General features: G+C 37.9%; 1 protein-coding gene and 2 pseudogenes across 1 annotated transcript; 1 reads left to right on the top strand and 2 right to left on the bottom strand.

The window, feature by feature from the left end:
• Nucleotides 1-4,441, bottom strand: part of LOC119511438 — a 5,516-nt pseudogene extending 1,075 nt beyond the window's left edge.
• A 67,242-nt stretch (nt 4,442-71,683) lies between these two features.
• On the bottom strand, nt 71,684-138,763 carry LOC119511628 (annotated as a pseudogene).
• Nucleotides 136,773-140,047, top strand: LOC119511627 (52 kDa repressor of the inhibitor of the protein kinase-like). Its single transcript, XM_037806134.1, has 2 exons — nt 136,773-136,989; nt 137,085-140,047. The coding sequence occupies exons 1-2, from the start codon at nt 136,780-136,782 to the stop codon at nt 139,161-139,163; spliced, it is 2,289 nt and encodes a 762-aa protein (XP_037662062.1). The 5' UTR covers nt 136,773-136,779; the 3' UTR covers nt 139,164-140,047.
• Nucleotides 140,048-144,179: the final 4,132 nt, after the last annotated feature.

Genomic DNA, 144,179 nt, shown 5'->3' with positions numbered 1-144,179 from the left:
CTGCATTCTCCACCAACTCCTCAAGGGATCTCTGCATATATTTTTCATTGTTTTTTAATTAACTCTTTTTTCAATCAACTATATCAAAAAAATTAAAAAAAAACATAAAAGAAAACATTTCAAACAAACCATAACAAGGGAGTCCAACATGTTCCTACTCTACCCCAAGAAAATAAACTAATAGGGCAACATTTCTGTGAACTTGTTCCTATCATACCCATCAGACATTAACAAACCATAGTCATTCCTAGGCATTCCCAGAAAGTCTAGGTGTTTGTGAATTTTCTGTCTCTGATGGTTATTGACTTCTAATTGTATTCCATTGTGGTCAGAGGAAGTACTTTGAATAATTTCAATTTTTTAAAATCAATTCAGGCTTGTTTTATGTCCCAGTATATGGTCTATTGTGGAGAAACTTCTGTGATCACTAGACAAGAATGTGTATCCTGGTGATTTGGGGTGTAATGTTCTATATATGTCTGTTAAATCAAATTCATTTATCCAATTGTTTAGGTTTTCAATTTCCTTATTGGTCTTCTGTCTGGCTGATCTATCTATAGGAGAGAATGATGTATCAAAATCTCCCACAATTATTGTGGAAACATTCATTGCTTCCTTTAGTTTTGCCAGTGTTTTTCTCATGTATTTTGTGGCACCTTGATTGGGTGCATAAACATTTATGATTGTTATTTCTTCTTGTTGAATTGGCCCTTTTATTAGTATGTAGTGTCTCTCTCTCTTTGTCTCTCATAACATCCTTGCAGTTAAAGACTATTTTATCTGCAATTAATATTGCTACTCCTGCTTTCTTTTGGCTGTAGCTTGCATGAAATATATTTTCCATCCTATCACTTTCAATTTCTTTGTGTCCTTGTGTCTAAGATGAGTCTCTTGTATGCAACATATTGATAGTTCATTTTTTGATCCATTCTGTCAATATATATCTTTTAATTGGGGAGTTTAATCCATTTACATTCAATGCTATTACTCTGAAGGCATTTCTTGAATCAGCCATCCTATCCTTTGGATTATGTTTGTCAGAAACATTTTTCCCCTCTCTCTCTTATTGTCCTTTAATGAACCAATATTGAATCTCTTTAGTACTGAACCTTTCTCCATATCTCTCTCTCCTTTCTTTGTTTCTCTGTCAGTAGGGCTCCATTCGGTATCTGAAGTAGGGCAGGTCTTTTATTAGCAAAATCTCTCAGCATTTGTCTGTGAAAAATTTAAGTTCTCCCTCAAATTTGAAGGAGAGCTTTGCTGGATAAAGTATTCTTGGTTGGAAATTTTTCTCTCTTAGAATTTTAAATGTGTCATGCCACTGTCTTCTCACCTCTATGGGGGCCACTGAGTAGTCACTACTCAGTCTTATGTTGTTTCCATTGTAAGTGGTGAATTGCTATTCTCTTGTTGCTTTCAGAAATTGCTCCTCCTCAGTATTTGACAGTCTGATCAGAATATGTCTTGGAGTGGTTTTATTTGGACTTATTCTATTTGGAGTTCACTGGGCATTTATGTTTTGTGTATTTATATTGTGTAGAAGGTTTGGGAAGTTTTCCCCCAAAATTTCTTTGAATACTTTCTAGACCTTTAACCTTCTCTTCCCTTTCTGGGACACCAATGAGTCTTATATTTGGATGTTTTATTTTATCTATCATATCCCTGAATTCCATTTTGATTTTTTTCAATTTTTTCTCCATTCTTTCTTTTGTTTTTTCATTTTCCATTCTGTGGTCCTCTAGGTCACTGATTCATTGTTCAGTTTCCTCTTGTCTTGTACTATCAGTATCTAGAATCTTTTCAATTTGGGCAACGGTTTCTTTTCTTTCCCCAAGATCACCTATTTTTTTAATTTACTCTTGCAATTTCTTCTTTATGCTCTTCTAGGGTCTTCTTCATGTCCTTTATATCCTGTGCCATGCTCTCATTGTTTGTCTTTAGTTCTTTGGTTAATTGATCTAAGTACTGTGTCTTCTCTGATCTTTTGATTTGGGTGCTTGGGTTTGGGTTACCAATATCATCTCGTTTTTTCATACACTTTAAAATTTTCTGTTGTTTTTGGCCTCTTGACATTGGGTTTACCTGATGCTGTTCTTTTAAGATATGTAATATTATTCAGACTAACCTCTAATTTGTCAGATCTATAGCTTGGTGGAGTACACTTTAACTAACCAGCAGATGGCTTCCACAAGCCACCTATTCTCCTCAAATCAGTTCTCTCCAACTTTGTCTTTGTGGTTTGTAGGGGTCTGATTCTTGCGGGGTCCAATTGGTGCACCATTTGGGTGTGTTGTTGGTGATGTCTGCCCTGAATATGGGGTATGTTTCTGAGCAGTTATGGAGGGAGAGCAGCTATAATAATCAAATCTCCCAGGTGTTCCTGGATATTTAAGGCTGTTGCAAGAGTCTAAACCTTCATTTCAGTCTCAGCACAGATTGTCTCTTCCACTGACACACAAGTCCTTGGTATTGGCATATGGTCCCTGGGATTTCTGAGTGGGTCACTCTTCCAAGCCATGTCCTTCTAGGGCCTCTGCTGAGGGAAGGTTGTGCTACATCACAAGTGCACACCATCCCTCAAGGGAAGTTCTCTGCCACTGGGCCATGTAGGTGCATTCCCATCCTGCTGTAAGGATGACTGCATGGGGCATGTTAATTTCTCCTTTTCACACAGCTCCACCTTGCCAGCTCTGGGAAAATTAGCTATGGGTGCATGAAAATCTATTGTCCATGCCCAATATAGTGGTGAATGTGAGTGTTTCTGGAAACACTTCCTGTCACACTGGGTGTTTGGCACAACTCTGGGCTGTGGCTCTGGCACCAGGCAGGAGCATTCTCAGCCCACTGGGAAGATGCCTGCAAGGGGTGTGGTTATTTTCCCCTTTTGGCTTACCTCTGTCACCTTGCTCCTAGACAATTATCAGAAGGTGCATGAAAGGCTATCTTCCATGCCAGATATTGAGGCATTTGTACAGCCTGTTCCTGCAATATTTCACTGTGCAGTTCTTGCTACTATATCTGCAGCCACTGTTTGGTTTTTTGTAAAAGAACTAGTCCACCTCCAAATGCCAACCCATGGTTTCCCCACACTTCAGCATGGCTGCCAGATATTCAGCAGGCTTACTCACTTATTTCAGAATGCAGACTCCCAGTTTCAGCAAGTGTATTGTCCCTGTGGATTTAGCAGACCTTGTCCCACTGGTGCGTCACTGGAACTGGTGTTCTAGGACACTTTCTGGCATTTATCTAGTATTTTTCATGGATGTGTTCTTTTTTTCCCTGTTTCTCCTAGTCACCACCTTAGGTTCTCCCCCAATGCAAGCATTTTTTTTTGCCAGAAATCCATAGAAACCTCATGTACCATTTCACACTGGCTGTAATCAAATTGCCCAAGAATAGTCCCATTAGACTCACTGGGTTTATTTTTTTCTATATCATCTTCCATTTTTCCAGGTTTCCAGCACACAATGGCATTTTTACAAGAAAAATGCTGGTGAAGCCTCCAAAATGGCATAGCTACTCTTGGATAGTATCAAATCACCTAACCATTGCACACAATCAACATAATTCCTGTGTATGTTTTTGGTAGAAATGTCAGGAAAGTGGACTTTCTGATAAATACATGGCCTATTAGTTTTGTTTGGGTTATAATCGTAAGATTCCTTAATTGCATTCATCATTCTCTTTGAATTGATCCTCCAAAGTTGAAGTAAGTGATCCATACCACAAGACATTATTTTTTTCATCCAAAAGATCACAATCAGCACTTAGAACTTCAACTCTGTGCCCTTCTACACCTCCAAATATTGCCATCAAGGTGTCCATTTGGATATTCCATAATTGTAAACCATGATCTTTACTTACAAAAAGAAGAAAGTTAGGGTTTCTTGGGTGGAACTTCAGCTCATTGATAGCATTTCCATGGCCCACATAGTGTTTTATACACTGCATTGTATGGGAATAATTATCCTAATTATGCCTTTAGATCCATCCACAGCCAGCAGAGGATGGCTGGTATTGCTATCATTTGTCCATGCACAAGTGTAAAAGCTTTCATCAGCATCATCATCCACATAGGATTGCAACAACCAGACTTCTCCTTGTGAGTGACATTCATATGAGGTAATTCTGTTACTACCAACAGTTGCAAACATTAATGGATCTCCTTCTTTACTTCTTTACTGTGAACTCCAAACAGTGGTTGGTTATGATCTTCCTTAAGACTATTTACACACTTGAAAGAATATTTGCATTGCTTTGACTTCCATTTTCCCTTCCCCCAACTTTTCCTTCCAGGTGCATTTGGCATATTCATTGGTGTATCAGGGCATTCAGTGTTTATACAAATTTCTATACTGACAGCATCATCATTTTCATCTCCTGAGAAGTTGGGGTTGCTGTTCTCATTGCTGCTCAGCTTCTGCTTCTTGGCCATAGGCATTTCTGCTCCCACCAACCCCAATCTGCCTTTGAACCCCTTTGAGGAATTTTTAATTTATGTTTCTCTGCTCTATATCTCTCTGTGGTCAATTTTCATGACATCAGTCTCTCTATTGTTATTATTTTGTGATAGTCCATTGTTTGTTTGATTTCCTTTAGTTATGTGAACATATTTTGGACCATTTTAAAGTACCAGTATATCCTGAGATTGGTCCTCCTCATCTATGGTTCCTAATCCTTTAATTTTCCACTTTGCCCCAGTTTTCACTTGCTTTTTTTGTATTTTTTATTGCTTTATGGCAACATGGAGACTTTGGTATTTTGATATATCTGAACTGGTGTTCAGACTTTGAGTGCCAGAAGCTGAAAAAAAAGAAGGGAAAGGAAAAAGAAAACACACTTCCCAATCTTTACAGACTGACCTATGTGAGTGATATCCTTAGAGCTTATCCATGCAATGATCTCATAGAATTGCTTGAGTCCAGAAGGCTTCCTTGATACTTCCTATGCACATGTCATTTCTTAGTCCTGTGAATGTGACCCTAAGAATTACACTTTTTTCATGGATACAAATATCCCATCTTCCATAGGAAAGTTTCTTTACATTTCTGGACACTACAATATATATCTTTCAGACATCAATCTCTTGCCCCAGGCAGACACCCAATTGGTCTCCCACAGCATTCTATAGGACAGCTCTGTGAGCTGCCTCATATACACAGGGCAAGTTCTGTGTCCATCAGTCCACCACCAGATATATTGGGTCAGATACACATACTCCCAGTATATGCATGAGTGTTACTCTGTTTCCTCCAGAGCCAGGACCAGAGAGCTGTTTGGGGATCAAAGGCTGACTCTGTGCCAAGCCAAAGAGAGCATGGGGAGAAGCCAGCCAAGGCTTCATGATGTCCTACCATTTTTAAGTAGACTTTATCTTGATTTGGAAATTTCTCTGTTAATGCAGTCCTTTAACTGTTCTTTAGTGCATTTAGAAAGACTTGTATGCCAGTTCTTGATGGTTGTCCAAAGCTTGTGTGGGAAGATGGAACCCTGAAACTTCCCAATGTGCCATCTTGATTGAGGCTAGGCATCAACAGTCAAGAATAGGTATATCTTATTAGGTAGAAATAAAGAGTTGTTTTATTGTTGTACAAGAACTCAAATTTGTGCAGATGGGTGAATATTAAAGTTGAGTAGTCAAAGGGGTCAACTGTGCCAGTTAATGTATTTTTGCCTCTCTGCTTCAAATTCACCCTGTTTTTTGTTCTGTGAAAATGTATATGGGACATGGAAATATTTTTCCTATTCTAACTGGCACTGAAGACTTACCAGTAGGGGACACTGGAAAGACGTTTTCATAAGGAAAAAGATTTTGCTTCCTGTTTCCAGTGTACCCACTCAAAAGGTTCTTGCAGCATGTTAGCTATCTCCATCACCTGAGTCTAGCAGCACTCAAGCTTCTCCAGTTTCTGACAACCTTTGATGGCCAGCAGAGTCCACTGGGCAGCAACTTCTCTAAAAATGATCCTTGAATGATTTAGTAGCACAGTGCCTCTAGCCCCTAAATCATTCAGAGCATCTTCATTTTCCAGTGATTGCAGTGCAATGAAACCAGCAAGTGGCCAATAAATTTTCTCTGGTACTCTCTCAGGTAGTTTTGAAGCAGAGCGCCTCTGGTGAGACTCTTTCCTGAGAACAACTTTCTCTAGCAGCTTAGAAGGTGGATTTCTGGTAAGTTGCAGAGGGAAAATTTCTAACAATTTCCACCATTAAATGGCATGTATTCTTATCATCTCCAATAAGGACAATGCCTTGTATTAGTCATACATTTGTTATAATTCATAAATAACATTCATATACTTGCACTAATAACTCCAGTGCATCCAGTCCATCATCAACAAGATTCACTGAGTTACACAATTCTGTTTATCTTATAAATTTCATCTGAGTAAAATACGTGAAAACTTTCCCTTTAATCCACATTCACATGCATAATTCAGTGCTATTCATTGCATTCACAATAATGTGCTAAAATCAACACCATCTACATTCAATGATTTACAACCAACCTAAATTGAAATTCTGTGCAAATTAAGCATTCACTCCCCATTCTCTAACACTAATCCATCCCCTGGTAGTTATATTCTGGATTCTAAGTCTATGAAGTTTCTAATTATAATTCCTGAGATCATACAATACTTGCCCTTCAGTGCCTGGCTTATTTCACTCAGCATAATGTCTTAAATTTCATGTATTTGTTTTGTATATCAGGACTTCAATCTATTCTAAAGCTGAATAATATTCCACTGTATGCATATACCACATTTTGTTTATCCATTCTTCAGTTGATGGACTATTGACTGCTTCCATTTTTGGCAATTATGGATAATGCCACTATGAATATTAATGAGCAAGTATCTGTTTGAGTCTATGCTTTTAGTTCTTCTGAGTATACACCTAGTATTGGGATTAAAACAACATATGGAAATTCTATGCTTATCTTCCTGAGGAACTGATTAATGGTCTTCCACAGGGGCTGCAAAGTTTTACATTCCCACCAGCAAGGAACTAGTGTTCTTATTTTTCCACATTCTCTCCAAAACTTGTAATTTTATTCTTCTTTAATAGTATCTCATCTAGTGTGTGTGTAATCATATCTAATTTTGATTTTGATTCCTATTTCCCTAATAAATAGTGATATTGAGTAAGTTTCATGTAATTTTCAGCCATTTGTATTTCCTGTTTGAAGAAATATCTATTCATGTGTATTGCCAATTCTTAAATGGGACTCTTTGTGTTTTTATTGCTGAGTTGTAGGATTTCTTTGCATATCCGAAATATTAAGCCCTTGTTGGATATGTGGTTTCCTGTTATTTTCTCCCATTGATGATGGGATATTCTCAATTCATGATAAAGTTCTTTGATGAGCAATAATCTTTAATTTTGATGAGGACACAAAAGCCTCTTTTTCCTTTTGTTGCTTGTGCTTTGGGTTTAAACCTACTGATCATTTTCCAAAATGTGATACTGAAAATTATTTCCTACATTGTCTTCCATGTGTATTAGAGTCCTGGCCTTATAGTTAAGTCTTTGATCCATATTGAGTTAATTTTTCTATATGGTGAGAGATTGGGGGTATTCATTAATTCTTTTTGCATTGTATATCCATTTCCCAAATACTATTAGTTGAAGAGACTATTATTTCCCAGTTGAATGGAATTGGAAGCCTTGTCAAAAATCATTTGATGGGTGACATCAACAATATCATGATTTAAACAGCTGCTGAACACATGTCTCTAAATATTCAGCAAAAAGTGGGGACAACCCTGAGTTATTCAGAATTCTGTAGGAGGGTATAGATGAGAGAAGGACCCTAGAGGTGCTGAATTGAACAAGAAGAGAAATATCAGGTAGGAGGATGCCATTCTGAACCATCAGGTCCTCTCCAACCCCCTCACTTGGTCTCATGCAGCATTGAAGGAACACAGAAGCAGAATTTAGGATTCCTCTCACATCCCACTGGGGAAACAGAGTACAAAATTGTTCACAGCAGTGAGACAGATCCCCATGATTTGGTGACTGGGGGATGGGGTGGAGATTTCAAGGCTTAGATCTGCAAGGGATGAAGAGTCTAAGGAACATGGGCAGAGACTGTTTCCAGCCCTGGATCTGAAAGCCCTTCTCCCAACCTTGAGGAACAAAGTTTTCAGCAGCCTGATACTTGCTGGGGGGATGGCTAAAAATGGGCAGCTGAGGGAATTCTTTGTCACAAACAGAATGGGGGACAGCCCTATATTGAGTCAGACTTTACCCAGCAAATTTAGGGTGAATGAAACCCACAGCTCAGCCCTGTGCAGTCAGACAAATGCACCAGGAGGCAATTCAGCCCCACCCAGCCAGACTCAGCTGGTATCTGAGAGGTAATTAAGCCCCACCCAACCAGATTCAGATAGGATCTGAGAGGTAATTCAGCCACATCCAGCCAGATTCAGCTGGGCTCCATGAGGTAATTCAGGCTCACCTGGACAGACACAGCCTCAGACCCAGAAGATAAATGCCTTCTGAAAACTATTATGTCACCAAACAGCACCATCTGCTGGGCAAATGTGAAAGAGCAAGGGAATTTTAGCACCTCTCAGAACCTCTCCAGACCTTAACACAGGCCCAGTGGAGTTGGCTTGCAACCCCTACAGTGGAAACCATCCCTGTTTAAGCTGAGAAATACAGATGACACATCAGATAAAGCAGTGCACTAAATTAAAACAGGGCTTGCTGGCCAGTAAAAAATAAAACACCACTAGGAGATAGGAGACTCATTTTACCCACACGGAGAGAACTTCCTATTGTGCCCAGTGCCTAACCCCCAGAGGCAGGCTGATGTGGGCACCTGGTTATATGGGGAGACTGGGGTGGGGGGATAGCTAATGTGACAACTGGCCAGCAAGACAGACAGATAGGCAGGGCAAGAACCAGAAGAACAAAACTAAAAATTTCTCAGCAGTTAAACAAAGCTATGTTAGAGGTCTAGAATAAGTTGAACTGAATGCCAAAGAACAGCAAGAGAAGTAAACTGCAGAAATAAAGAAGAAAATGAGACAATACTATGAGCAACTACATAATACCCTGCTACACATCTTAGATGAAATGGGCAACTTCCTAGAAAAGCATGAACAACCAACAATGACTTGAAACAAACAGGTGATTTCAACAAAGCAATCACAGGTAAAAAGATGGAGTCACTCATCAGAAAGTCCCCCAAAAAAAGAAAAGACCAGAGACAGATGGTTTCACATGTGATTTCTACCAAGCATTCAAGAAAGAATTAGTACCAATCCTGCTCAAACACTTCAAAAAATTGAGGAGGAGGGAAAACTGTCTGACTCATTTTATGAAGCCAAATTCACCCTAATACAAAGTCAGACAAAGATATTGCAAGAAAAGGAAATTATAGATAAATCACTTTAACAAATATAGATGCAAAAATCCTCAACAAAATACCTGCTAATTGAATCCAGCAGCACATTAAAAGAATTATACATCATGACCAAGTAAGATTTATTCCATGTGTGCAAGTCTGGTTCAATTCAAGAAAATCAATTAATGTATTATGCCACACCAGTAAATCAAAATGGAAAAACCATATGATCATCTCAATTGAGGCAGAAAAGGCACTTGACAAAATTCAATATCCTTTCTTGATAAAAACACATAAAAATAGGAATAGAAGGGACCTTCCTTATTATCATTATGGCAATATATGAAAACCCCACAGATGAATTGTGCTCAATAGAAAAACACTGGAAGCTTTTCTTCTAAGATCAGGAACAAGACAACATTCCCACTGTCACCATTGCTATTCACCATTGTGCTGGAATTTCTAGATAGATCAATTAGGCAAGAAAAAAATATAAACTTCATCCAAATTGGAGAAGAAGAAATGAAACTTTTGCTGTTTGCAGATGACATGATCCTATATGTAGAAAACCCTGAAAAATCTACACCAAAGCCACTAGAACTAATAAATGAATACACAAAAGTGGCAGGGTGCAAGACAAACATGCACATATCAGTAGTGTATATATGCACTAGTAAGGAGCAATCTGAGGAGGAAATCAAGAATTCCATTCACATTAGCAACCAGATGAATCAAATATTTATGAATAAATTTACCCAAGAACACAAAAGACCTATACATGGAAAAGTAAAAGAAATTGCTAAAAGTAACCACAGAGGACCTAAATGAATGGAAGAACATACTGTGATCATGGATTGGAAGACTAAATATAGTTAAGATGTCATTTCTACTTAAATTCATTTCTATATTCAATGTAATACCAGTGAAAATCCCTCCCAAAAGCATATTAAAAACTACAGCAGTCAAAACACCATGGTACTGGCATAAAGATAGACATACCGACCAAGGGAATTGAATTGAGTGTTCAGAAATAGACCATCTCATCTATGCATAATTGATCTTTGATAAGGCAGTCAAGTCAACACAATTGCGTCAGAGCAGTCCATTCAATAAATGGTGTTTGGAGAACTGTATATCCATATCCAAAAGAATGAAATATGATGCCTATTTCACATGTTATACAAAAATTAACTCAAGGTGGATCAAAGACCTAAACAATAGAGCTAAGACCATAAAAAAATTAGAACAGAATTTGGGGATATTGGTTAAATATCTTGTGATTGTAGGTGGTTTCCAAGACCTTACACCCAAAATGAAAACAGTAAAAAAGAAATGGATCGATAGAATTTCCTCAAAATTGAATACTTTTGTGCATTAAAGGAATTTGCCAGAAAAGTAAAAAGGCAGCATACACAATGGGAGACAATATTTGGAACCCATATATCAGGTAAGAGTTTAATATCCAGAATACATAAAGAGATCTTACAACTCAACAACAAAAAGACAAACAACCCAATTAAAAACATGGGCAAAAGACATGGACAGACACTTTTCTGAAGAGGAAATACAAATGGCTAAAAAAAGACTTGAAAGATTCTCAACTTCACTGGTTTGTAGGGAAATGCAAATCAAAACCACAATGAGATATCATCACACACCTAATAGAAAGACCAATAGAAAAAAAAAATTACAAGTGTTGGAGAGTATGTGGAGAAAGAGGCATTCTTAATCACTCTTGTTGGGGATGTAGAATGTTGCAAACACTCTGGAAGGCCATATGGAGGTTGCTCAGCAAGCTAAGCATAGAATTGCCTTGTGATCCAGTAATACCATTACTAGGTATATATTTGGAGGAAGTGAAGGCAGGGACACGGCCAGAAATTTTCACACCACTGTTTATACTGGCATTCTTCACAGTTGCTAAAGGTTGGAAATAGCCCAAATGTCCATCAATTGATGACTAGATAAACAAACTGTGATATATACATATTATGTATACATATGCAGCTATCAGACAGAATAAAATCACAAAGCCTATACCAATGTGGATTAACCTTGAGGATGCTGTGTTGAGAAAAATTAGCCAGCCACAAAAGGACAAATACTGTATGGTCCCACTAATATGAACTAACATTAATGAGCAATCTTTGAGAGCCAAAGTTGAGAACACAGGTTATGAGGTGATATAAAGAGTATGCTGGCTGGACATTTGATGCTGAAGGAGCATAGAATGCTCAATAGCATTGACTGTATACACCCAGAAATAGATAGCATAATACTGTGTGATGGTAGCACAATATTGTAAGTACACTGAACAAAGATGAGTGTAAGGACAAAAGAAGATGGTTAGGGACATGTAGAACACAAGAAGGACATATAGAAGGAAAAGACTTGGGATGTATAAATTTGGGAAAGAGAGTGGTCAATGTTGGTGATTAAATGTGAAAAAATAAGAACGTTTTTACATGAGTGAGAACAAATGAATGTCAAATTTGCAAAGTGTTTAGAATTGGATGGTTTTGGAGAAAAAATACAATCAATGCAGACTAGAGTCTATAGTTAAAAGTAGCATTCTAATATGCCTTCACTGATTGTAGCAAAGGCATGGAGAAAAAATACAATCAATGCAGACTAGAGTCTATAGTTAAAAGTAGCATTCTAATACGCCTTCACTGATTGTAGCAAAGGCAATATACCAATGCTAAATGTCTACAAAAAGTGTATATAAGGCATGGGTATGGGATTTTTGGTGGTGGCATTTTATTTATGTATTTTATTTTTATCCCTTTCATCATTTTTTCTTTTATTATTATTTTCTTTTTTCCCCTTTTCCTCTTTTTTTCTGGAAGAAGTGGAAATGTCCACATAGGACTGTAGGGCTGTACATATAAATATGTGATTATACTGGGAACCACTGTTTGTTTACTTGGGATTGAACATTTAAAAAATAAAGAGTGGGAAACAAGTACTGGAGAAAATGTGGACAGAGGGATGTACCTTTCACTGCTGTTGGGGAAGTAGAATGGGCAACCCATCTGGAGGGCAGTGTGGTGGTTCCACAGGAACCTAGATATGGGGTTATCATATGGTCCTACAATTACACTATCAGTTATATATTTGGAAGAACTGAGAACAGGGGCACAAATGGACATTTGCACACTGGTTTTATGGAGGAAGTGTTCATAATTCACAATGAATGGTGGTGGCTTAAGTAACATGGACTGATGAACAGAATGGTGGACTATGGTGTATATTTACAATGGATTAGTGAGTGGCAGCAAGAAGAAATGATGTTCTGAGATATGCAAACAAGGTAAGTGAATCTTGAGGACAGTATGTTGCATGAAATAAGCCAGAAATGAAATGACAGACATTATAATATCTCACTAATATGGACTAACTATAATGTGCAAAGTCTTAAAATTTAATCTGAGAGCACAGGTTATCAGGGGAAGGCTTAAGGTAATGACACATAGATTGTAAGCTGTTACATCAGTTGAATCTATTCCTGAGTTGTAAAAGTTATTTCTAGACTCTGAGATGCTGAGCTACTGTGTATATTCTGGTTTTTCCCTGGAACTTCAGGTTCTGTGAAACACCTGACTCAGAGTTAGAGTTTGATATCTATGAATGTCAATATTATGCCCTACAGCAAGTGTTAAAGGTGGTGAAAAACAGATCCAACTTCAAATAGAGATATGAACAAAATGTCCTTGGTTAGGATTAAGGTATATAAGTCTAAAGGGTAAAGGAGGTTACTGACTGTTTTAAACATTCAACTTCCATGTAAAACCAAATTAGAGATATTTATATGGTGGAAAATATTTATTTTCTGTAGCACACTATAAAAATTAACTTGTATGGTAAGTTTATTCAAAGACCATAATTATATGGAACCTTGAATAGGGAGCAAGATCTCTTCTGTTTGTACAATTAGTGTGAAGCCCCAATACATCCCAGAGTAATCTGGACATAGGTTAAAAAAAGTATTTGAAAATCTCCCTTGAGGGACAGGGGAAAATGTGGAAATATTAAATTTACCCACCTGGGGAATGCCTTACTTTCAAACAAATATTAGGGACTACCAATTTAGTAGGCAGAACCCTCAATCTTGGGATTTGTCCTTATGCAGCCTGTTACTGCAAAGAAGAGACTAAGCCTAGTTATAATTTTGTCTAAAATCAGCCTCAGAGAACCTCTTATTTTTCTCAGATTTGGCCTCTCTTTCTAAGCCCACATGGCAGGTGGACTTGCTTCCTTCTTTGTGTCATGGAACATGACTCCCAAGGGTATAAATCTCCATGGAAGCATGGTACATGACTCTCAAGGATGAATCTGGACCTGGCATAATGGGGTTGAGAAAGACTTCCTGAACAAAAATGGAATAGAAATGAAACAAAGTAAAGATTCAGGGACTGAAAGATTTCAAATGGAGTCAAGAGGGCATCCTGAAGGTTATTCTTTTGCGTTATAAAGATATACCATTTTAGTTTTTGGTGTATTAGAATAGCTAAAAGGAAATACCTGACACTGTTGAACTGCAACTCTGTAGCCTTGATTCTTGAAGATGAGTATATAACTATACAGTTTATATGATGTGACCATGTGATTGTGAAAACCTTATGGCTCATGCTCCCTTTATTCACTGTATGGATATATAAGTAGAAAATGGAGACAAAAATGAATGAATAATAGAGTGACATGGGTGATGGGTTATTTTGGATATTCTTTTTTACTTCTACTTTTGTTTTTCTTTTTTGGAGTAATGACAATATTCAAATATTCATTGCGGTGATGAATGCACAATTGTATGCTGATGCTGTGAACAATTATTTTACAGTTTGGATGATTCTATGCCATGTGATTATATCTCAATAACATTTCAAGGAAATCATCAATTGGTCATAGATGTGAGTGTCTAATTTTGAACACTATTTTCATTTTTATTGGTCTATATATCTATCCTTGTTCCAGTAGCATGTTGTTTATTCACTGTAGCTTTGTCACAACTTTATAGTCAGGAGCTGTGTGTTTTCCAATCTCATTCTTCTTTTTGCAGATGTTTTTGGCTATTGTGGCACTTAAACTTTGCAAGTAAATTTTACCCTTGTATTTTCCTTTTCTTAAAATAGGCTGTTGGAGTTTTGATTTGGAGTCAATTTAATTTGTAAATCATTTTGGATGGAATAGACAGAATAGGAATATTTAGTCATCTAATCCATGAGCATGGTATGTCCTTCCATTCATTTAGGTTTTCATTGATATCTTATATGAATGATTTGTACTTTATGTATAAGCCATTATATCCTTTGCTAAATATATTCCAAGTTAATTGGTTACTTAGTTGCTATTGTAAATTGAATTTTTTCTCAATTTCACCCTCAGAAGTTCATTACTAATAAATAGAAACACAACTAATTTGGGGATATTTCTCTTGTATCCTGCCACAATTCTGAGTTTTATCTTTAGGTCTAGTACCTTTGTTTCTTATTTTGTATAATTTTATTTATATAGAGAGTCATGTCATCTGTCAATGGTGAAAGCTTTATTCCTTCCTTTCCAATTAGGAAGCCTTTTATTTCTTTTTCTTGTCCAATTACTCTAGCAAGAACTTCCACTACAGTGTTGAGTAACAGTGGTAAGATTGAGTAACCTTCTCTTGTTCCAGGTCTTTGAAGGAAAAATGTGTTTAACTTTGAGAATGATGTTAGCAGCGGGTTTTTCTTATTTTCCCTTTAAAATATTGAGGAAAGTTCATTCTATTCCTATTTTTCTTAGTGTATTTTCTTCAAGAAAGGATACTGGATGTAGTCAATGCATTTTCTATAGCCATTGAGATTATCATGCATTTCCCCCTTCATTTTGGTACTATTTTGCATTATGTTAATTTATTTTCTTATGTTGAAGCATTCTTGCATACCTGGGATAAATCACACTTTATCATATATTAGGGGTTTATGGAATCAATTTGCTGATATATTGTTGAGAATTGTTGCATCTATATCCCAAAGAGAAATTTTCCAGTAATTTTCTTTCCTTAAAACATTTTTTATCTGGCTTTTATATCAGGTTGATGTTCACATCATAGATTGAGTTATGCTGTGATCTTTCCTCTTCAATATTTTAGAAGATTTTAGGCAGGATTAGTACTAATTATTTCTGAAATGATTGATAGAATTCACCTGTAAAGCCATCTGCTGCTTGGCTTCTCTTAAATGGGTTTCTTTGAAAATGGGTTAAATCTATTTACTTATAATTTTTCTGTTAAATCATTGATTTCTTTTAGAACTGGTTCAGCTCATTCATGCATTTCTATGAATTTGTGCATATTATCTAGGTTTTTTTATTTGTAGCATACAGTTATTCAAGAATCTTCATATTATCCATTTGATTTCTGTGAGACCAGTAGCAATGTCCTCTATCTCTTTTGATTTCATTTATTTGCATATTATCTCTTTTTTCTTTGTCTGTATATGTAAGGTTTGTCAATTTTATTATTTTCAAAGAATCAGCTTTTGGTTTTGTTAATGCTCTCTATTGTTTTTAATACTCTATTTCATTAGTTCTGCTTTGTCTTTGTTATATCATTCCTTCTCTTGATTTGGGCTTAATTTTCTATTATTTTTCTAGTTTCTGCAGCTGTGAAGTTGATTATTTACTTTTAACTCTTTCTTCTTTTTAATGTCAACAATTAATGCTATATATTTCTGCCTCAGTCCTGCCTTTGCTGCATTATATATGTTGTGTCATGTTTTCTTTTTGTTTATCTGTAGCTGTATGGACCTCAGAGAAACATGTTCTTAATTTTAATCTATTCCTGTGGGTATGAAACCATTATAAGTAGGACATTTTCATGATGTTAATTCAGTTAAGGTAACTCTCCTCAACCAAGATGGCCTTAATCCTATTATTGGAATATTTTTGAAATGGATTGAATTCAAAGAGAGGATAAAGCCATTGAAACAGAGGGTGAAATCATGAAAAATTGAAGAAAATGAAAAGACAAGCAGGCACCACCATATGTTGGCAATGTGACAGAAGAGACAGGATCACAAGCAGCCAGCCACAGAATGCTGGGTTTGGGAAGAAACATCACCTTGTTGCTGCCTAGATTTGGACATTTTCCTTGTTTCAAAACTTAGAGTTATATAAAAAGTTCTCAGCAAATCCATTCCAGTGTATTTGCATAAGCAGCCTGGGAATCTGAAACAGATATTTGTACCAGGAGACTGGGGTTCTCCTATTGCAAATACCAAAAATCTGGAAACATCCTTGGAATTGTATAATTAGTAGAGGCTGGATGAATTGTTTGTGTTGGTCAGGAAAGGCAAAGAATGCACTGAAAAGACTGTTTATAGTAATATGGATATTAAAGGTACTTCTGTTGAGGACTTTGAAGAAAATGACCAATGTAAAATTGAAAACTGGGGGAAAGGGCATCCTTGATTGAAAGTGGCAGAGAACTTGGCAAAATCCAATTCTGATGTTGGATGGAATGCAGAATTTGATAGTGATGAACTTGAATATTTAGCTCATATTTCCAAGGTTAAAATAGAAAGTGCAGCTTGGTTTCTCCTTGCCACTTAGAGTAAAATGTGAAGGTTAGCAGATAATCTGAGAACTGAACTGGGAACACACTCACACATGCTCACAAAACAGAAATTGATGGTTTGGAAAATTCTGACCTTCCAGAAACAAATCCCCTGAGAATACCATTCAATGCAAGGGTTTAACTGAATATAGAACCAGAATCAGTCATTTTATTGCAAATCAGGAGTGGATAGACTTATTCAGAATGTGAAAATCCTGCTGTCTGATGTTTTGGACCTCTCTGTACTTGATGCACAACTAATAAATTTTCTTGTGAGGTCCCATTTTGTGAATGGAGGAATTGCTAGTTTGGACTAAAAGGAACAGAAAATGGATGGCTTGAAGACAAAATTACGTCAAGGGCATGACCATAGAAGCTGCAGTCTGGACTGAAGACATCCTTTTGTACTAAGAAAGTGAGTCTACCTCTGTATGTGGAAAGTGTGAATCTGCCCTAGCCTTAGGAGAAGGTGGGCCTTCCTATTCGTTACTCAGAAAGAGTGCTGTCACTCCAAAGTTCTCAGAGTGTGGGGCCTATGCCCTGGGGATTTTGAAGAATCTGGTTGCCACTCCAATGCTTGATAAGGGTGGAATCTATGCCCAGGGATTGCAGATTCTGGTCAACACTTCAATGGTCTGAGTAGAGCTTGGTACCTAACATTTGAGGAGAGCCTGTCCACCATCCCAATGCTGGAAAATGGTGAAACATTTACCACAGTGTTTGAGGAGAACATTGCTGCTGCACAGTCACTTAAATGTGAAGGGACTGCCTCTTCTTCAGCCCAAGAGGACAGTATATGACTCCATAGATGCCTGTCAACATTTTAAATCTAATGCAGTATGTCTTGCAGGTTTTCAGAGATGTTTGCAACCTGTAACCTCTGCTCTCATCCCACTTTCTCCCTATGGCAATGGAAATTTTCAATGTATGCCTACCCTTCCTTTGTATATTAGCAGCAGATGAATAGTTCTCTAGATTTTACATGTCCACAGATGGAGGGGGATTGTGCCACAGGATAGGCCACACCCATAATCTGTTTTGATAAGACTTTCTTTTAATCATTGATTCTGGAAGGACTTAAGGCTTCTGGGATCTTGTGATGAATGAAACTACTTTACATATAGAAAGTGTGTTTTGTGGTTCCAAAGAATGGAGTCCAAAGAAGTATTTACCCTAGGGAAATGTTCTCAAGCTTAAATCCATTCCTGTGTTTGTGATCCCATTGAAAGTAGGGTATTTTCATGAGGGTAATTCAATTAATCTATGACCCACTATTCAGAATTGCTCTTAATGTTATTACTAGGGACCTTTTTAAACATAATGAATTCAGGCAAAGATAGGAGAAAGCCATGGAGGCAAGAAACTGAACTCATCAAAACATAGAAGGGAAGGGTGAGACCTGCCAATGCTGATGTGTGCCTTGACATGTGACAGAGGAACCAGGACCACTGTTAGCCATCCTCATATGCCAGTATTTTGGAGGAAAGAATTGCCTGTGTGATGCCTTGATTTGTCCATTTTTCTTGCCTCAAAACCATGAAACAATAAATTCCTATTTTTTTAAGCCAAAGAATCTAATAGTATTTACATAAGCAGCCTAGGAAAAGAAAGTATTGGTGTTATCATTTTCATTCATCTCAAGATATGTACTTATTTCTCATGTAATATCTTTTTTGACCCATTGACTGTTAACATTTTTTTAAATCTAACTTTTACTTATTTTTTGATTTTCCATTTATCTTCCTGTTATTGATTTCCAGTTTCATTCCATTTTGGTTAGATGAAGCTTTCCATAATTACAATCATTCTTTTTTATTAGTGGAGTTGTTTTGTTACCAAAATGTGGTCTATACTGGAGAACACTCCATGTGCACTTGAGAAGAATGTGTATCCTGCTGATTTGGGGTGCAATATTCTGTATATGTCTGTTAGATCTGGTTCATTTATCATATTTTCGAGTTCTCTCCTTATTGATCTTTTGCCTAGATGTTCTATCTATTGAGGAAATTGGTGTATTTAAATCTCTAGCTATTGTGATAGAAGTGTCGACTTCTCCCTTCTGTTTTGCATGTGTTTGTCACATTTAATTTGAGGCTCAATTGATAGGTGCATGTATATTTATGATTGTCAATCTATCTTTGTGTATTGATCCTTTTGTTAATAAATAGTGCACTTTGTCTATTTTAGAAAGCTTTTAACTTAAAGTCTATTTTTCCCAATATTACTAGAGCTATGTTTTGGTTAATATTTGCATAGATTTTCCTTTTACATCCTTTCACTTTCAACCTATTTGTGTCTTTGCATCTAAGTTGAGTCAATTGTAAAAAACAGAGTTGGGGCATGTGTATATCTATCTATCTATCTATCTATCTATCTATCTATCTATCTATCTCTCTATCTATATATTAATGACAACTTTCCAAGTGCAATTTAACAAGTAGTTAGAAAGCAGTAAAATCTATTCTGCTAATATGTGTATTTTTGTTAGGCAGTATAGTCAATTAATATTCAATGTGATTACTGTAAAGACAGAAGTTACTAGAGCCATTTTGTCCTTTTTTAATGTCATATCTTTTGTCTCTCTTTTCCTTTATTGTAACATTTTCTGTAACATTGACCTTTTGTGATGTATACAAAATATCACTTTTGCATTTCTGTTTTTATATATAGTTATTAATACTCTGTTTATGGTTATTTGATATCACTACATCTATGAACTCAAAATTTGAAAAGATATCATCTTAGCTTCAATAGAATGCATGTTCTCTGTGCCCATACACCTCAATTTCCCCTCTTTATGTTTGTTGTCTCACATTAAGTTATATTTTGTGTGTCCATTATCAGGAAATAGATTTTCTCACTTTATGGTTTTCTGATTTTTACAGGAAATAAAGCATAGTGTTACATTTGAGACTCCAATATTGTTGGGATTTGTATTCACCCTTTTCCTCACCTTAACTTATGATCTCACTTCCTCACAGTACTCCAAGCATCTCTCTAGTCTTGTGCTTTCAACCTGAAAATTTACTGTTAACAAGTCTTTTAGAGTAAGTCTTTTGTGACAAACTCTCCCTTACTTTTGTAGCGCAGTGAATTAGGGTTCTGCAGGGAAACAGAATCAACAACAGGCATCTTTAAATGCATGATTTTATAACAATGTCTCACAGAACTGTGAGGATGCATGAGTCCAAATTCCATAGGACAGGCAGTGAACTGGAAACTCTGATGAAGTTGTTCAATGTACTCTTCAGACAGCAAAATGGCAAATCTGATGAAGATGTTTAATGAACACCTGAGGCAGTGAACTGCCAACTCTGATGAAAGTGTTTGATGAACTCCTCAGGAACACTTCACTGGCTAGCCAAAGAAGTGAAGGATCTCTATCTTTTTCACTTAAAAGTCTTCAACTTATTGGATTAAATCCAGCTGATTGAATTCTCTCTTTGCAGAAGATGAAAGACTGATGTAATCAATCACAGCTTCAGCCAATTGTCTGATGATTTAATAAACTAGCCTTCTGGTTTATTAAACAGCCATAAATGTCCTTGCAGTAATGGTTAAGCCTGTGCTTGCTTGACCAAACACCTGGACACCATCTCCTGGCTAAGTTGTCACATGAACCTAACCATCGCTGTCCACATCTCATCAACTTGACAGCTATACACATCACCTTAAACCATACATTGTCTCAAAGTAGAGAACAATAACAGACATATATTTTATCTAACCATACTCAGCTGTCCTACATACAACCAGAAACACACTAAATCTCTCCAGAATAGGGTGCAAGTTCTTGGGTGATGTTAATTCTTAAACTTGATTCCCTTTAACTTAAATATTGTGAAATGAACAATACAGATTATGTCATATGATAAGGTGATAAGATAGAGGAGAAAACAAGGATATTTGCTTTACAGAAAAATGCAAACATACTCATAACAAAACAAGGAGGAAATATTAATGCTATCATAGTCCTTGTTTCTGTAACTGGTCATTTGGTCATAGTTCATATTTATCAATACCTACTTCCCATACCCATTCAATGTTCCCTTTATCCTCAGCAAGCACTTCAGCAGGCTGTGGTTCTTTGCCTGGTGGAGTGACCCAAACCTTCATTTCTGATGCTTTTTTTGCAATTAGTAGTCCTGCATGGATTGGTTTTTTGCAGCTTCCATTGACTTTAATGACAGGGCATGGTAGTACTAAGAGATGCCCTAGGGGATCTCCTGTATTCCAGAAAAAACTCTTCTCTACCTCCATTGTGTAGTTGCAGTGCTATTTCTCCTTAATAGCCAAGATCAATCACCCCAGCCAGTACAGTAATCCCCTTCCTTGCCTGCTGATTCAGAGGCATAAGAAACCAAAAGTGGTGAAGTGGCAGTCTTAACTTCCAGTTCAATGGAATTATTGTTGTGTTTCCTGGTAGAAGCACTCTTCCTTTTGGAACCAAAGCTCATAGACCAACAAAGCTTAAGATTGCAGGGACGGGAAGCACAAATTTTCCTAGTGGATCACTAGGAGTAATACTGAGTGGTGGCACTCCTCTTTCTACCCCTTGATTCCTGGACCCATGAATCCTGGTGTTCTGATTTCCTAATGCTGCTGTTTGCAAAACACTAGGATATGGATTGGCTTTTATAAAGGGGGTTTATTTGGTTACAAAGTTACAGTCTGGATGACTCCATCTCCAATCCTGTCTTGTACTGAAATGACAGTCGCATTCCATGTTTGGGTAAATCCTCACACAGGGCTGTAGCTTCTAGGTTTTCACTTTCTGGAAATCTGGAATGTTACAAATGGTCAGTTTCTTGTTTCTTCATACCCAAATGTTCATTTCTCAGCTTATCTCTCTCCTGTCAAATTTTACTATAAGCTGCAAGGAGAAGTCAGTCTACATCCATGGCATGTAGTCTGCAAATCTCCTCAGCTAAGTATCCCAGTGCATTGCTTTCAAATTCTGCCTTCCATCCAACACAAGGAATCAAGTTTCTCAAATTCTCTGCCACATTAAAACAAGGATTGCCTTTCTTCTAGTTTGGAATGACATTCATCATTTCTATTCAAGGCCTCATCAGAAGAGTTTTTAGGGTCCATATTTCTATTAAGAGTCTCTTCAAAGCAGACTAGGCCTTTTCTACCAAGCTCCTCACAATTTCTCCAGAATTCTCATCATATCCATGTAAAAAGCCATTCCAGCATGTTTGGTATTTGCAAACTCAGCAGTAGCAAAACCTCACTTCTCTGGTATCAAAATCTGTTTCAGATTGCTAATGCTGCCATTTGTAAAACACCAGGAAATGGTTTGGATTTTATAAAGTGGGCTTATATAGTTGCAAATTTACAGTCTGAAGGCCATGAAAATGTCCATGTGAAGGCATCAAAGGCCAATGGCAACCAGAAAACCTCTGTTAGCTGGAGAGGCAAATGGCTGGCATCAGCTCCAATCTCAGTGCTGTGCATTCTTCAAAGTGTCAATTTTGGCTGCAGCACCTCCATCTACCTCTGGACACTTTTATAGGACTCCAGTGATTCAATTAAGACCCATTCTGAATGGATGGGTAACACTTCCATGGAAATTATCCATAGTTTTCACAGTTGATTGATTCACATCTCCATGGAAACAAAGTATTCCAACCTAATCAACTCTAATATGTCTGCCACTGCAAGATTGCAACAAAGAACATGTCTTTTTGGGGGAACATAATATACCCAAACTGGCACACCTGGCCATGGGAGAAAGAGCACCCTAGGGTGAATGCTGATTCAAAGGATACACAGCCTTCTAGAGGACACTGCCCCATCCCTGAAAGTTCTTCCCACCTAGTTGGCACTATAACTGAGTATTCAACAGGCAATTCCAATGTTCTATCAACCTAGCTGCCTTTGGATGTTGGGAAACATGGGGAGACCAGAGATTTCCATGAGCAAGTACCCATTCCCTTCCTTCATTTGTTGTGAAGTGGGCTCCTTGGTCAGAAGCAATTGTGTACAGATTGCCATGATGGTGGATAAGGTATTCTGTAAGTCCAAGGATGGTAATTTTGGCAGAATCATTGCATGCAGTGAAGGCAAACCCATATCTGGAGTATGTGTCTATTCCAGTGTGAACAAGTTGCTGCCATGTACATGATGGAAGTGTTCCAATATAATCAACCTGCCACCAGGTATCATTTAAGGGAATGATGCCATATTGCAGACTGAGTGTGGGTCTCTGCTGCTGGCAGATTGAGCACTTAGCAGTGGCTGTGGCCAGATCAGCCTTCATGAGTGAAAATCCATGTTGCTGAGCTCATGCATAATCTCCATCCCTACTACCATGACCACTTTGTTCATGAGCCCATTGGGCAATAACAGGAGTAACTGGTTAGATGCTGATTGGTGTCCAAAAAATGGGTCATCTTATCCACTTGATTATTAAAATATCCCTCTGCTGAAGTCACCCTGTGGTAAGCATTCACAAGGGACACAAATATCTTCATGTTTTTGACCACTCAGAAAGGTCTATAAACATACATCTTCTCCAGTGTTCTTTGTTACCAATTTTCCAATCACATTCCTTCTCTGACCATCCAGCCAAAGCATTAGCAAAAGCCCATGAGTCAGTATACAAATGCACCTCTGACCAGTTCTCCTTCCAAGCAAAATGAACAACCAGTTGCACTGCTTGAAGTTCCACCCACTTGGAGTATTTCCCCTCACTACTTTCTTTCAGGGACATCCCAGAATGGGGTTGCAGTCCTGCAGCTGTTCACTTTCAGGTGGTGCCTGTAAATCATGGAGAACCATCCGTAACCAGGCCCAAGTTTTCTCTTCCTCAGTCATCTGACTTTAAGGAACTCCCCAAGATGCCATAGTTGTGGGCTTGGAAAGAGAAGATAAGATGGAAAGAGTGGGGACCATAGGCATTTGAGCCACTTCCTCATGTAACTTGTGTCTTCCGGACTGACTTGAGCTCTATCTCTTATAGACCATTTCCATTTTATGGAGGAATTCTGCTGTGCATACCCAACTTTATGACTTTGCGGGTCAGACAATACCCAGCTCATGATAGGTACATCGGTTGCCATGGCTAGTTGGTGGCCCATGGTTAAGCATTCTGTCTCTACTAGGGCCCAATAGCAGACCTAAAATTTCTCAAATGGAAATAAGTTATCTGCTGGGGATAGTAAGGCTTTAATCCAAAATCCTAAGGGTTTGTATTGTGATTCTCCTATAGGAGCCTGCCAAAGACTCCAAACAGCATTTCTATTCATGACTATTACTTCCAGAACCGTTGGATCAGCTGGATCACATGGTCCAAGTGTCAGTGCAGCTTACACAACAGCCTGGTCCTGTTGCAGAGCCTAATGTCATTCTGGTCCCCACCCAAATCTAGAAGCTTTTCTGGTCACTCACTAAATGGGTCAGAGTAGCACAGCCCAAATGAAGAACATGTTGTCTCCAAAATGCGAATAGGCCAAATAAGTGTTGTGCCTCTTTTTTGGTTGTAGGAGGGGCCAGATGCAACAGCTTATCCTTCATCTTAGAAGGGATAGTTCAACATGCCCCACACCACTGGACACCTAGAAATTTTACAGAGGTAGAAAGCCCCTCTATTTTTGTTGAATTTATCTCCCATCCTCTGACATGCAAATACCTTACCAACAAATCTAGAGTAGTCACTACTTCTTGCTTACTAGGTCCAATCAAATTGATATCATCCATATAATGGAACAGTGTTATGTCCTGTGGGGAGAAAAATGAACAAGATCCCTGCAGAGAATATTAAGACATAGGGCTTGAGAGTTGATACACCCCTGAGGTAGCACAGTGAATGTTTACTTCTGGCCTTGCCAGATGATTGCAAACTGTTTCTGGTGGTCCTTACTAACAGCCATTGAGAAAAAAGTATTTGCTCAGTCAATAGCTACAGAACAGGTACCAGGGGATGTGTTGATTTGGTCAAGAAATGATACCACATCTGGAACAGCAGCTGCAATTGAATTCACCACCTGATTAAGCTTACAATAATCCACTGTCATCTTCCAAGACCAATCTGTTTTATGCACAGGCCAAATGGAGAGTTAAAGGGGATGTGATGGGTGGGAATAACCACCCCTGCATTCTTTAAGTCATTTATAGTGGCATTAATCTTTGAAATCCCTCCAGGAATCTGGTTTTGCTTCTGGTTTATTCTTTTGCTAGGCAGGGGCAGTTCTAGTGACTTCCACTTGGCCTTTCATACCATAACACCCCTCCTCCATGAGTCAGGGAACCAATGTGAGGATTCTGCCAGTTGGCTGAGTATGTATATTCCAATTATGCATTCTGCAACTAGGGAAATAACCACAGAATTGGTCTGGGGACACACTGGACACAGTGTGAGATGGACCTGAGCTAAAACTCCATCAATCACCTGACCTCTATAAGCCCCAACTCTATTGTACCAGAGTCACACTTTGCATCTCCTGGAATTAATGTCACTTCTGAACATGTGTCTAACCATTCACAATATGTGTGATCATTCCCTTTTCCCCAATACACAATTACCCTGGTAAATGGCCATAGGTCCCCATGGGGAAGGCTGGGAGGAAGATTGCACTTATTTCACAGCGTAATAGGACCCTTGCAAAAACTACCTGGCCTTCCTCTCATTGATGAGACTCTGGGACTGTAAACTGTGTCACATCTGGGAATTGATTAAGGAACCATGACTCTCTGTTTTTGTAATTCAAGGTATACTTTTGTTAACTTGACATAGAATACTGCTGCTTATACAGATCAAATAAGAATTTAGTAGACTGCCCATCTATTTTACTTACAGATACTCCATGATCCACTAACCAATGCCATAAGTCTCTTCAAGTCATATTATTTTCACTGCTGCTTTGAGCCTGTTTTCCATTATGGTAGCCATGCCCACCTTGTCTTTTGCAATGAATGGCAGCCACTTGGCTTCTGCTGACTCTGGATTTGATTATCCCTATTGTGCTTAAGGATTCCAGCTCAGTGACAGCAGTTCCTACCGTCATATCTGACCTACAGAGAAGAGCAACTACAGAGCTCTTTGGGGATGATGGAGATAGTTTCACAAATTTATTCCTCACAATACTGGTAAAAGGTGTGTCCTCTGGACATTCCAGGGGTGTGTGAACAGGTCTTCCATGATAAATCCACTCTAACATTCCAATCCCTCTAAGTCTTTGAATCCCCTCCTCCACATTGTACCAGGGCAGTTCTGGCATTTCAACCTTTGGTAATGGTGGCCACATTTTGATCCATGTTTCAGCCAACCACCCAGACTGTTAATGTCCTTTCTAACCCCTCAAGCTACAACATTGAATGCAGAATCTCTGCTTAGTGGGCCCATATCTGTAAATTCAGCCTGATCCAACCTTATATTCCTTCCACCATTATCCTGCACTCATAATATCCATTCCCACACATATTCCCCTGGTTTCTGTCCGTATAAGTTGTAAAACTCATACAGTTCTTTTGGAATGTAGTGTACTTCTTCATGGGTCACACTTTGTATCTCACCCTTCAGGGTTTGTTGGGACTTTAGTCTAGTTATAGGTCTTGAAGCAAAGACAGGTTGTGGTAGTGGGTCATGAAAAGAGTTAGAATTATCCATCAAGCCATTTACCTCAGGACATTCTGTTGCATTTTCATCTCTTAAAACAGGATTAATCTCTCCAGAAAGAGGAGTGAGGGCTACTTCCTCAGAGGAGGTGATTGCAGGATTAGCAGGCAATGAAGAGTTAATCTCTTTAGGTAGGTGTTGGATGGCAGGCTCCTTAGGGCAGACTGGAGGTGGAGAAGCTGTTTCCTCAGGACAGCCCTCTACAGGTAAATCTAACAAAGACTTAGCAGAATCCAGGTTTCCAATTTCCTCACTGCCATTATTATCAATCCATATGTCCCATTCCAAGTTTCAGGATCCCATTCTTTTCCAATAAATGCCTTTACTTTAACAGCAGACACCCTGAGAGGTTGAGATTTTAGTTTACTATTGTAAATCTGGTACTTGCCCAATGAGAGTCTGCATCTGGTTTTCAGAAACCTCAAGTCTGCAGGCACAGGAAATAATATTTTCTTTCAGGGCACACATAGAAACCCTTACATCTGTCATACAGCATTTAAGTTTTGAATTTGAAGCCTTTAGCTCATCCATTTCTCTTATAACTTTATCCAACATATCTAAGAGCAGCCAGCCAACCTCATTATACCTCTTAATTCTGCAACACTCTGTGAAGGTGTCAAAAACACTATCACCCAGAGCCTTGCTTCATACAACAGTATGATTAGGAGAATCAAACAGTGCTGTTTTGTATATCTCCTTTGCCAACTCATGCCATGGACTATCAGTACCCTCTTGATTATTGGAAATAGAGTCATTAGTGCCTTTGAATCTAATCAGAGTAGAAAGCAAATTGTAAAAGCCCATTTTAAGATTCTGTTTCTCAAGAACCACCCCACTTCTGCAACCAAGTTGTATCACTTAGGGTTCTCTAGGGAAACAGAATCAATGAGAGGTATCTATGACTATAAAATTTATAAAAGTGTCTCATACAACTGTGGGTATGCATAATTCCAAATTCTGTAGGGCAGTCAGCAAACTGGCAACTCCAAGGAAGATGTCTGATGAATTACTCAGGAAATGAACTGGCAACTTTGATGAACCCCTCAGGAAATGAACTGGGATCTTTGAGGAACTCCTCAGGAAACAAACCAACAACTTTGATGAACTCCTCAGGAAATGATTTGCTGGGCAGCCAAAGAAGTGAAGATCCTCTACCTGTCTCACTTGTAAGTCATCAAGTGATTAATTGGATTAAATCCAGCCAATTGCATTCTCTCATTGTGGAAGACACACCCTTTGGTGAGTCATCATTCACAGCTGCAGCCAGTTGACTGATAATTTAATAAACCAGCCTGTTGGTTTATTAGCCAGCCACAAATGTCCTCACAGAAATTGTTAGGCCAATGTTTGCTTGACCAGACAGCTGGTTACTATCACATGAACCTAACCATCACACTTGATAAACAGAATCAACAGGAGATATCTGAAAATACAAGGTTTTTTAAAAAGTGTCTCTCACAACTTTGGGGATGCAAGAGTCCAAATTCCATAGCACAGGCAATGAACTGGCAACTCTGGTGATCATATTCAAAGAACTCCTCAGGCAGTGAACTGGCAAGTCCAATGAAAGTGTTCAATGAACTCCTCAGGAAATGCTTCACTGGTTAGCTGAAGAAGTGAAGGTCCCTTCTCTTTCTCACTTAGGAGTCTTCAACTGATTGGATTAAATCCAGTTGATTGAATTCTCTCATTGCAGAAGACAAGCCATTCATTGATGTAATCCATCACAGATGCAGTCAATTGACTGATGATTTAATAAACCAGCTTTCTGGTTTATTAACCAGCCAAAAATGCACTTGCACTAATGGTTTCTCTTTCAGTGCATTAAATATGTCATACCACTGTCTTGTAGACCACATTATTTCTAAGGCAAAATTGGCCCTTAAATTCTTATCACAGATTCCTTTTACATGATGAATATCTTTTTCATTTGCTTCTTTCAGAATTCTGCCCTTTACTCTTTGACATTTGGGATTTTGAATGGTATGTGCCTCAGTGCATATCTATTCTGCCTGTAGTAAATTGCACTTCTTGTATGTGCATATTCTCTTCTTTAATAAGAGTTGGGAAAATTTCATCCATTCTTCCTCATTCTACCCCTTTCTGCTTTTCTTCTCCTTCTGGGACACCCATGATGTGTGTGTTTGAATAGTCATGCTGTGACTAAATTCTATGAGACACTGATCAAATTCTCTTTCTAGTCTAGCCTTTGCCTTTTCTTCTGACTGTATTATTAAAATAGGTCTCTTTTCTACTTCAATTTTTATTTATTTGCCTGTTGAAATCTGCTGTTGTATTCCTCTGGTATATTTATTTTTGGCTTAAACAATGAGTGTTCTCCTGTGGTTTCAGAAACTTGAAGCCTTTCTTCCTCTCTGGGGGGCTAACTTTCTGCTTGGCTGGCAATCCCACTGTTCCTTTGCTTCCACATCACATGGTACTGTTCTTTCCTTTATCTTCTGGATTCTAGTTAACTTCTGCTTTCTGGCTCTTCTCTGTGACTTTCTTTTTACATGGACTCCAGTAATAGAATTATTAAACTTGATTCAGTTTTCCACACCCTAACTAAAGATAACATCTTCACCAAGTGCTATTTATGATGGGTTCATACACATCAGGAATGGAATTGTGATTATGAACATGTTTTTTCTTCTGGGGTGCATAAATTAACCTACATAAAGATATTCTAAAATGATTATAAAATAAATGGTGCTTGTGTAATTGGTCACTTGGAAGCAAATCAAGTTATATTCCTATCAAAACCAATTACAATATAAATTGAAGTTGAAGGAAAGATAAAAATAGAAAACTTCTGGGGAAAGTATAGATTAACTCTCTGAGCATAAAAAGAGATTAAAATTCAAAAGGGAAAAATCAAATGATCATCTCAATAGATGCTGAAAAAGCATCTGACAAAATCCAACATCCGTTTTTGATAAAAACACTTCAAAAGGTAGGAATTGAAGGAAACTTCCTCAACATGATAAAGAGCATATATGAAAAACCCACAGCCAGCATAGTACTCAATGGTGAGAGACTGAAAGCCTTCCCTCTAAGATCAGGAACAAGACAAGGATGCCCGCTGTCACCACTGTTATTCGACATTGTGCTGGAAGTGCTAGCCAGGGCAATCCGGCAAGACAAAGAAATAAAAGGCATCCAAATTGGAAAAGAAGAAGTAAAACTGTCATTATTTGCAGATGATATGATCTTTTATCTGGAAAACCCTGAGAAATCGACGATACAGCTACTAGAGCTAATAAACAAATTTAGCAAAGTAGCAGGATACAAGATTAATGCACATAAGTCAGTAATGTTTCTATATGCTAGAAATGAACAAACTGAAGAGACACTCAAGAAAAAGATATCATTTTCAATAGCAACTAAAAAAATCAAGTACCTAGGAATAAACTTAACCAAAGATGTAAAAGACCTATACAAAGAAAACTACATAACTCTACTAAAAGAAATAGAAGGGGACCTTAAAAGATGGAAAAATATTCCATGTTCATGGATAGGAAGGCTGAATGTCATTAAGATGTCAATTCTACCCAAACTCATCTACAGATTCAATGCAATCCCAATCAAAATTCCAACAACCTACTTTGCAGACTTGGAAAAGCTAGTTATCAAATTTATTTGGAAAGGGAAGATGCCTCGAATTGCTTAAGACACTCTAAAAAAGAAAAACAAAGTGGGAGGACTTACACTCCCTGACTTTGAAGCTTATTATAAAGCCACAGTTGCCAAAACAGCATGGTACTGGCACAAAGATAGACATATAGATCAATGGAATCGAATTCAGAATTCGGAGATAGACCCTCAGATCTATGGCTGACTGATCTTTGATAAGGCCCCCAAAGTCACTGAACTGAGTCATAATGGTCTTTTCAACAAATGGGGCTGGGAGAGTTGGATATCCATATCCAAAAGAATGAAAGAGGACCCCTACCTCACCCCCTACACAAAAATTAACTCAAAATGGACCAAAGATCTCTATATAAAAGAAAGTACCATAAAACTCCTAGAAGATAATGTAGGAAAGCATCTTCAAGACCTTGTAATAGGCAGCCACTTCCTAGACTTTACACCCAAAGCACAAGCAACAAAAGAAAAAATAGATACATGGGAACTCCTCAAGCTTAGAAGTTTCTGCACCTCAAAGGAATTTCTCAAAAAGGTAAAGAGGCAGTCAACTCAATGGGAAAAAATTTTTGGAAACCATGTATCTGACAAAAGACTGATATCTTGCATATATAAAGAAATCCTACAACTCAATGACAATAGTACAGACAGCCCAATTATAAAATGGGCAAAAGATATGAAAAGACAGTTCTCTGAAGAGGAAATACAAATGGCCAAGAAATACATGAAAAAATGTTCAGCTTCACTAGCTATTAGAGAGATGCAAATTAAGACCACAATGAGATACCATCTAACACCTATTAGAGTGGCTGCCATTAAACAAACAGGAAACTACAAATGCTAGAGGGGATGTGGAGAAATTGGAACTCTTATTCATTGTTGGTGGGACTGTATAATGGTTCAGCCACTCTGGAAGTCAGTCTGGCAGTTCCTTAGAAAACTAGAAATAGAGTTACCATTCGATCCAGTGATTGCACTTCTCGCTATATACCCAGAAGATCGGAAAGGAGTGACACAAACAGATATCTACACGCCAATGTTCATAGCAGCATTATTCACAATTGCCAGGAGATGGAAACAACCCAAATGTCCTTCAACAGATAAGTGGATAAATAAAATGTGGTATATACACGTGATGGAATACTACACAGCAGTAAGAAGGAACGACCTCGTGAAACATATGACAACATGGATGAACCTTGAAGACATAATGCTGACCGAAATAAGCCAGGCACAGAAAGAGAAATATTATATGCTAGCACTAATGTGAACTTTGAAAAATGTAAAACGAATGGTCTATAATGTAGAATGTAGGGGAACTAGCAATAGAGAGCAATTAAGGAAGGGGGAACAGTAATCCAAGAAGAACAGATATGCTATTTAACGTTCTGGGGATGCCCAGGAATGACTATGGTCTGTTAATTTCTGATGGATATAGTAGGAACAAGTTCACAGAAATGTTGCTATATTATGTAACTTTCTTGGGGTAAAGTAGGAACATGTTGGAAGTTAAGCAGTTATCTTAGGTTAGTTGTCTTTTTCTTACTCCCTGGTTATGGTCTCTTTGAAATGTTCTTTTATTGTATGTTTTTCTTTTTTGTTGTTTATTTTTTTTTTAATTTTTTTTTCCATACAGTTGATTTAAAAAGAAAAAAAGGTTAAAAAAAAAAAAAAAAAAAAAAACAAGGAAAAAAATATATAGTGCCCCCTTGAGGAGCCTGTGGAGAATGCAGGGGTATTCGCCTACCCCACCTCCATGGTTGCTAACATGACCACAGACATAGGGGACTGGTGGTTTGACGGGTTGAGCCCTCTACCATAGGTTTTACCCTTGGGAAGACGGTTGCTGCAAAGGAGAGGCTAGGCCTCCCTATGGTTGTGCCTAAGAGCCTCCTCCTGAATGCCTCTTTGTTGCTCAGATGTGGCCCTCTCTCTCTGGCTAAGCCAACTTGAAAGGTGAAATCACTGCCCTCCCCCCTACGTGGGATCAGACACCCAGGGGAGTGAATCTCCCTGGCAACGTGGAATATGACTCCCGGGGAGGAATGTAGACCTGGCATTGTGGGACGGAGAACATCTTCTTGACCAAAAGGGAATGTGAAAGGAAATGAAATAAGCTTCAGTAGCAGAGAGATTCCAAAAGGAGCCAGAGGTCACTCTGGTGGGCACTCTTACGCACAATTTAGACAACCCTTTTTAGGTTCTAAAGAATTGGGGTAGCTGGTGGTGGATACCTGAAACTATCAAACTACAACCCAGAACCCATTAATCTCGAAGACAATTGTATAAAAATGTAGCTTATGAGGGGTGACAATGGGATTGGGAAAACCATAAGGACCACACTCCACTTTGTCTAGTTTATGGATGGATGAGTAGAAAAATAGGGGAAGGAAACAAACAAACAAACAGACAAAGGTACCCAGTGTTCTTTTTTACTTCAATTGCTCTTTTTCACTTTAATTATTATTATTATTATTTTTGTGTGTGTGCTAATGAAGGTGTCAGGGATTGATTTAGGTGATGAATGTACAACTATGTAATGGTACTGTGAACAATCGAATGTACGATTTGTTTTGTATGACTGCGTGGTATGTGAATATATCGCAATAAAATGAAGATTAAAAAAAAGAACTATAAAAGTATGAAACTGGGAGCATAAATGATTCATTCAAGTCCATTGTGACATGCATGTCAAAAACATAAAGAAAATTACTGACAAATGAAAATCTAATGAAAATATTTAGAACATTTTAATATTATAGAATATAGCAATGTAGATGTAGAAAACATTGTTGTGAAAAAGAATAAAACCTGCTAAGAAGTTAAATAAAAGGATGCGAACCAATGATTCAACCTTCAGAAATACAAATCACTTATAAATATGAAAAGATGCTCAACTTCACTAAGAATCAATGAGAGTGAAGTTAAATAACCAGGAAAACTAGTTCCTGATAATCAATATGACAAATAAATTACAAATGCCAAGAGTTGATGAGGATGTATTAAAATATGGCAACAGTGAATTGCCAATGGAAGGTGACTTGTCCAATTAAGTGTTTTACCATTTTGTTTGGTTTGTTTTAGGGCTGCATCCACCAGAGACAGAAAATTCCTTGCTTAGGGATCATCCTTCCAAAGGTAGGAGTTTAATTCAAAAGCAACCCTTAATCCTTCAGGTTTAACCATCATTATTCCCATGTTCAACTTGGGTTAGTATAATGTGATGCCTAAGGGAGTGTCTTCACTTTAGATAGACCTGGTTTGAACCCTACTTCTGCCTCAGTAACTTTGAGCTCAATACCTAATTTCTGTAAGCTCTTCCTTCCTAATCTGTAACAAAAGAAAAATGATACTAATCACACAAAAGAGTTACAAAATTAAATGAGACAATATGTATTAAAACCTTAAATAGTGTTAACCAGAAGGAATGTTCTCATTTTTATTAAATGATTTTGAAGTCCTTTTCCAGATGAGACACTTTCTTTAATTCATTATAATTGTATTTTTTGGGTCATGACTCCAATGTATATTTAACCATCTGCCCTATCATTTGTCACTTAATTCAAGAAATATTATCTAAGCATGATAACACACAGGATCTGTAATAGACATTGCAGTTACAAAGAGAGATGACATAGAGTCTTGAAATACAAAAAAAATATTAGGATGAGTAGAGAAATTCAGAAAGTAGATGTGACTGCAAGAAAGTGACCCCAATTAAGGGGAGGATCTTTTATTTGATTAATTCTTTTAATATCAGAATAAATCTTTATAAATGAGTTCCCAGGGCAATATTTCAAAAATCAGTATACATCCCAAAAATTCAGGGGATAAATATAAAATGCATACAATGAAATTCACTTTGATATATTTGAATTGTGGTTAAAAAGGAAAATTAAATTTGTTTATATGTTAATTGGATAAAATTTAAAATATCAATAATACTTTACAACACAAGCATGGATTCCTAATGTAAAACATGGACTCAAGCTCAAAGTTCTATTATAATTCACAATTTTTAACCCATTACCACATTAAGGACAGGTGTTAATAACAGGGTGGGTATATGGGAACTATTTATTTTCTGCATGATTTTTTTGTAAACTTATAATATTTCTAGTACTAAAAGAGTGAAAAGAAAACCTAAATAGTAGGAGAAATTATTTGGAAACCATATACCTGATAATATCCAGATATATAAAGAATTCTTACAAATCGACAACAAAAAGACACCAACCTAATTAAAAAGGGGCAAATGCCTTGAATAGATATTTCTCAAAAGAAACATGCAAATGACCAACAAGAATATGAAAAGATGATCAACATCATTGGTCACTAGGGATGAATTTCAGATAAATGCTGCAACATTTATGAGCCTTGAGTATATTAGGCTAAGTGAAAGAAGCCAGACACACATCAAATATTGTATGATTTCATTTATATGCTGTAACCAGAATATACAAATCTATATAGACAGAAAGCAGATTGGTTGTTGCCAGGGTCTTTAGAGAGGGGAGAATGGGGATGACTGCTTCATGGGTCTGGGATTTCCTTTTGGGATGATGAAAATGTTTTGGAACTAGATGGAGGTGGTGGTTGCATCATATTGTGAATATACTAAATGACAATGAATTGTTCACTTTAAAATGCTTACTTTTATTTTATGTGAATGTCACCTCAAAAATTGCTTGGAAAAAATGAAGTTCTGATACAAGCTCCTATGTAGTTAACCTTGAAGACATATTACTGAGTGAAATAATACATGTACAAAAGAGAAACATTGTATGTCCCTGTTCAAGTGAAATACCTAGAAGGAGCAAAATTCATTGAGAAAGAGAGTAGATTGCATTTTACCAAGAAACTGGGGCAATGGGAATGGAAAATTATTAACTACAGAGTTTCTATTTGAGGTGTTGAAAACTTCAGGTAATGCATGCTGAGAAAACAACATTGTGAATGTATTTCTTCCCAGTAAATTGTACTCTTAGAAGTGATTAACATGCAAAATTCTGAGTGGTATTTATGTTTCAAAAATTTAATGTTTAAAATATATATGAATATTACATTTATTTTTAGTCTTTGCAAAGATAAATTTTAATGGGTCTATTAACTAAATTGAGCATAATTCATGGATGTGGGGTAAATTAAATGAGATATTCACTATTAGGGACATGGTACATAAACATCTCTAAATATGTTTCTTACAACCAGCTATCATTTTATAAATAAGGGAATAAATTACAAGTCTGAACTTGTGCTACCATCATAATATCCCTAATTGCTTGGAATAGTGTTATCAAGTAAAGAGGGGTAGCATCCATGGTTTTATGTCAAATGAACACAATTCTCCATTTTGTTGAAGAGAAGAATGGCACTTTTGTGATGGAAACTACTAGGACGTAACCTAAGCTCATGTCAGGCCTTTTGAGAACAAACAGACCTAGTCAATATGGATCCCATAGTGATAAATTTTGGAGAAAATTTTAGGTCAATTGATGGCATAATTTGTTAACAGGTTAGAAGTATGAAAGACAGGAAAGTTCATCCAAGAGGATAAATAAAATGTGGATTCCCCTGACTTTCAGGCTGGTGTTGGGGATCAGAGAATCAGTTAGAAAAAAATTTATTATTTTTAGGCCAATGTCTCACAGGGAGATGATTGTTCAGGGGTTGGAGTAACAAGAGGGAACTGTGCCTAATGAGCAGATTTAGGGAAGGTGTGTATATCTCCTCTGCTGCAGTTCCTTAAGTTGTGTAACCTTGGGTTGGACAGCACATGGTTTTTCCTTTTTGGGTTCTCTTGCTGGTAAGGGGACTGATGCCTGATTTTTTCCTGCTGTCTTTTGTGTAGCTAGAGCTTCCTTCTCCATTTTCAATCACCCAGGGAGGTATTCACACTTCCACCCAAGGATTTTTCTGTCACAGATTCCATCCAGGTGAGATGTGAGCCCATGCTATCCTGCAGGAAGGATTCAGGGTGAGTGAAAGCAAGTACCTTTAGTTGAGTTTACCTGAGAGCCACTCCAGCCTAGCCAAGACTGCAAAGATCTCTGCTCTTGTTTTCTAATCTGCTTGATGAATGAATGTTTTTTTAAATTATGTTAAAAAAGAAGTGTCCAGGTGAGTCAGAAGTGCAGGGTTGATTGTGGATAATTAAAAGTTGTAAATGGAAGCCAATTTATAAGAGAGAATGGCAGGGAAAAAGCAGTTCAAGGAAGAGTACAATTGTCTAAGGAGCTTTGTACTTAAATAGGAATAGGAAAATGAGGTATTAGAAGTGGCAGAATATGCAGTGAATGAGGGCATTTCTTTTTTTTAATTAAATTCAGTTTTATTGAAATACATTTCCACACCATACAGTCATCCATGGTATACAATTAACTGTCCACAGTATAACAGTTATGCGTTCATCACCACAATCTATCTCTGAACATTTTCCTTACATCAGAAAGAATCAGAAAAAGAATAAAAAATAAAAGTGAAAAAAGAACAACCAAATCATCCCCCATCCCACCCCATTTGTCCTTTAGTTTTTATCCCCATTTTTCTACTCATCCATACACTAGATAAAGGGGTTGTTATCCACAAGGTCTTCACAATCACACTGTCACCCCTTGTAATCTACATTATTATATAATTGTCTTCAGGAGTCCAGACTGCTGGGTTGGAGTTTGGTAGTTTCAGGTATTTACTTCTAGCTATTCCAATACATTAAAACCTAAGAGGTGTTATCTATATACTGCATAAGAATGTCCACCAGAGTGACCTCTCGACTCCATTTGAAATCTCTCAGCTTTGTAATGTAACATTAAGGGCCAAATATTTATCCAGGAGTAGTTGCCAGAGTTCCCACCTAGGAGAGATTTGGGCTTCATATACATATGAAATCTACTTAACTAATATAGAATCTCTTCATTATTTACAGACTACCAAAACTGCAGCTGGCATTTGAACCCCTTGTTCCAGGAAGTTTGCTATGGCTGTATACTTTGTGGCTAAATCAATTCCTTACTCTCATGCCAGATCAGGGATAAATTTAATGTTTTTTTAAAAAAATATTTTTCCAGCATTTTATATGTCAGATCAATGTGGTGTCTCTTCCATGATGGAATGGTACATTGTAATCCACTTGTCACCAGGTATCTGACAGAGGATCCCCAATGTATGTTGTGATATTTGAGTTCAGAGTTGTTCTCTGTGATCAGGAGTGGGGCACACAATGGTGAATTAAATGATTTCTGCCTTGATGAGTGTAAGGTTGTGTTCCTCAGCCCATGCTAATCTCCTTCTCTGTCATTGGAGCCACTGTGACTATAAGTCCATTGGACAATGACAGGGAGTTGGGGATAATGACTGGTTGCCATCCACAGAATGTTGGACTTCCATATTATCGTAAAGTTGCTCTTCTGTAGTTCCTCACATCAATGGAAATCAAAAATATACTAAAGATTTGCAAGAGCAGATTTGGTGGGCAGAAAAAAATCATCAGACTAGAAAACAAAAAAATGAAATCACTCTGTAGAACAGATAGAAAAAATGAAAAATATTGAGCAAAAGGACATGTTGGGGCAACATGAAAAGTACCAATAAATGCACTGTGGGGATCCTAGGAGTGGAAGAGATAGTTAAAGGGACAGAAAGTCTATTTGAAGAAATAATGACTGAAAACTTCCCAACTATAATGAAAGACCTGAATGTGCAAATCAGGGAAGGTCATGAAACTCCAGAGTAGAGTCATTCCAAGGCATACCATGTTCAGTCTGTTGAATGCAAAGATATAGAGAGAATTCTGAATGAATTAAGGAAAAAGAAACTTGTCTCATGCAAGGTAGTTTCAATAACACTAAGTTCCAATTTCCCATCAGAAATGTTGGAGGTGAAAGAAAGTGTGGTGACATATTTACATTCAAGAAAGAGAAAAATTGCCAGCCTATAATTCTATCATACAAAACTGTCCTTGATGTAAATGAGAGATATGATCCTTGGGAAAATTGTGAAATAGGAATCTTCAAAATTCCTGTGGGAGGTAGGAAATACTCCCTCCAAGAAAAGCTAGTGGACAGTCAGAAAGTGTCTGTAATAACTCTCCTTGGGTCTGGAGGCCAGGGGAGCACTGCAAAACACCCAGAGAAGAGCAGGAGATAAGGCAGAGAAACTGGTAAAGGATTGTGAGTAACTTGCTGCCAGAAACCAAACCCTACTCTCAAAGTTGCTATGTTGGATCCAGTTCCTGGCTGGTTCTTCCTACAAAGAGGGATGCGGAAGCACTCTTTTCCAAGAATGGGGTTGATGATATATAGCTGAGTACTCTTCATGGCTTTAGATCAACAATTTTATATCACTGAGTTCCAGCTCTGGACTGCTGTTTTAGTCCACCAGGGCAGGGGCAACTGCACCATTGTTTCAACTGTGCTTCTGACAGGGTTGAAGGTGGCAGAGGTTTAAAGATACAGGGCCTCCATAGGGCTGAGGAGAACAGATTGCTGAAGTTCACTATCTGCTGGACAGACCAGGAAAGCATAGCTTCATGGAATCATAGAAAAAGTTACTGTCTTTTTTTGGCCCTTTCCCCAAGGCTCTTTGGAGTAGGTCTGTTCCCCATAAGTGTATCTCTGGAACATCTTTGGCTAGGAAACATGATTTGGGAAAGCATTGTCTAGGTTGAACATCCTCTGCTATTTGCCCTCCAGGCAAAAAACAAATAAAGGTAATTAAAGGAGAGTTTAAAAAAAAACATAGCTGTAAGACAAAAACATACAGAACAGACCAAGTCTCTTTCTCCTTCATGGTGGCACACTTTGTTGTAGGCTGGTCTAGGGTGGCTTTGACTAGTACAACTGGACTCTCCTCTACATGTACTTTCATCCTCCAGCAGCCTAGTTTGAACTTTTTCATATGGTTGAGAAGAATTTTGGTCTCCATCATTAACCTCCCAGGGAGGAATTCAGAATTCCACAGGGAGTCCTTACTCACTGAAATGGCTTACAACTGAATGGAACAGCTCATTAGATGATGCAAAAAATGGTCAAAGAGAATGGAAGCCAAAACTTTTATCTGAGGTTATCTTACATCCTGTTCAGCTTAGTCTAGAACAGGGAGATTTCCATGCTTACTTTCTTGCTTAATGAATATATTAATATTTTATTATGTTAAATTTAAAGTATCCATTGGATGGAAAAATGCGTGGATCATTGTTGAAAATCAGTGAAGGGAATGGATAACTAATTAGAGGAGGCAATGAGAAGGAGAAAGCAGTTCTAGGAAAATAAGAGTATGTGTAAAAGGAATTTTTCCATTAAAAGAATTAAAGGGTATTATGAGTTGAGGAATATAGAGTAAAGACAGGGTATTACTTTCCTACCTCACAGATTGGCTATATTTGAGCAACATTCTGTATTGATGAGAAAGATCCAGATAATAGATACTCATATTACCTTGAAACAGAGTTCAGGCACTTTTGGTATGCTGACATGTCCTTTCATGTTGTCAATTCACATAAAATAAATTTTATTTAATAGGCAATTAGGGAAATATTAAAGCCCAATGTTGGCATAATTACAGTACAAGTAAGGCTGAATATATGTGTGTGTTTGCTAGTCATTTACATGTACTACTTATCTCTCTGCTTGTTTATTGTGATCTGAGTGCTTTTATTATTGATTTTGCTTGTATGTGTTAAAAGGAAAATCAGTTTTTTTCCCATTAACTTGTCTCTTTGCCACTTATTTTTTTCTGTATATATCCATTGGAAATGTTCCAAATTAATTAATTTTTCCTGGTCAAAATTATTGGTGCTACATATTTGGATTCCCCCATTATGTTTCAAAAATGGAAGGTTTTTCTTCATCCTTTGGCTTAACAAATAACATTTTTATGTATTGCCGTCTTGTGCTCTTGTTCCTTTTTGACATTTGGGGGTATATCATTTTTTTAAAAGTAGCATCAACTCTGCATCCTTTGGAAGATCTTATTTTTCATTCAAATTAAAAAAGCCTTTAACTTTATCATCAGCATATTTGAGTCAATATGTATTTATACAATATAAAAATAAACTTGTGTGCAAAATATAAATTATACATAGGTTTAAAATGCCTGTTTGTTTGAAAAGTAGTCATGTTCTTTCTCTACTTTGGGGTAGTCACACCAACCATATGGAACCAGGAAATGAAGCATAAATTTCAGAATTTCTTCTGTAATTTTCAGAGGCATCAGAATTGCAGTCTTTCCTCTTTAGTCTCTTCCTGTCCATGTACATGGTTATCATCTTAGGGAAACTGCTCATTGACCCCACCACCATCACTGACTGCCACCTCCACATGCCCATATATTTCTTCCTCTCCAACCTGTCCTTTATGGACAGTATCCTCCATTACTTTCCCAAAGATGCTGGTGAACATCCAGACACAGAACAGAGTCATAGCCTATGGAGGCTGCCTATTTCAGATGTGTTTTTCTTATTGTTCTTAGGGTTGGATTACTTCCACCTGACAGCAATGGCCTATGACTGGTTTGTGGCCTTCTGTCACCCCTTGCACTACACAATCACCACAAAACCTCTGCTCTGTGTCCTGCTGGATCTGGGGTCCTGGACTATAAGTGTGCAATATGGTTTGTAACAAAACTTACTGGTGTTGTGATTGTCTGTGTATACTTGGAAATCCCCCACTATTTCTGTGAATATTACCTGGTGATACAACTTGCCTGTTCTAAGAACTTCCACAATAATATAGATATCTGTTTCGTAGCTGGGCTCCTGGATGGATGGCCATTCATTGACATCATTTTCTCCTATTCTAAGATCATTCCTTCCATACAGTGGAGATGAAATCTCATCAGCTCTGAGGATCCTAAGGCATTTTGTACATTCGCAGCTCACCTCACAGTTGTATTCTTATTTTACTGTAGAAGTATTGGTATTTATGTCAGTTGTATTGCTATGCATAGTGCACATGCAAGTGCACCAGTCTCAGTGATGTACACCATGGTCACACCCATGCTGAACCACTTCATCTACAACCCGAGGAACAAAGACATAAAGGAGGCTCTAAATTTTTCCTTGGTGGAAAGCCATAAAATTTTCATTGGACCTGGGGCAGAAAAAGTGCAGTGATTTCAAGACTCAAATTCTCAGAGATAGAATTTATGATTCTTTGAAATTTCATGGAACTTAAATATACTGTCAGAGAGGATCTGATATATGTTGAAGTAAAACTTTAAATCATGCATGCTATTACTAAAGGAGAGAATTGATTTTATGATTTTCATCACCTCATGTAGTAAGAATTCTTTCTTTCGATGTGCAAAATATTTTATGCCTTGGGATGCAAGACTAGTTGGCATGTTCTGTGTACATGGAAAATACATAAAACTCTTTCCATTCTTCTAAGCAAAATATCTGCCCTTTCTCTAAAGTTTTTCAAAAACATTAAAGTTTTCTTTAGTGCACAATATATTTGCTGATGCTTTTATCCAAATTTTATATACTTATTTTTAAAACTATTTAATCCTCATTATGAAAATGGCATTCAAGATCTTGAAATCCAGCCCAGAGATTCTTCTGGGAATAGAATGTTGTGAGTTAGGGCACAAGTTAACCCTGAACATACATTTATGTCCATTCAATATAAACCACTTGCTCAAAAGTGGTTTATTTATTCAATGCACTTTTTATTTATTAATTTAATTTATTAATTTAATAATTCATTAACTTAATTATTAATCAATAATCATATAACTATAATTATTAATTATTAATTATTAAATTATTGATTTAATTTATTAACTTATTTATTCATTTAATGCACTTATCTGAAATCAACTGGAATAACAATGTGATCAAGAACACTGTCTTCAGATATATGTAGGAAACCTCAAAATAATCAGCAACTGATTATCCACAACTCTGTCCACATTGATTATTTTAGTGATTTACTTGAATTTGTTGAATTCACAAATTTTATGCATATAAATTGAGAAATGGACCAGATATCATGTTCTATATTCTGCCAATGGATAATAAATATGACCCTTTCCATTCCTCTAAACAAATATCTGCCCTTTCTCTACATTCCACATAAAGGCACTTGAGTGAAAAACCTGTGTATTTTCTCTGTCATTCAATTTTATCACCTATATTTACAAAACTCCCTCTAAATCTCATGAATGAAGCATGACTTACACAAGAGTTTGAATGAACGCCCAAAATGCTTTCTGAAACCCACAAGCGTTGGAGTGGATGTGGAGCAACAGGAACACTTTTTTACTGCTAGCAGGAATGTAAAATGGCACAGATGCCATGGAAGAGAGTTTGGCAGTTTATCAGAGACCTATTGCCCTATTATTCAGCAATCATACTACACAGTATATACCCAGAATATCAGAAAGCAGGGACATGAACAGACCATGAACACCAATGTTCTTAGTGGTCTTACACACAATTGCCAAGAGATGGAAGCAACACAGGTTTCCATCAACAGAAGAATGAATAAACAAAATGTGGTGTACAGATACAATGGAATATTATTCAACAGTAAGAAGGAATGAAGTCCTTAATTATGTCACAACATGGATGAACTTTGAGGACTTTATATTGAATGAAATTAGTTAGACACAAAATGACAAATAGTATATGATTTCACTAATATTAACTATAATATGCAAATTCATAGTCATAAAATCTAGAACATAGGCTAATAGGGCATAGAATTGGGGTAGAGAATGAGAAGCATTTGTTTAATATGTGGGGATGACTTTCTAGGTTGAACTTAAGCATTGGAAACAGAGGTGATGATAGCATTTCATTGTGAGAATAATAGTGCTGAATTTTCTGTGAATGTGTCAGAAGGGGAAGTTTAGAGTCATGTGTGCCACAGAAGGAAAGCAAAAGATGAAATCATGGGAATGTAAAACACAAGGAAACTTGTGGTTGATGATGACAGTAATTTACCATTCAAAATAGAAAAAAGTTTTTCATGAACTGGAACAAATATATGAAACTGTTACAAAGAGTGAATAATAGAGGGGTTTGTTGGAGAAAATGTACCTATTTCAAAACTATGGATTACAATTAACCATAATAGGTTAGTTTTCTGTCATCAATAGTAACAAATGTACCACACCAATTCTAAGGGTCAAAAATAGGGGTGGATATGGGGTATGGGAGGTTTGGGGTCTAATTTTAGATTTTTATCTTATTATTAGCAGTATAGAGAAGCAAAAATGTCCTAAAATTGATTCTGATGATGACTGCAAATCTATGTGATGATGATGGACTGTATAGATTTTATAGTGTGGGAATTTATCTCAATATAATCTAATATAAAACCCCTCCTGGATTGTTAGATTCAGGGCCATGAGATATTCCTGCATAAACATGATTTTCCCTACAACAGCTTCTCATTTCTTGCAAGGGAACCTCAGTGGTAGTCATTTATAAATACATTTATCTGAAATAAACTTGAATAACAGAGCAATCATGAAGGCTTTACTCAAGTGTCTGAGGGAATGCCAAATAAGAAGCATCCAATAATACTTAATGTCCTCAGTACTTTTCACATTGCTTACTGTTTCAGTTAATAACTGCTGCATAACAAACTGTCTCAAAAGTAAGGGGTTTATGAAATGATTTATTACTGCAGCCAAGACTGTGGTGTGGAAATATTTTGATCCCTGCAGTGCCACTCACTGCAGTGCAGTCAGATGATTGTCAGCTATGAAGTCTCTGCTGGTATAAGGTGGACTTGAGTGAGACAGTAACATTTTCTCCACATTTCCTCTTGTCCTACAACAGGCTAGCCTGGAGTGGTTCACAAGGCTGGGGCAAAGTACAAGGGATAGCAGCAGAAACACCCTAAGGCCTCTTGAGGCACACTGTCACTTGCATCTTTTCTCTTAGCCAGAGTAAACACTTTCAGTCCAGCCTAGAATCAACGATGGATAAATAGATTTCCCCATTTGATAGGGGGAACTGCACAGTCAAATTGAAAACACATGGATTTAGAGTAAGGTGGGAAAATGGGACCATCTCTGCAAACAGTCTACCACAAGAAATAATTTTAATAATTCAGTTCAATAAAGTTTTATTGTGATCCTTCAAAACAGAAACCATGAAGGAGAATGGCTTCCACTTTGCCTGTGGCAGCACTGCAAAATTCTTGGAGGAGGGATTAAGAGTCAAACTCTGCATTTCATAAGCAGCCATGGAATTTCTACTCCAGATCCCCAAAGCTTCATCAAATATAAATATACTCTCCCTGTCCCTCACCTGGAGATAAGCATTTTTATACCAAGAAGAAATAAACTTTTTCATTCTAAACACCACGTCCAGTGCAGGGACATTGTGATGATTATATTTATGTGTCAGCTTGACCAGGTGATGATGCCTGTGACTCTGGTCAAGCAAGCAGTGGACTAAATGACACTGTAAGAACATTTGTGGCTGATTAATAAACTACAAGGCATCTGTGACTGATAGCATCAATGAAGAGCATGTCTTCCACAATCCGAGAATTCAATCAACTGGATTTAATCAAATCATTTGAGGCTTTCAAGGGAGAAGGGAGAGAAACTTTTCTCCTTAGTTAGCCAGCATCTCCTCTGGAGTTCATTGAGCACCTTCATCAGAGTTGCCATCTCACTTCCTACCCTATGGTATTTGGACTTGTGCATCATGCCCTTTGGAACTTGGACTCATGCATCCCCACAGTTGCATGAGCCACTTTTATAAAATCTTATATTTGCAGATATCTCTTGTTGGTTCTGTTTCCATAGAGAACCCTAATACCAACCTCTTGTCTGTCTCAATAATTAATGGAAAAGGGGAACTCTTGCTTCACTGATGAAATCTAGATGACCCAGTGGAGCCTAGGATGTTCTGGAGGAAGCAATGTGGAAGAAAGGACTGGTTTAACTGTGCTAAATCAGGAGACAGAAGAAAATATGATGGGTGAGGCACCCATATAGGAAATTCTCCAATGGTTAATCATGGAGTGTCACTTGGGTTTTATTCTTATTCATTCTGTCACATACTGTTCCCACTTACCACAGTTACTCTCAGTTTCTGTATGTCCTCTGTTTCAATACCTGGGCCTCACTTTTCCAGGTTTGCTTTACCATAGTCACCCTTTTATCATGTATTATTCTTCACTATTTTCCAAAATGAACATGCAATCTAATTATCTTAGAACCAATGGATGGTTATACATACCATGTAATATTACTGATCTGTAAAAAATGAAGTTTTTCTATAAATGCTCCACATTAGTGAACATTGACAATATCATGAATAAAATGATCCAGACAGGAAAGGACAAATTTTGTATGATCTGGCTTCTATAAAAAATATAGAGCAAGGAAATTTATAGAAATAAATAGTAGATTACAGGACAGTAAGGGTCAGGTGTAAGAAGAATGGAGAGATAGTGCTTAAAGATTCAAAGATTCTGTTTGAGGTGATGAAAGAATTTAAATAAAAGATGTTGGTAATGGTAAACCAATACAACAAATATAATTATTACCACTGAATCACATATTTGAAAGTGGTAAAAATGCAAAATATTGAGTTTTATTTACATTATTATTATAAATTCTTTTTAAAAAATAAAAAGGTTTGATTTTTTATTTCCAGTTTAAATGAAGATAAATAATAACATAACTATTAACAAATTAAACTGAGTGCCATCCAAGGATATGTGGGTAAAATTAAATCAGATATGCCATATATGTTGTTAGAAACATACCAACATACAATTGTACATATCTAAATATATTTCTTATAATTGGTACACATTTTATAAATGAGGAACAATACAATCCCTAATTTGTGTTACAAGCATTACATTCCTAAGTGGGCAAAGCATCACCAAGCAAAAGGGTACAGCATCCAGGGTAATATGTCAAATGAAAACAGTTATCTACTTGGTTGAACAGAACAGTAGGACATTTCTGGAGGCAACAACAAAGTTTCTGTCCTCACCCAAAGTCAGTGCTTTAGAGATCCAATGAACTTAATCATTATGGGTTCTCTGGTCTTAAAAATTGGAGAAACTTCACTTCAAGGATTAGATAGTCTTTCAGGTGGTTAGATCTAAGGAAGTAAGGAGAGTCCATGGATGATGAATAATAATACTGAATTCATCTGTCTCAAATCCTGGTCACTTGGGAACAATCAGTGAGTAATTTTCTTTTTTTTTTCTGTTCAGATTAGTTTTCAAAAAGGATATGCTCAATCATTGGTTGGAATAAAGAGAGACAAAGTAGCTAAGGAGAAGCTATAAGCAAGCTGTAAATATCTCCTATGTGGCTGTCTATCAGCTGTGCATACTCAGGCAAGATTTGACATGTCTCTTTCTTTGGGTCATAACTCTGGCTGGAGAACTGAAGCCTGACTCCTTCCTGCTATCTTATCTGGGGACAGAGCTTCAGTCTCCATCACCAAATACTCAGAGAGGAATTTAAACTTCCACCTGGAGATCTTCATCTCTGAAACACCATCCAGGTCATTTGGAGGGTTTAGTAGATACTGAAGAAAGGCGAATGGTTGAATGAAAGTTGAGAGCTTTTATCTGAGGTCATTAGAATTGTTGAGTCTAATGCAGGACCAAACGATCCTCCTTGCTTTGGTTTGCTTAATTAATTGATAGATGTTATATTTATTATATTTTTGAAAAGGAAAATTCCATAGAATTAGCAATTCTGGTGGTCAATTTTAACAACTGAGTAATAGGAATGAAAGCCCAATTCAAATAAGGACTGTGATGGATAAAGTGAATCTAGAAGAGTAGAGGATCTGTTCAAGGAAATTTGAAGTTAAGGTGAGTAGGAAAAATTGAGGTATTATATGGAGACATGTATGTAGTGAAGTGAAGACATTTCTTTTTTATTTTCAAGACAAGATACATTGAACCATGCTTGTGGATTGATGGGAAATTCCAATCAAATGCAGGTAGATATTATGTTGAGATTTCAGTACCTGAGACAAACTTTGTCATGTTGCTTATTCACATGAAATATGATAATTTTTAGGTGTTAGACAAAGGTATACTAAAACCTTTACTTGACAATTATTCTTTTATTGTTGAGGTAAAAACTATTGGTTTATTAGCCATTCACTTTCACCATTGGGAATTGTTTGATCATGTTTGTTTTTGTATACTAGGGTCTGAGAATTTTTAAACTTGTTTATTAAATATATTGTTTAAAAAATAGAACTGCAGATTTTCCACCAATTTTGTTGTTCTCAGATTATTTCTTTCATGCTTGTATAGATGTAATTGAGGAGGAATGTTTGAAAGGTAATAAACTGTGGTTCAGTCTATCAGTTTTACATGCTGTGTTTCTCACATTGCTTTTCAAACTAAGAAAGTCTTTTTCATTTGAGTTAAAAATCACTTTTATTTACATTGTCACCTTGTTTTAACATTTCTGTTTCACTTCTCTCTTTTCTTATTTTGGTTAGATTTATTTCTAAAGTTTGTATCACCCTCTTTCATTATTTGGAAGAATTCTTTTCAAATTGACTACTTGCAACCTTCATCCTATTCACAAGCATGTTTGAATTCATTTATCTTTATGTGGGGTGAAATTGTAACTTTTGTTACTGCTTTCTCCATATCTTTTCAAAAACTGTCTTTGTATATGATTTTATTTCCAGGTTCTTTCCTATTGAATCATTAATCAGCATTGATATTTTTAATTGTTTCTTATTTTCCATCTTGTTTTTCAGAATGAAGATTTAGATATTTCATTCAGTTTTGTCTAATACATTTGTTTTGAAACAATGATATGTAACATAGTTTCATTCTCCCTGACACTTTATATTCATATTATTACATCATATTCTTCCAACTTGTTGAAAAATGCATAATTTTTCACATAGCTTCCCTAAAGCCCAAAAGAGAACAAAGCAGGTCTTATCCCTTATCATTCAGATCCTACATTTTACTGCTGTATAGTGTCCTTAGGGAGACAGCATATGAATGGAGAAAAATCCAAGTAAGAGCAGAGGTCATCAGAGTTTGCCCAGGTTATTAGAGAGGATGTTCAGGGAAGTCCTTTGCAGTTGTACAATGAGAAATCCAAGAATGGAGTATGCCCTTTGGTATTGTGAAAACCCAAAGCCCTAGAAAAATTAATAAAAGATCTTTGCACATGGGTGTGAGTGAAGGACCAGTTTTTTCCATTTGGTTCCATATAAAACCAGTGTGACTAAATAAATATGGGATAGTCCAGGGAATAACAAGGAGATCATGGAGGTATATAGAGCTCATGTCAAGGCAGTATTTACCAATTTATGGGATCTAAACTCACAATATCCAAAATATGCATCTAACATGCTTTCCATACATAGTTTAGCAATTCTCAGCTTCTTCTCTGTCTTCATCATTGGCATTTCTGTGAAATGGAATTCCTTCATTCATTCTTGTAATATATATTTCATCAGCTACACAGCCAGTCACCAAAGGACCATGTCTGGAAGGAAAAGTATGTAGAATATCACTTCATCCCTCAGGGAACTCACATTTGTCAGAGAGAAAACACATGGATTTAAATAAAAGAAGCACAGAATAATAGTTCCTGCTCTCCAAATTAAGTGCACACAAGAAATAATTGTCTTCTTGTGAGGATGTTAAAAATAAGATTTAAAAGATGACTCCAGACTACCCAGAAGTGGTGAAGGATTTTTCTGTAAGTAACAGGAGTGAAAAAACATCCACATGAAATGTTGGAGACAATCCAGAAAGAGGGAAGCAGAACAAAAAGTCACTGGATTGGATATTATTGAGTACTGGCAAAGGTGCAAGTCAAGATCACTCTCTTGAGTGAGGGCAGACAGCAGTGAGAAAAGACACTGGCAGGTTAGCCATGGAGAGTCAAGCTTGTGTTTGAAGATATGAAATGTTGCTTTTATTGTCCCACAAGAAGTCACTAGGTGTTGTATGCCATGGAGTTTGATGATCCATTTTATAATATAGAAGATTCCTGGCTCTATATGAGTATCAGCTAATTATGCAATTGCTGGAAGATGTGATAAGGAAACAAAATAGAACCATGTAATTAGGGACATGAAGTATGAAAAGAATGTGAGACAGTTGAGAAGAAAAAGAGACATCATCCTCATCCCATTATGAGTTATAAACACCCATATATTCACAGGTAGGATATATGCAAAATATTTTACATATATTGATCTTGAATCTAACTTCTGAGGATGATGGATATTGTATTCCCTACTATAATGGTGACTGTATTAAGATTTCTAATGTTACTCTTACTATCAAAAGTTTATCAGCAAATACATGGTACAACTGAGATTCTAAAGCTGGGGTATCTGACTCCAAACATTTTACATTTCATGTTATTTAAAAGTCTTCTACTGCTTCACATAAAACTTGCAAATATTTGCTGTAATTATTATATTCTTTTTGTGAACTATTCCTTTGTTCCTTATGCTCATTTTACTTTTGGAGTGTTCAATCTGCTTGGTGTGTTGACTATGTAAAAATATATCACTACCTTTCTTTTGATAAATAATTTTCATTCTCTTTTTAATTTTTCTGGTCATCAAGGGGATATACCACTTCAGAATGCCACCAGAACCCAGATAAGTTTCCTTCAGAACAGTCTGCCAGGGTAGACCTGAGCTTATATCTTATATTTTTACTCAATTACATTTCATCTTTCTGTCTCTGCTTATTGAACAGATTTTTGTTTCTTTTAAACCCAGGGAAGAAAATGAGCACATCAAAATGAAGCTTATTGTTTGTTTCCTTCAGGGTTCTTCCAGATTCACTTTCTTGTTTCTGTTTCTTACTTTTTTAGGAATAGGAAATTTGATGGTGTAAACTGGCATTGTATTCACTCCAGGGCCAAATGGTTGGGTGTGAGAAGAGGATGCTATTAACAGGACCCGGAAGGCCCAGGAATGCTGTGCCTGTGGGATGTGTGGTTGTGTGTGTGTGTGTTTGTTTCTTGCACTATGGCAATCCAATATGTAGGGGAATCTGAGCTCATGAATTCCAATAGTTGTGTCATACACTAGAGTCCAAATGCAAACCTATATATGGAAATAGTAGAGACTCCATTTAATTTCAGGGACATATTTATAACCAAATTAATAAAGTGCAGGAGGTACAACATGTGGAAAATAAATCTCTGTGTGTTTAAGTTTATGCAACAGTGATGCAAACTCATTCCTCAACCTGCCTTGACACCATTTCTCATCATTCTTCCTCTTACCCCACTGCTACACTGCCTTCCTTGTTGAAGTTGTACATCATAAATGCTGCCTTTTCTTAGGTTCTTTGCCCTGGGCATTCCATATGAAAAAAAGAATCACATCCCCAGATATCCTAAGAGGTCATGCCTTTTCTTATATGAGGTCTGTGCTCAAATATCACCTTGTATGTGTGTTTTTTTCTGGAACATCATGGGATAAATGTTTGGGCATCTCCCTCTCTCTCTCTCTCTCTCTCTCTCTCTCTCTCTCTCTCTCTCTCTCTCTCTCTCTCTACTTCTCCCATATCATTCTCTTTCCCCTGCAGCATTTCAAATAATATGGATAATAATATGGAAGGTAATGGTTATGTGTGTATTTCCTTACATTCTTTCTCCATGAACAGAGTGTAGACAATTTCATTTTCACTCTGTACACCCTTTGCTAGACATTTTCTGTTACAAAGAACTCAATATCCATTCCTTCAATGAATACAGGAATTTATTTTAAAAACTATGGAATGCATGACAGTTTGAGGGATTATCTGAAAGTGGGAGAAGAATTAACAATTAGAGATTGTTCAAAGGATCCCCTGAAAGGGGAAGAAATTCGTAACAAAATCTAGGAACAAATTCTTGTCAGTGAAATATAGATAGGTCAGTAATGGCTAATTGTTTGAAACTTAGTCATATTCTTTCTCTCTATCTAGATAGTCACATCAAACATCTCATACCAGGAAATAAAACACAAATTATAGAATTTCTTCTTCTGGGATTTTCTGAGGAACTAGAATTACATTCCTTACTTTTTGGTTTCTTCCTGCCCATGTACCTGGTCCCTGTATTTGGGAACTTGCTCATTAACTTGGCCACCAACACTGACTCTTCCTTCACATGCCAATGCACTTCTTCCTTTCCAACCTGTCCTCTTCTGATATCTGTTTTACCTCCACCACCATTCCAAAGATGCTGGAGAATACGGATACATACTTCAAAGTCATTTCTTATGCAGGCTGCCTCATCCAGATGTCCTATTTCTTACTCTTTGCAGTGTTGGAGGGCTTCCTCCTCACCATGTGGCCTATGACCACTTCATGGCAATCTGTCACTTGCTTCACTGCAGGTTCATCATGAATGCCCAGCTCTGTGTCCTGCTGATTCTGAATTCATGGTTTATAAGTGTCCTGTATGATTTATTACAAGATTTACTGGTATTGAGATTATCCTTTTGTGCCCTCTTGGAAATCCCCCACTTCTGTGAATATAATCAAGTGATACAACTTGCATGTTCTTTCATCTTCCTCAATGATATAGTGATTTATTTTTTAGTTGGGCTGCTGGGTGGAGGTTCATTGACTGGCATAATTTTCTCCTATTTTAAGATTGTTTCATCCATATGTAAAATCTCATCAGTTCAAGGGAAACATAAAATATTTTCCACCTGTGCATCTTACCTCATAGTTGCTTCTTATATTACTGTTCTAATCTAGGTGTGTATATTAGATCTTTTGCTATGCAAAGTGCACATACATGGGAACCAGCCTTGGTGATGTATGCTGTGTTGATACTCATATTGGAACTTTTCATCTACATTTTGAAGAATAAAGTCAAATAAAGCTCTGAAAATCTTCTTTAGTGGAAAGCCATAAACTGATTGGTTCTGGAGCAGGAGAAATGCAGTGATTGAAATGTTCAAAATGTCAGACACAGAAGTTATGATTCTTTGAAATTTCAGGGAATAGAATATATTTTAGACAAAAAATGACATTAAATATTTTAAACCAAACTTTAAATCATGCAAGCATTAGTAAAGAAAATAATTGTTTTAGATTATTTACATGTACAAATTATTTAATAATACTTGGTTTCCATGTGCAAAAGTTTTAGTCATATGGGTGCAGGTCTATGTTATGTGCTCTGCATTACTAGTGGAAAATATATGATTCTTTCCATTCCTGTAACCAAAATATCTGCATTTTCTCTAAATTCTGTCAAAGAGGCAGGTCAAGATGGTGGCCTAGGGAGGTGTGAAATTTAGTTAGTACCCTAAAGCAACCAGTAAATAGCCACGGGCAACTATAAAATAGTCTGGGACAGCTAATTTGGGGACATCCCTGACTGGACATTGTACACCAGTAAGGAACAGATAGAAGGGCTTAGATTGCAGCATTGAACTAGAAACCTGATACTGAATACAACCTCCTTCTGAGACCAGGGCCCATCTGGTCTGGGAAAATCTGATTGGGGTAATCAAGGAAATCAGATGACTAGACAACAGAATATTAAAAATCACACTAGAAAGAGTAAAGATATGGCCCAGTCAAAGGTACAAACTTGCAGTTCAACTGAGCTACAGGAATTGAAACAGCTGATTTTAATCAAATCTCCTAACTAAATTCAAAATTTAAATCAATGTGTTGAGGGAATATATGTCAAAAGTGCTGAAGGATATAAAGGATATAAAGAAGACATTGGACAAACATAATTGAAAAAAAACACAAAATTGGGAGAAACAATTGGCAGAACTTATGAGAATGAAAGAATAGAAGAGAAGAAAAACACAATGGGCAAATGGAACAGCAGATTTGAGGAGGCAGATGAAAGGATTCATGAACTGGAGGATATCTGAAATCCTACCCACAAAAGAGCAGATAGGGTAAAGAATGGAAAACTATGAGCAGATTCTCATGGGACTGAATAACAACATGAAGCACACATGTCATGGGTGTCCAGAAGAAGAAGAGATGGGAAAAGGGGAAGAAACAATAGTGGAGGAAATGAACACAAAAATCTACCATCTGTTGTGAAAGACATAAAATTACAGATCCAGGAAGCATAGCATACCCCAAAGAGAATAGATCCAAGTAGAGCAACTCCAAGGCACTTAATAATCAGATTATGAAATGTAAAATACAGAGAGAGAATTCTGGAAGCAGCAAAAGAAAATTGATCCATCACATACAAAAGAAGCTCAATAAGAATATGTGAGGATTTCTCAGTAGAAACCCTGGAGGCAAGAAAGAAATTGTATGATATATTTAAGATACTGAAAGAAAAAAAATGCCAACTAATAATTCTATATATGGCAAAACTGTCCTTCAAAAATTAGGGAAAGTTTAAAATATTTTTTTACAAACAGACACTGAGAGAGTTTGTGAACAAGACACCTGTTCTACAAGACATACTACAGGGATCACTGAAGGCAGATAGAACAAGACAGGGGAGTGAAGTTTGGAGAAGAATGTAGAAATGAGGTCCACCTATAAGGGTAAAAAGAGAGAGAGGAAAATTAAAAGTAAAATAACATAGAATATATAAAATCCAAAAGACAAATTGTAGACAGTAGACATTATATTGAGTTAAATTAGCCAATACAAAAGGTCAGATACTGTATGGTCTCACTAATATGGACTAACATGGATGAGAGAAATTTGAGAGTTGAGAAAACAGATTATCAGGAGACAGAAAGAGGTTAGGGATCAGGCACTTGATGCTGAAGGAACACAGAAGATTCAACAGAATTGATTGCACAGGTCTAGAAATGGAATGTACAGTATAATAGTAAATTCTCTGAACAAAGATGAGAGTAAGGTTTAAAAAGGAAGGTTAAGGGCATGTACTAAACCAGAAGGAAAGATGGAAGATAAAAACTAGGATTGTATAACATAGTGAAACCTAGAGAGGTCAAGGATGGTGATTAAATATACAAATATAAGAATGTTTTTAAATGAGGGAGAACCAATGAATGTCAATATTGCAAGGTGTTGAAAATAAGATGGTACAGGAGAAAAATACAATAAATGCAAACTAGGGTTTTTAGTTAATAGTAACATTGTAAGATGCTTCCATTAATTGAACCAAGGAAATATACTAAATCTAAATATCTATAATAGGGGGATATAGGAAAGTGATATGGGATTTTTGGTGGTGGTGATGCTTTCTGATATTTTCATTGTATTTTACTTTTATTCTTCTTCTATTCTTGTATTTTTACTCTTCATTTTTTTCTACTTTTCCTCTTTCTTTGGTGAACAGATGGAAATATCCTCAAATAGACTGTGGTGGTGAATGCATAAGATGTAATTATACTGGGAATCTTTTTTTGCATATGTAAGATTGTATGGTGTGTGAATAAAACTCTTTAAAAGAGTGATACAAGTTCTGGAGAAAATATGGAGAGAGGGATGTACCAATTCATTCTTGGTAGGGAAGTAGAATGGCACAGCCAAGCTGAAGAGCAGTGTGGTGGTTCCACAGGAAGGTAACTATGGGGTTGTTATATGGTCCTGCAACCATGAGGTTGCTATATGGTCTGCTTCATGTTGGGTATACACTTGGAAGAACTGAGAGCAGGACATGAGTGTTTATTGCAGCCATATTTGCAATTGACGACTGATGGAAGTGGCCTAAGAATACACTGACTGATAAATGGAATGGTGAGCTGTGGTGTATACATACAATGGAATACCAAGCAAAGGCAAGAAGAAATGAAGTTGTGAGGTATGCACCTAGGTGAATTGACCTTTTGGACAGTATGTTGAATGAAATAAGCCAAAACCATAAAGACTTGCATTATAATGTCTCACCAAGTGGACTAAATATAAGGTGTGGAACTTGAGAGTTGAAACTGAGGGCTTGGGTTGTCAGTAGAAGCCTTGTGGTGAAGGTTCCTAGATTCTAAGTTCTTACAGCAGTCACACCTATTCATGAGTTGCAGTGGTAATCTCTAAATTCTAAGATGCTGAGCAGTTTGCGCATAACCTGGTCAGTCCCTGTAACTTTGAGAATCTGTTTGACACCTCAAACTTGGAGCCAGAATTCAGCAGCTATGGATGTTAGCCTTACCCCAGGCAGCAAATGCTTAAAAAATTGAGATTAGACATCAATTGGGTGAAGGGTGATATTGATTGTGTTTTAAAAACTCAACTTCTGTGTGAGACCAAAGGATGAGATGTTTATTTGGTGAAAATCTATACATTCTGTAACAGGCTATATAATTTAATTTGTATGGTAAGTTTATTCAAACACCAAAATTACATGTAACCTTGAATAGAGGGTGATATTTGGTGGGTTTGTCCAGTTTAGTGTGAAACCTTGATACATCCTAGAGTCATTTGGACAGAGAGTAAGCAGTATTTGCAGGGTCCTATTGAGGACCTTGGGGAAAGTGTGGAAACATTAAACTTCCCCACCTGGGGAATTATTGATATTCTCACAAGCATTGGGGACTACCATTGTAGTAGGCCAAATACTCAATCTTGGGTCTTGCCTTTATGAAGCTTGCTACTGCAAAGGAGAAGTTAAGCCTACTTATAATGGTGCTTAAGAGTGACCGCCAGATAAACTTTTTTTTTCAGATATAGCCTCTTTCTAAGCCCATTCAACAGGTAAACTCACTGCCTGCCCCCTCCCACATGGGATATCACTTCCAGGCTGTAAATCTCCCTGGAAACATGGGACATGACTCCTTGGGATGAGCCTGGACCCAGCATCATGGGATTGATAAAGTCTTCCTACAAAAAGGGGGAAAAGAAATTAAGCAAAATAAAGTTGCAATGGCTAAGAGATCTCAAATTGAGACAAGAGGTCATTCTGGAGGTTATTCTTAAGAATTATACAGATATCCCTTTTTGGATTTTACAGTATGAGAATAACTAGAATGAAATACCTAAAACTATTAAACTGCAATCCAGTATCTTTGATTATTGAAGATGATCATATAACTACATAACTTATACAGTATGAAAGGAACCCCCAATCTCCAGAGAGGAGAGACAGCTGAGGAGTTCAGGTGACGGTGTTTGAGAGTGGAAAGGAGCCCACCTGGGCAGGACACAAAGTAGCATCTGTACCGGCTGTGGCAGGGAGAATGCATTATATGCATGTGAGAATCTATGGAGGGAGGAAAAGGAAGAGAAAAGTTTGTAGCAAAAAGTTTTTTAGTTGATGTCAGTTCTGAATGGGGGGGGGTGTTAATCTCTTATTGACACAGGCTGGTTTCTGTCAAGACCTCAGAGGCTGCTGTTATCTTTCTGCTGTGGGCTGGTTTTCTTCAAGGCCTCAGATGCTGCTGCTGCTCTCTGAATTTCTTAAGGAGGCTGGACTTATCATCCTGATCTTTTGGGTGATGGGGGTTAAAGGGCAATGTTATGCTTCTGTAGTGACTTTCTGCTGAGGAGGTTGGTAGTTGTCAGAGGCAGATAGCTTGCTTGCAGGTTTTTTTTTTTTTTTTTTTTTGATGATACCTGATTGGTTTGTGAAGAAGCAACATTGTTCCTGTAATAGAGCACAAAAGTCTCTATGGGCAGTGGTTAGAAGGTTTAGGACTGCAAAATGCATGGTGATGGATGTGGAATTTGGGAGAGGGAGGTGAATGGGTTGGGGACTGTGCCGGTTTGAATGTATTGTGTCCCCCAAATGCCATTATCTTTGTGGTCTTGTGTGGGGCAAACGTTTTTGGTGCTGGTTGGATTTGCTTGGAATGTGCCCCACCCAGCTGTGGGAGATGATTCTGATGAGATGTTCCCATGGAGGCGTGGCCCCGCCCATTCAGGGTGGGCCCTTATCGGTGGAGCTATATAAATGAGCTGACTCGAGGGGAAGAAAGAGAGTGTAGCTGGGAGTGATGTTTTGAAGAGAAGCAAGCTTGCTAGAAAGGAACGTTCTGGGAGAAAGCCGTTTTGAGGCCGGAGCTTTGCAGCAGACGCCAGCTGCCTTCCTAGCTAACAGAGGTTTTAAGGACGCCATTGGCCATCCTCCGGTGAAGGTACCCGATTGCTGGTGTGTTACCTTGGATGCTTTGTGGCCTTAAGACTGTAACTGTGAAGTGAAATAAACCCCCGCTTTATAAAAGCCTGTCCATCTCTGGTGTTTTGCATTCTGCAGCATTAGCAAACTAGGACAGGGACTATGGGGTGTATGGGGATTACAGCTTGGTTGATGGCCCTGAGGGCTTGTGGATGGGTAGAATGGGGGTGTTACATGGAGAGTGGGTTAATTTTAAGATGTTTCAGGTGAAGAGTTTTTGTATAATCGATTTGAGGTCATGAAGGTGTATGATAGACTTGGGTTATTGGGGGATTGCAGGGTACTTTGAGGGATTTTTTGTTGGTTGGTAAGATAGAAAAGTAAGGAGTTGAGTTAGGGGATTGCTTTCCTCAGGGTAGGAAAAGGAGTTGATGTTAGGGGTGTTCAGGGTAAGATAAGGAGTTGACATCAAGGAGGCTATTACATTTTGGAAAACCATTTATGTTCTTGCTTAGACTGCTACATTAGCTAAGAGTGGGTTTTATGTAAACAGTTATATCTGCTCTAGGAGAGATTCTAAGGGTGTGTTGTGTATGTGTTGGAGGTAGAGAGTTTTGCCTAACATTTCAGGCTTTTCTTTTAATTTCTAGGGGTGGTGAGAGGGTGCAGATCCATCTTCTGTATTTGCTTCTTTCTGGTGGGGGCATAGAGTTGTCCCTATGGCTCATTGCAGGGTAGTGGCTGGTTAGGTGGTTTTCACTGGAGGAGGAGTATGCTGCTGACCACTTGGTTTCTTATGAATTGAACAGTTTTGTGAATAAACTTGGTTAGAAATTGCAAGAAATGAGGTTCCAGAATGAGTGTAGAGGAAATGAGAAGTAGGATAGGAAAAGGAGAAGCAGAGTGGCCAGGTTGATAGTACAACAGCAGGAGACAGTAATATGAGGAGCTTGGAGTATGGTGAGGAATGTTTACATTTTGTGAATTAGGCACATACATACAACATTGAATATTAATTATTGCTTTGGGTGGTGGTTAGAATATTTATTGCTTTTCTGTTTTACAAAACCACTTTTTTTAAGTTGTGAGGTTTCATTGCTAAGCAGTGATATTACTAGTTTTTACCATTTTTTAAGTTTGACCACATAAACAAATTCCTTTTTTGTAAACTTTTTGTAACTTTCTGTATCTATTTTTTAAGTTTGACTACAGAAATAAGTTTCCCCCATCACTAACCTTCTGCAACTTTCTACCTCCATTCAGGATCCATCCCACATTCCTAAACAACCAGTTATTTAGGACAAAGCCATTTTCCTTTTTCCTTTTAATTAGAAAAACATTCTTTATTCCTTTTATACAACATGCTATTACTATTAAAATTAAACTTCCTGGAGTGGGAGGAGTGGTCATGCTGTGGGGTAGTGTTGAGGGCAGGTATTGGCTTTAAGGAGGTGGCGGACAGAGAGGTGGAACAGGTGAAAGGGGTGGAGGAACTTGGAGAGCTGGGGCTGGAGGAGTGCTTTGCAGGAGGTGGTGTGGGCTGAGGAGGGGCAGCTAAGTCCATGGGGTTGAAGGTATCAGAGGGGTTTTGATAAGGAGGGGGAGGAGCAGAGGAAATGTCAGCAGAGACAGGAGGAAGAGGAGGTTTGCAAGCCACAATGATGTTGTTGGTGGAGCACATGGAACAAAGGGAAGGACAAGCATGTAAAGAAAAGAAGGCCTGAATGTAGGGGACAGGGGAAGAGAGGATCTTGTACCCATTCTATGGTGCTGCCTGGGACCCATAACCCAAGAGGAGGATGTCCCCAAATTTGCTCCTAAATTAGGGCAAAGAAATGGAGGCTCAGTGGGAAGTTGGACATCCCCAAACTATCCCAGGAGCCAGGACACCTGCCCAGCAGTGGGTCTGGAGACCTGGTTGTGGTCTGGCACTGGGGCTTTTGGGTGGAAGAGTGGGCACAGAGAGAGAAGGGGCACCAGAGACAAAGAGAGAGACATAAGAGGTGAAGAGAGAGACAGGAAGGGAGGAGGTGATTTCACTTATGTGGCTTTACAGTGGGGAGAGTTCTGATAAGTGTCTAACAGGTGGGTCTTCAAATCAGTAAGCCAATGTTAGGGACTTAGCCTGGGTGAGATGCCACTGCCCACTGCTTCCCCAGTAATGAGGCTGTGACTGGATGAATTGGATGGTGAGACCCAGGTGCCTTGACCTGTCACAGCCAAGGTTAGGGAGTAAGCCCGGGTGAGCTGCCACTGCCCACTGTTTCCCTAGTAGTGAGGCCATAACCAGGATGCCACACTCCAAGTTTCCTCATTTGATCCTGGGTTTTGGCACCAGATGAAAGGAAACCCTGATCACCAGAAAGGAGAGATAGCTGAGGAGTTCAGACAAAGGCATTTATTCTGAGAGTGGAAAGGAGCCCACCTGGGCAGCCCACAAGGTGTCTGCACCAGATGTGGCAGGGAGAATGAATTATATGCTCATGGGAACATGTGGAGGGAGGAGGAGGAGGAAGAAAACTTTGTAGCAAAAAGTTTTTTAGTTGACATCAGTTCTAGATGGGGGGGTTAATCTCTTATTGCTGCCGGCTGGTTTCTGTCAAGGCCTCAGAGGCTGCTGCTGTTCTCTGCATTTCTCGAGGAGGCTGAAATTATCACAGTATGACTGTGTAATTGTGAAAACGTTGTGTCTCACCCTCCTTTTATCCAGTGTATGGACAAATGAGTAAAAAAAAGGGGGACACAAAGTACATGTATAGTAGGGGAAAAGGAGTATGAGATGTTTTGAGTGTTCATTTTTACTATTATTTTTATTTTTATTCTTATTTGGTGAAATAAAAATGCTCAAAAAATTGATTGTGTTGATGAATGCACAACTATGTGTTGATACTGTGAACAATTGATTGCACACTTTGGATAATTTTATGGTGTGAGAATATATCTCAATAAAATTGCATTAAAATTTTTGTCAATAATATTGAAGATTTCTTTAATGAGCAATCTATGATATGGATATGATATCATCCAGTATTTATAACCCTAATATTCTACATTTTCTATAATCTTCATGATGAAAAGTTGACATACGTAAGAGCTCAAAATTCTGCCTAATGATTCCTCTTAGAATGGAGTGCTCTGAGTCAGGACACAAGTGATTCCTGGAAAAATGTGCATGTCCATTCAATATCTAGTCTTTACTCCAAATTGAATCTTAAAAGCAGTCACTTTTTAATACACTTATTTGTAAACAAACAAACAAAAAACTGAAATAACACTGTGATAATGCATATGGTCTTCAAATATCTGAAGGTATCCTCAAAATAAGTAGTGCCTGGTTATTCTGACTAACTTCAATTCTGACAAGGATTATGATATCAATTACATATGGCTGCATAACAGGACATCTCAAAAATAAACATTTAAGACAATGCTTTCATTAGCCCACCAAGTATGGCTTGGATTTTTTGTTGATCACTGCAGAGACCTTCATAGGGCTCTATGCTGCCTTGTGTCAGCAGGTAAGGCTCTGCAGATTCAGGTAGGAACCTCTTACATACTTGTCGCTTTTCTGGATAGAGCATTGTTTGTGGTATCATTTACTGAGAAAACTTGTTTCTGCTATATATGTCCCCTCATCTTCCAGCAGGTTTCCTAGTGTTGAAATGGCAGAGCCAGGTCTCCATGAAAGAGCTGTTAAAATCTCCAAGCCCCCTGGAGCCATACTGTCACTAACACAATATTCTCTTGGATGAAATAAGACCCTTAAAGTCAAGCCCTGAATCAAAAGTGATTTAAAATCTCAATCTCTAGATAGGAGGACCTGCAGAGAACCACTGAACAAGCATGGATTCTTAGAAAGGTGGAAAATTGGAGTTATTTCTGCAAAATATCCAACATAAGTGTAAACTACAATTCAGTAAGATTTGTTGGGAACCATCAAACTTGACTTTCACTTCTACCCTCAGCAGCTGAATGAATTTCTTAGTAAAAACTGGCACTCAAAACCAAATATTTAATAAACAGTCATGGAAATTCTATTTTAGAACTTTCCTTGAATATAAATATTATATCCTTTCCCCTCAACTCCTTATCACCATTCCCTGACTAAGAAAAAATAAACATTTTTCTACCCAAATATGCACTGAGTCCAGGGAATTTGTGCCTGGTCATTGATTAATGAAACAGAACTCTTGCTTTATTTTGCTGTATTGATGTTCCAAGGGACCCCAGAAGTGTAGCAGAAAGTGATATGGAAGGAAGGATGGATTTATCTACAGTAAATCCAGGAACATAGATATTGGCATGTGAGGGGTAAGTCTTCCAAATATAACATTCTACATTTTTATACCATGGAAGGTTGGGTTTGACTGAATTATGGACCCCAATTTAGACTTCTTAATCTTAATCCACATTCTTTTATGTGTGAAACCATTGTAAATAAGATCTATTGAAGAACTGTTTTTAGTTAAATTGTGACCCAACTGAATAAAATTTGTCCTTAATCTAGATTACTGGAATCCTCTATAAGCAGAATAAATTCAGACATAAAGAAAAAGAAACTAGAATTTATAGTAAGAAAAAGCCACAGAGATGAGTTTGAAGCCCAAAACCAGAAGTCAATGGAACTCAGAAGGGAACGTGGAAGAAACCAGAAAGTTTAGCAAGGCAGGGGTACAAGCAAAAGAACCCAAGATCATGAGCATCTGGAAACAGTATTTGCAGACTTTTTAGAGACAGCTTTGCCTTGTCGATGGCATGATTTTGTTCTCCTAGCTTTAAATCTTGAGCCATAAAACTTATATTTTTAAGTGAAACCATTGTGTGGTTATATGTCATAGAAGCCTGTCAAACTGAGAGTGCCAGGTGAAGTTTCAAGACTTTACTTTCATTGAGCTGTAACATATTTATGGGAAAGTGCCCTGTCATGTGCTCAATGAATATCCAAAAATGAAATAAGCCCTCTAACCACAAGACTGGAAATATGCAAACCAAAGCCAGGTTCCAAGAGGATCCTTTATGTTTAGAGGCTCCCTCTTAGCCACAGGGTGAAATTCAAAGAGCTGAGGTTATTTTGACCCTCATTGCAATTTACATGAATTCAATCCTGTAATACCTATTCTTATGTGTCCAACTTTTCCATCAACTGTATGTTTACAATTCTCATCTTTATAATTTCTATTGTAAATTATTTTTAATTCAATTTTATTGAGATATATTCATATACCATGTAGTCATATAAAGCATACAATCAATTGTTCATAGTACCATTACATAGTTGTGCATTCATCAGCAAAATTAATTTTGGAACATTTTCAGTACCATACACACAAAAATAACAAAAATAAAAATTAAAGTGAAAAAGAACAATTAAAGTAAAAAAGAACATTGGGTGTTTTTTTTCCTGCCCCCATTTTTTTTACTCATCCAACCATAGACAGGGCAAAGGGACATGTGATCCACATGGCTTCCCCAATCACATTGTCACCTCTCATAAGCTACATTTTTATACAATCATCTTCAAGATTCAAGGGTTCTGGGTTTCAGTTTGATAGTTTCAGGTATTTACTGGTTGCTATTCAAATTTATTAGAACCTAAAAAGGATTATCTATATTGTGCATAAGTGTGCCCACTGAAGTGACCTCTCAGCTGCTTTTGGAATCTCTCAGTCACTGAAACTTATTTCATTTTATTTCACATCCCCTTTTGGTCAGGAAGATATACTCTATCCCGTGATGCTGGGTCTAGATTCCTCCCCAGGAGTCATATCCTGCATTGCCAGGGAGATTTACACCATGGGTATCAGATCTCACATAGCAGGAAGGGCAGTGATTTCAAATGCCAAGTTGGCTTACCTGGAGAGAGAGGGTCATATCTAAGCAACAAAGAGGCATTTAGGAGGAAACACTTAGCCACAATTATAAGGAGGCCTAGCCTCTCCTTTGCAGTAACAGACTTCCCAAGGTCAAGTCCCATGATAGAGGGTTCAGCCCATCAAATCACCAGTCTCCCACAACTGTGAGCACATCAACAACCATCGAGGGGTAGGCCAAAGACCCTGTATTCTCCCACAGCACCTCAGGGGGGCTCTGCATATTTTGTATTGTTTTTTTAATTAACTATTAACTATAATGAAAATTTTAAAAATACAATAAAAAAATTTTAAACAAACAAAAATAAGGGAATAAGAAAAAGCCAACTAATCTAAAATAACTACTTTACTTCCAAATAACCTAATATAGCAACATTTCTGTGAACTTGTTCCTACCATACCCACCAGAAATTAACAAACCAGAGTCATTCCTGAGCATTCCCAGAACATTAAATTTACCCACAACAGCTTATCTGTTCTTATTGGGATATTGTAGCCCTTCACTAATTGCTCTCTATCACTTGGTCCCCTACATTCTACATTATAAACCACTTATTTTATATTTTTCAATGATCACATTAGTGGTAGCATATAATATCTCTATTTTTGTGCCTGGCTTATTTTGCTTAGCATTATGTCTTCAAGGTTCATCCATGTTGTCATACATTTCACAACATCATTCCTTCTTACTGCTGCATAGTATTCCATCATGTTTATATACCATATTTTATCTATCCACTCATCTGTTGAAGGACATTTGGATTGTTTCCATTTCTTGGCAACTGTGCATGATGCTGCTATGAACATTGGTGTACAGATATCTGTTCATGTCGCTGCTTTCAGATCTTCCAGGTATATACTGAGAAGGGCAATTGCAGGATTGAAGGGTAACTCTACATCTAGTTTTCTAAGTAATTGCCAGAATGAATAAGAGGTTCAATTTCTCCACATCCTGTCCAGCATTTGTAATTTCATGTTTCTTTAATGGCAGCCATTCTAACTGGTGTGAGACAGTATCTTGCTGTTGTCTTAATTTGCAATTCTCTAACAGCTAGTGAAGCTGAGCATTTTTTTCTTGGGTTTCTTGGTCATTTGTATTTCCTCTTCAGAGAACTGTCTTTTCATATCTTTTGCCCACTTTATAATTGGGCTGTCTGTATTATTGAGTTGTAGGATTTCTTTATATATACAAGATATCAGTCTTCTGTCAGATACATGGTTTCCAAAAGTTTTTCCATTGAGTTGGCTGCCTCATCACCTTTTTGACAAATTCCTTTAAGGTACAGAAACTTCCAAGTTTGAGCAGTTCTGATTTATCTATTTTTTCTTTTGTTGCTTGTGCTTTTGGTATAAGGTCTAGAAAGTGACCACCTAATACATGGTCTTGAAGATGTTTCCCTACAGTATCTTCTAGGAGTTTTATGGTACTTTCTTTTATATTGAGGTTTTTGATCCACTTTCAGGTAATTTTTTTGTAGGGTGTGAGGTAGGTGTCCTCTTTCATGCTTTTGGATATGGATATCCAACTCTCCCAGCCATTTGTTGAAAAGTGTGCTATGTCTCAGTTCAGTGTCTTTGGAAGCCTTATCAAAGATCAGTCAGCCATAGATCTGGAAGTCTATCTCCAAATTTTCAATTTGATTTCTATGATCAGTATGTCTATCTTTGTGTGAGTACCATGATGTTTTGACTACTGTGGCTTTATAATAAGCTTCAAAGTCAGGGAGTGTAAGTCCTCCCACATCATTTTTCTTTTTTAGAGAGTTTTTAGCAATTCAAGTCATCTTCTCTTTCCAAATAAACTTGATAAATAGCTTTTCCAAGTCAGCAAAGTAGGTTGTTGTCATTTTATAGGGAATGCATTGAATCTGTAGATGAGTTTGACTAGAATTGACATCAATGACATTTAGCCTTTCTATCCATTAACATGGAATATTTTTCCATCTTTTAAGGTTCCTTTCTGTTTCTTTTAGTAGATTTATGCAGTTTTCTTTGTATAGGTCTTTTACACCTTTGGTTAAGTTTTCCCTTACTTAATTTTTTTGTTGCTATCAAAAATGGTATCTTTTTCTTGAGTGTCTCTTCACTTTGGTCACTTCTAATGTATAGGAATATTACTGCCTTATGTGCATTTACCTTGTATCTTGCTACTTTGCTAAATTTATTAGTTCTAGTAGCTGTGTTATCAATTTCTCAGGGTTTTCCAGATATAAGATAATATCATCTGCAAATAATGGTCCAATTTGGGTGCATTTAATTTCTTTGTCTTCCTGAATTGCCCTGGCTAGCACTTCTAGCACAATGTTGAATAACAGTGGTGACAGAGGGCATCCTTGTCTCATTCCAGATCTTACAAGGAAGGCTTTCAGTCTCTCATCATGGAGTACTATGATAGCTGTGTTTTTTTCATATATTGTCTTTATCATATTGAGAAAGTTTCCTTTCATTCCTACATTTTGTAGTGTTTTTTTATCAAAAAGAGATGTTGGATGCTCTCAAATGATTTTTCAGCATATACTGAGATGATCATTTGATTTTTCTTTTGATTTGTTAATGTGTTTTAATACATTGATTGATTTTCTTATGTTGAAACATCCTTGCATGCCTGGAATGAACCCCACTTGGTCATGGTGTATGATTTTTTTAATGTGTCTTTGGATTCAATTTGCAAGCATTTTGTTGAGAATTTTTGCATGTATGCTCATTAGGGAGATTGGCCTGCAGTTTTCCTTTTGTGTAGGAGCTTTGCTTGGTTTTGGTATGAGATTGATGTTAGCTTCATAAAATATGTTAGCTAGTGTTCTCTTTGCTTCAATGTTTTGAAAGAGTTTAAGTAAGATTGGTATCAATTCTTTTTGGAAAGTCTGATAGAATTCCCCTGTGAAGCCATCTGGCCCTGGGCATTTATTTGTGGGAAGTTTTTTGATGACTGATTGGATCTCTTTGCTTGTGGCTGGTTGGGTGAAGTCTTCTACTTCTTCTCTGGTCAGTCTAGGTTTTTCATATATTTCCAGGAAATTGTCTATTTCCTCTATGTTATCCCAGTTTGTTGGCATACAGTTGTTCATAGTATCCTCATATAAGTTTTTGATTTCCTCAGGTTCTGCAGAAATTTCACCCTTTGCATTCATTATTTGGTTTACATGGGTCTTCTCTCTTTGATTTTGTCAGTCTAGATAGGGACTTGTCAATCTTGTTGATCCTCTCAAAGAACCAACTTTTGGTGTTATTTATTCTATTGTTTTTTGTTGTTGTTGTTGTTGTTCTCTCTGTCATTTAGTTTTGCTTTAATCCTTGTTATTTCTTTCCTTTTACTTGGTTTAGGATTAGTTTGCTGTTAATTTTCTAGCTTCTTCAGTTACTCCATTAGATGTTCGGTTTTAGCTCTTTCTTCCTTTTTGAAGTATGCTTTTAGTGCTATAAATTTCCCCCTCACTACCATTTTTGCTGCATCTCAAGTGTTTTGATATGTTGTGTTCTCATTTTCATTCATCTCTATATATTTAGCAATTTCTCTTGCTATTTCTTCTTTAATGCACCGATTGTTTAGGATTGTGTTGTTTAACCTCCAGATATTTTTGAATTTTCTAAACCTCTGAAGGTTATTGATTTCTAGTTGTATTTCATTGTGGTCGGGGAATGTGCTTTGAATAGTTTCAATTTTTTAAATTTATTGAAGCTTGTTTTATGTCCCAGCATATGATCCATTCTGGAGAAAGTTCTGTGAGCACAAGAGCAGAATGTGTATCCTGGTGGTTTGGGATGTAATATTCTATATACTTCTGTTAAATCAAATTCATTAATTTACTTATTGGTCTTCTGTCTATAGGAGAGAGAGATGTGTTGAAATCTCCCACAATTATTGTGGAAACATCTATTGCTTCCTTTAATTTTGCCAGTGTTTGTCTCATGGATTTGGTGACACCTTGATTGGGTTCATAAACATTTTTGATTGCTTATTTCTTCTTGTTGAATTGCCCCTTTTATTAGTATGTAGTGGCCTTCTTTGTCTCTCATAACATCCTTGCATTTAAAGTCTATTTTATCTGAGATTAATATTGCTACTCTTGCTTTCTTTTGGCTGTAGCTTGCATGAAATATTTTTCCATCCTTTCACTTTCAATTTCTTTGTGTCCCTGTGTCTAAGATGAGTCTCTTGTATACAACATATTGATGATTCATATTTTTTGACCCATTCTGCCAATCTATATCTTTTAATTGGGAAGTTTAATCCATTTACATTCAATGTTATTTCTTTGAAGGTGTTTCTTGAATCAGCCATTGGTATCCATTGGTTTCTGTTTGTCAGATATATGTTTCCTTCTGTCTTAATGCACTTTAACATACCCATACTTTCTTCATATCTCTACCTCCTTTCTTTGTTTCTCTGTCACTAGGGCTCCCTTTAGTATCTCAAGTAGGACAGGTCTCTTGTTTACAAATTCTCTCAGCATTTGTTTTTCTGTGAAAATTTTAAGCTCTCCCTAAACTTTGAAGGAGAGCTTTGCTGGATAAAGTATTCTTTGTTGGAAATTTTTCTCTCAGAATTTTAAATATATCATGACACTGCCTTCTCACCTCCATGGTGGCCACTGAGTATTCACTACTTAGTCTTATACAGTTCCTTTCTAAGTGCTGAACTGCTTTTCTCTTGCTGCTTTCAGGACTTGCTCCTTCTCTTTAGTATTTGACAATATGTTCAGAATACGTCTCAGAGTGTGTTTATTTGAATTTATTCTATTTGGAGTTCACTGGGCATTTATGATTTGTGTATTTATGTGGTTTAAAATGTTTTGAAAGTTTTCTCCAACAACTTATTTGAATACTCTTCCTGGACCTTTACCCTTCTCTTCCCCTTCTGGAACACCAATGTGTCTTGTTTTTGGATGTTTTTTCTTCTCTATCATATCCCTGAGGTCCATATTGATTTTTTCAAGTTTTCCCCATTCTTTTGTTCTTTCATTTTCCATTCTGTCATTCTTGATGTCACTAATTCACTGTTCTGCTTCCTCTAGTCTTGTACTATGAGTATCCAGAATCTTTTTAATTTGGTCAATAGTTTCTTTTATTTCCATAAGATTGTCTATTTTTTTATTTTTATTGCAATTTCTTCTTTTTTTTTCTTTTTAATTACTACCCCTCTATGAGCTTAAAACAAAAAACACACAGACATGCCCACCTTCTTCATGAAAGCCTGGTCCTCATGAATATCTTGTCACACTGTATATCTAGAGAGAGAACAAATACAAGGCAAAGAAGCACTATCACAAGGAGACAGAAGAACCCTTTTCAACATATATCATTCTCAAAAGAAAGCCCAGTCATCTTAAATAATCAAAGGCAGTTAACCTTAATTCATGCCAAAGATATATACAAAATTGGCACCAAGAAGAAACTGGTCGGTGCAAACCAGGGGTTCATGGAGTTGACTGATTATGTCAGCACTAACTTTGACATAATCTAACTTTGTACTCTATATAGTTTAGTCATAGGGAACTTTTTTAGTCATAGGGAACTTTATGATTTTCCTCCACTCAAAAAAAGAAGTTAACCCCAGTACCAAAGGAATAAAAAATGTAATTAGAAACATGAAATCACAGAATTTTTGATATCCCACAGGGAAAAAGTGTTCTTAGCTTTAGGTAGTGCAAAAGAGATCTTGAGATAAGTATTTGTTATAAACTTGAATTATTATTTTCTTTAAACTCAAGAATAAAATAAATAAATTGTATTTAATTTATATTGTGGATTTAAAATACTGTTTTGGAACATTACATTTTAAATTATAATTTATGTAGATAATTATAAACTTTTACTAATTTACTCAAAAATTGTTCTGAAATTGTAGATGCACAAGTTGCAAATATAGTCCAGAGATCCCATGTACCCATCACTCAGCTTCCTGACTTTATAAGCATTTATATTTAATTTTTAAAAGAATTAAAAGTTTTTACAGTTCATGGAAAACTGCTGAAAAACTTAATAGGCCTGGTAAATGCATATTTTTAGAGGAGGCTCTAGGAAAACATGCAACAAAATTCAAACACCACTTTTATCACATGAAGTTATCTCGACAAACCAGTTTTAGTTTTCTAACATATGACCACTGTTACCAATTTCTGTCTCTTTTCATGTTTAGTTTTTGCTACTTTTGCGAACTTCTGAAAATCATAACTTAGTTCTGTTTGAAATAAGTCCCCCATTCCTTCATTTTAATACATCTAATAATGTTAAATGAATAGAAATTACAAATGGAAATTAAAAGCCTTGCTTTTGGATTTAATATAGTCTCCAATCCTCTACTACCCAAAACTTAATATAAGCATGCCTAAGTTGAAATTTGATTTGTTTGTTAATGCCAACCTTCTGTGGTGGATAAATGGTTTTGAAGGAATGACCATCCTTTTTTAGCATTATTCATGTAGCCAGCCTTATGGATGACTGGTGACAGTTTGTCAATGGAGGATCCTCCTTTCATGGGAATTATGTGATTGACTGTTCCAATCCCATACTATCCACAAACATATTCTCTTTTATCTTACTATTCTCCACCATTGTCTCCAAAGTAAGCAGTTTACAGTATTTTGTTTCAGACTGTGAACCAGTTATCTCAACAAACTCAAACTTTATCTAAAATGTATCCTGACAGGCTGATGACAAGTCCTCTGACCAGTTTGAAAATTTGTTCCTTTCCAATAGCTTCCTATATGTGTGGCTGGTCCTTAAAGTGTCCAGGGCTCAGTTACAGCCTCCTAAAATCTCATTTGTTTCCTACCAAAATAATTCAACTAAGTAACCCAGTATAATAATCCTCAACTATATCAATTATATTTTGCATCTCACAAAAAGTAGTTTAGAAGCATCATGGAACATATAAAGTAAGACTAAACACAATTTAAAGCAGGCATGAGCAAAAAGCAATTAAATCATATTTGTCCCCTCTGCTAAAAAAGGGTAAATACTCATTATTCTAAAATTTAGACCTCTTTTGATTAAAAATTTCAACACATGAAATATTATAGTATACTTCTTGGTTGAAGTTTACACATTTTGCTAACATACTCTCCCACATTCTTATAAAAATTAAACAGTTTTCTTATTCAGGGGTATTATCTTTTGACCTTGTTCATGGGAAGTTTGAAGTTAAATTTACTATTCAATTTTAGAATTTGTTAGTTTTGGTGTTATCTCTTTCTTGTATTTTTTTTTCCATAAACAAATGCTAATTATTCTGATTTAATGTGCTTTACAATCATAAGCCACTTCAAATGCTTTTGGAAGGCTGAATATAAATCAGAACTGAAAATGACTAACCCTGACTAAAGTACAACCAGATGTCTGATTAACATACTAACCATCCTTCTCCAGTATACATCAATCCTAGAGGACATTAAAGTCTCACAGTCATGATTTTCAATATAAAATATTCTTACAAATTTCAGATTGCTGGACTCTAATAACCCACTTTTGAAGATTAACACTAACACACACACACACACATACACACACACTCATTCCTGTTGCAGAATTCATGTGAAACTAATTACGGATTTTCCCCAAACGCATCCAAAGAGATTAAACAAGATTTGAAGACTACCTCATTTCTCATTTGGTTAAAATGTTAAAGAAAAAATATTTACAATGACTTAAAGACTCCTTTATAAAGAGGTGTCCAAATACAGAACAAAATGGGAGGATGAAGGTCGAACAAAGCTGAGCTCCACTCAGCTCAATTAGATGAGTCTTTTGACTAGAAGCTTGTTTTCTGAACATGTGGGTTTCTGCAAGACTTGATAAGATTTGCTAAGCACCATAGTAATCTTCTAAGACACTAATCAAAAACATGGTTCTATATTTTAAAAGAAACCCACACATGGTTTTGGGACAACAGAATAATATACATAAGCACTAAAATAAGCAAGTTTCTGAGATAAATGAAATTACCAACATGGTAAATTCTTTAAACATTTCAGCAACCAATAAATAGAAAGTGTTCTTGAAAACCTACTGCTATGTTCTGATTATTCCTCTGGATCCTTCAACTGTAGTTAAAATATATGGAAAATAACTGATTTTCAAAATACTTTTGACTGCATAAAATGCTTCTTTGAAAAGAATACTGGTCACAGCCAAGCATGGTGGTGAACCAGAACCCAACTCACAGTAGGTACTTCAATTACTCTGGCCATGGGTTTCTCTTGAATACTGTCTAGCAGATGGGCAAATTTCAATAAGACTTTATAGCCTAGCATAATAACAATGACCAACACACTCCCAGAATCAATCCAAGAAAAAGATGACTAAACTTCAAGAAGCACTACAAATACACAGGTCTGAAAAGCTGGCACATTAGCTCAATAAACTAAAATAGTCTTTGCTAACCTACAATGAACACATCAGCAAATACTTATGTTATACTGAAGTATATACAGTCAGGTGAATATTAAATGTAACCACCTTTAATATTTATATATGTTACTAAACCCCAAAAAGATGAGACTTATGAGAGCACAACTAAAAAGTACATTCCTCATTGCTTTTTAAATTTAAATACAGGCATTTCTATTGAAGTAATTTATGTTTTTCCTAGTTTTCAAAATAGGTATTAGATTTCCAAATAGAAGAAAGAAGTATCAGCCAAAGAGCCACATGTTAGATATTTAGCCTGCTCTAAGAAAACTAAATTAATAAATTAAATAAATTAAGAGTGTACATTCAGAATAGAATTATAGCTTTTGGTCAGCAACATGGGAACCAAAGGCAAAAACCTGCCAAGTTTAGGCAGAATTTTTTGTTTGTTTGTTATTGTTGTCTTAATATACAGTACAATGCATTTTTTTCTGAGTTCATTTAGTGTTTACTTTCATGATATTTGAAGTGCACTGTCAAGCTAGAATACAAGTTTCCTAATTAAAAAAAATATCACAGAAAGTTCCTTTTTTTTTTCAAGTCTTCCTTATACCTATTCATGGTGTTTTCCTGTTGACTTAACACACTTAGTGTAAGAGATTACTGCAGCAATCAATATGACTTGAAGGCAAAAGCTCAGGCAGAAAGCATGATGACTCTCAGGGTGATAGCCATTGTAAGGAATTACTCTCTTCCCCTGCTGGAGTCAATTTGAGCATTGGTAATTTCTGAGGAGGAAGTTGAGGGCTTTGGTGAAGATTGTCATCCATCTGCAAGATTAAGCCTAAAGTAACTGCTTAAGATGTCATCACAGAATTGAAACAGGTTGGGGAGCTGTTTCAAATGTTCCTGTAACTAGACTTTAGGAAAGTGCACTTTGTAAAGAGGTGCAAGAAAACCAAACACATAGGCATCCAAAGTAGAAGGTGTATCTCCAAAGAAAAACAGATGTTCCCAATCAGTGTGACAGAAGATTTAGGCAGTCCTTGGCATCTCTGTATATCTGTGCTTCCACTTCTCAGAGGTGGTAGAGAGGGGGCTCTCCTCTGGTCAGAAGAATCCTGTTCAATCCTTCTCTAGACATTCTTCCAGGCAGGATCAAACTCAAGGGAAAAGGAATTCATGAAGCAAACCATGGCATTGTTATAGAAAAGTAATTGTCACTCTCAACCCAGAATGTGTGAGGCACTGCAGGAAGAAGCTTCTCTTCAAGGAGAGCAATGTAAGCCAGGGTATCTGCCCCATGTTTTGCTGAGAGTCCATAATCAGCATTATATTTCTGTTTTCTTAAAAAGTTTAGTATTTTTGCTGGCTGAGAAACAATATTGCCTTCAGTTGTCAACAATGGTAAATGTCTTCTTGAACCTCTCCAGGTGTTATCTATGGCATTGACTTTCAAGGGTGCACCAGAAAACCTGGCATAAGCCTGAAAAAGAGTTTGCAATAAAACATTTTAGGTCAAGTACATAATGCAAATCTGGAAAGCTGCTTTACTTCACAGCACCATCCCCCCAATGCAGAAGGTGCCTGTCACTGGGACCATGTCCCTCCCCCTAACTTCAGACCAGAGGCATGTGCCACAGTGATCCTGCTTTTGGGGACCTGGTGCCCCAAAAGGTCCATGAAAGGCAGGCTGAACACATCCCCTGCTTCAGGCTGTAATTCCACTGCCTGGAAAACTTTGCAAGGCCAAGGAAACAAAAGCTAAGTAAAGCAGCCATGATGCTTCCTCCAAGCCACAGCAGGCGTCACAGGCCAAGCTGTGACTCACCAATGGTAAAGAGCCCAAGGGGGCACATAAATTAGCACCAGGGCCAGCAACAGCTTTGCATGCAATTTCTTTATGCTCTTCTAGGTCTTCTTCATGTCTTTTATATCCTGTCCCATATTCTCATTGTTTTTAGTTCTTTGATTAATTACTCCAATATTGTGTTTCCTCCAATCCTTTGTTTAGGGTTTTTGGGTTTGGGGTATCCATATCATCTGTTTTTGTCATATGCTTTAAAATTTTCTCTTGTTTTTGGACTCTTGGCATTTGCTTAACTTGATAGGGTTCTTTTAGGATATGCAGACTTATTCAAACACTTATCTCTAATTTGTCTGTTCTAGAGATTGGTGGCATACACTTTCTCTAACTAACCAGCATTTGTCATCTGCAAGCCACATATTCCCCTCAAGCCAGTTTTTCCCAACTTTGTCTTTGTGGTGAGTGGGTGTCTGAGTCTTGTGGGCATCCAATTAGTGCACCAGGTTTTTATATGTAGTTGGTGCTGCCTGCCCTGAATGTGGGGTGTGTGTCTGTGTCATTAGGGAGGGAGGGTGGCTTTAATAAACATTTCTCTCAGGTATTCTTTGAGATTTAAAGCTGTTGAAGAGTCTAAACCTTCAGTTCAGTTTCACCACAGTTTGTTTCTTCTGCTGACACACAAGTCCTTGGCATTGGCAAATTGTCCCTAGGACTTCCCAGTGGGTCCCCTCTTCCAATCCATGCCCTCCTAGGGCCTCTGCAGAGGAAAGGCTGCTACATCACAAGTGAGCACCATCCCCAAAGGGAAGTTCTGGGCTGCAGGGCCATGTAGGAGCATTCCCAGCTTCCTGAAATTATGGCTGTTTGGGTAATGTTAATTTCCCACTTTTTGTACAGCTCCACCTTCCCAGCTCTGGGACAATTAGCTGCAGGTGCATGAAAGGCTAGTGTCTATGCCAGATATTATGATGTGTACATGTCTTGTTGGAGACACTTCCCTTTGCACTGGGTTTTTGGCTCAGCTCTGGGATACGGTGCTGGTGCCAGGAACATGGCTGTAAGAGGTGTGGTTATTTTCCCCTTTGGGCTAACCTCTGCTTTCCTCACTCTGAGACAATTAGCAGTGGGTGCATGAAAGGCTGTTGTCCACACCAGATATTGAGGCATTCCCACAGGTTGTGGGGATGCAGTTCCTGCCATGCTTCACTGTGCAGTTCTCACTGCCATATCCACAGTCACTTTTGGGTTTTTAAAACTAGCCCAACTCCAAATGCCAGCCCATTGTTTACCCAGACTGCAGCATGGCTGCTGGTTATTCAGCAGACTTACTAACTCATTTCAGAATGCAGACTCTTGGTTTCACCAAGTGCACAGTCCTTGTGGGTTTAGCAGATGTTGTCCAGCTGTTGCATCACTGGAACTAGTGTTCTGGGTCACTTTATGCCTTTAATCTAGTATTTTTCACAGAGATTTTTTTGCCCTGTCTCTCCTAACCACCATCTTCCAGAAGCCCTATTATAAATTATTAATATTAATGTTTTCTTAATAATATATATGATTGACTTCAGATTATATTTCTTTGACAAAAATTTTGCAAATTATGTATTAGGCTAATGACATTCCAATGAAGCTTTTGTACTAATCCCTGGAAACTTAAATATTTTTTGTTCCATGACAAAAAGGAACTATGCAGTTAGCATTAATTTTCCTAATCAACTGATTATAGATAGAGTGATTTTATTGGTCCAATAGGCTCTTTCCTTAGAATATAGAATTATTACATGACCAGGCAATTCCATTTGAAAGTATATACTCAGCAAGATGGCAGACTGGTGAGCTGTATGTTTTAGTTACTCCTCCAGGAAAGTAGGTAGAAAGCCAGGAACTGCGTGGACTGGACACCACAGAGCAATCTGACTTTGGGCATACTTCATACAACACTCATGAAAACGTGGAACTGCTGAGATCAGCGAAATCTGTAAGTTTTTACGGCCAGGAGACCCGCGCCCCTCCCTGCCAGGCTCAGTCCCGGGGGAGGAGGGGCTGTCAGCTCCGGGAAGGAGAAGGGAGAACTGAAGTGGCAGCCCTTATCGGAAACTCATTCTACTGATACAAAATCCAACCATAGGTAGACTGAGACCAGACACCAGAGAATCTGAGAGCAGCCAGCCCAGCAGAGAGGAGACAGGCATAGAAAAAAAACAACATGAAAAACTCCAAAATAAAAGCGGAGGATTTTTGGAGTTCTGGTGAACATAGAAAGGGGAAGGGCCCTGAGGCGCATATGCAAATCCCGAAGAAAAGCTGATCTCTCTGCCCTGTGGACCTTTCCTTAATGGCCCTGGTTGCTTTGTCTATTAGCATTTCAATAACCCATTAGATCTCTGAGGAGGGCCCTTTTTTTTTTTTTTTTTTTTTTTTTTTTTTTAATCCTTTTTTCTTTTTCTAAAACAATTACTCTAAGAAGCCCAATACAGAAAGCTTCAAAGACTTACTGTTTGGGCAGGTCAAGTCAAGAGCAGAACTAGGAGAGCTCTGAGACAAAACGCAATAATCCAGTGGCTGAGAAAATTCACTAAACACCACAACTTCCCAAGAAAAGGGGGGTGTCCTTTCACAGCCATTATCCTGGTGGACAGGAAACACTCCTGCCCATCGCCAGCCCCATAGCCCAGAACTGCCCCAGACAACCCAGTGTGACGGAAGTGCTTCAAATAACAGGCACACACCACAAAACTGGGCGTGGACATTAGCCTTCCCTGCAACCTCAGCTGATTGTCCCAGAGTTGGGAAGGTAGAGGAGTGTGAATTAACAAACCCCCATTCAGCCATCATTTCAGCACACTGGGAGCCTCCCTACACAGCCCAGCAGCCCAGAACTGCCCTGGGGGGACGGCACTCACCTGTGACATAGCACAGTCATCCCTCAACAGAGGACCCGGGGTGCACGGCCTGGAAGAGGGGTCAACTTGCAAGTCTCAGGAGCCATACGCCAATACCAAGGACTTGTGGGTCAGTGGCAGAGACAAACTGTGGCAGGACTGAACTGAAGGATTAGACTATTGCAGCAGCTTTAAAACTCTAGGATCATCAGGGAGATTTGATTGTTAGAGCCACTCCCCCCTCCCTGACTGCCCAGAAACACGCCCCATATACAGGGCAGGCAACACCAACTACACACGCAAGCTTGGTACACCAATTGGACCCCACAAGACTCACTCCCCCACTCACCAAAAAGGCTAAGCAGGGGAGAACAGGCTTGTGGAGAACAGGTGGCTCGTGGACGCCACCTGCTGGTTAGTTAGAGAAAGTGTACTCCACGAAGCTGTAGATCTGATAAATTAGAGATAAGGACTTCAATTGGTCTACAAACCCTAAAAGAACCCTATCAAGTTCAGCAAATGCCACGAGGCCAAAAACAACAGAAAATTATAAAGCATATGAAAAAACCAGACGATATGGATAACCCAAGCCCAAGCACCCAAATCAAAAGACCAGAAGAGACACAGCACCTAGAGCAGCTACTCAAAGAACTAAAGATGAACAATGAGACCATAGTACGGGAGATAAAAGAAATCAAGAAGACCCTAGAAGAGCATAAAAAAGACATTGCAAGACTAAATAAAAAAATGGATGATCTTATGGAAATTAAAGAAACTGTTGACCAAATTAAAAAGATTCTGGACACTCATAGTACAAGACTAGAGGAAGTTGAACAACGAATCAGTGACCTCGAAGATGACAGAATGGAAAATGAAAGCATAAAAGAAAGAATGGGGAAAAAAATTGAAAAAATCGAAATGGACCTCAGGGATATGATAGATAATATGAAACGTCCAAATATAAGACTCATTGGTGTCCCAGAAGGGGAAGAAAAGGGTAAAGGTCTAGGAAGAGTATTCAAAGAAATTGTTGGGGAAAACTTCCCACATCTTCTAAACAACATAAATACACAAATCATAAATGCTCAGCGAACTCCAAATAGAATAAATCCAAATAAACCCACTCCGAGACATATACTGATCACACTATCAAACACAGAAGAGAAGGAGCAAGTTCTGAAAGCAGCAAGAGAAAAGCAATTCACCACATACAAAGGAAACAGCATAAGACTAAGTAGTGACTACTCAGCAGCCACCATGGAGGCAAGAAGGCAGTGGCATGATATATTTAAAATTCTGAGTGAGAAAAATTTCCAGCCAAGAATACTTTATCCAGCAAAGCTCTCCTTCAAATTTGAGGGAGAGCTTAAATTTTTCACAGACAAACAAATGCTGAGAGAATTTGCTAACAAGAGACCTGCCCTACTGGAGATACTAAAGGGAGTCCTACAGACAGAGAAACAAAGACAGGACAGAGAGACTTGGAGAAAGGTTCAGTACTAAAGAGATTCGGTATGGGTACAATAAAGGATATTAATAGACAGAGGGGAAAAATATGACAAACATAAACCAAAGGATAAGATGGCTGATTCAAGAAATGCCTTCACGGTTATAACGTTGAATGTAAATGGATTAAACTCCCCAATTAAAAGATATAGATTCGCAGAATGGATAAAAAAAAATGAACCATCAATATGTTGCATACAAGAGACCCATCTTAGACACAGGGACACAAAGAAACTGAAAGTGAAAGGATGGAAAAAAATATTTCATGCAAGCTACAGCCAAAAGAAAGCAGGTGTAGCAATATTAATCTCAGATAAAATAGACTTCAAATGCAGGGATGTTTTGAGAGACAAAGAAGGCCACTACGTACTAATAAAAGGGGCAATTCAGGAAGAAGAAATAACAATCGTAAATGACTATGCACCCAACCAAGATGCCACAAAATACATGAGAGAAACACTGGCAAAACTAAAGGAAGCAATTGATGTTTCCACAATAATTGTGGGAGACTTCAACACATCACTCTCTCCTATAGATAGATCAACCAGACAGAAGACCAATAAGGAAATTGAAAACCTAAACAATCTGATAAATGAATTAGATTTAACAGACATATACAGAACATTACATCCCAAATCACCAGGATACACATACTTTTCTAGTGCTCACGGAACTTTCTCCAGAATAGATCATATGCTGGGACATAAAAAAAGCCTCAATAAATTTAAAAAGATTGAAATTATTCAAAGCACATTCTCTGACCACAATGGAATACAATTAGAAGTCAATAACCATCAGAGACTTACAAAATTCACAAATACCTGGAGGTTAAACAACACACTCCTAAACAATCAGTGGGTTAAAGAAGAAATAGCAAGAGAAATTGCTAAATATATAGAGACGAATGAAAATGAGAACACAACATACCAAAACCTATGGGATGCAGCAAAAGCAGTGCTAAGGGGGAAATTTATAGCACTAAATGCATATATTAAAAAGGAAGAAACAGCCAAATTCAAGGAACTAATGGATCAACTGAAGAAGCTAGAAAATGAACAGCAAACCAATCCTAAACCAAGTACAAGAAAAGAAATAACAAGGATTAAAGCAGAAATAAATGACATAGAGAACAAAAAAACAATAGAGAGGATAAATATCACCAAAAGTTGGTTCTTTGAGAAGATCAACAAGATTGACAAGCCCCTAGCTAGACTGACAAAATCAAAAAGAGAGAAGACCCATATAAACAAAATAATGAATGAAAAAGGTGACATAACTGCAGATCCTGAAGAAATTAAAAAAATTATAAGAGGATATTATGAACAACTGTATGGCAACAAACTGGATAATGTAGAAGAAATGGACAATTTCCTGGAAACATATGAACAACCTAGACTGACCAGAGAAGAAATAGAAGACCTCAACCAACCCATCACAACCAAAGAGATCCAATCAGTCATCAAAAATCTTCCCACAAATAAATGCCCAGGGCCAGATGGCTTCACAGGGGAATTCTACCAAACTTTCCAGAAAGAACTGACACCAATCTTACTCAAACTCTTTCAAAACATTGAAGAAAATGGAACACTACCTAACTCATTTTATGAAGCTAACATCAATCTAATACCAAAACCAGGCAAAGATGTTACAAAAAAGGAAAACTACCGGCCAATCTCCCTAATGAATATAGATGCAAAAATCCTCAACAAAATACTTGCAAATCAAATCCAAAGACACATTAAAAAAATCATACACCATGACCAAGTGGGGTTCATTCCAGGCATGCAAGGATGGTTCAACATAAGAAAAACAATCAATGTATTACAACACATTAAAAACTCGAAAGGGAAAAATCAATTGATCATCTCAATAGATGCTGAAAAAGCATTTGACAAAATCCAACATCCCTTTTTGATAAAAACACTTCAAAAGGTAGGAATTGAAGGAAACTTCCTCAACATGATAAAGAGCAGATATGAAAAACCCACAGCCAGCATAGTACTCAATGGTGAGAGACTGAAAGCCTTCCCTCTAAGATCAGGAACAAGACAAGGATGCCCGCTGTCACCACTGTTATTCAACATTGTGCTGGAAGTGCTAGCCAGGGCAATCTGGCAAGAGAAAGAAATAAAAGGCATCCAAATTGGAAAAGAAGAAGTAAAACTGTCATTGTTTGCAGATGATATGATCTATAATCTGGAAAACCCTGAGAAATCGACGATACAGCTACTAGAGCTAATAAACAAATTTAGCAAAGTAGCGGGATACAAGATTAATGCGCATAAGTCAGTAATGTTTCTATATGCTAGAAATGAACAAACTGAAGAGACACTCAAGAAAAAGATACCATTTTCAATAGCAACTAAAAAAATCAAGTACCTAGGAATAAACTTAACCAAAGATGTAAAAGACCTATACAAAGAAAACTACATAACTCTACTAAAAGAAATAGAAGGGGACCTTAAAAGATGGAAAAATATTCCATGTTCATGGATAGGAAGACTAAATGTCATTAAGATGTCAATTCTACCCAAACTCATCTACAGATTCAATGCAATCCCAATCAAAATTCCAACAACCTACTTTGCAGACTTGGAAAAGCTAGTTATCAAATTCATTTGGAAAGGGAAGATGCCTCGAATTGCTAAAGACACTGTAAAAAAGAAAAACGAAGTGGGAGGACTTACACTCCCTGACTTTGAAGCTTATTATAAAGCCACAGTTGCCAAAACAGCATGGTACTGGCACAAAGATAGACATATACATCAATGGAATCGAATTGAGAATTCAGAGATAGACCCTCAGATCTATGGCCGACTGATCTTTGATAAGGCCCCCAAAGTCACTGAACTGAGTCATAATGGTCTTTTCAACAAATGGGGCTGGGAGAGTTGGATATCCATATCCAAAAGAATGAAAGAGGACCCCTACCTCACCCCCTACACAAAAATTAACTCAAAATGGACCAAAGATCTCAATATAAAAGTAAGTACCATAAAACTCCTAGAAGATAATGTAGGAAAACATCTTCAAGACCTTGTATTAGGCGGCCACTTCCTAGACTTTACACCCAAAGCACAAGCAACAAAAGAGAAAATAGATAAATGGGAACTCCTCAAGCTTAGAAGTTTCTGCACCTCAAAGGAATTTCTCAAAAAGGTAAAGAGGCAGCCAACTCAATGGGAAAAAATTTTTGGAAACCATGTATCTGACAAAAGACTGATATCTTGCATATATAAAGAAATCCTACAACTCAATGACAATAGTACAGTCGGCCCAATTATAAAATGGGCAAAGGATATGAAAAGACAGTTCTCTGAAGAGGAAATACAAATGGCCAAGAAACACATGAAAAAATGTTCAGCTTCACTAGCTATTAGAGAGATGCCAAGTAAGACCACAATGAGATACCATCTAACACCGGTTAGAATGGCTGCCATTAAACAAACAGGAAACTACAAATGCTGGAGGGGATGTGGAGAAATTGGAACTCTTATTCATTGTTGGTGGGACTGTATAATGATTCAGCCACTCTGGAAGTCAGTCTGGCAGTTCCTTAGAAAACTAGATATAGAGTTACCATTCGATCCAGCGATTGCACTTCTCGGTATATACCCGGAAGATCAGAAAGCAGTGACACGAACAGATATCTGCACGCCAATGTTCATAGCAGCATTATTCACAATTGCCAAGAGATGGAAACAACCCAAATATCCTTCAACAGATGAGTGGATAAATAAAATGTGGTATATACACACGATGGAATACTACACGCCAGTAAGAAGGAACGATCTTGTGAAACATATGACAACATGGATGAACCTTGAAGACATAATGCTGAGTGAAATAAGACAGGCACAGAAAGAGAAATATTATATGCTACCACTAATGTGAACTTTGAAAAATGTAAAACAAACGGTTTATAATGTAGAATGTAGGGGAACTAGCAGTAGAGAGCAATTAAGGAAGGGGGAAGAATAATCCAAGGAGAACAGATAAGCTATTTAACGTTCTGGGGATGCCCAGGAATGACTATGGTCTGTTAATTTCTGATGGACATAGTAGGAGCAAGTTCACAGAAATGTTGCTATATTAGGTAACTTTCTTGGGGTAAAGTAGGAACATGTTGAAAGTTAAGCAGTTATCTTAGGTTAGTTGTCTTTTTCTTACTCCCTTGTTATGGTCTCTTTGAAATGTTCTTTTATTGTATGTTTGTTTTCTTTTTAACTTTTTTTTCATACAGTTGATTTAAAAAAGAAGGGAAAGTCAAAAAAAAAAAAAAAAAGAAAAACAAGGAAAAAAGAAGATGTAGTGCCCCCTTGAGGAGCCTGTGGAGAATGCAGGGGTATTCGCCTACCCCACCTCCATGGTTGCTAACATGACCACAGGCATAGGGGACTGGTGGTTTGATGGGTTGAGCCCTCTACCACAGGTTTTACCCTTGGGAAGACGGTTGCTGCAAAGGAGAGGCTAGGCCTCCCTATGGTTGTGCCTAAGAGCCTCCTCCCGAATGCCTCTTTGTTGCTCAGATGTGGCCCTGTCTCTCTAGCTAAGCCAACTTGAAAGGTGAAATCACTGCCCTCCCCACTACGTGGGATCAGACACCCAGGGGAGTGAATCTCCCTGGCAACGTGGAATATGACTCCCGGGGAGGAATGTAGACCTGGCATCGTGGGACGGAGAACATCTTCTTGACCAAAAGGGGGATGTGAAAGGAAATGAAATAAGCTTCAGTGGCAGAGAGATTCCAAAAGGAGCCGAGAGGTCACTCTGGTGGGCACTCTTATGCACACTTCAGACAACCCTTTTTAGGTTCTAAAGAATTGCGGTAGCTGGTGGTGGATACCTGAAACTATCAAACTACAACCCAGAACCCATGAATCTTGAAGACAGTTGTATAAAAATGTAGCGTATGAGGGGTGATAATGGGATTGGGAAAGCCATAAAGACCACACTCCACTTTGTCTAGTTTATGGATGGATGAATAGAAAAATAGGGGAAGGAAACAAACAGACAAAGGTACCCAGTGTTCTTTTTTACTTCAATTGCTCTTTTTCACTCTAATTATTATTCTTGTTATTTTTGTGTGTGTGCTAATGAAGGTGTCAGGGATTGATTTGGGTGATGAATGTACCACTATGTAATGGAACTGTAAACAATCGAAAGTACGATTTGTTTTGTATGACTGCGTGGTATGTGAATATATCTCAATAAAATGAAGATTAAAAAAAAAAAAAAAAGTTGACAGGAGCACCATCTGATGGTAGGTCAGGAAAGCGTACTCCAGCAAATTGTAGCTCTGGCTAATTATAGGTAAATGTTCAAATAATCTTGCATACTACAAAAGATCTCTCAAGATAAGCAAATGCCAAGAGACCAAAAACAATGTTAAATTACAAAGCACATGAAGAAACTAGAAAATAAGGATAATCTAAACATCAAAATGAAAATCCTGGAAGAGACAAAGAACCTGGAGCAATTTAACAAAGAAGAACTCACAAGTATTCATATTATGGCTCAGGATATAAAAGACATGAAGAAGACCCTAGAAGAGCCTAAAGAAGAATTGAAAAGAGTAAAAAAAAAAAAATCAGATCTGATGGAAAGAAGAGATACTGTTGATCAAATTGAAAATATTCTTGAGACACATAATACTAGATTTGAAGAGTTACAGGATCATATTAGCAAATTCAATGGTAGGTGATGGAAAGTGAAAACACAAAAGAAGGAATGTTGAAAAAATTTGAAATCTTTGAAAAGGATCTCCAGGAAAAGAACAATATGAAGCACACAAAAATAAGTATTATCAGTTTCTTAGAAGGGGAAGACAAGAGTAAAGGACTATGAAGAGCATATGAAGATATTCTTGGGGAAAATTTCCCAACCCATCTAAATAACATAAATATGGAGGTCAAAGATGACTGATGAACTCCAAATAGAAGAAATAAAAATGAACCCACTCCAGGAATTATTCTGATCAGGTTGTTGAATGTTGAAGAAATGGAGAAAGTTCTGAAAGCAGCAATTGAGAAGCAATTCACTGCATACAAGGGAAACAATATAAGATTCAGCACTGAATATTCAGTGGGCACCATGGAGGTGAGAAAGCAGTGTATGATATATTTAAAATTCTGAAAGAGAAAATTTGCCAGGCAAGAATTCTCTACCCAGCAAAGATCTCCTTCAAAATTGAAGTAGATCTTAAAATTTTCACAGACACACAAATGCTGAGAGAAGTTGTTAAGAGACTTACGCCCTACATGAATACTAAGGGGAGCTCTACCAGCTGAGGAATAAAGGAAGGGGAGAGAGGTCTGGAGAAGGGCACAGGACTGAAAAGACTCAGCAAGGGTACATTAAAGAAATAAAGAGTGAGAGTGTAAAAAGAGATCTGACAAAAAAATCAAAGGATAAATAATGATTCAAGAACAGACTTCACAGTAATAACATTGAATGTGAGTGGATTAAACTCCCCAATTAAAAGATATAGATTGGCAGAATAAATCAAAGAATATGAACCATCAATATGTTGTTTACAGGAGACTCATCTTAGACCTAGTAACAAAAAAATTGAAAGTGAAAGGATGGAAAAAGTATTCCATGCAAGATGCAGCAAAAAGAAAGCAGGGGTAGCAATACTAATTTCAGATAATATTGATCTTAAATCCAAGGATGATATAAGACACAAAGAAGGACACTATATACTAATAAAAGGAAAAATTCACCAAGATAAAATAACAATCATAAATATTTATGTATCCAATTCATGCCCTCCAAACCATATGTGACAAGTACTGGCAAAACTGAAGGAAGCAATAGAAGTTTAGAACAGTAATTGTGGAGGACTTCAATACATCACTCTCTTCTATAGATAGATCAATTAGACAGGCTACCGATGATAAACAATGTGATAGAAAATTAGACTTAATATGTATTAAGTCATATATATAGACACATATATGTAGACATATATATGTGTTGTGTGTGTGTGTGTGTGTGTGTGTGTGTGTGTGTGTGTGTGTGTGTATAAAACACTACATCCCAAATTACCAGGATATACATTCTTCTCTAGTGCTCATGGAACTCTCTCTAGGACATATCATATGCTGGGACATGAAACAAGACCCAATAAATTTAAAAAGATTAAAATTATTCAAAACACCTTCTCTGACCATAGTGGAATACAAGAAGTTAATAATGAAATGATTCTTCTCTTTTTCTAAAAGACTTTAACAGTATGATGGAATGTTACTGGTTTCATGACCACTTAGTCCTAGCTTATATAAAATGACACATTGAGTTCCTTTACCTGCTTCCCCTATAGTTTGTTTTTGTATTTTGCCTTATTCCAGTAGTCCTAATTAGGTGGTTTAATTTTTCAAGGCATTTCTTCACATGCAGCAGTCAAAATACAATGGGCAATATCATTGTGTGACTATTAAAAAATACATGTGACATCTAACTATTTTTCTATCCCCTTGCCGCTCATTTTTCATTTGGAAATGACAATAATTCTAAAATGTATCAAGAAAAGTAAATCTATTTATAGACAGAATTAAGCATCAAGTAACAGAAAACCCAACAAAAATAGCACATAAAGAAATTTGTGTTTATTTATGTACACATCATTGTCTAAAGTTATGGAGTTCAGGGATGGTATGGCAGCTCCAGAAAGTTGTTAGGGATGCCATCTCTTTCATTTTAGGATAACAGCTGCACTTAAACACAAAAATCATATCATATTCTGAAGCAATGGAATTGAAGGATTTAGTACAAAGGGGTATTCAAGATTAGACATTAAAAATTATTATTTTCTTCTATAACACATATAAGAAAAAGTGCAATATCACAAGCTAAATGAATTTTCAAAAACTAGATAGTGTTTGTGAAATAAGAACCCAAATCAACAAACAGAACAAGCCCATTCCACAAGGAGCATCCTTTTTCACCAAAGTGATTTATGCACTAAATGGGATGATATTCAGCAAAAAGGATTGAGCTACTGATGTATGCTGCAACATGGATGAACATTGAATACACCATGTTGATAGGATAAGCCAGAAACAAAAAAGCACATATGTTACAATATCACCTATATGACATACATAGAAGTGGATAGTTAATTACACTACTAAGACCAAGTTGGGCAGGAGATATTCTTTATTGTGTGCAGAGTTACTGACTGAGGTGATGAAACAGTTTGGATGAATTATATTGATTGTAGCAGGATGTTGTGAATGCAAATATTACCAGTGAACTGTACACTTGAATAATGTTTAAAAATGCAAATTCTGAATTGTACTTATGCTACTACAATGTGAAGTTTAAAATATATATACATTTTAAATTTCTTGTTTAGTGTTAAATTTATAGAAATATTAAGAGATTTTTAAAACAAATTATGCTAGAAAATTAAGTGAGGTGATCTGTATATGGTGCTGGGTTCAGGCCATAGCACATTAAAAAGCCTAAATATGTCTTATAATAAACATTTTATGTATGAGGGACAAAATGACAGGTTGTAATCTTTGTTACAATCATGACTTTCCTAATTGTTTTGAAAAGTGTCATCAAACAGATAGAGAGGCATAATGGTTTTCTTTTCAAATGAATGGAATTCTTTGCTCTGTTGATGAAGGAATAGCAATTTTCTGGAGGTAACCACAAGGGCTGTAACCTCACTCCATGTCAGCACTTTGGAGATTTAAGAGATCTAGTCCAGGTGGGTAACTCAGACTTAAACTTTGGAACAAACTTTAAATCAATGCATGAGGGAAATTGCTAGGAGGTTAGATCTATAGAAGCATGAGAGTTAATGGAAAAATAATTAAAATGTGATTCCCCTGACTCATAACCTGGGCTATTGGGAACAGAGAATCACTAGGAAAAATTTCCTTTCTGTCCAGACCAGTGTCCCACAGGGAAATGATGGTTCATGGGTAGAAGTAACAAGGAAATGTGCCTAATAAGTGGTTGCAGGCAAGCTGTAAATAACTCCCATGACGCTGTCCCACGTCCTGTGCCATCCAGGGATATACAAGACATGCTTGTTTGCTCTGGAGTTCCATCTGTGGTTCCTGCTGTCTCAGTGAGGAAAGTGTTTCAGTTCCATCACCAACCACCTGGGGAGGAATTAGGGCTTCCACACAGAGAAATTCTTCTCAGAGATACCATCCTGGTGAGTTAGAAAAAATCAGAAGATTTTGCAGCAAATGTGTCAGGGAGAATGGAAGCCAACAGTTTTCCTAGAGGTCATCAGAGAGCTTGTCCAGCCTAGCTTAGGAGCTGAGAGTCTATCATACTTGTTTTCCTGCTAGCATAATGAATGAAAGTATTTATTTATTATGTTTAAAAAGGAGGTGTCCATTGGACCAATAAATTCAAGGCTTCTTGTTGACACTTGAGTGATGGGAATGGGAGAACAATTAACAGAGGGAATGAGAAGGATAAAGTGGTTCCCAAAAAAACAGAACATCTGTGCATGGAAACTTGTCCTAAATGTGAGCAGGGGAAAATGCAGCATTAGCAGTAGAGGAATTTGTAAGAAAATGGGGGCTTTTTCTTAATAAAGTTATATTTGTGCATGTTTCTATATTGGTGTTGAAGACTTTGTTCAATGGAGGAAGATTTTACCTTGCAACATCATTTCATGAGACAAAAAATCCCACACTGGGTATCACATGAGAAAAAATGTAATTTCATTTAATAGCTGTAAGGTGGTATACTCAGAAATTTAAATGGAAATTATTCATTTATCAAAGTTAAATTAATGTGACATTACTAACCATTCAATTTCTCCATTGCAGCCAATTGTTTGTTCAAGTCTTGCTCTGTGTTCTGGGGTTGGAGTGTTTTAATTGTTCTTTTGATTTACACCTTTGAAACAGAACTGTATTTTAAAAAAATCAGCCTTTTTCCCTTTATTGCTTTTATGTATGTGTATTTGCTGACATTGTGTGAAGGTTTATAAATTTTGTGTGGACAAATCTACCAGTGTTACACATTTTATTTCTCTCATTGCCTTTCAAACTTAAAATTCTTGCTTCCTTTGAATTAATGAATAATAGTGTTTTATATATATTGCCCTCTTGGTTTCACATCTATGTTTTCTTTATTGTACCTTTTTTTTTCTTTTGCAGTTAGTTCTATTTCTAAAATTGCATCACCTTTCCCCTTCACTTAATATATTATTCTTCATCATTTGACTCCAGGTCACATTTTTCCTCTATACTCTAGAGGGGTACAGATTCTCTAATTGTTGAGAGGGATCCTAATGACATAGAACTGGGAACCAATTCAGAAAGAATAAGACATTTGAGGGGTAAAAGAAAAATCAGCCTCATCTCATCACCTGTAATAATCATTCATTCAGTGACAGGAAGGAACCATGCTAAGTTTTTTTTTTTTTTTTTTTTTTTTTTAATTTTTTCCTTCTATTTAAAAAAATTATTGTGGTAAAAAAATGTATATATACACACATATATACAAACATAAATTTGCCATTTTAACTATATTTAAGTGTACAGTTCAGTGACATTAATTTTAGTCACAATGTCATGCAACTATCACTACTATCTATTTCTAAAAAAATTTTTCATCACCCGAAACAGAAACTCTGTACCATTAAGCCATAACTCTCCATTGCCCCCTTCCCCAACCCATGATAATGTCTAATCTACTTTCAGTCTGTCTGAGTTTGCCTATTCTAGATATTTCATATAAATGGAATCATACAATATTTGTCGTTTTGCATCTGGCTTACTTCCCTTAGCATAATATTTTCAAGTTTCCTCTCTCAAAACATGTATCAGAACTTCATTCTTTTTTATGGCTGAATAATATTCTAGCATCTGCCATCTTTTTAAATTGCATATATACTTGGAAGAAAACACTGTTCCAAGCCTCATCTGGAATTGAGCCTTTATCGTGAGTTATACACAGATCTCCTTACAGGAAGAAATTGGGATTCCTGATAGAATGCCTGAGTACTTTTCTGATGAATTAGACTGGGGCCAAGACCACATTTGGGAAATCAGCTGCTAATCTTCCCTGTTGACTCCTTTTTTTTCTTTTTCTTTTTTTATCTTCATTTTATTGAGATATATTCACATACCATGCAGTCATACAAAACAAATTGTACATTCGATTGTTCACAGTACCATTACATAGTTGTACATTCATCACCTAAATCAATCCCTGACACCTTCATTAGCTCACACACAAAAATAACAAGAACAATAATTAAAGTGAAAAAGAGCAATTGAAGTAAAAAAGAACACTGGGTACCTTTGTCTGTCTGTTTGTTTCCTTCCCCTCTTTTTCTACTCATCCATCCATAAACTAGACAAAGTGGAGTGTGGTGTTTTGGCTTTCCAAATCCCATTGTCACCCCTCATAAGCTACATTTTTATACAAATGTCTTTGAGATTCATGGGTTCTAGGTTGTAGTTTGATAGTTTCAGGTATCCACCACCAGCTACCCGAATTGTTTAGAACCTAAAAAGGGTTGTCTAAATTGTGCGTAAGAGTGCCCACCAGAGTGAACTCTCGGCTCCTTTTGGAATCTCTGTGCCACTGAAGCTTATTTCATTTCCTTTCACATCCCCCTTTTGGTCAAGAAGATGTTCGCCGTCCCAGGATGCCAGGTCTACATTCCTCCCCGGGAGTCATATTGCATGTTGCCAGGGAGATTCACTCCCCTGGGTGTCTGATCCTACGTAGCAGGGAGGGCAGTGATTTCACCTTTCAAGTTGGCCTACCTAGAGAGAGGGGGCCACATCTTAGCAACAAAGAGGCACTCAGGAGGAGGCTCTCAGGCACAATTATAGGGAGGCCTAGCCTCTCCTTTGCAGCAACAGTCTTCCCAAGGGTAAACCCTATGGTAGAGGGCTCAACCTACCAAACCACCAGTCCCCCATGTCCGTGGTCACGTCAGCAACCATCGAGGTGGGGCAGGCCAATACCCCTGCATTCTCCACAGGATCCTAAAGGGAGCTCTACATATTTTTTTCCTTGCTTTTTTTTTTTTAACTTTTTTTTTAAATCAACTGTATGAAAAAAAAATTTAAAAAAAACAACAAACATACAATAAAAGAACATTTCAAAGAGACCATAACAAGGGAGTAAGAAAAAGACAACTAACCTAAGATAACTGCTTTACTTCCAACATGTTCCTACTTTACCCCAAGAAAGTTACCTAATATAGCAACATTTCTGTGAACTTGTTCCTACTATATCCATCAGAAATTAACAGAACACAGTCATTCCTGGGCATCCCCAGAATGTTAAATAGCTTATCTGTTCTTCTTGGATTATTGTTCCCCCTACCTTAATTGCTCTCTATTCCTAGTTCCCCTACATTTTACATTATCAACAATTTGTTTTACATTTTTCAAAGTTCACATTAGTGGTAGCATATAATATTTGTCTTTTTGTGCCTGGCTTGTTTCACTCAGCATTATGTATTCAAGGTTCATCCATGTTGTCATATGTTTCACGAGATCGTTCATTCTTACTGCCGTGTAGTATTCCATCGTGTGTATATACCACATTTTATTTATCAACTCATCTGTTGAAGGACATTTGGGTTCCTTCCATCTCTTGGCAATTGTGAATAATGCTGCTATGAATATTGGCATGCAGATATCTGTTCGTGTCACTGCTTTCCGATCTTCTGGGTATATACCAAGAAGTGCAATCACTGGATCGAATGGTAACTCTATATCTAGTTTTCTAAGGAACTGCCAGACTGAATTCCAGAGTGGCTGAACCATTATACAGTCCCACCAACAATGAATAAGAGTTCCAATTTCTCCACATCCCCTCCAGCATTTGTAGTTTCCTGTTTGTTTAATGGCAGCCATTCTAATTGGTGTTAGATGGTATCTCATTGTGGTCCTAATTTGCATCTCTCTAATAGCTAGTGAAGCTGAACATTTTTTCATGTGTTTCTTGGCCATTTGTATTTCCTCTTCAGAGAACTGTCTTTTCATATCTTTTGCCCATTTTATAATTGGGCTGTCTGTACTATTGTCATTGAGTTGTAGGATTTCTTTATATATGCAAGATATCAGTCTTTTGTCAGATACATGGTTTCCAAAAATTTTTCCCATTGAACTGGCTTCCTCTTTACCTTTTTGAGAAATTCCTCTGAGGTACAGAAACTTCTAAGCTTGAGGAGTTCCCATGTATCTATTTTTTCTTTTGTTGCTTGTGCTTTGGGTGTAAAGTCTAGGAAGTGGCTGCCTAATACAAGGTCTTGAAGACGTTTTCCAACATTATCTTCTAGGAGTTTTATGGTACTTTCTTTTATATTGAGATCTTTGGTCCATTTTGAGTTAATTTTTGTGTAGGGGGTGAGGTAAGGGTCCTCTTTCATTCTTTTGGATATGGATATCCAACTCTCCCAGCCCCATTTGTGGAAAACACCATTATGATTCAGTTCAGTGACTTTGGGGGCCTTATCAAACATCAGTTGGCCATAGATCTGAGGGTCTATCTCTGAACTCTCAATTCAATTCCATTGATCATTATGTCTATCTTTCTGCCAGTACCATGCTGTTTTGATAACTGTGGATTTATAATAATCTTCAAAGTCAGGGAGTGTAAGTCCTCCCACTTTGTTTCTCTTTTTTAGAGTGTCTTTAGCAATTCAAGGCATCTTCCCTTTCCAAATAAATTTGATAACTAGCTTTTCCAAGTCTGCAAATTGGGTTGTTGGAATTTTGATTGGGATTGCATTGAATCTGTAGATGAGTTTGGGTAGAATTGACATCTTAATGACATTTAGCCTTCCTATCCATGAACATGGAATATTTTTCCATCTTTTAAGGTCCCCTTCTATTTCTTTTAGTAGAGTTATGTAGTTTTCTTTGTATAGGTCTTTTACATCTTTGGTTAAGTTTATTTCTAGGTACTTGATTTTTTTAGTTGCTATTAAAAATGGTATCTTTTTCTTGAGTGTCTCTTCAGTTTGTTCATTTCTAGCATATAGAAACATTAGTGACTTATGTGCATTAATCTTGTATCCCGCTACTTTGCCATATTTGTTTATTAGCTCTAGTAGCTGTATCATCGATTTCTCAGGGTTTTCCAGATATAAGATCTGCAAACAATGACAGTTTTACGTCTTCTTTTCCAATCTGGATGCCTTTTATTTCTTTGTCTTGCCAGATTGCCCTGGCTAGCACTTCCAGCACAATGTTGAATAACAGTGGTGACAGCGGGCATGCTTGTCTTGTTCCTGATCTTAGAGGGAAGGCTTTCAGTCTCTCACCATTGAGTACTATGCTGGCTGTGGGTTTTTCATATATGCTCTTTATCATATTGAGGAAGTTTCCTTCAATTCCTAATTTTTGAAGTGTTTTTATCAAAAACGGATGTTGGATTTTGTCAAATGCTTTTTCAGCATCTATTGAGATGATCATTTGATTTTTCCCTTTTGAATTTTTAATGTGTTGTAATTCATTGATTTTCTTATGTTGAACCATCCTTGCATGCCTGGAATGAACCCCACTTGGTCATGGTGTATGATTTTTTTAATGTGTCTTTGGATTCGATTTGCAAGTATTTTGTTGAGGATTTTTGCATCTATATTCATTAGGGACATTGGCCGGTAGTTTTCCTTTTTTGTAGCATCTTTGCCTGGTTTTGGTATTAGATTGATGTTAGGTTCATAAAATGAGTTAGTGTTCCACTTTCTTCAATGTTTTGAAACATTTTGAGTAAGATTGGTGTCAGTTCTTTCTGGAAAGTTTGGTAGAATTCCCTTGTGAATCCATCTGGCCCTTGGCATTTATTTATGGGAAGATTTTTGATGACTGATTGGATCTCTTTGCTTCTGATGGGTTGATTGAGGTCTTCTATTTCTTCTCTGGTCAGTCTAGGTTGTTCATATGTTTCCAGGAAATTGTCCATTTCTTCTACATTATCCGGTTTGTTGCCATACAGTTGTTCATAGTATCCTCTTATATTTTTTTTAATTTCTTCAGGATCTGCAGTTATGTCACCTTTTTCATTCATTATTTTGTTTATATGGGTCTTCTCTCTTTTTGATTTTGTCAGTCTAGCTAGGGGCTTGTCAACCTTGTTGATCTTCTCAAAGAACCAACTTTTGGTGATATTTATCCTATTGTTTTTTTGTTCTCTATGTCATTTATTTCTGCTTTAATCCTTGTGATTTCTTTTCTTCTACTTGGTTTAGGATTGGTTTGCTGTTCATTTTCTAGCTTCTTCAGTTGATCCATTAGTTCTTTGATTTTGGCTCTTTCTTCCTTTTTAATATATGTGTTTAGTGCTATAAATTACCCCCTCAGTACTGTTTTTGCTGCATCCCATAGGTTTTGGTATGTTGTGTCCTCATTTTCATTTGTCTCTATATATTTAGCAATTTCTCTTTGTATTTTTTTCTTTAACCCACTGACTGTTTAGGAGTGTGTTGTTTAACCTCCAGGTATTTGTGAATTTTCTAAGTCTCTGATGGTTATTGACTTCTAATTGTATTCCATTGTGGTCAGAGAATGTGCTTTGAATAATTTCAATCTTTTTAAATTTATTGAGACTTGTTTTATGTCCTAGCATACGATCTATTCTGGAGAAAGTTCCATGAGCACTAGAAAAGTATGTGTATCTTGGTGATGTGGGATGTAATGTTCTGTATATGTCTGTTAAATCTAATTCATTTATCAGCTTGTTTAGATTTTCAATTTCCTTATTGGTCTTCTGTCTGGTTGATCTATCTATAGGAGAGAGTGATATGTTGAAGTCTCCCACAATTATTGTGGAAACATCAATTGCTTCCTTTCGTTTTGCCAGTGTTTCTCTCATGTATTTTGTGGCACCTTGATTGGGTACACAGACATTTATGATTGTTATATCTTCTTGTTGAATTGCCCCTTGTATTAGGATGTACTGGCCTTCTTTGTCTCTCAAAACATGCCTGCATTTAAAGTCTATTTTATCTGAGATTAATATTGCTACACCTGCTTTCTTTTGGCTGTAGCTTGCATGAAATATTTTTTTCCATCCTTTCACTTTCAATTTCTTTCTGTCCCTGTGTCTAAGATGAGTCTCTTGTATGCAACATATTGATGGTTCATTTTTTTTTTTGATCCATTCTGTGAATCTATATCTTTTAATTGAGGAGTTAAATCCATTTATGTTCAACGTTATAACTGTGAAGGCATTTCTTGAATCAGCCATCTTATCCTTTGGTTTATGTGTGTCATATATATTTTAGCCCTCTCTCTATTAATATCCTTTATTGTACCCATACCAGATCTCTTTAGTACTGAACCTTTCTCCAAGTCTCTCTGTCCTTTCTTTGTTTCTCTGTGTGTAGGGCTCCCTTTAGTATCTCCAGTAGTGCAGGTCTCTTGTTAGCAAATTCTGTCAGTGTTTGTTTGTCTGTGAAAAATTTAAGCTCTCCCTCAAATTTGAAGGCTTTTGAGGAGGGTTTTGAGCGTGGGGGGGGGGGGGCGATGATTTGCCGTTCTTGCCCAAAGATGAGTTTAGGCTATGATCCACTTCCATGGCTCTAAGTGCTGTGTTAACAGTCCCTCTGCTGTCTCTTGTGTCTTGGCTACATGCAGCTGGAATGGTTTTCTGAGATCTGGGAGTGCTAAGGCTGGGGCTTGAGTAAGTACCTTTTTAGGAGTCTGGAAGGCTCCTACCTCTTTATCAGTTCAAGTTAGTTCTGCATCCTTCCCCCCGGTACTGGCATAAAAGAGGGCAGGCTATTTCGGGAAGCCCAAGGATTTATAGCCGGCAATATCCGACCGCTCCTAAACACTCCCAGACTTGCCGCTTTGTCCAGGGTGCTGGAATTTGGAGAATGGCTTGAATGCATTTATCAGACAATGTTCTCTTTCCTTCAGTTATATTGTACCCAAGATAAGAGGCTTGTGAAATGCAAAGCTGTGCCTTTTTTTTGCTTTACTCGGTATCCTGAATGACCGAGGATTTTCACTCATGGCAAGTAGGACCTTCGCCAATTTTTATTTAAGTTTTTGGAAATTTCCCTATTATTGAAGATTCATTGAGCAACCTTTACCAACTCGCTCAGTACTTTTTTCTCAAAGCCTTCTAACTTTTGTAACTTTTTTCTTATATCTGGAGCTGACTGGGTGATGAAGGCAATATTAATTGCTCGTCTGTTTTCTGGCACCTCCGGATCTATAGGGGTGTATAATCGGTAAGCCTCCTGGAGGCACTCTAGAAAAGTGGCAGGGGACTCAGTGGCCCCCCGAGTCACCTCAATTACCTTGGACATATTTGTAGGCCTCTATGCTGCTGCTCGGAGAGCCCCCATTAGAGTCTGGCAGTACCATTTGAGAGCCTCCTTACCTTGATCCGTGTTAGGGTCCCACCAGGGTTGGGTGAAAGGAAAAACAGCCTTGAGGCAGTCTACTTCTGTGGTTGGCAGACTGTCTGGCCCCACAACTAATTTTTGTCCCTGGGCACAGATTCTCTCTCTCCTCTGATGTGAAAAGGGTTTGCAGAAGTTGTTGGCAGTCATCCTATGTGGGCTGATGGGTAAAGAAAATGGACTCCAACAAAGAGATTAGTCCTTGGGGTTTTGAGAGAAAGAGGGGTTTTGGTTTTTTAATTGTACAGGTTGCTGGTCGGGTGGCCAATTAGAGTTTGGAAAAGTTGGCCATTCAAGCTCACAGAGGGTCCAGAGAGTTCCTGGGTTGACTATGTCTCCCGATCCTGCAGCTCATCACTGAAAGTCCTGGAAATTTTTTAAGAAACATTGCAGCAGACAGCAAGCGAAAGAAGATGGACACTGACCCATAACATGACTGATGGGTGACAAAACAAAGACACCAACAATAAAACACAAAACAGAGACTAGGTCTCTCACTAAGAGACCGATGCTGAACCAAAACACAAACCGAACCTAAGCCACCGGCCACCATCCTGGTCCGAGGCTGGGTCTTCGAGTTATGGCTGCATCCAGCCCTCCTAAAGACCCTAAAGGGGTACCCCACCAGACCATTTTAGAGATATCTTACCATTGTGGGCCCACGTCCAGATGGGTCCAGAGGTGGATTTTTGAATTTTGAGGCTTGACCACCTGGCTCTCCACCGGGGCTGAGGAACATCTCTCAGCATGTGCCCCTGGGGGAGGGCCGGTAGTCACACCTTATCTCGACTGATGAGCCTCAGCAAATGCTGAGGATACCTCGCTGGGGCCTCCAAATGTTAAGGTGCCCACGAGTTAAAGTCTGAGACAGCCAATCAGAATTTGAAGAGACTTTATTAGCCAGCCGGCGACTGCTCACCATCACTCCACACAGGGAATTCACTGAGCAGCCCCGACCTGTGTGTGCTGGTGCTTTATATAGACAGAAACCACATCCTGGAAATGCAAGCAAGCTATTTTAACAGAAGCAGAGTTGGCAGGTTAGCTATTGGTTACAAAAGACAATTTAGCAAGGTTGGCATGTAGAAATTTTACAAAAAGTTTCACTTGGTTACAAAAAGTTTCACTTGGAAATGGTGCAATTGTTGATTGTTATAATGGTTATGCTTGGCTGATGCGTATAACGGCAGTTTCACTTCCTTCTTCTCATGGCTTAATGCCACTTACACAACATTCTTACTCTGCAAATGTTACAGGCCAAGGGTGAAGGGACCCTCTTCAGTCTTTAAATTGTTTTAATTCTAATGTTGTTGATGTTAAAGGGATTGAAATGAACACATTTTTCCATAAGATTTGAGTAAATTGAATCAACCCCTTAGATATGTGTGATTTCAGTACTTGTTTCTTTTCAGCATTCCATTTAAAATTAACCAAGTACAAAGAAAATTCCCATGCTTTTTACAAAGCACCTTCTAAAAGAGGGAAAACAAAACTGATTTAGTTCATTATGAAGTGTTTAAACAATCTAGCAGTAGAAAATCTGGCAAATGTTTTGTATTTGCTTTTTTTTTTACCTTGAACAAACAATATAATTGACATATACCTTTCCAATGAACAAGAACATTCATTTATGCAATCACATTAAGCACAGCTAAGTTGTTCAAGAAATTCAACATTGATACAAAGTTTACATTCTATATTTTATTTTTTTCTTATGTCCCAAATGTGTCCCTTTGAGCCTCCATGCCTCCATCCTCATATTCCATCCAGGATCATCCTTGGTATTTAATTGTCATTATCTATTTAGACTGTCTTTTTTTTTCAATTGTGGAAACATATATATAGCATAAATCTTCCCATTCCAACCCCTCCCAAACATTCCATTAGTGGGATTAATCACATTCACAATATTGCAATGCCATCACCTTCCCATCATCCATTACTAGAAATTTCCCCTCACCCCAAACAGAAACCCTGCACTAATTTCTTATTAACTCCCCATTGCCCCTTCCCCCACTTCTCATAACCCATACTCTACTTTTCATCTCTATGATCATATTCTCTGATACATTCTTTGTGTTATTGTGGGGCTTAAATTTAACATCTTAAGTCTATAACAATCTTGTTTTCTTTGATACCAACTTAACTTCAATAGGACACATAAACTATGTCCCTATACACCTCCATTCCCCCATCTTTATGTAGTTCTTGTCAAAAATTACATATTTTACAGAGTCAAAAACCACTGATTTATCATTGCACTTTATGTCTTTTAGATCCTGTAGGAAGTAAATAGTGGAGTTACAAATCAAAAATATAGCAGTATTGGTATTATATTTACCATGTGATCTTTATTGGAAGCCTTATTTCTTCATGTGGTTTCAGTCAATTTACTGTCCCTTCCTTTCAGCCTGCGCAATTCCCTTTAGCAATTCTTATAGGACTCATCTACTGGTGATGAAGTCCCTCAGCTGTTGATTATCTAGGAATGTTTTCATCTTCCCCTCATTATTAACCTCCAGGTGCTTGTGAATTTTATAAATCTCTGATGGTTACTGAATTCTACTTGTATTCCTTTGTGGTCAGAGAATGTGCTTTGAATAAATTCAATTTTTAAAAATTTATGGAGGCTTGTTTTATGTCCCAGCCTATGGTCTATTTTGGAGAAAGTTCCATGATCACTAGAGAAGAATGTGTACCCTGGTGATTTGGGATGTAATGTCCTATGTATGGCTGTTAAATTTCTCTATATCGCTCTCTCCTTTATTTGTTTCTCTGTCAGCAGGGCTCCCTTTAGTATCTGAAGTAGGGTAGGTCTTTTATTAGCAAAATCTCTAAGCATTTGTTTGTCTGTGAAAAATTAAAGTCTCTCTCAAATTTGAAGGAGAGTTTTGCTGGATAAAGTATTCTTGGTTGGAAATTTTTCTCTCTCAGAATTTTAAATATCTCATGCCACTGCCTTCTCACCACCATGGTGGCCACTGAGCAGTCACTACTTAGTATTTCGTTGTTTCCTTTTTATGTGGTGAATTGCTTTTCTCTTGCTGTTTTCAGAACTTGCTCTTCTCTTCAGTATTTGACAGTCTGATCAGAATATGTCTTGGAGTCAGTTTATTTGGATTTATTCTATTTGGAGTTTGCTGGGCATTTATGCTTTGTGCATTTATATTGTGTAGAAGGTTTCAGAAGTTTTCCCTAACAATTTCTTTGAATACTCTTTCTAGACTTTTACCCTTCTCTTCTCCTTCTTGGAGAGTAATGAGTATTAAATTTGGATGTTTTATTTTACCTATCATATCCCTGAGATCCATTTCAATTTTTTCAATTTTCCCCATTTTTCCTTTTTTCTTTCATTTTCCATTCTGCATTCCTTGAGGTCACTGCGTCATTGTTCAGCTTCCTCTAGTCTTGTACTATGAGTATCCTGAATCTTTATAATTTGGTCAACAGTTTATTTCCATAAGGCCATCTATTCTTTTATTCACTCTTGCAATTTCTTCTTTATGCTCCTCTAGGGTCTTCTTCATGTCCTTTATATCCTGTGCCATTGTCTCATTGTTTGTCTTTAGTTCTTTGATTAATTGCTCCAAGTACTGTGTCTCCTCTGATTTTTTGATTTGATTGTTTGAGTTTGGGTTATCCATATCATCTGTTTTTTTCATATGCTTTACAATTTTCTGTTGTTTTTGGCCTCTTGCCATTTTATTTACTTGGTAAGGTACTTCAGGATATGAAGGATTATTCAAACACCAATCTCTAATTTGTCAGATTTACAGCTTGGTGGCATGAACTCTATCTAACTAACCAGCAAATGGTGTCCACTAGTCACCTATTCCCCTCAAGTCAGTTCTCCTCAACTTTGTCTTTGTGGTGTGTGGGGGTCTGATTCTTGTGGGGTTCAATTAGTGTACTAAGTTTGGGTATGATGTTGGTGCTGTCCACCCTGAATGTGGGGCATGTGTTTGAGTGGTTAGGGAGGCAGGGCAGCTTTAATAATCAAACCTCCCAGTTGTTCCTAGAGGTTTAAGGCTGTTCCAAGAGTCTAAACCTTCAGTTCAGTCTTGCCACAGACTGCCTCTGCCACTGACCCACAATTCCTTGGTATAGGTGTACAGTCCCTGGGAATTCCAAGTCAGTCCCTCTTCCCAGCCATGCCCTTCTAGGACCTCTGCTGTGGGGAGGCTGTGCTACATCACAAGTGCCCACCATCCCTCAAGGGAAGCCCTTGGCTACCAGTCTGTGCAGAGGCATTCCCAGCCAGCTGTAAGGATGGCTGTATGGAGCATTTTAGTTTCCCCCTTTTCACACAGCTCTACCTTACCAGCTCTGGGACAATTAATTGTGGGTGCATGAAAGGCTATTGTCCGTGCCCAATATTGTGGTATGTGCTTGTGTTGCTGAAAACATTTTCTGTCACACTGGTTTTTTGGTGTGGCTCTGGGCTGTGATGCCTATGCCAGACAGGAGTGTTCCCAGCTTGCTGTGAAGATGGCTGCAATGGGCATGGTTCTTTTCCCTTTTAGCTAACTTCTACCTTCCTCATTCTGAGGCAATTATCAATGGGTGCATGAAAGGTTATCTTCCACACCAGATATTGAGGTGTTCACATAGCCCATTCCTGCTGCACTTCACTGTGTGGTTCTTGCTGCCATATCTGCAGTCACTTCTGGGTTTTTTTTTTTTAAAAGAACTATTCTGCTTCCAAACACCAACCTGTGGTTTCCCCACACTGCAGCATGGCTGCAAAACATGCAGCAACCTCACTTACTCATTTCAGAATGCAGACTTCCAGTTTCACCAAGTTCATGGACCCTGTGGATTTAGCAGACCTTGTCCAGCTGGCGCATTGTTGGAACTGGTGTTCTGGGTCATTTTCTGTTTTTTTCCTAGTATTTTTCATGGAGGTGTTTTTTGCCCTGTCTCACTTAGCCAACATGTTAGGTTCTCCTCTGTATTTGCTTTTAAGACTTTATGTATATACCCAAGTTTATATACTCCTCCATGAGGAAGATATTATGAGTAGGATGCAATAAATTAAGATCTCATTAAAATCTTGAAACGTTACTTTGTATATTAGTTGCAGTCATAAAAGCCTGATATCTCTAGCTCAGGATGCAGAAGATAAAAATATCAAAGACTCTCCAAGGAAAATCATCATACCTAGTTCCCTTAGACTTCCACAGTTGTCTTTCCTGAATTTATGTCAGCCAGATCCCATTCCCACATTCAACTATCCAGGGAATAAATTCTGCAAAGTATTTAAACAAGAGGGTTTTGGAGTCAATCAGAATAGAGGTCAAATTTTTCCTTTTCCAATTACTGGCTTTGGGATCTGAGACAAGTTACTTAACTCTTCTCAGTTTTATTCCCCATCTGTAAAATGGTGTTCTACTTTGCTAATGCTGCAGACTGCAAAACACCAGAGATGGATTGGCTTTTATAAAAAGGGGGTTTATTTGGCTACACAGTTACAGTCTTAAGGCCATAAAATGTCCAAGGTAACTTATCAGTAATTGGGTACCTTCACTGGAGGATGGCCAATGGCATCCGGAAAACCTCTGTTAGCTGGGAAGGCACGTGGCTGGCATCTGCTCCAAAGTTCTGGTTTCAAAATGGCTTTCTCCCAGGACGTTCCTCTCTAGCAAGCTTGCTCCTCTTCTAAACATCACTCACACCTGCACTCCATTCCTTCTCTTTGAGTCAGGTCATTTATATGGCTCCACTGATCAAGGACCACCCTGAATGTGTGGGGCTATGCCTCAATGGAAATATCCCATCAGTTATCATCTACAGTTGGGTGGGGTGCATCTCCATGCAAACAACCTAATCCAAACATTCCAATGTAATCCCCACTATTATGTCTGCCCCACAAGATTGCATCAAAGAATATGGCTTTTTCTGGGGGACATAATACATTCAAACCAGCACATTCCACCCCCTGGACCCCAGAAAAACATATTCTTTCCAAATACAAAATACATTCATCCCACAATACCATAGAAACTTAAATCATTTCAGTAACAATAGTTAAGTACAAGATCCCATCAAAATCAAATGCAGGCATGGTCAGTCCTAAGGCATACTTTTCCTTTAGCTTTGGATCTGTGGACTTAGAACAAGTTATATGCTTCCAATATACAAAGGAGGGACATTCATAGGATAAACATTTCCATTGCCATAAGGAGAAACAGTAAGGAAAACAGGGTTAACACGACAAAAACAGTTCCTAAAACCTGCAGGACAAACTCTGTTAGATTTCAAAGTCTGAGAGTCATTTATAGAACAACATTGCATCCTTGGGGCTTGAGAGAGCGGGAGCCTAACCCTTCCTAAGGGATTTTTTGGCAGACTTTTCCTCTCCAAATGCTTAGGTGAGTGCTCCAACATGTCCACACACTGGGGAGACCACCTTCCCGGCCCCACCCTCCTCAAACATTGGGGCAGCTCCTGGTTTCCCTTCCATCTCTGGAGCACACACTCAACCCCTTCAGAACAGTGTGGTGGCAGTCAGGCTCTCCCTAATTCCCTGGGAATGTGTTCCGCCCTCTTTGGGACCTCAGGTGGCAAAACTCTTCCAGAGCATCAAGGCAGAAGGCCCACCCTCGACCTTTGGGGCAAACTCACCCTTTCCATGCATGTGGGCTGCTCCACTCTCCCAGCCCAAGGCCTCTTGACTCCAGACCACAACCTACATGGCTCTGTCTTTGAAGAAATTTTTCCTTCAGTTTGTTCCTTGTCTGTCTTCTCCAGTTCAGACTGGCAATGGCTCTGTCTGTAAAGATCTCACAAAAATTCTGTTGGCTTCACATGAAGCATGCAGGGGTCAAAGCCATCAGACAGTAGGACTTTCCACAAATCCCTTCTGGATAATTCCATCTCCAATCTTGGCTTGTACTGAAATGGCAGCTGGGTTCCATGTTTGGTTACATCCTCATGTTGGGCTGTAACTTCTGGGGTTCCACTCACTGGAAGCTTGTAATTTTCCAAGCCATCAGCTTCTGGTTTCTTTGAACCCAAGAGTTCTATTCTAAATTTATCTCTCTCTGCTCGAATTTTACTATAAGCTGCAAGAAGCAGCCAGGGTACATCCTCCACATGTAGTCTGGAGATGTCCTCACCTAAGTATTCCAGGTTGTCACTTTCAAATTCTTCCTTCCATCTGACACCAGGACACAATTTTGCCAAATTCTCTGCTACTTTAAAACAAGGATTGCCTTTCTTCCAGTTTGCAACAACACATTCATCATTTCTGTTCAAGTCCTCATCAGAAGTATCTTTAGAGTCCATATTTCCATAAAGAGTCTCTTTAAAGCAGTTTTGGCCTTTTCTATCAAGCTTCTCACAATTCTTCCAGAATCTTCCCCTTATCCATTTAAAAAGCCATTCCAACATGTTTGGTATTTGCAAACTCAGCAGCAAGAGCAACCCACTTTGCTGGTACCAAAATCTGTTCTAGTTTGCTAATGCTGCAGAATGCAAAACACCAGAGATGGACTGGCTTTTATAAAAAGGGAGTTTATTTGGCTACACAGTTACAGTCTTAAGGCCATAAAGTGTCCAAGGTAACACATCAGTAATTAGGTACCTTCACTGGAGGATGGCCAATTGCATCCAGAAAACTTCTGTTAGCTGGGAAGGTACATGGCTGGTGTCTGCTCCAAAGTTCTGGTTTCAAAATGGCTTTCTCCCAGGATGTTCCTCTCTAGCAAGCTTGCTCCTCTTCTAAATGTCACTTGCAGCTGCACTCCATTCCTTCTCTGTGAGTCAGGTCATTTATATGGCTCCACTGATCAAGGACCACCCTGAATGTGTGCGGCTATGCCTCCATGGAAATATCCCATCAGTTATCATCTACAGTTGGGTGGGGCACATCTCCATGCAAACAACCTAATCCAAACGTTCCAATGTAATCCCCACTATTATGTCTGCCCCACAAGATTGCATCAAAGAATATGGCTTTTTCTGGGGGACATAATACATTCAAACCAGCACAAATGGGTATGTACCTCACTGGGTTGTTGCAAGGATTAACTGAGATAGTATGTAAAGAACTTAGGACAATGCTTACACCAAATAAATACTTTAACAGTTGTAGCCATTGTTGTGGAATAACTCTATCAAAAACAGTCACAGGTGTATTCCTCCTTCAGAGTTGATCTATATTACTCTTATAATACATGCCAGTATATGGTAATTATTTTTACATATCTGCCCTACTCACTCTCAATTCATATTAGCACCTTGAGAACAGTGATTTTGTACTTATATTTTCATAGCTAACGCTGAGCCTCTTACATATTAGGTGCTAAACACTTGCTTGGAAGCAAAGCTAAGCCTATTCATTCCCACAAGACCATTATTCCTTCTAGGATGCAGAACTATATAGCTCTTTATTGTCCTATTAACCTCTGAATACTGCAGTCAAATTTAAGAATAAAAGAGTCATAAATACCCAATGTAGTAGTTTTTAAATGGCAGCAGAGGAGTTTAAATTCTCAAGGCAAGTACTGAGTAAATGTCTGACAAAATTATTTTTACCTAATGAAAGTTTTCTTAGCAATTGGTATAGAAGAAAGGATTGAAACACTGATATGCTACATCAAAACTACTGGTACTGGGCTCCAAATCATGCTGTATCCATGCACATTCTGAAGGTTATCTTAAAATCAAAAAGGGTGAGGAACATAAAGGCTTAAACTAAAAAAGGTAAGAAGTCAGTAAATCTAAAAATCCATAAATTTTAAAATAGACTTTCTCTTAATACTAGCATGATGACTGTCGTAAGAAACAGTCTTAATGTTTTCCCTTTGAAAAGATACTTTTCCAATATAGAAAACTGCCCTGAACTTCTTTTGAAGTTATGTTCATGGATATTTCAAAGAATGAAGTAGACTTGCAGGTCCTGAAAGAGTTAGCATTTTTCTTCTTTGGCCTTATGACTCAACTCTGGGACCATAAATCTACAAAATAAACAGGACCCAAGTTAGGAGCCTTGAGTACTTCTTGCTTGTTTCTGAAGGTGCCTCATGGCTTACCTGGCCTATATAGATTTAGCAAACACTCCAGTTTGGCAATAAATTACAGAGATAAGGAAAAGAAGTTGACATATCTGGAGAGATATGAAGAAATATTTATTCTGGTCTAGGGACAGAAAGAAAATGGTAAGATGAGTTTGCAATACCCAGAAAAAGAATCTTTAAAGTGTAGGGCAAAGTGTAGAAGTGAAAGTACATCAATGTGCAATTTGGATAAGGTTTCTAATCAGTCATTGCAAATCAACCCAAGTTAGAAACCTGGAAAAGCTCCTCTTCTTTTTTAAATGTAATTTTATTGGAATATATTTACATACCATACAATCACCTAAAGCGTACAATTGCTCACAGTTTCATCATATGGTCTTGCATTCAATGCCATATCAATTTTTGAACATATTCATTACTCCAAAAATAAAAATGAACATAAGAAAAAAATAAAACAGAACACTCAAAACATCCAGTGTCTCTCCCCCAATTTACTATTTTTAAAACTTTTAAATGACATCTATTCCCATACCATAATTCATCCAAAATGTAAATCAGTTCTTCAGAGTATCATCATATAGTTGTGCATTCATCACCACAATCAATTTTTGAACATTTTCATTACTCCATAAAATGAATATGAAAATAAAAATAAGAGTAAAAACACTCAAAACATCCCATACCCCTCTCCTCTGTTTTATTCATTTACTTTTTGTCCCAATTTTCTACTCATTTGTCCATACAATGGGTAAAGAGTGTGTGAGCCATAAGGTTTTCACATGCACATGGTCACACCATATAAACGATATAGTTATTTGACCACCATCAAGAATCAAGGATACTGGACTGCAGTTCAACAGTTTCCTATATTCCCTTCTAACTATTCTAATAATCTGAAAACTAAAAAGGGATATCTATATAACAAATAAGAGTTATCCCCAGAATGACCCCTTGACTCCATTTGAAATCTCTCAGTCACTAAAATTTTATTTTGTTTCAATTCTCTTTCCCCTTTTTTGTCCAGAAGACTTTCTCAATCACACAATGCAGGACCCAGACTTATCCACAGGAGTCACACTCCACATTGCCAGGGACATTTATATCCCTGGGAATCATGTCCCATAGGGGATGGGGGAAAAGCAGTGAGTTTACCTGCTGAGTTTTCTTAGAGAGGAAGGCCACATCTGAGAAACAAAGAGGCCTTCTGTGGGTGACACTTAGGCACAAGTATGAGTAGGCTTAGCATCTCCTTTGCAGTAATGAGCTTTGGAAGGGCAAGTTCCAAGATTGAGGGCTTGACCTACAAGCTGGTGGGCTGTAATGCTTACAAAAATATGAGGAATTCCCCAGCTGGGGAATTTTAGTATTTCCACAGTCCCTCAAAGGGGCTTTGCAAATCTTTGTATTCTCTGCCCAAATTACTCTGGATTATATCTAGAACATTCCATTCATGCTAGCCTGTACAAACCAAAAAGTTCTCACTCCTTAGTCAAGGTTCCATGTAATTATGGATTTGAGCAAACTGACCAGAAAAGTTATATTATGTAGTGTTCTACAGAGAATATAGATTTTGCACCATATAACCTTCTCTTCCATTGGTCCCACACAGAAGCCAAACTTATAAAACATGGAAAATGTCATTCTCTACCCTTTAGTCTGATCTACCCAATCTCAAACAAGTCCACTTCCTTTCTTATCTCCAATGGAGGTCTGATCTCCTTTCAATCCTCTTTAACACTTGAGTCATGGAGTGTTGCAAAAACTTATAGGTGGAGGCGGGGCAAGATGGCAGACTCGTGAGCTGTAAGTTTTAGTTACTCTGCCAGGAAAGTAGGTAAAAAGCCAGGAACTGCGTGGACTGGACACCACAGAGCAATCTGTCTTTGGGCATACTTCATACAACACTCATGAAAATGTCGAACTGCTGAGATCAGCAAAATCTGTAAGTTTTTGCGGCCAGGGGACACGCGCCCCTCCCTGCCAGGCTCAGTCCCGTGGGAGGAGGGGCTGCCAGCTCCGGGAAGGAGAAGGGAGAACTGCAGGGGTAGCCCTTCTCGGAAACTCATTCTACTGATCCATACTCCAACCATAGATAGACTGAGACCAGACAGCAGAGAATCTGAGAGCTGCCAGCCCAGCAGAGAGGAGACAGGCATAGAAAAAAAAAAAAAAAAACCACGAAAAACTCCAAAATAAAAGCAGAGGATTTTTGGAGTTCTGGTGAACACAGAAAGGGGAAGGGCAGAGCTCAGGCCTTGAGGCGCATATGCAAATCCCGAAGAAAAGCTGATCTCTCTGCCCTGTGGACCTTTCCTTAATGGCCCTGGTTGCTTTGTCTATTAGCATTTCAACAACCCATTAGATCTCTGAGGAGGGCCCTTTTTTTTTTTTTTTAATCCTTTTTTCTTTTTCTAAAACAATTACTCTAAGAAGCCCAATACAGAAAGCTTCAAAGAATTGCAATTTGGGCACGTCAAGTCAAGAGCAGAACTAAGAGAGCTCTGAGACAAAAGGCAATAATCCAGTGGCTGAGAAAATTCACTAAACACCACAACTTCCCAAGAAAAGGGGGGTGTCCGCTCACAGCCACCATCCTGGTGAACAGGAAACACTCCTGCCCATCGCCAGCCCCATAGCCCAGAGCTGCCCCAGACAACCCAGTGTGACGGAAGTGCTTCAAATAACAGGCACACACCACAAAACTGGGCGTGGACATTAGCCTTCACTGCAACCTCAGCTGATTGTCCCAGAGCTGGGAAGGTGGAGCAGTGTGAATTAACAAAGCCCCATTCGGTCATCATTTGAGCAGAATGGGAGCCTCCCTACACAGCCCAGCAGCCCAGAACTGCCCTGGGGGGACGGCACTCACCTGTGACATAGCACAGTCATCCCTCAACAGAGGACCCGGGGTGCACAGCCTGGAAGAGGGGCCCACTTGCAAGTCTCAGGAGCCATACGCCAATACCAAAGACTTGTGGGTCAGTGGCAGAGACAAACTGTGGCAGGACTGAACTGAAGGATTAGACTATTGCAGCAGCTTTAAAACTCTAGGATCATCAGGGAGATTTGATTGTTAGGGCCACCCCCCCTCCCCGACTGCCCAGAAACACGCCCCACATACAGGGCAGGCAACACCAACTACACACGCAAGCTTGGTACACCAATTGGGCCCCACAAGACTCACTCCCACACTCACCAAAAAGGCTAAGCAGGGGAGAACTGGCTTGTGGAGAACAGGTGGCTCGTGGACGCCACCTGCTGGTTAGTTAGAGAAAGTGTACGCCACGAAGCTGTAGATCTGATAAATTAGAGATAAGGACTTCAATAGGTCTACAAACCCTAAAAGAACCCTATCAAGTTCAGCAAATGCCACGAGGCCAAAAACAACAGAAAATTATAAAGCATATGAAAAAACCAGATGATATGGATAACCCAAGCCCAAGCACCCAAATCAAAAGACCAGAAGAGACACAGCACCTAGAGCAGCTACTCAAAGAACTAAAGATGAACAATGAGACCATAGTACGGGATATGAAGGAAATCAAGAAGACTCTAGAAGAGCATAAAGAAGACATTGCAAGACTAAATAAAAAAATGGATGAAATTATGGAAATTAAAGAAACTGTTGACCAAATTAAAAAGATTCTGGACACTCATAGTACAAGACTAGAGGAAGTTGAACAACGAATCAGTGACCTGGAAGATGACAGAAGGGAAAATGAAAGCATAAAAGAAAGAATGGGGAAAAAAATTGAAAAAATCTAAATGGACCTCAGGGATATGATAGATAATATGAAACGTCCAAATATAAGACTCATTGGTGTCCCAGAAGGGGAAGAAAAGGGTAAAGGTCTAGGAAGAGTATTCAAAGAAATTGTTGGGGAAAACTTCCCAAATCTTCTAAACAACATAAATACACAAATCATAAATGCTCAGCGAACTCCAAATAGAATAAATCCAAATAAACCCACTCCGAGACATATACTGATCACACTGTCAAACACAGAAGAGAAGGAGCAAGTTCTGAAAGCAGCAAGAGAAAAGCAATTCACCACATACAAAGGAAACAGCATAAGACTAAGTAGTGACTACTCAGCAGCCACCATGGAGGCGAGAAGGCAGTGGCACGATATATTTAAAATTCTGAGTGAGAAAAATTTCCAGCCAAGAATACTTTATCCAGCAAAGCTCTCCTTCAAATTTGAGGGAGAGCTTAAATTTTTCACAGACAAAGAAATGCTGAGCGAATTTGCTAACAAGAGACCTGCCCTACTGGAGATACTAAAGGGAGTCCTACAGACAGAGAAACAAAGACAGGACAGAGAGACTTGGAGAAAGGTTCAGTACTAAAGAGATTCGGTATGGGTACAATAAAGGATATTAATAGAGAGAGGGGAAAAATATGGCAAACATGAACCAAAGGATAAGATGGCCGATTCAAGAAATGCCTTCACGGTTTTAACATTGAATGTAAATGGATTAAACTCCCCAATTAAAAGATATAGATTCGCAGAATGGATCAAAAAAATGAACCATCAATATGTTGCATACAAGAGACTCATCTTAGACACAGGGACACAAAGAAACTGAAAGTGAAAGGATGGAAAAAAATATTTCATGCAAGCTACAGCCAAAAGAAAGCAGGTGTAGCAATATTAATCTCAGATAAAATAGACTTCAAATGCAGGGATGTTTTGAGAGACACAGAAGGCCACTACATACTAATAAAAGGGGCAATTCAGCAAGAAGAAATAACAATCGTAAATGTCTATGCACCCAATCAAGGTGCCACAAAATACATGAGAGAAACACTGGCAAAACGAAAGGAAGCAATTGATGTTTCCACAATAATTGTGGGAGACTTCAACACATCACTCTCTCCTATAGATAGATCAACCAGACAGAAGACCAATAAGGAAACTGAAAACCTAAACAATCTGATAAATGAATTAGATTTAACAGACATATACAGGACATTACATCCCAAATCACCAGGATACACATACTTTTCTAGTGCCCATGGAACTTTCTCCAGAATAGATCATATGCTGGGACATAAAACAAGCCTCAATAAATTTAAAAAGATTGAAATTATTCAAAGCACATTCTCTGACCACAATGGAATACAATTAGAAGTCAATAACCATCAGAGACTTAGAAAATTCACAAATACCTGGAGGTTAAACAACACACTCCAAAACAATCAGTGGGCTAAAGAAGAAATAGCAAGAGAAATTGCTAAATATATAGAGACGAATGAAAATGAGAACACAACATACCAAAACCTATGGGATGCAGCAAAAGCAGTGCTAAGGGGGAAATTTATAGCACTAAACGCATATATTAAAAAGGAAGAAAGAGCCAAAATCAAAGAACTAATGGATCAACTGAACAAGCTAGAAAATGAACAGCAAACCAATCCTAAACCAAGTACAAGAAAAGAAATAACAAGGATTAAAGCAGAAATAAATGACATAGAGAACAAAAAAACAATAGAGAGGATAAATATCACCAAAAGTTGGTTCTTTGAGAAGATCAACAAGATTGACAAGCTCCTAGCTAGACTGACAAAATCAAAAAAAGAGAAGACCCATATAAACAAAATAATGAATGAAAAAGGTGACATAACTGCAGATCCTGAAGAAATTAAAAAAATTATAAGAGGATATTATGAACAAGTGTATGGCAACAAACTGGATAATGTAGAAGAAATGGACAATTTCCGGGAAACATATGAACAACCTAGACTGACCAGAGAAGAAATAGAAGACCTCAACCAACCCATCACAAGCAAAGAGATCCAGTCAGTCATCAAAAATCTTCCCACAAATAAATGCCCAGGGCCAGATGGCTTCACAGGGGAATTCTACCAAACTTTCCAGAAAGAACTGACACCAATCTTACTCAAACTCTTTCAAAACATTGAAAAAAATGGAACACTACCTAACTCAATTTATGAAGCTAACATCAATCTAATACCGAAACCAGGCAAAGATGCTACAAAAAAGGAAAACTACCGGCCAATCTCCCTAATGAATATAGATGCAAAAATCTTCAACAAAATACTTGCAAATCGAATCCAAAGACACATTAAAAAAATCATACACCATGACCAAGTGGGTTCATTCCAGGCATGCAAGGATGGTTCAACATAAGAAAAACAATCAATGTATTACAACACATTAAAAACTCGAAAGGGAAAAATCAATTGATCATCTCAATAGATGCTGAAAAAGCATTTGACAAAATCCAACATCCCTTTTTGATAAAAACACTTCAAAAGGTAGGAATTGAAGGAAACTTCCTCAACATGATAAAGAGCAGATATGAAAAACCCACAGCCAGCATAGTACTCAATGGTGAGAGACTGAAAGCCTTCCCTCTAAGATCAGGAACAAGACAAGGATGCCCGCTGTCACCACTGTTATTCAACATTGTGCTGGAAGTACTAGCCAGGTCAATCCGGCAAGACAAAGAAATAAAAGGCATCCAAATTGGAAAAGAAGAAGTAAAACTGTCATTGTTTGCAGATGATATGATCTTATATCTAGAAAACCCTGAGAAATCAACGATACACCTACTAGAGCTAATACACAAATTTAGCAAAGTAGCGGGATACAAGATTAATGCGCATAAGTCAGTAATGTTTCTATATGCTAGAAATGAACAAACTGAAGAGACACTCAAGAAAAAGATGCCATTTTCAATAGCAACTAAAAAAATCAAGTACCTAGGAATAAACTTAACCAAAGATGTAAAACACCTATACAAAGAAAACTACATAACTCTACTAAAAGAAATAGAAGGGGACCTTAAAAGATGGAAAAATATTCCATGTTCATGGATAGGAAGGCTAAATGTCATTAAGATGTCAATTCTACCCAAACTCATCTACAGATTCAATGCAATCCCAATCAAAATTCCAACAACCCAATTTGCAGACTTGGAAAAGCTAGTTATCAAATTTATTTGGAAAGGGAAGATGCCTCGAATTGCTAAAGATATTCTAAAAAAGAAAAACGAAGTGGGAGGACTTACACTCCCTGACTTTGAAGCTTATTATAAAGCCACAGTTGCCAAAACAGCATGGTACTGGCACAAAGATAGACATATACATCAATGGAATCGAATTGAGAATTCAGAGATAGACCCTCAGATCTATGGCCGACTGATCTTTGATAAGGCCCCCAAAGTCACCGAACTGAGCCATAATGGTCTTTTCAACAAATGGGGCTGGGAGAGTTGGATATCCATATCCAAAAGAATGAAAGAGGACCCCTACCTCACCACCTACACAAAAATTAACTCAAAATGGACCAAAGATCTCAATATAAAAGAAAGTACCATAAAACTCCTAGAAGATAATGTATGAAAACATCTTCAAGACCTTGTATTAGGCGGCCACTTCCTAGACTTTACACCCAAAGCACAAGCAACAAAAGAGAAAATAGATAAATGGGAACTCCTCAAGCTTAGAAGTTTCTGCACCTCAAAGGAATTTCTCAAAAAGGTAAAGAGGCAGCCAACTCAATGGGAAAAAATTTTTGGAAACCATGTATCTGACAAAAGACTGATATCTTGCATATACAAACAAATCCTACAACTCAATGACAGTAGTACAGACGGCCCAATTATAAAATGGGCAAAAGATATGAAAAGATAGTTCTCTGAAGAGGAAATACAAATGGCCAAGAAACACATGAAAAAATGTTCAGCTTCACTAGCTATTAGAGAGATGCAAATTAAGACCACAATGAGATACCATCTAACACCGGTTAGAATGGCTGCCATTAAACAGACAGGAAACTACAAATGCTGGAGGGGATGTGGAGAAATTGGAACACTTATTCATTGTTGGTGGGACTGTATAATGGTTCAGCCACTCTGGAAGTCAGTCTGGCAGTTCCTTAGAAAACTAGATATAGAGCTACCATTCGATCCAGCGATTGCACTTCTCGGTATATACCCGGAACATCGGAAAGCAGTGACACGAACAGATATCTGCACGCCAATGTTCATAGGAGCATTATTCACAATTGCCAAGAGATGGAAACAACCCAAATGTCCTTCAACAGATGAGTGGATAAATAAAATGTGGTATATACACACGATGGAATACTACGCGGCAGTAAGAAGGAACGATCTGGTGAAACATATGACAACATGGATGAACCTTGAAGACATAATGCTGAGCGAAATAAGCCAGGCACAAAAAGAGAAATATTATATGCTACCACTAATGTGAACTTTGAAAAATGTAAAACAAATGGTTTATAATGTAGAATGTAGGGGAACTAGCAGTAGAGAGCAATTCAGGAAGGGGGAACAATAATCCAAGAAGAACAGATAAGCTATTTAACGTTCTGGGGATGCCCAGAAATGACTATGGTCTGTTAATTTCTGATGGATGTAGTAGGAACAAGTTCACTGAAATGTTGCTATATTATGTAACTTTCTTGGGGTAAAGTAGGAACATGTTGGAAGTTAAGCAGTTATCTTAGGTTAGTTGTCTTTTTCTTACTCCCTTGTTATGGTCTCTTTGAAATGTTCTTTTATTGTATGTTTGTTTTCTTTTTAACTTTTTTTTTCATACAGTTGATTTAAAAAAGAAGGGAAAGTTAAAAAAGAAAAAGAAAAAAGACAAACAAGGAAAAAAAAAAAAAAGATGTAGTGCCCCCTTGAGGAGCCTGTGGAGAATGCAGGAGTATTCGCCTACCCCACCTCCATGGTTGCTAACAAGACCACAGACATAGGGGACTGGTGGTTTGATGGGTTGAGCCCTCTACCATAAGTTTTACCCTTGGGAAGACGGTTGCTGCAAAGGAGAGGCTAGGCCTCCCTATATTTGTGCCTAAGGGTCTCCTCCTGAATGCCTCTTTGTTGCTCAGATGTGGCCCTCTCTCTCTGGCTAAGCCAACTGGAAAGGTGAAATCACTGCCCTCCCCCCTACGTGGGACCAGACACCCAGGGGAGTGAATCTCCCTGGCAACATGGAATATGACTCCCGGAGAGGAATGTAGACCCGGCATCGTGGGATGGAGAACATCTTCTTGACCAAAAGGGGGATGTGAAAGGAAATGAAATAAGCTTCAGTGGCAGAGAGATTCCAAAACGAGCCGAGAGATCACTCTGGTGGGCACTCTTACGCACACTTTAGACAACCCTTTTTAGGTTCTAAAGAATTGGGGTAGCTGGTGGTGGATACCTGAAACTATTAAACTACAACCCAGAACCCATGAATCTCGAAGACAGTTGCATAAAAATGTAGCTTATGAGGGGTGACAATGGGATTGGGAATGCCATAAGGACCAAACTCCACTTTGTCTAGTTTATGGATGGATGTGTAGAAAAGTAGGGGAAGGAAACAAACAGAGAAAGGTACCCAGTGTTCTTTTTTACTTCAATTGCTCTTTTTCACTCTAATTATTATTCTTGTTATTTTTGTGTGTGTGCTAATGAAGGTGTCAGGGATTGATTTAGGTGATGAATGTAGAACTATGTAATGGTACTGTAAACAATCGAAAGTACAATTTGTTTTGTATGAAAAAAAAAAAAAAAAAAAAAAAGAGAAAATAGATAAATGGGAACTCCTCAAGCTTAGAAGTTTCTGCACCTCAAAGGAATTTCTCAAAAAGGTAAAGAGGCAGCCAACTCAATGGGAAAAAATTTTTGGAAACCATGTATCTGACAAAAGACTGATATCTTGCATATACAAAGAAATCCTACAACTCAATGACAATAGTACAGACGGCCCAATTATAAAATGGGCAAAAGATATGAAAAGACAGTTCTCTGAAGAGGAAATACAAATGGCCAAGAAACACATGAAAAAATGTTCAGCTTCACTAGCTATTAGAGAGATGCAAATTAAGACCACAATGAGATACCATCTAACACCGGTTAGAATGGCTGCCATTAAACAAACAGGAAACTACAAATGCTGGAGGGGATGTGGAGAAACTGGAACTCTTATTCATTGTTGGTGGGACTGTATAATGGTTCAGCCACTCTGGAAGTCAGTCTGGCAGTTCCTTAGAAAACTAGATATAGAGCTACCATTCGATCCAGTGATTGCACTTCTCGGTATATACCCGGAAGATCGGAAAGCAGTGACACGAACAGATATCTGCATGCCAATGTTCATAGCAGCATTCACAATTGCCAAGAGATGGAAACAACCCAAATGTCCTTCAACAGATGAGTGGATAAATAAAATGTGGTATATACACACGATGGCATACTACACGGCAGTAAGAAGGAACTATCTGGTGAAACATATGACAACATGGATGAACCTTGAAGACATAATGCTGAGCGAAATAAGCCAGGCACAAAAAGAGAAATATTATATGCTACCACTAATGTGAACTTTGAAAAATGTAAAACAAATGGTTTATAATGTAGAATGTAGGGGAACTAGCAGTAGAGAGCAATTAAGGAAGGGGGAACAATAATCCAAGAAGAACAGATAAGCTATTTAACGTTCTGGGGATGCCCAGAAATGACTATGGTCTGTTAATTTCTGATGGATATAGTAGGAACAAGTTCACAGAAATGTTGCTATATTATGTAACTTTCTTGGGGTAAAGTAGGAACATGTTGGAAGTTAAGCAGTTATCTTAGGTTAGTTGTCTTTTTCTTACTCCCTTGTTATGGTCTCTTTGAAATGTTCTTTTATTGTATGTTTGTTTTCTTTTTAACTTTTTTTTTCATACAGTTGATTTAAAAAAGAAGGGAAAGTGAAAAAAAAAAAAAAAAAAAAAAACAAGGAAAAAAAAAAAAAAGATGTAGTGCCCCCTTGAGGAGCCTGTGGAGAATGCAGGGGTATTCACCTACCCCACCTCCATGGTTGCTAACATGACCACAGACATAGGGGACTGGTGGTTTGATGGGTTGAGCCCTCTACCATAAGTTTTACCCTTGGGAGGACGGTTGCTGCAAAGGAGAGGCTAGGCCTCCCTATATTTGTGCCTAAGAGTCTCCTCCTGAATGCCTCTTTGTTGCTCAGATGTGGCCCTCTCTCTCTGGCTAAGCCAACTTGAAAGGTGAAATCACTGCCCTCCCCCCCACCCCACGTGGGATCAGACACCCAGGGGAGTGAATCTCCCTGGCAACGTGGAATATGACTCCCGGGGAGGAATGTAGACCCGGCATCGTGGGACGGAGAACATCTTCTTGACCAAAAGGGGGATGTGAAAGGAAATGAAATAAGCTTCAGTGGCAGAGAGATTCCAAAATGAGCCGAGAGATCACTCTGGTGGGCACTCTTACGCACACTTTAGACAACCCTTTTTAGGTTCTAAAGAATTGGGGTAGCTGGTGGTGGATACCTGAAACTATCAAACTACAACCCAGAACCCATGAATCTCGAAGACAGTTGTATAAAAATGTAGCTTATGAGGGGTGACAATGGGAGTGGGAAAGCCATAAGGACCAAACTCCACTTTGTCTAGTTTATGGATGGATGTGTAGAAAAGTAGGGGAAGGAAACAAACAGACAAAGGTACCCAGTGTTCTTTTTTACTTCAATTGCTCTTTTTCACTCTTAATTATTATTCTTGTTATTTTTGTGTGTGTGCTAATGAAGGTGTCAGGGATTGATTTAGGTGATGAATGTACAACTATGTAATGGTACTGTAAACAATCAAAAGTACAATTTGTTTTGTATGACTGCGTGGTATGTGAATATATCTCAATAAAATGATGATAAAAAAAAAAAAAACAAAAAAAACTTATAGCTGCCAAACTCTGGCTCCGAGTCCCAGGTGCCACACAGACACCTGGAGCTCCAGAGACCAAACATATCACATAGAAACAGATTAGAGTCTCAAAATTTAGAAATCACTGCTACAACTCATGAATAAAAGTGACTGCTGTAAGGGTTTACAATCTAGGAAGATTTATGTAAGCATTCACCTTATAACCCATGCTCACAGGTTCGATTCTCAGAATTTACACAAAATTATTGGTCCATATTAGTGAGGCATTTTACTGTTTGACTTTTCATTTCTGGCATATTTCACTAAACTTAATGTCCTCATGATCCATTCACTTCATTGCATACCTCAAAACTTCATTCCTTCTTGCTGCTCCCTCATGGAAAAGCATTCTTACATTTGTATATTTAATCACACTCATTGACCACTCTAGCTATTCCTAAGTTATACAGTCCCAGTCTTTATCTTCTATCTTTCCTCCTGGTGTCATAAAGACTTCTAACATTCTTCTTGTATCCTTATTCACAGTCTTCTCAGTGTATTTACAATACATGTAAGTACCATGTGCTACCATGACACAGTATAGCAATATCCATTTCCAGAGCTACACAACCAATTCTCTAGAACATTCCATACTCCTTCAATATCAAATTCCTTACCTCTACCCTCTTTATAACTCCTGATATCTTCATTTTTACACTCTTCTTCAAACTTCTCTCTCTTGTCTTGTCCTATATATGTATGGCACTCCCTTTAATATTTCCTGTAGAGAAGGTCTCCAGCTCACAAACTCTCTCAGCATCTATTTATATGTAAATATTTTAAACTCCCTCCCAATTTTGAAGGAGTTTTGCTAGACATAGGATTTTTGGTTGGCAGATTTTCTGTTTCAGCATCTTGAATATGTAATGCCACTGCCTTCTTACCTCCATGGCTTCTGCTGAGAGTTCCATATTTAATGTTACTAAGTTTCCTTTTTATGTGATGCACCGCTTTTCTCTTGAAGCTTTCAGAATTCTCTGTTTGTGTTAAGACATTTGAAAATCTGATTACTAAGTGTCTTGGTTTAGGTCAATTTGGATCAATTCTGTTTGTGTTATGCTCTGATTCTTGGATGTGTAATTTTATGTCTTTCATAAGAGTTGTGAAAATTTCATTGATTATTACCTCTATTATTCCTTCTCCCACTTTTTCCTTCTCTCCTCCTTTTGGGACACATACAATGCATGTATTCATGCCCTTTATGTTGTCCTTCATTTCCGAGGCCCTGTTTATATTTTTCTATTCTTTTCCTTATCTATTCCTTTGTGTGTAGGATTTCAGATATCCTATCTGCCAGCTCACTGATTTTTTTTTTCTTCTGCCTTTCTAAGTCTGCTGTTGTATGTCTCCATTGTGTTTTTCCTCTTTTCTACTGTGCCTTTCATTCCCATAGCTTCTGAAGTTTTTTCTCAAGCTTATAAATTCTTTCTTATGATCAAGCAGTCAGCTTTAAATCTTTCTTCTCTTTCATCACATTCTCTCTCACCTAGTTGATTTGATTGAAAAGGTTTTTTGAGCATCTATAATTAGTTGTTTCAACTCCTGAATCTCAGTTGAAATATGAGTTTCTTCCTTTGACTGCACCATATTTTTCTGTTTTCTAATGTTGCTCATGATTTTTTGCTGTCATCTTTGCATCTGGCTTTCTTGATTGGTTTATTTTGGAGGCTGTTTTCTCTTTTTTGCTTAAGGTTTTCTTACTGATCTTTACTTTTTTTCTCCCTGGCCAGTTGTTTGTTTGGCTCTGGCCCCCATTCTCCCCCCTCCAAATCAGGTGTCCACCTTGCCCTGTTACAGGGATGGGAGGTAGGCACTGGGCAGCCCAAAAAGTTCATTATGTGTGGTAGTACAAATCTTCTGGCTTCTGATGGTGCTATATTTTCCACTGGCTAGGAAGACCTGGGATTGTTCGGGGACTTGCTTTAACAGTTGGGTCTTTTCTATTTCTCAGCTGAAACAGGGCTGGGTTTCTGTACAGAGTGTGTAGACTGTCTAATAGATGACAATGTTCAGTAACTTAATTGTCCCCAGAGTCAGTTTTGCCTCTGAGCATAGGCTTTGTATGACAAAACTGGGTGAAACTGCAGCATTCCTATGTATCCACTGTTTTTCCCCCAGGCCTTGGGGTCTGAGTTCCCTGACAGAGGGCTGCAACTTGAGTTGGGTCCTGCTGTCCTTTTCTTAGGGAAGATACACCCCCAAGGGTTTATCTCCTACATTTAAATATCTTCATTGTCCCACCGACTCCCTTAACTCCACCTTGCCTGGGTCAGTGCTGACAATTGAAAATTCCTGTGGCTTCTCTAATGAGCTGCTTAGAATGAGAAAAAAAGAAAAAATACCAAAATCCCCTTTTCAGAGCCAGTCCCCAGCCCCTCAGTTTCACATATTGACTGGTGTTTGCAACAAGTTCTCTGGGCCTCTTTTCTTGGGAGACATTTTTGAGTATTCTGAGCTCAGCCATCTAAAAACCTTCTACTTTTATTTAGATATGTATTTTATTTTCTTCAGTCCTGCCTCCCTGCAAGGAGGAACGTCAGATTTCTATTTCCTCAGGGCTTATCTCTGCTTTTAGCAAGTATTCAATAGTCCAAATTTGTTAGATTAAAACTGCAATTGGAGTTTGGTTGAACTACTCTCCCTTTCTCTCAGCATAGACTGCTTCTTTCTCCCACAGCAAAGTTTTGCAACTCACCTGCCATGCTGTGGGGAGAGGTGCTGGTTCTGAGTCTCAGTTACAGATTTTATGTGGCAACCTCAGCCATTCCACCCATTCCTGACTGGTGTACAATGTGTGAACAGCCCTGGTCCCACAACAGTTGTTCCAGACTATTTACTAGTTGTTCCTATTTGCTAGTTGCTCTGGAGGACTAACTAAATTCCATGCCACTCTATGCTGCCATCTTGCCCTGCTCCCCAGAAAGCCTCTCTTCTTCCAAGATGGTGTTCCTCTGTTTAAAATATGTTCCAGAGTTCTTATACAGTGTTGGGAGTCCCTTGGGTATAGTCCTTGTCACTCTTTCTTTCCCCTTATAGACTGACTTCAATCACATGACTTCAATTCATTTATATACCATCATGATTCCCACATTTTACCTTCAGTCCAGACCTCTCCTCTGATCTCCACCTACCTACTTAACATTTCAGTTTTGATATCTCAGCCATCTAACTATAAAACCTCTAATACGGAACCTTGGATCATCCAGAAAAATCTGTTCCTCCCCAGTTTTTCCTATCTCAATAAAGGAAACTACAGTAAATGATGCCACTATGTACTTCTATTTCCCCTGTCAATACCTTAGTACTTAGTCCAAGTGATCATACTATCTCATCTGGATAACTATATCTCTCATACCTAATGATCTCTGAATCTCTTGTCCTCTTATCATCCATTCCCCATACTGCAACTAGGGGGATTTTTTCTTTTTATTCAAATAAGAATGATCATGTCACATTCCTGAGTTTACATTGTCTTTGAGAATCCAGTCTCAAATTTCTTAATATGGCCTAAAGACCCAGCACAATCTGGTCCTATCCACCACAAATTTTCCTCCCCCTCACCAAACTCCACACACACTATTGCCTTGAATATGCAAAGTCTCATTTGAGGGCAGGGCCTTGACACACATTCTTTTACAACCCCAAACCCTGACACCTTCTCAGGATAACTATGAATCACCTCTCAGGACATAATCTAAATGTCACCATCTCTTTCAAACATTCTCCATACACTTTACTGGGTTACATGCCTCTCTTTTTTGTTTCTTCTCCTTCCTACAGGCTGTAAATATCAGATGCATTTTTGCATTTTTGTTTACTCTCAGTCTCCCCATAATTAGATGGGTGCTTCAAGAGAGGTAAGATTAATGTCTGTAGTGTTCTCTACTGAATGTACAGCAGCTAGCATAGTGCCTCAGATATAGTAGGTACACAATAAACATTGTATGTTTGGAGAACTGATTAATAAAGGAACCAAGTATATTAAAAGTCATCAAAATTTTCTAGAGTTATCAGCCAAATGGTCCCATGAGTTTAGCTTCCTATTGAACATTAAATGTCTTTATGTTTCCAAAATCTTGATTATCAAAGCCAAAATCCTAACATGTAATCCTTAAATAAACAGTGTTAGCAAAATCAATTTGCCTGTCATGCGTTACTGGATCTTTGTGTTTATAATTTTCTTTTTCTAACTACTTAGCAATATCTACAACCAAAATATAAAAGCTACAAACTAATCTTGTGGTATGGCACATGTGTGCTCTCTACATCCCCCCAAACACCACTATATACACATAACTCCATAGAAGACTATGTATTTTTATTATATTTTTCTGAAACTCTTGAAACAAAGTAAAGGACAATGAAGGAAAAAAGAGATTTAGACCTGAAGAGTTGTTTATTTCCCAGCTGCTAAAGCAAGTATAATAATTTTTGTATTTGGTATTGGCTTAATAAGAGGAACCCATGGCTTATGGTTTCTGAGTCTAGAAGGCTTGCTTCCTCTTTGGGTTGATATCTTTTGACTGGCTGGTTATCTTTGTGGTTTCCTGGCTTCTCTGCTTTATGGCAATATGCATGGGAAAGACTTCCTCTTCCTACAGGTACCATTACAGCTTCTGGTTGCTTTACATGGGGTCCCTCTCTCATGAGAACTTCACCCTACTTAGAAAGGACTCCAGTAATCCAGATTAAAGCCCAGTCTGATTTAGTTAGGCCACACCTTAACTGAAGTAACATCTTGAAGAGATCATATATACAATGGGTCAAGACACACCAAAAGGCATGCCAAGAATAAGAAAATTCCCAAACTGGGGTACACAATTCAATCCACATCAAAACAAAATAGAAGTTTTTCTCAGAGACCAATGGAAAGAATTTTAGATAAAAAGTTAGGCATTTACAGAGGCTCCCATAAATGATGATCCCTGTTCTCTAGCATTGCTTCTTTGTAAATCTTTCCTCCTTTCTCTGTCCTCAACATCACTTCAAAGTGCAAATCCCCAACCATATTTGAAAGAATCACTCATTCTTATCATAGGATGCATTGTCTTTCCCCACCTATGGCTCTCAGTGAGACAAAATTAATTATGCTTGTACATTTTCTGAAGTTTGATTATACATTCTAGAAAAAAGGCTACAGTAGACTCCAGCAAAGCACTCCAGAGGGAGAAATTTGTTACTCTGTCTATTCTATTTTGAGGGTCTCCACCATCATGAAGTGAAAGTATATCCCTTCATATTTTCAACTGTCAGAACACATCCAAACACAAAGATGTGCAAACATGTTTCAAAGGAAAACAGTTTGTCCCAATGTTAATAAATCTACAAAGGTTTACCCTGCCTATAGTGCTGATAACACTTTACATTTTTATGCAGGTTCATTTCCTTTCCATATACTCACTGTCTTGTGCCCACGACTTCAAGTTCTACCTTTTCATGGAAGATAACAGTGCAGGTACAAGTAACATACATATCTGCCTCACATCACCACTCTTAGACACAAATCAACCTGAAAAAAATATTGGAACATTTGTTTGTTCTTCCTTTTACCTTCATCCAAATTCCTCCTCTACCTCTCTCCATCATGACTAGTGAGGAGTGTGGTGTGTGATTGCAGTAATAAAAATATATACTATGTATTTATAATCATATCTATTTACATACTCAAATCTGATGTCTTAAAATAAAATGTACCTTGATCTAAGAGGAAAGCTGTTTTCTAAATGGAACTTCACAAAATGGATATTTTGACTAGGCTCATAATGCAGTCACTGGATTCCTGAAAGTTTATCTTTACCCCAACTACTTTAGTCAGCATATAATTTTCTCAATATCTTAAAGAGATGATAATAACTGCCAATTTTCCTGACATGTTACTTGCTGTTTCTTTAAAGCAACAGTTACACAACTTTCTTTCCTGAATTTTCTTCTTTAACAATTACTTTATCTTTTCAAAACTCAAGTTTGGAATTGAAAACTTGGAATTCATATATTCAGAAGATTCCAAGAATCATCTTGATTAAATCTATTAAAGTCACTCTTATTGAAACATAATTTTGTGTCTTCTCAATCTCCTTAAGTTTAAAATAATCTGAGATGTATTCATTTCAACATAAAATTTCCAATGAGACAAATTTACATTCTAAAGCAGAATTTGACACTCTTCTACTCAAAGATCTCCAGTGGTTTCCCATGATAATCAGAATGCAATACCAATTCCTTACAATGTCTAACAAAGTCATACAGAATCTCAGCCTTTCTCTTTCTTGACCTAATTTTCTTACATACCCTTATGTACTCATTCTTGGCTAGCCACAAGGATTGCTTGCTATTTCTAAAAAATACAAAATCCATCCTGTCTCAGGCCTTTAAGATGCTGCTCCTTCTACCTGTAATCATCTTCCACCAGATATCCTCATTGATCACTCCCTCAATTCATTCCTGCATTTCCTAAGAAAATTCTTTCCTGGCTATACAGGCATAACCTGAAAATATAGTGGCTTCAGTGCCAGACTACCACAATGCAGTGAATGTTGCAATAATGTGAGTCATGGGAATTTTTTTTCCCAATGCATGTAAAAGTTATGTTTACCCTAGACAGTGGTCTCTTAAATGTGCAACAGCAGTGTATCTAATAAGACAATGCACACATCTTGATTAAAATGTGGCACAGAGACAAGCTGTTGGAAATACAGTCAATAGGCTTCCTCCCTAAAGGGCTGCCAGGAACATGCAATTTGTAAAAAGTGCAGTGTCTGCAAAGCTCAATAAAGCAAAGTGCAATAAAATGAGGTTTGTCTGTACTATATAAATGACAAATGAACACAATTGCACTTTCTATCCCCTTACTCTGCTTTAATTCTTTCCATTGACTGTATTATAGCATGATATATTTTATATTTACATCCTTATTTGTTTATTATTTTCTCTCAAAATTGTAGGTTCCTGAAGGGAACCTTATCTCATTTGATCACTTCATCTTCCAGTTTCTAAAACAGAAACTGGCACTAGTAGAGAAACAAAATTTGCTGAATGAATGAATTAAAGATACCTGCCATTTTTATAGAACACCTATATTGTTGTCAAATGACATAATTTTATTTAAATTGAATAACAATGCTCCTTAAAGAGCTATATTTTAAATGGAAAAATTTTAAAGTAATTAACAGTAATGTTTGCCACATTTGGTAGGTAATCACCCAAAATATACTGAAAAAGAAAATAACATCATTGCATTCTGGTTAGTTACTGATTTTGTCAAAGACTCTGAGCCTAGGCCTTTCTCCTTTATTAAAAAAAGAGAATTGAAGAGTTTATAAGGACACATCCATTCCAAATGCAGGCTTATTCCTAATGAGGTAATCAGAGTAATCAAGAGAAACATTAAAGGAGAAATTTTTTTCACTTATGAAATTCAAAGTTATTTAATGTCATAATATTATACTACTTACAATCATCACACATCATATGTAGTACAATTTTCACAAACTGGGACATGCTTCATGAGATATTAAGCCAACTCTTCACACATCTCAGATTCTGAAACTCTATTCAGAGTAGAAACAGCCTGGTCAGTTTCAGGCAAGTGTCCATGGTAGACTAAGGTTGAAAGCAATTTTTCTGACACTCTCAATTAACCAGCTCCCCAAATTTGAAATAAAAATTATACTAACCAATTTTTACACAATTTCAACCTGGCATTGGGCTGCCTAAAATGGTCAGATATTCTAAATTTTTGGCCATGCTTTTCACTCAAAGCTAATCCAAGGGTTTAACCAAGTCTAGGAAAATAATAAATTTCACAGCCACTATTGTAAAGTCAATTACAACCTGGGACTCTTTTTTTTAAGATATTACATCATTTGCATACGTGAAAGAAGTTGATGTGCAGCCTAAATGTCAGAAACAGCTGCTTCTGCCATCACTTAATATGACACATAGTTTCCCATGCTGATGAGAAAAAGGATATCAGCTGCAGAAGCTATAGGTTAAAAGGGTCCTACATTCAAGAATTCACTGAATATAAGATGCCTCCAAACATTTTCCAAATCAAAATTCATTTTGCCTTGTTCATTTGGTACACATATCTATCTATATATATGGTTATATTATAAACCCCAGTATTTAATGATTGCCCAGCAGTTTACATTTTCATTCCTGCCTTTATGAAATAATTTTCCAGATTGAAAACAAAAGCTTCTGACCATGCTACCTCTGGTAAAACTTGGTTCATTGCAAATAAACATCTTAGCAATATGCAGTGTATTGCAAAATAAAGATAGAAAATACATCCAACATAAAACTTAGATAATTGAAATATCTACTAAAAATCTTTAAGATAAAATACTAAATTTATTATAGTATAAGGATGCTGAAAATATCCATATTCACTGGGTTTTCCATCTTTAATTTATTCATATATTCAAAAGCTATTTTGTTAGAAATTAAAATGGTATGGTGATCACAGCAAGGAATTTAGTATTTCATAGCCCTGGGTTCATATCTCAGCTCTCCCAGTTGCCTGTTCTATTGCCTCAGATTAAAAACTATGCTTTTATAAGGCTCATAGCCTCTTCTAAATAAAAGGGGCAAAACCATTCAAGGATGTTGTGGTTTTAAATTAAATAACATGTTAGCCAAGTATCATCCTTAGCAAACTTCAGAAAGAAAGCACAACTTTGATGTTCCCTTGATTTGGACTCTTTTTCAGCCCCCAAACTGTAAGCTAATGAACTTCCATTGTTAAGCCAATCCATTTCATGGTATCTGTTTTCAGCAGTCTAGGAAACTAAAACACTGTACTAACACTAAGAATAAGAAAGCTAGAGTAGCTGTATTAATTTCAGACAAAGCAGATATCATGACATGGGTGATTATCACAGATACAGATGCATTATATAATTATAAAGAAGTCAATCCTCCAAGATGTCATAAAAATACTAAATCTGTATGCACAAAAAATAAATGAGAAACAGAATGATAGACTGAAAGGAGAAAGAGACAAATCCTCTATTATAACATGTGATTTAAACACCTCTCTGCCAGTAACTGATAGTTCAAACAGGTAGAAATCAGTAAGGATATCAATTACTTGAACAACAATCAACTTGATCCACTTGATATTTATAGAATACAGTATCCCACAAAAGCAGAATATACGGTCTTTTAAAGTTCACATACAACATTCACCCAAATAGACCACACTCTTGGCCATAAAACACATCTTAAAATTTTAAAAGTATAGAAATCCTACAAAGTATTTTCTCAGTCCACAACAGAATGAAACTAGAAATCAGTAATAGATAACTAGAAAAAATCCAAAATATCCCAAAATTAAACAACAAATTTCTAAATAATCCATGACAAAAGGAAAATTTTTAAAAATGAAGCCTTTAGAAATGGAAATACAACTTATCAAAGTATGTAGGATGCAGCAAAAGCAGTGATTAACGGGACAATTATAGCATTTAATGTGCATATTTGCAAAGAAGAAATATTTGAAAACAATAACAGAGGCTTCCACCTTAGGAAACTAGATTACAAATGGCAACTTAAGCCTAAAGAAAACAAAAGAAAAGAAATAAAAATTAAAACAAACACTGAAATTGAAAACAACAATGGAGAAAATCAACAAAGCCTAAAGCTATTTTGAAAAGATCAATAAAACTGATGAAATTTTAAGGAGTCCAATGAAGAATATTAGAGAAGACACTAATTATCAATATCAGAAATGAAGGAAAGGTCATCACAACTGATCCCATAGATTTTAAATTGGTAATAAAGGAGTATTCTGAAGAATTGATGCCCCAAAATTAGATAACAAAGATGCACCTATTCCTTGAAAGACACAAACTACCAAATTACACACAAAGAGAAAGTAATAACCTGAATAATTCTACATCTAATAAGTTAATTGAATCAATAATTAATTAAGTACTTTCACAAAAAAGAAAGCAGAAGGCCCAGAGGATTTCACTGGTTTATTCTATCAATTTAAGGAAGAAATTACACAAATTTTCTAAAATCTCTTCCAGAAAATAGAAGCAGAGGGAACAGGTCCTAACTCACTGTATGAGGCCACATTGACCTTAATACCACAGGATAATGACATTACAAGAACGGAAATATACAGACCAATAACTCTCATAAAACAATATGTAAAGATCCTCAACAAAATCCTAGCAAATAAAATCCTACAGTGTTTAAAAAGAATTATACACAAATATTAAATGGAATTTTTCTGAGGAAGTCTTCTCCCATTCAATTACAAGTATAATTTAAAGAAGATTTTTCAAGGTATGGATAGAAAACATTACTCACAACAATTTCCGCTGCCTTCTCCCTCTGTTAACTCTTTCCCAAGTCTCAACCAAAGCTCTTGTGCTCCTTTAAATCAAGAACATCCTTTTGTGAAAGATTCTTCAGTATCACCAACCAAATCTCTTGTACCAAAAATTGAATGAACTTGTGAAAAGGATAAATATGTGTGCAGTATAAAAGATTTATTTCAAGCTCTATGGTCTCCCTAACAGCAGAAAGAACTTCCCAAAAAATCTATTACCATGATCTAGCCCTCACTTCTTTATTCTATGTATTTTTTCTTTTGAAAATTTCTATTTATCATATTATACAATACTGTGGTCAATTCCCTGCTTTTTGGAAGTAATGATATAAATTAAAGGACATGAGTTTATGCAGGACAAAGATTTCATAAAGTAGAATTAATTTGTAATTCATGATTTTTTTTCTAATTCTTTTCATCAACTGACAATTATTGTAAGCAGAAAAACATTTCCTCAAAGATATCCATGACCTAATCCCTAGAATGTGTGAATATTTTATGTTATATGGCAATGAGCATTAAGGTTGCAGATGGAATTAAGTCTGCTAATAAAGTGAACTTGATAGAGGAGATTATCCTTGACTATTTGCATAGGCCCAATATAATCAAAATGGTCCTTAGAAATGAAAGAGGGAGACAGGTTCATGTGTGTTGGAATGATGGGATGTGAGAAATACTCAAGCTGCCATTGTGTACTTTGGTGGTAGAGGAAGACATCAGAATTTAAGGAGGGTGGATGGCCACTAGAAGCTGTGAAAGATGAGGAAATATATTATCTCCAATAGCTGACACCCTGATTTTAGCTATTGGACCCATTTCAGATTTCTGACCTTGATAATCATAAAATAATAAATTTCTATTTCTTCAAGTCATTAAGTTTCTACTGCCCTGTTTCAGTAGCAAAAGGAAATTAATATGGACATTAGTATGAGAAAGTGGAGTGAGATAGTAAAAAAATACCTTGTGTTTTGGAAATGAGCAAAAAAAATGAAAAAAAAAATGAGGAACATGAAATAAAAGGCTAGATTGCCTTGAAAATTTTTGGCTGAAATATGGATGTTAATGACTTGGTTAACAAGGACTGAGAAGGAAGTGATGAGAATAGTAGATGAAACACATACTGTCTCAGAGAGTACCCAAACCATAATGAACAAGTTGTTGGTAGTGAAGATAATGAAGTTGTCAATTTTAAAATTCTGCTGTATGCCTGACAGCAATGTGAGATATATCTGATGTATGTGTATCTTTGTATGAGAGAGAGGGAGAGAGAGAATGTATGCATATAAACAATCTTATCAATATTTTTTAAGAATTATTGATAAGCCAACAAGAATTTTGGTGAAAAATAAGGAAACAGAATTTAAAAATCAGAAAATCTCCACAAAGCAAGTTAAAAGAGCCATAATTGGAGAGAAAAATAAAGAAGCCATATTGCTTTAAAACTCTCCTAACAGGAGAGGATCTAAGATGGCAGCATAGAGGGGAGTGGGAGCTAGTTATTACCCCTGGAACAACTAATAAGAAACCAGGAACAACTAGTAAATAATCCAGAATAACTGTGGGGAGACAAACATGACCATCCACTCATCATACACTATCCTGAATTGGGAGAAATGCCTGAGATCACAACATAAAATCTGTAAGTAAAAACTGCAGATCCAAGCCAGGAGACCCTCCCCCCACAGCCTGAGCTGCAAAGCCTCCTGGTGCTAGAGAGAAGCTCTGTCCAAATAAGCAAATACACCACAGATTAGCTCCAACTGGGGTTTTAATTAGTGAGTGTGAACTGCTCACTATGAGCAACAAACCCCCAACAAGCAGACAAAGGCTTTGGGAGATGACTGACCTTGGAGGCCAGAGGGTCACCATAGACTAGACCTGAAGGAGACTTTCTGTCCCTATTTCAGCTCAGTGGAGAAAACCTCTGCCATTTTCAGTTCCCAGCACTCTGACCCAGACAAGGGTGATGATAGCACAGGCAGAGAGAGACCACTGAAATTCTAGTGACATCTCCATAGGTGTTCTATACTCTCTAAGAAGAAAGAGGTGAGGCCCAGCTCTACTACCTGCCTTCCATTCAGAACCAGACCCCAGAGCCTGGGGGAAAACAGCCAAAGCCCACACCTCCTTACACCACTCTAGAACTACAGGCTGACAGGTGCCACCTGCTGGACAGAAGAGCACAGTGACCTGAAGTATTACAGAGTGTACAAATTTTCTAAAACTCACCCTCAGGGAAACTGGATACTGAATATTTCTTCCTTCTGGGACCTGAGCCCATTCTGTTCTGGGAAAACCTGATTGGGGTAACCAAGGAAACCATGCCTAAACAACAGAAACTACAAACTACACTAAGAAAAATGAAGTTATGGCCCAGTCAAAGGAACAAACTTACACTTCAACTGAGATACAGGAATTGAAACAAATAATAAGTCAATTCAAAAAGTTTAGGGAAGATTTAGTGAAAGAGCTGAACCATATAATGAAAACACTGGGTGTATATAAGGTAGAAATTGAAAGTACAAAAAACCAACTGGTAGAATCTATAGAAATGAAAGACACAACACAACAGATGAAAGACACAATGGAAACCTACAACAGCAGATCTCAGGAGGCAGAAGAAAACACTCAGGAACTGGAGAACAAGGCTCCTGAAAGCCTACACACAAAAGGGCAGAGAGAGAAAAGAATGGAAAAATATAAGCAATGTCTCCAGGAAATTAAGGACAAAATTAAAAGCAAGAATGTATGTGTTATTGGTGTTCCAGAAGAAGGGAAAAGGGGCAGAAGCAGTAATAAAGGAAATAATCTATAAAAAATTTCCTATCTCTCATGAAAGACGTAAAATTATGGATCCAAGAAGTGCAGCATACCCCAAACAGAATAGATCTGAATAGGCCTACACCAAGACACTTGGGTTGATGAAGAAGCATTGAGAGCACCATATTGAGTGAAATAAGACAGACACACAAAGGCAAATATGGCAGGGTCTCACCAATATGAACCAATTATAATATGTAAACTCATGGACATGAAATATGTTACCAGAATACAGAATGAGGCTAAAGAATGGGGAGTGGTGGTTTATTATGAGCAGAATGTTCAACTAGGGTGAACTAAAATGCTTGGAAATGGACAGAGATGATGGTAGCATGTTGTGAGAATAACAGTGCCAAAAGGTGTGTAAAGGTGGTGGAAAGGGCTAGCTCAGAGTCACACATGTCACCAGAAGTAAAGTTGGAGGTTAAATGATGGGAAAGTATAACACAGTGAATCTTGTGGTGGACTATGTCATTTACAGTATAAGATATGAATCTAGACTGGTGGTCAGTGTCTTATCTATCTTCCTTCATTTCTGTCATCATCTTTGATATTTAGGATATGTTTGTTACCAAGGGTAGTAATGGTGTTATTGGGTGGGAATGGATTATCTGCAAAGGGATCTATTAGCTGAATACCATAGTAAATTCTCTAATGTGGGTATATTTCTTTGAATATATAAGACAATGTCTTTCACTGTAAATGCAATGGTAGCAGCACAGGAAATGTCTGACACATTGTTAATGCATTACTTTCAACGGGTGAGACAAAAAGCTTTCCCAACAACAGGAAATAAAGCAAATGTTAATATGGTGTACAGAATAAAACAAATATATTTCACAGGTAGTGGTTGCCCTCTGCTTGAAGTGACAAAGTCAGAGCAGGGTGAACTTACAAGGAGCTGCCTTTTAGAGGATTTGGGGAGAATGGGTAGGATCATTGCCACCTGAATCTACACTATTTAGCATCAGCACATTTGGGATCAGAGAGGTTAGGGAAGTCTTCCTTGAATTTACATTGTTACTAAATGTCAATTCGAGGCTGAATATACATAGAGCCCATTCAGGATATTCTGTCTCCCAAGGTCAGCAAAATGTTGAAGAGGGATGAAGGGTGGGATTTCACAGTTTCCCAGGGATCTCGTGGAGCATCAGGGACAAGGGAGTCTGGCCCCCTGGGCAGCAATTCCATTAGGGATATGGGAATTTGGGGACAGAGGTTCAAAAATATACAGTTGACTCCATCATCCCTGCCTTCTCAAAGTCCCCTCTACTCTCCCAAATTAAGCCTCCAACACACTGAAAGGCAACAACAAAAAGTCCTCATCATTTCTCTCCTGCATCAATGGACTGCCTTGAAAGTGTCTTAGTATTTAGGCCATTGCACACATCCTGGGCTGGCCCAAAATATATAAAGACATCAAGGAGATCTCACACAAGAGGGGAAACAAACCCCCTATGAAGTAGAACTTGTTGACTGTTCTAGACTCAACCCAAGTGCCAACAGTTTACTTGATATCAAGCAGTTTCTTGGAATGTTCAAGCCTCATCATGGGCCCAGGCAACGCTGTGAACCAGAGTTGCTAAGCGCCCATCCTCAAATCTACAGACAGCTTCTGTGAAAATCTAAAGAAACTTGAGCCAAAACACAGCCAAGGGTAACTATCTTAAAGCCACAAGACGCCAAACATACCAGGAAGCCACCTGGAATATTGGGGAAAGCCAAATCCTCACCAAACCTCAGGGGTGGAGCTGATTCTTTGGGCTGCAAAAGCCTGCCTACACAGCTACTTAAGACGGTGTGGGCCACAATTCCTCCTAAAAATTCCTAACCAGATTTGGTGCCCTTTCAGTTTTCAGAACCCAGAAAGAGACATTATATTTGAGGCCTGTCTTTTAGCTACACAGTGCTCATTGTGAGGTAGTTGGGGGGAGGGGCAGGCTTAAGTAAATGCACATTTCAAGCAACCAACTGAAATCTAGGCTGCTCTGGGAGAACCTGGTCTGCCTCTGTTTTCTTCCTAGGTTCTAGTGGAACTGCTGTTTACTTTTCGAGGTTTCTTTGCACTTCTTTTTCCCAATGTATATCTGACCACTAACGGGTAAGGGAATCTTATTTGGAGTGGTGGAAAGAAAGTTTACCTGCTGGTGTTGACCACAGCAGATTCTGCACGTCATGTTCAAGTGACAAATCTCTATCTGATACTGCAAACATTGGAAATGACACAGTGTATATATGTATACATATATATGTATCTAAAAGAAATGAAAGTAAATGACATAGGAGGGTGCACCAAAAGACATGACTGCTATGAAAATCTATGACCAGAAATGGTTTTCATCAAATGCCCTGAAGATACCACATTAATGCATGCCAGGACCAATATGCTGAAGTAGTTACTTGAGGTAATATGACTTTGTAAATTTTGCTTTTTTCAATTTGAAATATGTCTTACCTTATTTGTGTGTGTGTGTGTGTGTCTGTGTGTGTGTGTGTGTGTGTGTGTGTGTGTGTGTGTTGGCTTTCAATTTACATTAACATAAACATTAGGTAAAATGAAAAAGAAATTAGAACAATATCAACATTCATAAATAGTATGATGGATTAAAAATTTATGCCATCTCTCCTAAAATCTGCAAACTCTAAATTACCAAGAGGAAACACTGAATGAATGCAATTTTAGGAACATTCAATCAAATGGTTACACCCCTGCTTCAAATACGAGATCCTTAAGGAAAACATACCTGCTTATTTAAATATGGATATTCAGAATAAGATGAACATATACCTGACCAGAAAATACAAGACAAGATAGGATTCTAGAGTGGTTGTCGGTGTCTTATCTATCTTCCTTCATTTCTATCATCATCTATGATACTTAGGATGCATTTGTTACCAAGGGTAGTAATGGTATTGGTTGGGTATGGATTACGCTTAAAATAATCTACCAGCCGTACACCAAAGTTAATTCCCTCACGTGGGTATATTTCTTTGAATATGTAAGATAATGTGTTTCATCTTAAATGAAATGCTAGAAGCACAGAAAAGACTGACACCTTTTTATTATGTATGAATTTCAATGGTTGACAAAAAAAAAACTTTTGGAACAGAAAATAAAAAAAAAAATGTTAGAAATGTAAAAAAAAATATATTTCCCAGGTAGTGGATGCCCTCCTCTTGAAGGGAGAAAGAGCAGGGTGAACTTAGAAGGATGTGCATTTCAGAGGAGTTGGTAAGAATGGGCAACATCAGTGCCACCTGAAGCTACTCTCTTTGGCGTCAGGACATTTGGGATCACAGGGGTCACGGATGTCTTCCATGAACTTCCATTATTATTAAATGTCAATTCAAAGCTGAACGTGCAGAGAGCCAAATCAGGTTATTCTGTTTCCCAAGCTCAGCACCATGTTTTATGGGGGTGAAGGGTGGGATTTCACAGGTTCCTGGGGATCCCTTGGAGTGCCAGGAACAAGGGAGTCTGGTCCTCTGGGCATAGAATCCACTAGGGCTATGGGAATTTTTGTAGCGAAGTTCGTACAATATCCAGTTGACTCCTTCACCCTGCCTTCTGAAAGTCCCCTCTCCTCTCCCAAATTAAGTCTCCAATGCAATGACAGGTAACACCAAAAAATCATCCCGATTTCGGTCCCTCATCAATGGACTTCCCTGAAAGTGTCTCAGTATTTATGGCATTACACAGATGCTGACCAGGCACAAAATATAGCAAGAAATCAAGGTGATCACACAACATGGGAAACAAAACTCCTATGAAGTAGAACTTGTTGACTGGTCTGACACATCCCAGGTGCCCATAGCTTCCTTGATATCGAGAGGTTTCTTGGAATGTGCATGTCGGTGCCTCATCATGGGCCCTGGTAACACAGTGAACCGGGGAAGCCAAGCACCCCTCCTCAAATCTACAGACTGCTTCTGGGAAAATCAAAGGAAACTTGGGCCAAAACATGGCCAAGGGAATTTATCTTAAAGCTCCAAGATGCCAAACATACCAGGAAGCTCCTGGAACATATGGGAGAGCCACATCCTCACCAAACCTCAGGGGTGGAGCTCATGCTGTGGACCGCAAAAGCCTGCCTACACAGCTTTTTTACACATGGTTAAGGGCCACAATTCCTCCCAAAACTTCCAACCCAGGTTTGGTGCCCTTTCAGTTTTCAGAACCCAGAAAGAGACATTGTATTTGAGGCCTGTCTCTTAGCTACACAGTGCTCATTGTGAGGTATGTTGGGGGAGGGGCAGGGCTTGGGCCATTGTGCATTTCAAGGAACCACCTGAAATCTATGCCCTGTTGGGAAACAGGTCTGCCTGTATCCCTCCCAGGTTCTAATGGAATTGACGTTTACTTCAGGAGGTTTCTTTGCACTGGTTTTCCCCCATGTTTCTTTGATGGCTAATGGGTAAGGGAATCTTATTTGCAGTGATTCAAAGAACCTTTTCCTGTTGGTGTTGATCCGTATCAGATTCTACACGTCACATTCAGCTGAGAAATCTCTATCTGATAGTGCAAAAGTTGGAAATGAAGCAGTGTATACCTATGTATCTGAAAGAAATGACAGGAAAATAAGCAACATAGCAGGGTGCACGAAAAGACATGACTGCTATGAAAATCTATGACTGGAAATGGTTTTCATCAAATGCCCTGAATACCACATTAATGCAAGCCAGGACCAATATGCTGAAGGAAAGTAGTTACTTGAGGTAATATGATTTCGTAAATTTTGCTTCTTTCAATTTGAAATATGTCTTAGCTTATTTGTGTGTGTGTGTGTGTGTGTGTGTTTGTGTGTGTGTGTTGGCTTTCAATTTACATTAACATAAACTTTAGATAAAATGAAAAAGACATTAGAAAAATGCAAACATTAATAAATAATCACATGATGGATTGAAACTTTTATGCCATCTCTCCTAAAATCTGCAAACTCTAAATTACCAAGAGGAAACACTGAATGAATGCAAATTTAGGAACATTCTATCAAATGGTTACAACCCTGTCTTCAAACACAAGAAGCTTAATGAAAATATACCTACTTATTTAAATATAGATATTCAGAATAAGATGAACATATACCTGACCAGAAAATACAAGATAAGTTATGAATCTAGAGTGGTTGTCAGTGTCTTATCTATCTTCCTTCATTTCTATCATGATCTTTGATACTTAGGATGTGTTTGTTACCAAGGGAAGTAATGGTGTTATTGTTGGGTATGGAATATGTCTAAAATGATCTACTAGCCATACACAAAAGGTAATTCCCTCACGTGGGTATATTTCTTTGAATATGTAAGATAATGTGTTTCATCTTAAATAAAATGCTTGAAGCACAGAAAAGTCTGACACCTTTTTATTATGTATGAATTTCAATGGTTGACAAAAAAAAAAACCTTGTCAAACAGAAAATAAAAAAATGTTAGTATTGTGTAAAAAAAATATACATACATTTCCCAGGTAGTGGATGCCCTCCTCTTGAAGGGAGAAAGAGCAGGGTGAACGTAGAAGGACCTGCATTTCAGAGGAGTTGGTAAGAATGGGCAGCATCAGTGCCACCTGAAGCTACTCTCTTTGGCATCAGCACATTTGGGATCAGAGAGGTCATGGATGTCTTCCTTGAATTTCCATTGATATTAAATGTCATTTCAAAGCTGAACGTGCAGAGTGCCCGATCAGGTTATTCTGTCTCCCAAGCTCAGCACGATGTTTAAGTGGGATGAAGGGTGGGATTTCACAGGTTCCTGGGAATCCCTTGGAGTGCCAGGAACAAGGGAGTCTGGTCCTCTGGGCCGAGAATCCACTAGGGCTATGGGAATTATTGCACAGAGGTTCAAACAATGTTCACTTGACTCCGTGACACTGCCTTCTGAAAGTCCCCTCTCCTCTCCCAAATTAAGCCTCCAATGCAATGAAAGGTAACACCAAAAAATCATCATGATTTCATTCCCGCATCAATGGACTTCCCTGAAAGTGTCTCAGTATTTATGGCATTACACAGATCCTGACCAGGCACAAAATATAGCAAGAAATCAAGGCGACCACAAAACATGGGAAACAAACCTCCTATGAAGAGGAACTTGTTGACTGTTCTGACACATTCCAGGTGCCCATAGCTTTCCTTGATATCAAGAGGTTTCTTGGAATGTGCATGCCCGAGCCTCATCATGGGCCCGGGTAACACAGTGAACCGGGGAAGCCAAGCACCCCTCCTCAAATCTACAGACTGCTTCTGGGAAAATCAAAGGAAACTTGGGCCAAAACACGGCCAAGGGGATTTATCTTAAAGCCCCAAGATGCCAAACGTACCAGGAAGCTCCTGGAACATATGGGAGAGCCACATCCTCACCAAACCTCAGGGGTGGAGCTCATGCTGTGGACCACAAAAGCCTGCCTACACAGCTTTTTTACACATGGTTAAGGGCCACAATTCCACCTAAAACTTCCAACCCAGGTTTGGTGCCCTTTCAGATTTCAGAACCTGGGAAAGAGTCATTGTATTTGAGGCCTGTCTCTTAGCTACACAGTGCTCATTGTGAGGTATGTGGGGAGAGGGGCAGGGATTGGGCCAATGCGCATTTCAAGGAACCACCTGAAAACTAGGCGGCTTTGGGAAACTGGCCTGCCTCTGTTTCCTTCCCAGGTTCTAGTGGAATTGATGTTTACTTTAGGAAGTTTCTTCGCACTGGTCTTCCCCCATGTTTATTTGCGGCTAATGGGTAAGCGAATCTTATTTGCAGTGATGCCAAGAACATTTACCTGTTGGTGTTGATCCGTATCAGATTCTACACGTCACGTTCAGCTGAGAATTCTCTATCTGATAGTGCAGAAGTTGGAAATGAAGCAGTGTGTATATATGTATCTAAAAGAAACAACAGGAAAATAGGTTACATAGCAGTGTGCTGCTCCAAAGGCCATGGCTGGTATGAAACTCTATGGCCTGAATTAACATTACAGTTAGGAATACGAGAAATGTTTATCATCAAATGCCCTAAAGATACCACAACAATGACAGCCAGGACCAATATGCTGAAGGAAAGTAGCTACTTGAGGTATTGTGATTTCTTCAACTTTCGCTTTTTTCAATTTGAAATATGTGTTAGGTTATGTTTTCTTGGTGTCTGCATGCAGGCTTTCAATTTAGATTAACATAAATATTAGATAACATGAAAGAGAAATTAGAAAAAAGTCAACATTGACTAATAATGACATGATGGATTAATACTTTTATGCCATCTGTTCTAAAATCCACAAACTCTAAATTACCAAGAGGAAACACTGAATGAATGCGAATTTAGGAACATTCTATCAAATGGTTTCATCCCTGTCTTCAAATATGACAAGCTTAAGGAAAATACACCTGCTTATTTAAATACAGATACTCAGAATAAGGTGAATAGATACTTGACCAGAAAATACAGTATAAGATATGAATCTAGACTGCTGGTCGGTGTCTTATCTATCTTCCTTCATTTCCATCATCATCTTTGAAATTTAGGATATGTTTGTTACCAAGGGTAGTAATGGTGTTATTGGTTGGGTATGGATTATCCGTAAAATGATCTACTAGCCGTACACCACAGTTAATTCCCTAATGTAGATATATTTCTTTGAATATATATGACAATGTCTTTCATTGTAAATGCAATGGTAGCAGCACAGGAAAAGTCTGACACATTGTTAATGCATTAATTTCAACGGGTGAGACGAAAAGCTTTTCCAACAACAGAAAATAAATCAAATGTTAATAGGGTGTAAAGAATAAACAAATATATTTCCTAGGAAGTGGTTGCCCTCCACTTGAAGTAACAAAGACAGAGCAGGTTGAACTTACAAGGAGCTGCCTTTAAGAAGATTTGGGGTCGGCGCGTCGGGTGGGCGACGATGCCGAACTTCTGCGCTGCCCCCAACTGCACGCGGAAGAGCACGCAGTCCGACCTGGCCTTCTTCAGGTTTCCGCGGGACCCGGCCAGATGCCAGAAGTGGGTGGAGAATTGTAGGAGAGCAGACTTAGAAGATAAAACACCTGATCAGCTAAATAAACATTATCGGTTATGTGCCAAACACTTTGAGACCTCTATGATCTGTAGAACTATACATTTTGCAGAGGCATCAGAAAACTAAAGAATGATTGGGTTATTTTATTTCTCAAAATTAATTGAAGCAGATACTTGTGAAGTCATTGGGAGAGTCCTTATAGGACAGTTCTTCGAGATAATGCTATACCAACAATATTTGATCTTACCAGTCATTTGAACAATCCACATAGTAGACACAGAAAACGAATAAAAGAATTGAGTGAAGATGAAATCAGGACATTGAAACAGAAAAAAATTGATGAAACTTCTGAACAGGAACAAAAACATAAAGAAACAAACAACAGCAGTGCTCAGAACCCAAATATAGAAGAAGGGGGTGAAGAACAGGATGAAGATATTTTACCTTTAACCCTTGAAGAAAAGGAAAACAAAGAATACCTAAAATCTTTATTTGAAATTTTGATTCTTATGGGAAAACAAAACATACCTTTGGATGGGCATGAGGCTGATGAACTCCCAGAAGGTCTCTTTACGCCTGATAACTTTCAAGCATTGCTGGAGTGCCGAATAAATTCTGGTGAAGAGGTTCTGAGAAAGCGCTTTGAGACAACAGCAGTTAACACGTTGTTCTGTTCGAAAACACAGCAGAAACAGATGCTAGAGATATGTGAGAGCTGCATTCGGGAGGAAACTCTCAGGGAAGTGAGAGACTCACACTTCTTTTCCATTATCACTGATGATGTGGTGGACATAGCAGGGGAAGAGCACCTGCCAGTGTTGGTGAGGTTTGTGGATGAATCACATAACCTGAGAGAGGAATTTGTGGGCTTCCTGCCTTATGAAGCTGATGCAGAAATTTTGGCTGTGAAATTTCACACTACAATAACTGAGAAGTGGGGGCTGAACATGGAGTACTGTCGTGGACAGGCTTACATTGTGTCCAGTGGATTTTCTTCCAAGATGAAAGTTGTTGCTTCGAGACTTCTAGAGAAATATCCCCAAGCTATCTATACACTCTGCTCTTCCTGTGCCTTAAATATGTGGTTAGCAAAATCCGTGCCTGTTACGGGAGTATCTGTTGCATTGGGAACGATTGAGGAAGTTTCTGCTTTTTTCCATCGATCACCACAACTACTTTTAGAACTTGACCGTGTAATTTCAGTCCTTTTTCAGAGTAATGAAGAAAGGGGTAATGAACTGAAGGAAATTTGCCATTCTCAATGGACAGGAAGGCATGATGCTTTTGAAATTTTAGTGGAACTCCTGCAAGCACTTGTTTTATGTTTAGATGGTATAAATAGTGACACAAATATTAGATGGAATAACTGCATAGCTGGCCGAGCATTTGTACTCTGTAGTGCAGTAACAGATTTTGATTTCATTGTTACCATTGTTGTTCTTAAGAATGTCCTATCTTTTACAAGAGCCTTTGGGAAAAATCTCCAGGGGCAAACCTCTGATGTCTTCTTTGCAGCCAGCAGCTTGACTGCAGTGCTACATTCACTAAATGAAGTGATGGAAAACATTGAAGTTTATCATGAATTTTGGTTTGAGGAAGCCACAAATTTGGCAACCAAACTTGATATTCACATGAAACTCCCTGGCAAATTCCGCAGAGCTCAGCAAGGTAACCTGGAGTCTCAGTTAACCTCTGAGAGTTACTATAAAGAAACCCTAAGTGTTCCAACAGTGGAGCACATTATTCAGGAACTTAAAGATATATTCTCAGAACAGCACCTCAAAGCTCTTAAATGCTTATCTCTGGTACCCTCTGTCATGGGACAGCTCAAATTCAATACGTCGGAGGAACACCATGCTGACATGTACAGAAGTGACTTACCCAATCCTGGCACACTCTCAGCCGAGCTTCATTGTTGGAGAATCAAGTGGAAACACAGAGGGAAAGATATAGAGCTTCCATCCACCATTTATGAAGCCCTCCATCTGCCTGACATCAAGTTTTTTCCTAATGTTTATGCTTTGTTGAAGGTCTTATGCATTCTTCCTGTGATGAAGGTTGAGAATGAACGCTATGAAAATGGACGAAAGCGTCTCAAAGCATACCTGAGGAACACTTTGACAGACCAAAGGTCAAGTAACTTGGCTTTGCTTAACATAAATTTTGATATAAAACATGATCTGGATTTGATGGTGGACACATATATCAAACTCTATACAACTAAGTCAGAGCTTCCCACAGGTAATTCAGAAACCATTGAAAATACTTGAGACTTTTAAAATAGGTTTTCTCTTATATTTGGAGGAAGAGCTGTGAGGTGTATGTAGGCTGCTTAATCACTGACTATCTTTGCCTATAGGTCTCCCATTGAATACATTTGTTATTAATAATCTACCTATTTAAAGGGCCCCCATTTGAACTCTCATGCTTTGAAGACCTGTCTGTTCTTGCAGAAGGTAGCATTGAAAGTGCCACGTTTCATTTCTGTGTGCTCTCCATTAGTGGCACTCTGGAATTATTTTAGTTAAGTCATTTTAGACACGACATTAATCATCACTGTGGCTCCAATTGTCAAGTTACCAGTCCAGTTATCAGTACTTTGAAGAAATAAATTTTGACGAGGTATGGAAGGAAGGAATGCATTTTGTAAAGTGTTACAATGAGGTTCACTATTGACCTTTAACTAGAAAGACTTTAAAGTATGTTGTTAAAATTTATGTTGGACAGTTAAGGGAATTACCAGAGAGTGAGAGAAACTGAGCTCGCCAAGCAAGGATTTCAGCGTAGATTTTGTCTTTATCAAATGAACCTAAAGGAACAAGTTACAGTTCGAATGCCTTTTTCTACATCTGGTTATTGCTGTTTACATTCCTTTATTGAGCCCATGCTTTCATAAGCTGTTTAGCAGGTATGTGTTGAACATTTCTGTTTCATGGTCAAGATAGAATCAGAGGCCATGGATACTGACCACTGATTTGTCTGATTTCTTCTATCTATTTCCATGACTATGTCTACTGCCTCATCTTGATTATCAGCAGAACCTGGAAAGCCTACAAAAATAAGTGTTTTGTGGTTTATCTAGGAATAATACAGAAAATATTGCTATTATTTTTGGTGAAGAAAATCAATTTTGTACAGTTTATTTCAATCTAAATAAAATGTGAATTTTGTTTAAAAAAAAAAAAAAAAAAAAAAAAAAAAAAAGAAGATTTGGGGAGAATGGGTAGAATCATTGCCACCTGAAGCTACTCTCTTTGGCATCAGCATATTTGGGATCAGAGAGGTCAGGGAAGTCTTCCTTGAATTTACATTGTTTCTAAATGTCAATTCAAGGCTGAACATACATAGTGCCAATTCAGGATATGCTTTCTCCCAAGGTCAGCACCATGTTGAAGAGGGATGAAGGGTGGGATTTCACAGTTTCCAGGGGATCTTGTGGAGTGTCAGGGACAAGAGAGTCTGGCCCCATGGGCCGAGATTTCATTAGGGATATGGGAATTTTGGGACAGAGGTTCAAAAATATTCAGTTGACTCCATCATCCCTGCCTTCTCAAAGTCCCCTCTCCTCTCCCAACTTAAGCCCCCAACACACTGAAAGAAAACACCAAAAAATCATCACCATTTCTGTCCTGCATCAATGGACTGCCTTGAAAGTGTCTCAGTATTTAGGCCATTGCACACAACCTGTGCCGGCCCAAAATATATCAAGACATCAAGGCAATCTCACACAAGAGGGGAAACAAACCTCCTATGAAGTAGAACTTGTTGACTGTTCTAGATTCATCCCAAGTGCTGACAGCTTACTTGATATCAAGCGGTTTCTTGTAATGTGCAAGCCCAAGCCTCATCATGGGCCCTGGTCACACTGTGAACCAGAGTCGCTAAGCACCCATCCTCAATCTACAGTCGGCTTCTGTAAAAATCAAAAGAAACTTGAGCCAAAACACAGCCAAGGGTATCTATCTTAAAGCCACAAGACACCAAACATACCAGGAAGCCACCTGGAACATTTGGGAGAGCCAAATCCTCACCAAATTTCAGGGGTGGAGCCGATTCTTTTGGCTGCAAAAGCCTGCCTACACCGCTACTTCAGACACTGGGGGCCACAATTCCTCCTTAAAATTCCTACCCAGGTTTGGTGCCCTTTCAGTTTTCAGAACCCAGAAAGAGACATTGTATTTGAGGCCTGTCTCTTAGCTACACAGTGCTCATTGTGAGGTAGTTGGGGGGAGGGGCAGGGCTTGAGTAAATGCACATTTCAAGCAACCAACTGAAACATAGGCTGCTCTGGGAGAACCTGGTCTGCCTCTGTTTTCTTCTGAGGTTCTAGTGGAACTGAAGTTTACTTTTCGAGGTTTCTTTGTGTTGGTTTTTCCCAATGCTTATCTGACCACTAACGGGTAGGGGAATCTTATTTGGAGTGGTGGAAAGAAAGTTTACCTGCTGGTGTTGACCATAGCAGATTCTGCATGTCACGTTTATCTGACACATCTCTATCTGAAAGTGCAAACTCTGGAAATGACACAGTGTCTATATGTATGTATATATATACATATATATATATATATATAATATATATATATATATATATATTTATCTAAAAGAAACGACAGGAAAATAAGCAACATAGCAGGGAGCATGAAAAGACATGACTGCTATGAAAATAAATGACCAGAAATGTTTTTCATCAAATGCCCTGAATACCACATTAATGCAAGCCAGGACCAAGATGCTGAAGGAAAGTAGTTACTTTAGGTATTGTGATCACTTAAACTTCTGCTTTTTTGAATTTGAAATGTCATCTTTTTTTCTTGGTGTGTGTTGTCTTTCAATCTATATTATGTTAAAATTAGATAAAATGAAATAAAAATTAGTAAAAAACTCAACATTAATAAATAATGTCAGCAACACATTTAATGTGGATGAAGGGTGGGGCTTCACAGTTTCCAGGGGAACCCTCAGAGTGTCAGGGACAAGAGAGCCTGGCTCCCTGGGCAGAGAATCCCCTTAGGGCTATGGGAATTCTTGGACCCAGCTTCAAAGATTATTCAGTGGACTCCATCATCCCTGCCTTCTGAAAGTAACCTCTCCTCTCCCAAATTCAGCCTCCAACACACTGAAGGCTAACACAACATACATCATCTCCATTCTGGACCTTTATCAATGGACAGCCTTGAAAGTGTCTCAGAATTTATGCTATTACACAGATACCTGGCAGGCCCAAAATAAAGCAACAACTCAAGGTGATAACACAACAGGGGAAACAAACCTATCAAGTAGAACTTGTTGACAGGGCTGTCTCATCCCAGATGCCCATAGCTCCCTTGTTGTCAAGGGATTTCTTGGAATGTGCATGCCGGAGCCCCATCATGGGCCCTGGTCACACTGACAAGCAGGGATGCTAAGTCCCAACCTCAAATCTACAGATTGCTTTTGTGAAACTGAAAAGGAACCTGGGCCAGCTGACAGAGGTGTTCCAGACACCATTGGTCTTTCCGTCATAGAAGGCATCTACCTCTTGATGCCTTAATTTGGATGTCTTCATGGCACTGGAACTGTACATTTGTGAACTAATAAAACTGCATTGTAAAAACCAATATATTTCTGGCATTTTGCATTTCTGGCAACTTTAGCAAACTGGAACAGAATATGATAGTTGTAGCTCACTCCACCAGGAAACATGTACAGGCAGAAAATGACAAAAACAGCAGTGCTGGACTCCTGGCAACAAGAGAAGGTCCTCTGCATTATGTAAAGAAGACCTAGATAGAAAAGCAATGAAACTTTGAGAAACTGGGGTCATTGTACTCAGTCATGACCATTGTGTCCCAGTTTGCTAATGCTGCCTTTTCATGAAACACCAGAAATTGATAGGCTTTCATAAAGTGGGTTTATTTGGTTAGGAAGTTACAATCTTAAGGCCTTAAAGTGTCCAAGGTAAGGCATCAACCATCGAGTACCTTCATTGGAGAATGGCCATTGGTGTCCAGAGAACCTGTGTTAGCTAGGAAGGCATGTGACTGGTGTCTGCTTGCTCCCAGGTTGTGGTTACTCAGTTACAGACTTTAGGCCATAAAGTATCCAAGGTAATGTATCAACCATTGGGTACCTTCACTTAAGGATGGCTAATGGTGTCAGGAAAATGTCTGGTAGCTGGGAAGGCACGTGTCTGGCATCTGCTCCAGAGCTCTGGTTTCAAAATGGCTTTCTCCCAGGACATTTCCCTCTGGGCTGCAGCAGCCTGGGCCTGTGTAGCTCTTTTTAAAGTACTCCAGTGATTCAATAATGTGCCATGCTGAATGTTTGGAGCCACACCTCCATGGAAGCATTCAATCAAGAGGTCACACCCTAATCAAAGGTGTCACTCAGAGTTGGGCGGGTCACCATCTCCATGGAAACACTCAATCACAAGTTTCCAACCTAATCAACACCAATATATCTGCCCCCACAGGACTGCATCAAATATAATGATATTTAGGGGGACATAATACATCCAAACTGGCACAGATGTCAATTCTACCAAAGCTGATGTACATATTCAACACAATTCCAATCAAAATTCCAATTACCTACTTTGCAGACTTGGAAAAGCTAGTTATCAAATTTATTTGGAAGGGAAACAGGCCTCAAATTGCCAAAAACTTCCTGAAAAAGAACAAAGTAGGAGGATGTAAATTTCCAGACTTTGAAGCCCACAATAAAGCCACAGCAGTCAAAACAGCATGGTATTGGCACAAAGGTAGACACATTGAAGAATGGAATCAAACTGAGAGTTCACAAATAGACCTCAAGATCTAAGGTTGACTAATTTTTTATAAAGCCATGAAATCCACTGAACTGAAGATAGAACAGTCTCTTCAACAAATGGAGCTGGGAGAACAAGATATCCATATCCAAAAAAAATGAAAGAAGGACTCTACTTCACATCCTATAGAAAAATTAACTCAAAGAAAAACAAAGAACTCAATATAAGAGGTAGCACAATAAAACCCTTAGAAGATAACATAGGGAAACATCTCAAGACCTAGAAATAGAAGGTAGCTTCTTAGAACTTATACCGAAAGAACAAGCAACAAAGTAAAAATACATAAATGGGAACTCCTCAAAATCAAAAGCTTCTGTGCCTCAAAAAGACCTTGTCAAAAAGGTGAAGAGGCAACGAATTCAATGGGAGAAAATATTTGGAAACCATTTATCTGGTAAGAGACTGATTTCCTGCATCTATAATGAACTTACAACTCAACAATATTACAAACAGCCCAATTATAAAATGGGCAACACATATG

Source organism: Choloepus didactylus, chromosome 16 (genome assembly GCF_015220235.1).
Source record: "Choloepus didactylus isolate mChoDid1 chromosome 16, mChoDid1.pri, whole genome shotgun sequence".
NCBI classification, from domain to species: domain Eukaryota; kingdom Metazoa; phylum Chordata; class Mammalia; order Pilosa; family Megalonychidae; genus Choloepus; species Choloepus didactylus.
Note: the sequence above shows the minus strand (reverse complement) of the source record. Positions and strands in the feature narration are given on the sequence as shown.

Excerpts from the sequence above, each read along its gene's own strand:
- LOC119511627 (XM_037806134.1), top strand. The coding sequence starts at position 136,780 with ATGCCGAACTTCTGCGCTGCCCCCAACTGCACGCGGAAGAGCACGCAG. Across the intron at positions 136,990-137,084 it reads CCTCTATGATCTGTAGAACT|AGTCCTTATAGGACAGTTCT; the intron begins ATACATTTTGCA and ends AGTCATTGGGAG.